This window comes from Ranitomeya variabilis, chromosome 4 (assembly GCF_051348905.1).
Source record: "Ranitomeya variabilis isolate aRanVar5 chromosome 4, aRanVar5.hap1, whole genome shotgun sequence".
In the NCBI taxonomy this organism is placed as follows: domain Eukaryota; kingdom Metazoa; phylum Chordata; class Amphibia; order Anura; family Dendrobatidae; genus Ranitomeya; species Ranitomeya variabilis.
Window position 1 is genome coordinate 481,588,058 of NC_135235.1, and position 144,179 is coordinate 481,732,236.

The following is a 144,179-nucleotide window of genomic DNA, read 5'->3' on the forward strand; positions in this document are numbered from 1 at the left end:
CAGGTAGGAGCTGTGCCCGGGTAGATAGGCCGATGCAGGGTTGGGGAGCCTCCATCCACCATCCCTGCAGAAGAGGGGTGGAGAGGAACCGTCTGCCTCCTTCCATCATCCGCTTTTTCAGTGGTGATGCAGCGGGGGCTGCTCGGACGCCACGCTGGAAGGTGCCTCTGTACAGCCGAGGGTAAAACCTGGTGGACAGGGCTGAATGTCCGGCAATAGGCCTGGCTGCAGAAGAGGATACTGAAGGAAAAACTCCAGTGCTCGTCTGATAAGGGAGGGGGGAGATCGGTGCCCTTGAAGGGGCCCGTCGCCCCTAGAATCAGCTCAGGCAGTGGCTTCCCACGTCGCAGGAGAGGATACGGAGAGGTAAAACTCCCGTGCTCGCCTGTTGATGGTTCGAGGAGATCGGAACATGAAAGAATCCGTCGCCCCATTCGACCGTAGTAAAAAGTAAAAAAAAACGGAAAAAAAGAGTTCTTTGGGTCTGAATAGCAGACCCGTCCGTGTGCCTCCTACGGACACTAAGCAAGAACTGGTTAGCTGGGAGCCAGCAGAGGGGTGTATACTGCAGGGGAGGAGCTAACTTTCTTTGTAATACTTAGTGTCAGCCTCCTGGTGGCAGCAGCATACACCCATGGTCTGTGTCCCCCAATGAGGCGAAGGAGAAATAGCATGTGCATTAGACTTCCAAAATGTTAATTTTGCTGGAACTGTAATATGCTGTATTTTATCACGCAGTGTGTAAACAATGCAACCTGGGGGGAGACAAAAACATTTTTTTATTTATTTTTTTTTAATTTTTTTAACAAATAGTAATATAGTATGGGTTGATGCGATTAGAGTAATGCTACTTCTAAACCATAAAATCACTTTTTGTGGTCAACATACACAGTCAATTTCATTTTTCTGCTTACAGAGCTGAAGGAGGGCTTAATTTTTGCCTAATGAGCTGTAGTTTTTGTCGGTATCATTTTGGCATTCATATGACTTATCCATCCAACCATCTCACAATAATAAGTAATCAAAAACAGATATTTTGGCATTGCTTTTCACTGTGATACGTGATATAGTTTTGTAGTACAGGTTGTCTAGGACTTGACAATACCACATATGTGTGACTTTTTATTTTGTATAGGGCATTTGTGTTATTAAAAAACAACAACTGGGATTTGAGGAATTGCAATTTTTATTTTAAAAACTTTTATACAATATTTTAGTCCCACAAGGAGATTTGAACAGGTGTTCACACAGAAAATTGTACTACATATATTGTGCAGTGTATTATCTAAGTAAATCTATTTTTAAAAAGGTGCTATTGATATGAAATTCTCACCAGATGTCAGTAACAAGCTATCCAATCCACATAGGCAACAAATCAAACCATAGATGTCCATTTCATTCACCTGCACATATGACAAGGCGTTAAGCTGCACTTACATGTGTAAATCTTCAATCCAACATATCACAGGTAGGAAATATAACAGAGCAATATTTTTAGAAAGAGTAAAGAATTTCTCTTTCCAGGTCAGCAGCAGTATATCTGGTCCCCAAATAATCAAAATACTGGATGACATGGTCATAACCAAATCAGAACATACTATGGAGTGTTGGATTTGGAAAAAAAAAAAAAAAAAAAAAAAAAAGGTAAATGACTTATACCATGATCTTAAAAGTGGGCATTTTCTAACTGTAGAATTGGGGTGCTAGCAAAACTAAGGGTTTATTTCACCTTATCACTTGATATATTAATCTCGGAATAAATTTGTTCCCCTTCTATCAGTCATTTATTTGTATACAATAAAAATGTCCTACTTTAAATTACGATTTTTGTAAAATCTCAGTCTTTCAAAACCCTTATTACCAAGTATATATGTCCAATTGGTAGATGGTAAAATAGAAGAATAATATACCACAAGTGGACCTTCCTGAAGGAGTTCTTCCAGTGTCCAGCACGGATAGTTAGGGCACATTAAGTGTTATAAGTCACAAAAAAGTCCTTGGTTAAACAAGGAAAGGATTGTCCAAGACTGCGACTCCAGCGGCCACCCCACCATCAGCATGTTCAGTGGCTTTTGTCCTAAGAAGATGACCCACATGTTCATTGAGAACCATTTTTTCACCTTCCCTACAGAAAGAACAAACAAAATAATATTCCGACATTATTAACCACATCAGGATGCAGCACCTTGAGGATACAGTGATTTTTGCTTTAATTGCACCATACAAGGTTGAAATGCCAAGTTTCTTTGATCTTGAAGAGCTGGAACCTAGCTGCAGTATACAAGGGCAGTGCTTACGCGATCAGCGCACACTGATATTATAGCGAGGACTCCGATCTCTGTTATACTATTAAGGCAAATTTAATGAAAGGGAGAAACCTCTTATGACATATCACTGTCACAAGAAGCCATGAAATACAAGGGTGCTGCGGTGCTATTACAAGCACCCTACATTTTCATATTTGGGGATCTGAAACTTTGTAGTTTAAATTCTCAAAAACTAAATTACTGTAAGTTCTGCAGGGATGTGCATCTGAGTAACAATCGTACAAGTGGGAAACCATTCCAACACCAAGGAAAAAGAATTAAAAAATAAACTTCTGGCACTTAACCTTTTCACCCCCAGCCTCTTTTCACCTTCCTGACCAGACCAATTTTTTCAATTCTGAAAAGTGTCATTTTATGGGGTAAAAACTCTGGAACGCTTCAAAGTATCACAGTGATTATGAGACTTGTCGGGACATATTGTATTGTGTTATTGATAAACTAACGCTAATTATATTGACCAAAGTTTATGAAAGCATCAAAAATTTGACACATTTTTGGGAAATTTAGCAATTTTCAAACTTTTAATTTGTATGCCCTTAAACCAAATCGCTTATAAATAAGATTTACCGCATGTCTACTTTACATTGGCATCATTTCTTTGTTAGAAAGTTCAAAGTTTAAATCAGCAATTTCTCATTTTTCCAACAAAATTTACAAACTCAATTTTTTTTTTTTTTTTTTTTTTTTTTAGGATCCACATCACATTTGAAGTGACTTTGGGGAACCTATGTGACAACAAAATGGACACCATTTAAAAAAACTCCACCCCTCAAAGTGCTTAAAACCACATTAAAGAAGTTTATTAACTCTTTAGAGAAGTTACCTGAATTAGAGATATGTGGAAGAAAAAAATGAAAATGTTGCTTTTTTCCCCACCAAAATATTGCTTTAGCTTGATAGCCCATAGGTAGTGCAAAACTACTGTTTGGGAGCACTGCAGGGCTCAGAAGTAAGGCACACCATTCAACTTTTGGAGCTCAAAATTGGATGGGATAGCTAGAGGACACCATGTCACCTTTGCAGAGCCTCTGATGTGTCCAAACAATTGAACACACAGCACCCCCCCCCCCCCAAAGTGACTCCATATTGGAAACTACACTCATCAATTCATTTATCTAGATGTTTGGTGAGCACCTTGAACCCGAAAGTCCTTCGCTGAATTTTATAATGTTTAGCTGTGAAAATTCAAGCGAATAACAGAATTGAATAACATTGGGTTGAATCATTGGAAAATTACCATTTTTTTCACTAGGATCCAAGAGATAATGTTTCTCCTTGTTTAGAGTGACATGCCAAGACTTGCATGCCAATGTTAGGAGGTTAGGAGACTTAAGCCTTGCAATGGCAAATTAAATATGTAAATTACCTCTTCAGAAAGGAAGAGGACAAGAACTCTAGAACTTCCTATTCAAAGTAGCAATCCTAAAAGTAGAAATTGACCCTTTAAGGAGCCTGGTCACATGACTTGGGATAAAAGTCAAACCTGAATCTCAATTTGTGTTTTGGGGTGCTGCCCTTTATCAGTGTAAAGTGTGAGATCTGGTTGGACTGGGTGAGAGGCATCTGACCGGGATCCAAGGGGTAACATTTTTCCTTGTGGAGAGAGTGACATGGCAAGCCTGGCATGTCAGTGTGAGGAGAAATAATTTAAAATTTCCCAGAGGAGCATTGCAAGGCTCAAAAGTCTTGAATATTACCATGCCAGTCTTTGCATGTCACTCTCCACAAAAAGACACTTTACCTCCTCGGATCCCAGGCAGAGGCCTCTCACCCAGCCACACCAGATCTTACACTTTGCATTGATGAGGGGCAGCACCCTGAAACATAGTGTCTGCCAATTGGAATTTCTGGTTTGTCTTTTATCCTAAGTAATGAGGAAAGGCTCATTAATGGATCGATATTTACTTTTAGGATTACTACCTCCAATAGGTGGCACCAGAGTTCTTGTCCTCTTCCTCTCTGAAGAGGTAATTTGCAAATTCATTTTTTTCCACTAAAATGTTGCAATGGCCCCAAGTTTTAAATTTTCAAAAGAGATAATAAGAGAAAGTGAAAGGTACAATTCGTTACCCAATTTCTCCTGAGTACGCCAATACCCCACATGTGGTCAAAATCTACTTTTGAGGCACAGAGTAAAGCTCAGAAGGGAGTAAGCGCCATATTTGTATTGAGATTTTGCTGAAATCCTTTGAGAGTGCCATGTCATATTGGTAGAGCCCCTGAAGTGCTAGAACAGCAGAACTACTCCCCCCTTCCTGTAAGTGACCCCATTTTACAAACTACATCTGTCAATGAATTCATCTAGGGGTGCAGTGATCATATTGACACTACAGTTGTGCCACAGGATTTGATACCATTCGACAGTGAAGAAAAAAAAAAAAATTACCATAAAAACTGTGTTTTAGTCCCAGATTTTACAGTTTTACATGGAGAAATGCGTAAAAAAAATGGCACCAAAATTTGTTGCACAATTTGGCAATACACCATATGAGTCTGTACTATACTGCCTGGCCACACTGCGAGACACGGACAGCAGCGCTCTTTGACTTTCTGAGAACAAATTATTGTAAAATAGTTTGCAGACTACATATACAGTGCCCCCAAGTGCCAGAAGAGCAGAATCCCCCCTTAAGTGAGCCCATTTTGGAAATGAGACCCCTCTGGGAATTTATCTACAGGTACAGTGATAATTTTGACTCCATGTGTGTTTTTCAGAAACAAGCAGCAGTGGATGTTGCTGAGTGAAAATTGCATATCTGCTGTTGTAGTGACCATGCATTATGCAAAGCTCTTGCTTCAGGAAACATGGACCCCATAAATTAAAAGGTGTTCCTGTGTTATAATCTTATAAATGTGCCCCTGCTGTTCCATGCAGGAACATGATCTGATCATACCACATCTAAGCAGGGGAGAATGCAAAAGAGTATACAGTACGAGATCGCAGCTGATTCTTATTGTCAGTAAAACATTTCACTGCCTGTTTTTAACCAGTATTGTAACTCAAAGAAACAATCAGTTCTGATTTCCTGCTGTAATGACTAAAGTCTTTTGCTTTCTCCCCAGGGCAGTAGCTATGGTATATCTATCCATGTTCCTGCACAGTCAGACACAGCCATTACACAGTACATAACAGTGCCACATTTATAAGATTCTCTCAACACAGGACTTTTTTTTTTTTATATAAAAACACATCCAATTGTGGAGTTTATTTTTATTCCAAGATCTGTTGATTAAGATACACTTTTCTTTGTGGCACAACCCCTTTAAGATGGTTCTCATTGTTACAGAAATGCCAAACATGTGGACACTAAATTTGGTGTAGGCACACTGTGGGGCTCAGAAGGGAGGGGTGTATTTAGATTTGGGAGCGTAGAATTTGCTGGGATTTGTTTTGGGGGGAGCCACAGCGTTTTCCAGGGCCTTTGTACTACCAGTAGCGTGGAAGCCCCCTATATTTCCGATAACAGACTTTTTTTTTGTGGATTCAGTTGAAGCTTTTATTGGGAACATTTTACATAACATTTACGATCACATTTATCCTACTCTCTACACTGAGAGCTTACATCAGGGTTTCCATCTAAATCGCTGAGTGATGTAATTTAGATAAAACCTCCGAGGGATCCGTTCACTATAATGCGACAGCAGAGTTACCCTAGACTCCACCTGGCCTCTGTTCAGCGTTGTCCTTTTCAGAGATGCACAAAACTGTGACCGACGGCACTTTTGTAAATGCCTAAAAAGACACTGCCGTATCATAAGCAGCCAGACGCCGTCCACAGTGTCTCCATCTGCCTCATTAAAGGGAATCTTCTGCCAGAGGTTCTGTCTGAATCACATATTTCAGAGATTTACATGGAAACCCCAGTGTAAGCGCTCAGCATAGGGCGCAGGATAAATGTGCGCCAAGCCTTACTGCACTCTTTGGAAGGCAGAACGAAAAAAAATAAAGCAGTAGGTGAAGAATTGGTTTTATTTATTTTTCACACTGTTCCTCATGTGGTATCAGTGATTAAACGACTATTCTGCGGGTGGGTGCAGTTACAGCGATACTAGATTTACGAGTTATAGCTCAGTTTTTTATGTTTGGCTGCTGTCACACACTAAAAGTCTTTTTTGTAACACAAAAATCATTGCCATATTTTGAGAGCTATAATTTTTCCATATTTCTACCAATAGAGTCATGTGAGGACTTGTTTTTTGCGTGACGAGTTGAATGGACACCATTTTCAGGCACATGACTTTTTTGATCGCTTTCTATTCAGATTTTTGTGAGGCGGAATAAACAAAAACAAGCAAATCAGAAATTTGGGGTGTATTTTATGCTGTTCACCATATGGTAAAAGTGATAAGACAACGTTATTCTTTGGGTCAGTATGACTACAGCGATACCACATTTATATATATTTTAATATTTTGCCTCTTTTACACACAGACTATTTTAAAGGAAAAATAATTGGTTTTGCATCGCTATATTCCGAGTGCTATAGTTTTTTTTCCGCTGATGGAGGATGACGTTTTCAGTTATTTATTTCCATTCGACTTTTTGTTTGACAGTATGATGAAAAAGCATAGTTTGTCACGTTTATTTTTTTTTTGGGTGTTCACTGAAGAGGTCAACTAGTGTGACGGTTTTATAAGTCGGGTCATTCCAAAATGTGTACTTTTGAGATATATATATATATTTTATTTTATTTTTTTTACACAAATTACGTATTTATGGGTATAATATTTTCATTTTTTGTGAATTTTTTAAAAATATTTTTACAATTTTTTTTACCTAGTTTGTTTATGGGAGTTTAACTTTCATGCCTCTGATCACTGGTATAATGCATTGCAATGCATTATACCTGTCAGTGCAGCACTGACCGAAGCCTCTTAGATCATGATCTCAACGTGATCTTAACAGACTTGCCACAGCTAGCTGACCCGGAGGTAGTCACAACGACCTCGGGTTGCCATGGCAATGAACGGGCCCTTGCGATAACATCACGGGCATGTGTTTGGATGGGAAAAGGCGCTCCCTCCCTCTCATATCTATCACAGCATTTGGAAAGCTATCGATTGCAGCATTTAGGAGGTTAAACAGCTGAGGGCGGTGCGGGCACTGCATCTGGCTGGGAGTCAGGTCTTGGCTGGCATGTAAGCTGGCCGAGTTCCTGTCGGAGATCGCACTGGCACAGTTCCTGTGCCCCGCACAATCGCCATGACATATGTCAAAAATTGGGAACCCCTATCCGGCCATAATGTAACGGTACGTCAAAGCTGGTGAAAGGGTTAGCGGGAATCAGTCAGAAAATTCATACCGCCACAGCTGTGGAAATTTCAGAGAAAACATAATTTGAAGATCCGGCCAGAAAACAAGAAGAGACATGACAAGTTGGCTTCTCCCTGCCCTGCTCCAGATGATTGACAGGTCTCTCCCTTATGTGTATATAGGGAGAGACCTATCCATCAACAAGAGCGGCAGGGGGAAACGACAGACTAGTCTTGTCTATTGCTATAGTCCCTATGGTATGGCTGGATCTTCAGAGTACGTGTCTGGCTGCAGTCATGCATCCCGGCTCTTATTCATGCTGCCTGTGGTTCGGAGAGAATGAATCAGCTGACAGGTTCCCATTATTGTACCAGTAAGCGCACAAATCCAAAAGCTCCCCAGATAAAATGCAATACATTCTCTGTGCATTAGGTGCACAACACAGGAATAATGAGCACTTACCTCACATACACGCCAAACATTCCCAGCTCGCTGATACATTCTGACACTTGTACTCTGCCATTGGCTCGGAGAAGACAGCTCTTTACTGGCTGAGGCTTAATCTTGTCCATAAGTATATAAGAAGTGCGCTCCGTGCTGTCCTTAACCCTTTCTAGCACTTCTCTGATTTCATTACCATAGAGATTATTTCCTGATAAAAGAAATAACAATTTGAATAAATGTGGCCTCTTAATCTGAAACCTGCAAGAAATACTACATAAAAAACACTTTGGCCCATTCATCAAGCGATTTATGGCAGGAATCTAGAGTAAAACTGCTTGAAATGTAAATGTAACAACATTTTTATACAACTAAGTTGAGCAAAAATGTTGCAACTTGTTTTTGGCGGAGATTGTGCGGGACATGGTGTGGCCAAGCACGCCCAACAAATTCATCATAATTTGTGCCATAAGTAAATTACGAGGAAACCATATGCCAGCTGCTGCCTGATGCTCATTTCTGGGATGTGCACTACACCAAATTCATTGAGAGGTGCAAGCCACTTAATGAAGGGAGTACATTAGTAAGATCCGCCAAATTCACTAAAACTGGCATGAAAAAACTCCACTTTTATTGAATAAAGTTTCAGAAAGAAATACAGCCAAGAGCTAAATGGTCTTCTTCCTACGCTGGAGACCCTGGTCCTGACATAGTAATGATATTTCACTGATTGCGCAGTGAAGTCAGGTGCAAGCTCCCCAGCTTCTCCAGCAAGCTGCTCATGGTTAGTTAGATATGGGTGGTATATGGCGGCTGTTAAATGGTCCTTATGTTCTTTTGCTGGTGACTGGATCTGCATCACTGCTGCCTCCCTGGGCATGTGCGATGTGCCGGAGAAGCCAAGGAGCATTCATCAGGCTTCACTGTGTATTCCCAGGGAGGCAGCATGTCACGCATACGCTCCAGACTTGCAAAGAGGAGGCAGTGAAATTGCTCAAAGTAGATATAGGGTGAATAAAGACTGGTTCCCTTTAATAACCTTTTACCAAGCTTTACATTATAAACTGTATACTCCGGCACATAGTACAAGGAATGTACGTACAAACTTTTTTTTTTTTTTTTTTATTCACTCTGTTCTGAGATATAGGACATCAAATAACTGGCGCCTAATGTGTTAATTTTCTTATAGAACTGGGTTTTTCAATTTGTTCAGATCTGTACTCTGTACCTTCATCCCACTACGACTCTGGCCAATCATGATAAGGCAGCGTCCATAGGTAGCAAAAATGACACTACTGAACTAAAAGAATGGCCCACTGAGGTCAGGAACTGCAACAATGTGGTCACACAAGACATAGCCCATCTCATATGACCATGCTGACACCGTCAGGGTATGTGCACACGTGCGTTTTTTTCGCAATAAAAAAAGCATAAAAAAACACATACATATGCATCCTATAATTTAGAATGCGTACTGCAATTTTTGTGCACATGATCGCGGTAAAAAAAGCAGCATGTTCATTAATTTTGCGGATTTTTCGCCTTTTTCCCGCTATTTAATGCATTGGGAAAAAACGCAGAAAAAACGCACAAAAAACACGCAGAAAAACGCGAAAAAAAAGGAATGCGGATGTCTGGCAGAAATGTCCATTTTTTGTCAGGAAATTTCTGCAAGAAATCCTGAACGTGTGCATATACCCTCACCCTCGGCGGCTGCCCCAATGCGCCTCACTCTGATGCTGCTGCCCACCTGTCAGGTGAGACAGAAACTCAGTTCCTGACCTCAGTGGGCCATTCATTTAGTTCAGACAGATGGGCGTCTACATTTTCCGACTTATAGATGCTGCCTTTTTATGGCTGGACAGCTTCATAGTGGGATGAAAGTAAACAGCTGCGCTAACTGAAATGCCCAGTTGAATAAATAAGTTAACACAATATGCGCCAGTAATTTTGGCACCCTGTTAGATCCATGGTGGAGTGTCGAAAAAAATACATGAATAAAAAAAAAAAATGCTACTATGTGCAGGAATGAACAGTCAGTCTATAAGGTAAGAATTGGTAATAGGTCCTCTTTAAGGGAACGATAATGAAGGCGTTAAACATCTTATACCATTGTCACTGTCACAGAAGCAAACAAAATTGCTAGTACAAGAGGGCTGAAGCACTACTACAAGCACTGTGCCCTCTACATTTCAGATTTGGAGATCTGAAATTTTGCAGTTTAAATTCTCAAAGATTGGGAATTAAAGGGAACCGGTCACCATGAAAAAGCAGCCCAATCTGTAGAGTTCATGTTATAGAGCAGGGGGAGTTGAGCAGATTGATATAAAAGTTTTATAAGAAAAGATTGTGTACCGGTTGATTTAATTACAATCTTCTTTTTCTGGGATTTTTTAGTCCAGTGGGTGGTCCTATCGGTGACTGACAGCTACATCTGTATGCACACTGTATGATAGTCCCTGATAGGACCGCCCATTGGACCGAAAATTCCAGAAAGGGCAGAGGTTTATGTGATTAAAGCATAGGATATACAGAGTCTTTTCTTACAAATCTATATAGGAATCTACTCTGCTCCCCCTGCTCTATAACATAGTGCCTGCAGATTGGACTGCTTTTTCATGGTGACCCGTTCCCTTTAATTTGACTCTATTTTCATGGTGACAGTTTTCCGTTAAGTTCTGTAGAGATGTGCAGTTGAACAACAATAGTTTAACACCAAAACACTTATATGATTAACCAGTAAAAGCACCAATTCTAAAGAACACTATTAAAATGTTATACAGTCTCTGCAATAGGTGAACAAAAATAAAAAAAAATAGCATCCATAAGCTGGTTGTGTACTTTACAGTAATCCTAGTGTGTAATCCTTGCTATTTACCTCCACCTTCTCTTTGTGGTTTTAAAACATACTGATCTGGGTTTTCCAGTGCAATTTTCACAGTCTGATCTCCTTCTTCACCCTGATTAATAAAAAATAAAATATTACTATGTACACTATATAACAAAGTTAAAAGATTGCAGAATTCATGCTGTACTTAGTTAGGCTTTAACGTTCAGTTTCCAGGTAGTTGCTGATGGAATCTGTTAACGTGAAACAGACATATCCAGAAAAGTGTAACAGAGCGCATTTAATGCAATCCTCTCCACTGTGCTGCACTCTGGGACGAGGTTACTATCCAAAATAACACATTTACCTCAAGATCAGCACATACAGAGTAACGGAACGTAATTGCAATGTTACACAACATTTTATGTATAGCGTTTTCGCCATCAGAATGGTGGTATTTAAAGAGCTCACAATCTCTTCCACTGACGGAGCAAGTCTTGCTAACCAGTGTTTAGCTACGGTCTCTCTGGTTGGATACAGTATTTTGGCTATAGCCAGTTGAAGTGGGCATGAATTTCCTATGTCTCCCACATAGCCCAACACACACACTTCAGGGCGAGCAGATATTTAAATTTTGAGACTACATAGACCATGAAAGAACGACTTCATCTTGAAATGTAATTATCGCTCAAGAGAACCAGCGCAGACTGTAACCAATTTATAGTCAATCCTGAGAAGGCCAAACTCTCTCTAGAGATATCATTCTAACTTTAAGAAAAATAATTATATTATTGACAAATAGTTAATCTGCATATAGCTGATCTTGAATATAACCCCATTCAACACTATCAAATTCTTTGGTGGCATCTAAGGATAAGACCCCTACCGAAAAGTATCCACCTGTGCCACTTGCAAATTTAAAAAACAACTAAAAACACACCTACATAGGTTTATGCCAGTTGACTTAGAGGGCATAAAGCCAGCCTGTTCTGGATGAATCACAGATTGAATAACCGTATTAAGTTGGGAGGCCAGAATGTTTGCTAATATATTACCATCTATCTGTTCCATCCTTGAGCAGAACTACTATTACCGCCTCATAACGACTTGAGCAAAACCCCTGATAAAAATGCATTATGAACTATTTCCAGCCAGTTCAGTAATATTTCCTTAATGTTTATAGATTTCTTTCGGAAGGCCTTATTAGCTATTTTCCCAACAGTCTTTGCTAACGTCTTCCAAGAAATTGGCTGATCTAAAAACTCTATCTTTATGCTCCAGGCAAGGGACAGTTATCCCCCAGAGGTAATTCACCAAATCATCTTGCGAGTAATTGACCTTAGACCAATATAGATTAGAAAAGAAGCCATGTAAGATCTTTACTATATCCAGGATCCGAACGGCCATTTTGCCCTCTACATCCCTTAATTGATATTCAAGAGAATTTTCGTTTTGGGCTTGGGCCATCTTTGCAAGTAACCGACCCGTGATCTCTCTCTCTCCTCATAGAATTGCTGTTTTAAAAACCTACGTTTACTATCGACATTCTAGTGGGAATGCCCAAAGCTGTTTTTATAATTCCTTACAGTGTGCTATTGTTTTGAATAAAACATAATGCAGTATTCCGAACTCTGTTTTCCATGTCTACCCCCTCTTTTGGGAGAGTTATCCTTAATAAACTTAATTTCTCTTATTAACACGCCCCCCCCAAGAAGGCATTCATTGCATCCCATACCACGCTTATGTGGAAAAAAATTTATGTTACAAAACACATTGCATTTCTCCAAACGTCTTCTGCATTTAAAGAGTAACGGAGTACTGTGAGGACGACCAGAATTTATTATATAGGATTTAGATAAAACAGAAGGTTTATGTTCCCACCACTGAATAATTTACTAATGCAAGCCTCCACTTACAATATCCAAGGAGTACAGGCCTGCGAAAGTCTCTCTGATTCGGGCAACAGCTTCTGGTTGGTCAGGCAAGAACTTTTCCAGTACAAGAGGACGGCTCAGTTCCTGTTGAACCTTTTTGGTACCGACTAGTTGAGTTGCTATATCTGGGCATTTCACCGCTTTGGATCTCTCCATTTTAAGGCGAGCTTCCCAAGACTAAGAAAAAAACAAAAAAAACAAAACATTTTATACCACATTTACTTGGCACTATTACGATTTACTAATGTTTCAAACCCTAGAGAATGGAAGACTAATTACATTTACTGTGATTTACACCTGTGGGAACCAATGAAAGTGAATTATAATGCCATTTTCCCAGTGATCCAATTAGATTTATGATCTACTTTTAGTTATTTTATTTTTTATTTTAAATAAACTAAATAAATAGAAATGGTTTTGAAATGTTTCCTTGATGCCAAACAGATATTGTGATATGATTTTATTTTTTTTTACACTTGTGTGAACTTAGCCTTAACATTTCTGTGGTACATGTGGCTGCTGTAAAGCATATCGCTGTATGCTCTGGCAACATGGCGGACCTCAAAATTACATACAGAAAATAAAATATTTGGTAATAAAATTTGGTATTGAAAATAGATAGGAAACATAGCATTATCTGATAGAGTTGAGTAAAATGGTTCACAGGACCCTGGTCCAGCAGTCGCATTGGTAGTCAGTGGCCACTGCATAAGAGCCCTGCTAACCTCCTATCTGCCAGCTTACCAGACGCATCTTCTAGGACGTCGCGCTGGGCCTTCAAATCAGCAGGAGTGCTATAGATGCTGCATAGAAGTTTGAAGGGCCCTGGTCCAGTAGCCAAGGACAACTAAAATAGTTGGTTTAAGTTTGTAAAACATGCCGATACAATCTCTTTGATGTCTTTTCTAGTACATTTTCAAGCGAACCAACCATGTCCACTGTACAACAAATGTTATCTGGTCCTTCATGTATCTGAAAAAAGCATTATTAGCAGACTATACAGACCTGCTGATTGTAATCCTGAGGCATGTATCCGGTTCTGAAATAGGCTACGGCAACCTCATAACCATCCCTAGAAGAAACTAATGTTAGCATAGCTCAAGTCTGATTATTAAATGAAGAATAGAAAAAATCCAATTAAGAATTAGACCCAGATTAATCAAAACTGGCATTTTTTTAAGATCAGTATCATAGAAGGTGATGGGATGGAGTGCGAGGCATCTAATTCATCAATGAATCAGGCAATGCATGAAGTGGCATTTGTCTCCGTGTGCGCATAGTCACAAATCTTACTTTAATCTTGGACTGCAGTAAGATTTGCGGTATAAAAAGCGCAGCCGCTCATCATCGTTTTGGTAACCGGAGGGGGGGACCAGTCTACCGCCCTGCCCCAGCAATGATCACTTTGTTGGAGTTGGGCAAAAATGTAGTAACCAATTTTTTGTGGAGCCTTAGGTTGTGCAAAATGTTTCAACTCTAAACTTTTTATGGCATTTATTCCTATAGGCAGGTGATAAATTAATAATGTCTCGGGTTACGACTGCCAGGACCACCTCTAATCATGTGAACAGGGGTCCTGTGCCTACCATGTGAATGGAGCTGTAGCGTGCATGTGTGACTACTGTTCCATTCATCCATTCACTGCCAATGGGAGCACTTGCCATGTGCACTATTGCTTCCTGTTGACCTGCAAAATTAATGTTGATGGTGTGGGGAGTGTTATGATCCGGTGACTTTGGAGCCGCATGAACTTTCTCTGGAGTAGGTGGAAACTGTACTGACCGCAAAACCTAAACTAACACCGCAACTAGAAGTAGCCGTGGGGTGTGCCTAACAAACCCTAGACACCTCGACACAGCCGGAGGACTAAATACCCCTATAAATGGAAAGAGGAATACTACCTTGCCTCAGAGCAGAACCCCAAAGGATAGGCAGCCCCCCACGAATATTGACTGTGAGTAGGAGAGGAAAGACACACGCAGGCAGAAAACAGGATTCAGCAAAGAGGCCACTCTAGCTAAATAGGGAAAGATAGGACAGAACACTAAGCGGTCAGTATTAAAACCCTTCCAAAAATATCCACAGCAGATAATACAAAAAGTTCCACAATCTAACTAAAGACATGGAATGTATATCTGCCACTCCAGAGAAAGACTGAGAAAATACTGATAATCTAAGCTGGACAAAAAAACACTGAATAGCACAGAATTATTAAGCACACAGCATGTGTGCCACAGAAACAAAACCAGACACTTATCTTTGCTGATTTGGCAGAAGGCAGATGGAACCAAACCAGGACCAAAACCTCCCAACAACCATGGACAACTGGCAAGGACTAATGAATCCTGCACGCCTAAATACCCCAGTCAGAACTGCAATCAGCAGATACACCTGACCAGGACTGCAACTCAGGGACAACTGCATTACCATCTACAACCACCGGAGGGAGCCCAAAAGCAGAATTCACAACAGTACCGCCCCCTTGAGGAGGGGTCACCGAACCCTCACCAGAGCCCCCAGGCCGATCAGGACGAGCCAGATGAAAAGCATGAACCAAATCAGCAGCATGGACATCAGAGGCAAAAACCCAAGAATTATCCTCCTGGCCATAACCCTTCCATTTGACAAGATACTGAAGCCTCCGCCTCGAAAAATGAGAATCCAAAATCTTCTCAACCACATACTCCAACTCCCCATCAACCAACACAGGGGCTGGAGGATCAACAGAGGGAACAACGGGTACCACATATTTCCGCAATAAAGATCTATGGAAGACATTATGGATAGCAAAAGAGGCCGGAAGCGCCAATCGAAAAGACACCGGATTAATAATCCCAGAAATCCTATAAGGACCAATAAACCGAGGCTTAAATTTAGGAGAAGAAACCTTCATAGGAACATGACGGGAAGACAACCAGACCAGATCCCCAACCTGAAGCCGGGAACCAACACACCGATGACGGTTAGCAAAACGTTGAGCCTCCTCCTGAGACAACACCAAAATGAGCCCAAATCTGCTGCAACCTGTCGACCACCGAATCCACACCAGGACAGTCAGAAGGCTCAACCTGCCCAGAAGAAAAACGAGGATGAAAACCAAAATTACAAAAAAAAGGCGAAACTAAAGTAGCCGAACTAGCTCGATTATTAAGGGCAAACTCGGCCAATGGCAAAAAGGCCACCCAATCATCCTGATCAGCAGACACAAAGCATCTCAAATAAGTCTCCAAGGTCTGATTAGTTCGCTCGGTTTGGCCATTTGTCTGAGGATGAAATGCCGAGGAAAAAGATAAATCAATGCCCAGCCTAGCACAAAAGGCCCGCCAAAACCTAGAAACAAACTGGGAACCTCTGTCAGACACAATATTCTCCGGAATACCATGCAAACGAACCACATGCTGAAAAAACAACGAAACTAAATCTGAAGAGGAAGGCAATTTAGGCAAAGGCACCAAATGAACCATCTTAGAAAACCGGTCACAAACAACCCAGATAACCGACATCCTCTGGGAAACCGGAAGATCAGAAATAAAATCCATAGAAATATGCGTCCAAGGCCTCTCAGGGACCGGCAAAGGCAAAAGCAGCCCACTAGCACGGGAACAACAAGGCTTGGCCCGCGCACAAGTCCCACAGGACTGCACAAAAGAACGCACATCACGTGATAAAGAAGGCCACCAAAAGGACCTACCAACCAAGTCTCTGGTACCAAAAATACCAGGATGACCAGCCAACACAGAACAGTGAACCTCAGAAACCACTCTACTAGTCCATCTGTCAGGAACAAACAGTTTCCCCACTGGACAACGATCAGGTCTGTCAGCCTGAAATTCCTGAAGAACCCGTCGTAAATCAGGGGAAATAGCAGAAAGAACCACCCCTTCTTTCAGAATGCCGACCGGTTCAAGGACCTCAGGAGAATCAGGCAAAAAACTCCTAGAAAGGGCATCAGCCTTAATATTCTTGGAACCCGGAAGATACGAGACCACAAAATCAAAACGGGAAAAAAACAAGGACCATCGAGCCTGTCTAGGATTCAGCCGCTTGGCAGACTCGAGGTAAATCAAATTCTTATGATCGGTCAAGACCACAATACGGTGCTTAGCTCCCTCAAGCCAATGTCGCCACTCCTCAAATGCCCACTTCATAGCCAACAACTCCCGATTGCCGACATCATAATTGCGTTCAGCAGGCGAAAATTTACGGGAAAAGAATGCACACGGTTTCATCAAGGAACCAACATGATCCCTCTTGCGCAGGGGCCGTTTTGTCCCAATCTCAGAAGCGTCAATCTCAACCTGAAACGGAAGGGAAACATCCGGTTGGCGCAACGCCGGAGCAGAAGTAAATCGACGTTTAAGCTCCAGAAAGGCAGAAACAGCCGCAGAGGACCAATTCGCCACATCAGCGCCTTTCTTCGTCAAATCGGTCAAGGGTTTAACCACGCTGGAAAAGTTAGCAATGAAACGGCGATAAAAATTTGCAAAACCCAAAAATTTCTGAAGGCGCTTTACGGATGTGGGTTGAATCCAATCATGAATGGCCTGAACCTTAACCGGATCCATTTCAATAGATGAAGGAGAAAAAATAAAACCCAAAAAAGAAACCTTCTGCACCCCAAAGAGACACTTAGACCCCTTCACAAACAAAGATTGTCATGAAGGATCTGAAATACCATCCTGACCTGTTCCACGTGAGACTCCCAATCATCAGAAAAAATCAAAATATCGTCCAAATATGCAATCAAGAATTTATCAATATAAGTCCGGAAGATATCATGCATGAAAGATTGAAAAACAGATGGAGCATTAGTGAGCCCGAACGGCATCACAAGGTATTCAAAATGGCCTTCGGGCGTATTGAACGCAGTTTTCCATTCATCACCCTGCTTAATACGAACAAGATTATACGCCCCCCGAAGGTCAATCTTCGTAAACCAACTAGCCCCCTTAATCCTAGCAAACAAATCGGAAAGCAAAGGTAAAGGGTATTGAAACTTGACCGTGATCTTATTCAAGAGGCGATAATCAATACAGGGTCTCAAGGAGCCATCCTTCTTAGCAACAAAAAAAAATCCCGCTCCCATGGGTGAAGAAGATGGCCGAATATGCCCTTTCTCCAAAGACGCCTTAACATAACTCCGCATAGCGGTATGTTCAGGCACAGACAGGTTGAAGAGTCGGCCCTTAGGAAACTTACAGCCTGGAATCAAATCAATAGCACAATCACAGTCCCTGTGCGGTGGAAGAGAACTGGACTTGGGCTCATCGAATACATCCTGAAAATCAGACAAAAACTCTGGAATTTCAGAAGAGGAAGAAGAGGAGATTGACATCAAAGGAACATCATTATGAACCCCCTGACAACCCCAACTAGTCACAGACATAGACTTCCAATCCAACACAGGATTATGTACCTGTAACCACGGAAAACCCAACATGATAGCATCATGTAAATTATGAAATACCAGAAATGGACAATCTTCCTGATGGGCTGGCGCCATGCGCATGGTCACCTGTGTCCAAAACTGGGGCTTATTTTTAGCCAAAGGTGTAGCATCAATGCCCCTTAAGGGAATAAGGTTCTGCAAAGGCTGCAAGGGGAAACCACAACGCCTGGCAAATTCAAAGTCCATTAAGTTCAAAGCGGCGCCTGAATCCACAAACGCCAAGACAGAAAATGATGACAATGAGCAGATCAAGGACACCGATAACAGAAATTTAGGTTGTACAGTACTGATGGTAAATGAACTAGCGATCCTCTTTGTCCGTTTAGGGCAGACTGAAATGACATGAGAAGCGTCACCACAATAATAACACAACCTATTCTGACGTCTGAGTCCTTGTCGTTCTGTCCTAGACAGAATCCTATCACACTGCATTGGCTCAGGACTCTGCTCTGAGGACAACGCCACAGCGCGCACAGTTCTGCGCTCCCGCAAGCGCCGATCAATCTGAATGGCCAAAGACATAGAATCACTCAGACCGACAGGCGTGGGAAACCCCACCATAACATCTTTAACGGATTCAGAAAGACCCTTTCTGAAAATTGCAGCCAAAGCATCATCATTCCATTCAGTCAACACAGACCATTTTCTAAATTTCTGACAATACAATTCTGCCGCCTCTTGACCCTGAGATAGGGCCAACAAGGTCTTCTCCGCTTGATCCACAGAATTAGGTTCATCATATAATAGTCCTAAAGCCTGAAAAAAGGAATCTACATTAAGCAAAGCCGGGTTCCCAGATTCCAGGGAAAATGCCCAATCCTGTGGATCACCACGCAGCAGGGAAATGATGATTTTAACCTGCTGAATAGAATCCCCAGAGGATCGAGGTCTCAAAGCAAAAAACAGTTTACAGTGGTTTTTAAAACTCAAAAATTTGGACCTGTCACCAAAAAACAAATCAGGAGTAGGAATCTTCGGCTCTAAAACAGGAGTCTGAACAATATAATCAGAAATTCCCTGTACCCTAGCAGCAAGCTGGTCTACACGAGAAGCTAATTCCTGAACATCCATGCTAACACAAGACTCAGCCACCCAGAGAAAAAGAGGGAAGAAAAGGCAAAGCAAACTACAGAGAAAAAAAAAATGACTCAACACCTTTCTTCCCTTCTTCTGAGATGCATTTAACTCATAGTGGGCCAGTTGTACTGTTATGATGTACTGACCGCAAAACCTAAACTAACACCGCAACTAGAAGTAGCCGTGGGCTGTGCCTAACAAACCCTAGACACCTCGACACAGCCAGAGGACTAAATACCCCTATAAATGGAAATAGGAATACTACCTTGCCTCAGAGCAGAACCCCAAAGGATAGGCAGCCCCCCACGAATATTGACTGTGAGTAGGAGAGGAAAGACACATGCAGGCAGAAAACAGGATTCAGCAAAGAGGCCACTCTAGCTAAATAGGGAAAGATAGGACAGAATACTAAGCGGTCAGTATTAAAAACCTTCCAAAAATATCCACAGCAGCTAAAACAAAAAGTTCCACAATCTAACTAAAGACATGGAATGTATATCTGCCACTCCAGAGAAAGACTGAGAAAATACTGATAATCTAAGCTGGACAAAAAACCACTGAATAGCACAGAATTATTAAGCACACAGCATGTGTGCCACAGAAACAAAACCAGACACTTATCTTTGCAGATTTGGCAGAAGGCAGATGGAACCAAACCAGGACCAAAACCTCCCAACAACCATGGACAACTGGCAAGGACTAATGAATCCTGCACGCCTAAATACCCCAGTCAGAACTGCAATCAGCAGATACACCTGACCAGGACTGCAACTCAGGGACAACTGCATTACCACCTACAACCACCGGAGGGAGCCCAAAAGCAGAATTCACAACAGGGGAGATCGGTGCCCTTTAACCCCCTTAATCCCATATGACGTACTATCCCGTCAAGGTGACCTGGGACTTAATTCCCAGTGACGGGATAGTAAGTCATATGCGATCAGCCGCGCTCACGGGGGGAGCGCGGCCGATCGCGGCCGGGTGTCAGCTGACTATCGCAGCTGAAATCCGGCACTATGTGCCAGGAGCGGTCACGGACCGCCCCCGGCACTTTAAACCCCCGGCACAATGTGATCAAACATGATCGCAGTGTACCGGCGGTACAGGGAAGCATCGCGCAGGGAGGGGGCTCCCTGCGTGCTTCCCTGAGACGATCGGTACAAGGCGATGTACTCACCTTGTACCGAGCGTCTCCTCCCTGCAGTCCCCGGATCCAAAATGGCCGCGGGGCTGCATCCGGGTAAGGCAGGGAGTACTTCCGGGTCCACAGCAGGCGCTGGTAAGCCTGCAGCGCTGTCAGTCAGATCGCTGATCTGACAGAGTGCTGTGCAAACTGTCAGATCAGCGATCTGTGATGTCCCCCCCTGGGACAAAGTAAAAAAGTTTAAAAAAAAAAAAAAAATTCCTAAATAAAGAAAAAAAATATATATATTATTCCCATAAATACATTTCTTTAAATAAAAAAAAATTTTTAAAAAAATCAATAAAATTACACATATTTAGTATCACCGCGTCCGTAACGACCCAACCAATAAAACTGTCCCACTAGTTAACCCCTTCAGTGAACACCGTAAGAAAAAAAAAAAAAAATGAGCCAAAAAACAACGCTTTGTTATCATACCGCTGAACAAAAAGTGGAATAACACGCGATCAAAAAGACGGATATAAATAACCATGGTACCGCTGAAAAAGTCATCTTGTCCCGCAAAAAACAAGCCACTATACAGCATCATAAGCAAAAAAATAAAAAAAGTTATAGTCCTCAGAATAAAGCGATGCCAAAATAATTATTTTTCTATAAAATAGCTTTTATCGTATAAAAGCGCCAAAACATTAAAAAATGATATAAATGAGATATCGCTGTAATTGTACTGACCCGACGAATAAAACTGCTTTATCAATTTTACCAAACGTGGAACGGTATAAACGCCTCCCCCAAAAGAAATTCATGAATAGCTGGTTTGTGGTCATTCTGCCTCACAAAAATCGGAATAAAAAGCGATAAAAAAATGTCATGTGCCCGAAAATGTTACCAGTAAAAACGTCCCGCAAAAAACAAGACCTCACATGATTCTGTGGACCAAAATATGGAAAAATTATAGGTCTCAAAATGTGGAGACGCAAAACCTTTTTTGCTATAAAAAGCGTCTTTTAGTGTGTGACAGCTGCCAATCATAAAAATCCAATATAAAAAAAACGCTATAAAAGTAAATCAAACCCCCCTTCATCACCCCCTTAGTTAGGGAAAAATAATAAAATTAAAAAAATGTATTGATTTCCATTTTCCCATTAGGATTAGGGCTAGGGCTAGGGTTGGAGCTAAAGTTAGGGTTAGGGTTGGGGCTAAAGTTAGGGTTTGGATTACATTTACGGTTGGGATTAGGGGTGTGTCAGGGTTAGGGCTGTGGTTAGGGTTAGGGGTGTGTTTGGATTAGGGTTTCAGGTACAATTGGGGGGTTTCCACTGTTCAGGCACATCAGGGGCTCTCCAAACGCGACATGGCTTCCGATCTCAATTCCAGCCAATTCTGCGTTGAAAAAATAAAACAGTGCTCCTTCCCTTCCGAGCTCTCCCGTGCGCCCAAACAGGGGTTTACCCCAACATATAGGGTATCCGCGTACTTGGGACAAATTGGACAACAACTTTTGGGGTCCAAGTTCTCTTGTTATCCTTGGGAAAATAAAAATTTGGGGGGGCTAAAAATCATTTTTGTGGGAAAAAAAAAGGATTTTTTATTTTCACGGCTCTGCGTTGTAAACTGTAGTGAAACACTTGGGGGTTCAAAGTTCTCACAACATATCTAGATAAGTTCCTTGGGAGGTCTAGTTTCCAATATGGGGTCACTTGTGGGGGGTTTGTATTGTTTGGGTACATCAGGGGCTCTGCAAATGCAACGTGACGCCTGCAGACCAATCCATCTAAGTCTGCATTCCAAATGGCGCTCCTTCCCTTCCGAGCTCTGCCAATGCGCCCAAACAGTGGTTCCCCCCCCCCCCCCCCCACATACGGGGTATCAGCGTACTCAGGACAAATTGGACAACAACTTTTGGGGTCCCATTTCTCCTGTTACCCTTGGGAAAATACAAAACTGGGGGCTAATAAATCATTTTTGTGAAAAAAAAAAAAGAATTTTTATTTTCACGGCTCTGCGCTATAAACTTCTGTGAAGCACTTGGGGGGTCTAAGTGCTCACCACACATCTAGATAAGTTCCTTAGGGGGTCTACTTTCCAAAATGGTGTCACTTGGGGGGGGGTTTCAATGTTTACGCACATCAGGGGCTGTCCAAATGCAACATGGCGTCCCATCTCAATTCCAGTCAATTTTGCATTGAAAAGTAAAATGGCGCTCCTTTCCTTCCGAGCTCTGCCATGCGCCCAAACAGTGGTTTACCCCCACATATGGGGTATCAGCGTACTCGGGGCAAATTGTACAACAACTTTTGGGGTCCATTTTCTCCTGTTACCCTTGGTAAAATAAGACAAATTGGAGCGGAAATAAATTTTGTGTGTAAAAAAGTTAAATGTTCATTTTTATTTAATTTAAACATTCCAAAAATTCCTGTGAAACACCTGAAGCGATAATAAACTTCTTGAATGTGGTTTTGAGCACCTTGAGGGGTGCAGTTTTTAGAATGGTGTCACACTTGGTTATTTTCTATCACATAGACCCCTCAAAATGACTTCAAATGAGATGTGGTCCCTTAAAAAAAAAAATGGTGTTGTAAAAATGAGAAATTGCTGGTCAACTTTTAACCCTTCTAACTCCCTAACAAAAAAAAAATTTTGGTTCCAAAATTGTGCTGATGTAAAGTAGACATGTGGAAAATGTTACTTAAGTATTTTGCGTGACATATCTCTGAAATTTTATGCCCTTAAATCACAAAGTTGGAAAAATGCGAAATTTTCAAAATTTTTGCCAAATTTCCATTTTTTTTACAAATAAACGCAAGTTATATCAAATAAAGTTTACCACTATCATGAAGTACAATATGTCACGAGAAAACAATGTCAGAATCGCCAAGATCCGTTGAAGCGTTCCAGAGTTATAACCTCAAAGGGACAGTGGTCAGAATTGTAAAAATTGGCCCGGTCATTAACGTGCAAACCACCCTCGGGGCTTAAGGGGTTAAGGGACCCACTCAGCCCAAAAAATCAGCCCAGACATCGCATCCCTCGTCGAAGGAGAGGATACGTGGAGGCGACACTCCACGTGCTCGCCTGTTGTTGGTTTTGGGAGATCGGAACCTTGAAAGGATCCGTCGCCCTTGTAATCCGATGAAAAATAAAAAGGATTTTTTTGTCTGAAAACCAGACCCATCATGGCATCCCACGTCGCAGGGGAGGATACGTGGAGGCGACACTCCGCGTGCTCGTCTGTTGGCTGAAAAAGAATACTGCGCTTCAAGAGGCTTCTGCCCAGTGAATCGCTTATTCGGATGCTCCATGTCCAGGTGAATGGCAAATGTTCTATGAGGGAGGTTAGTCCTTTTTAAGGACACTGCGTGATTCGGAGCAGAACCTGTTAGGCGTTTATCTGATCGTTCACTGTGCCGGTAACTGTAACCCGGACCTCTGGAGGGCATCTAGTCCTCTTGAAGGACATTGAGTGATCCAGGACAGAACCGGAATTCTTATCAACCTTCAGAGTCTGGTTGATGGTCTCAATAAGCGAATTCACCATTTCCTGGAACTCTGTTATTCCAGATCCAAGAAAACATCCGATTCAGGCTCAGAGTCTTGTTTCCTGCAAAACTCTGGTGAGAGAGCGAGAAAAAGATAGGACACGGATGCCAAGTCACGTGATTGCTCGGGTAACGTACTATGGATCCATTTTCTAGACGCCTGTACGTTTCTAGAATACTTGCGGCCCCTGCTAGCCGATGACTCCCGTGTAGGAGAGGATCCATTTACATCAGTCCTGCTAATGCTCCGATCCACAGGGGAATCACGGAGGGATTCAATCTCTTTGGCCAGAGAAGCCATGGATTGCTACAGTGACGAAGCCCACTCAGGTGAATTAGGTACACTGGGATTGGTGGTGGCGGAGGGCTCCAGAGTGCATTTGGGGTCACGGGCTTTGCAACATAAAGAAGGCTGCAATAGTCTTATTAGATCCTTTGGGAGCTTTGACCATATATATTTATATTTGTCCATAACAGTGGGAAGGCAGCGTGACAGGTGGTTCATGAGGGGGAGAAAAAAAAAAAAAACACAGCATGTGCCTTGCTCCCTGATCCGTGCTCTGTAGTGAGCGAAAACAAGCAATGCAGGGATTAATCGCCTGTCAAAAATGTGGCCAAGCAATCCGTGGGACAAACGGTTCATTATCCAATGCAGATCATCACGTACTCCCTTACAGAGGTGATTGTGACTCTCAACCCCGGGGGGGGGGGGCGAAATAGACTGCAGAAATAGTCTTACCCAGGTTCTATGCCTCACGATCGTCTGTGCTTCTGAGAGGATGCAGCTCCAGACTGGGGAAGATACCTGGACCCGGAGGCGAGGTGGGAGGAGGAAGGCAGCCGGAAACTCAGCAATGGAAACTCTGTGCCCTGTACTGGCCGCCGAGACTTCCTGTGGGAGGAGGTCTCGAACTGCAAGAAGCACCAAAAGAAGAGGCGTAGCCATTGGGAACGCGCGCAATGGGGATGAGTTTCCGGCCTAGCAGAGGCCGAAGCCGGGGGCTACATTTTTAGCGCCAGCTGGACGGATACCGGAAGGAATGCGACAGGTGCTCAGGAGCCCCTTCCCCCGCTGTATCTGGCCCAGGTACTCACTGCTGGGAACCGGTAGGGCCGTGGAGTAAAATGCAGAGCTCAACTGCTCTGCCTGAAGGTTAGCTGCCGGAGCCACCTTAGCGCGATCTAGTGTGGGCGGCAGTTGCCGGATGGCAGAGTACACAGCTCTATTCAGCAGGTCAGAGTGCTGTCGCTGTTTGGACGGTGCAGGGATAAAGAAGAAGGAACCCTCGATCCGCCATCCCTTTAATAGGGAGGTGGAGAGGGACTGTCTGCCTCCTTGTATCATCGGCTTTAACAGTGGTGATGCAGTCGGGGCTGCACGGACGCCAAGGAAGTGCCTCTGTACATCCAAGGGGTTCAATCCCCTAGGATGGGGGGGGACATGGCTGGTTGTCCAGCATTAGGCCTGGCTGAAGAAGAGGGTACATGGAGGTGATACTCCATGTGCTCGTCTGTTGATGGTGTGGGGAGATCGGTGCCCTTCAAGGGACTTGTCGCCCCTAAAAATCAGCTCAGGTATGGCGTCCCTCCTCGCAGGAGAGGAAACGTGGAGGCGACACTCCACGTGCTCGCCTGTTCTTGTTTCGAGGAGATCGGAGCCTTGAAAGGATCTGTCGCCCCTTCGTCTGAGGAAAAAGTAAACAAAAGTGTAAAAATGAAAAAAATTTAAAATTTAAAATAAAAAAATAATTTTTGGTCTGAAGACCAGACCCTTGTGCCTCCTACGGACACTAAGCAAGAACTGGTTAGCTGAGAGCCAGCAGGAGGGTGTATACTGCAGAGGAGGAGCTAACTTTTTTGTATCACTTAGTATCAGTTCCTGGTGGCAGCAGCATACACCACGGTCTGTGTCCCCCAATGTGGTGAAGGAGAAATAATTATGTTTGCATCGGTTTATTTTGAGAGCTATAACTTATTTTTTGGCTGATGGAGCTGTATGGCGGATTGTTTTTTTGCTGGACAAGATGATGTTTTTAGCAATACCATTTTTATTTACATTAGTTTTTTTTATCATGCTTTATTCCACTTTTTGTTCAGTCGTATGATAAAGCATTGTTTTTTTGCCTCATTTTTTACGGTGTTCACTAAAGGGGTTAACTAGTGACAGTTTTATACACTGTTCAAAATTATTATGCAAATAATATTTCCTCATATTTTCTCTAAATTACCTATCTGAATTGCAGTCATTGTTATTTTCCAGTCATCTACTTTTCTAGTATAATTGCAATGCTTTGGAACAAACTGCCTATGAAAACAATATCTTTTAAACAAAAATAAAACACTCAAAATGCATGTTCCAAATTATTATGCACAGCAGAGTTTAACCTTTTTTTTTTATTATTTTGAACAAAAAAAATGGTCAATTGTGAAGTTATAAGCATTATCAGCTTATTACAAAATGAAATCAAACAGTTTTCAAGTGAAAACTTTATTCTAGGTGATGTTACATTTGCACATAGGACCTTTTGTTCGAAAGAAGCTTCTGAACTCTCTCGTCCATTGAATTTGTCAGTTTTTGGATGGTTTCTGCTTCAATTGTTTTGCATGTGGACAGAATACCCTCCCAGAGCTGTTGCTTACATGTGAACTGCCTCCCGCCATCATAGACACTCCTTTTGATGATGCTCCAGAGGTTCTCAATGGGGTTGAGGTCAGGGGAAGATGGTGGCCACACCATAAGCTTGTCCTCTTTTATGCCCATAGCAGCCAGAGATGCAGATGTGTTTTTTGCAGCATGAGACGGTGCATTATCATGCATGAAAATGATCTTGCTGCGGAAAGCACGGTTCTTCCTCTTGAACCATGGCAGGAAGTGTTGTTTTAGAAACTCCACATAGACTATGGAGTTCATCTTCACCCCTTCAGGGATCATAAAGGGGCCGACAATCTCTCTCCCCATGATTCCAGCCCAAAACATTACTCCACCTCCTCCTTGTTGGCGCCTTAGCCGTGTTTTCATGGGGTGTCCATCAACCAGCCATCCTCCACTCCATCCATCTGGACCATCGAGCGTTGCACGGCACTCATCGGTGAACAAAACAGTTTGGAAGTCAGTCTTCATGTATCGTTTGGCCCACTGGAGCCGTTTCTGCTTGTGTGCAGTGGATACAGGTGGTCGACAGGATAGCTCAGACACCGCAATATGAAATATGTGTGCTTTTATTGCATTGTTTTTTTTTCATGTTAATATCTTAAAAATTACAAAACGACAAAAAGTATGTGCATGTGTAAAATTATATATATATATATATATATATATATATATATATATATATATATATATATATATATACACACACACACATACATACATATATATACATATATACATACACACACACACACACACACACACACACATACACATACACACTTTTTATTGTTCTTATAAGGTATAGTATGCAGTAGCATTGATATGCCTTATAGCCTGTCAGCCCTGCAGACACAAGTTAGTTGGGTCATGTGCTGCACATGATCTAACCAAATTGCTAGTGCCTTGTGACCCAGATGGCAACGATTGGAGCCACGCAATGATGTTGCAGGGCAGAGGGGCTTTATTCCCTCTACCTGTTCGCTAAATGCAGTGACCACAGCATTTAGGGGGTTACAGTGTCGGGAGCAGTGCAGGCGATGCTCATGGCACCGAGAGCCAGCTGTCAGAATCAGCTGACACACGGTGGCGATCACGTACGCACAGGCTCTGCGCACTCAAAATCGCTAGGACGTTCCATACATCCTAGGTGGGAAGCACCAGGCGACCTGGTTGTATAGATTCATTTTAGATTGTGAAGGGGTTAAAGGGAACTTTGAAATAGAAAAATGTAGCATAAAAATACTTACACATATAGACAATTCTTTTCATCCAAAGACCCTCTCTCATAGACATCTGTAAGACGTCTCCTAATCACTTTGATGCTTCTAGAAAAGGAAATTAAGGTAAAGCGGTTATAACGTTATATATGAGATACAATGGCATGTAAAGTTTGGGCACCTCTGGTCAAAATTATTGTTAAATGTGAACAATTAAGCAAGTTGAAGATGAATGATCCCTAAAAGGCCTAAAGTTAAAAATTACACATTTCCTTGGTATCTTAGGCAAAAAAAAGTTTACATTTTAAAAATTACAATGGAAAATGAGCCAATGCAAAAGTTTGGGCACCCTTGGAGATTTGTGTGCTCAAATAACTTAGCCTTAAGGTCTGAAACCTTGGTCAAAGTGCACTCGTTGAGTTAATGGATGCAGAAATTTCTGCACCATTTCTGCATCTCTTGGCAGGAAAACCGCTGGCAAAAACACACAGAGAATTGACATGCTACAGATTATTTTCTGCACCAAATCTGCAAGTCACAAATACTCAACGTGTGCATGACACTTTAGGTTTCTCATTCACTTTGTTGGTATTAGGATTGCTTCAGGTTTTGCTAGCAAATCTGCATGGCAAAAAACGCACCAAATGTGCAACGTGTGCATAAGCCCCAATTAGCCTGTTAGGCTATGTTCACACGTTCAGGATTTCCATCCTTTTTTTTTCCTGACTGAAACTGCAGGTCTCTGCAGAAAACGCAGGTGCGTTTTTTGGTGCGTTTTTGGTGCGTTTTTTGGTGCGTTTTTTAGTGCGTTTTTTAGTGCGTTTTTTAGTGCGTTTTTTTATGCAGTTTTGTCTGCAGATTGTCTGTGTTTGACAGAAATAAAGTTTACTGCAGTGGGGGGGGGGGGGAAAAAAAAAAAGAAATGATGTCATTTCCTTGTCCAACCCTTTTCTTCTTCCATCCTCCATTTTGGGACTAAACACCAAAATGAGTGGACGTGTTTTGAATGACAGCGCTCCGCGTTTTGCGCCGCATGCGTCACTGCAGCGCACGCATCCGGGCGCAGAGGACGCAGCAAGTTGCATTTTTGCTGCGTCCAAAATCAATCAAAAAAAGGACGCATGCGGTGCAAAACGCAGCGTTGTGCATGCGTTTTGCTGCGTTTTACTTTGCGTTGTGTGTTGCGGCGCCGACGCTGCGGCGCACAACGCAAATGTGAACATAGCCTAAGTGCCACGTGCCACGTATTTCAGTGCCACGTGCCACGTATTTCAGTGCCACGTGCCACGTATTTAAGTGCCACGTGCCACGTATTTAAGTGCCACGTATTTAAGTGCCACGTGCCACGTATTTAAGTGCCACGTATTTCAGTGCCACGTATTTCAGTGCCACGTGCCACGTATTTTAGTGCCACGTGCCACGTATTTCAGTGCCACGTGCCACGTATTTCAGTGCCACGTGCCACGTATTTCAGTGCCACGTGCCACAATTTAAGTGCCACGTGCCACGTATTTCAGTGCCACGTATTTCAGTGCCACGTGCCACGTATTTCAGTGACACGTATCACGTATTTAAGTGACACGTATCACGTATTTAAGTGACACGTATCACGTATTTAAGTGACACGTATCACGTATAAGTGACACGTGTCACGTATTTAAGTGACACGTATCACGTATAAGTGACACGTGTCACGTATTTAAGTGACACGTATCACGTATAAGTGACACGTGTCACGTATTTAAGTGCCACGTATCCCACGAAGATTTTCCATGGAGAACAGACACATCCAGAGATATGTCTGCTCTCCACGGCTGCAGCAACACACTGACAGGAGCCATAGTTCCTGTCGGTGTGTCACTGCGCATGCGCGAGCGAGTTAACCAGCGGTCATTGACCCCGGCTCTCTCGCTTAACGGCAGTGCTGCGTGGGAAAGTTCAACGCAGCTGTACTGCCGTTAACCGAGACGCCGGAGTCATTGAACTCCGGAACAGTACGCGATACACTGCTAGGAGCTTAGCTCCTGGCAGTGTATCGCCGGAGAGCAGCCGATCGGCGTGGGACACTCGTTTTATGGATTCTGCGGACAGGGAGTATGGATTTGATTTTTTATTTTGTGATTTTTTCCTGGAGGATCGAGGGCTTCGCCTACAAGTGTGCTGTTGGTGAGTATATACTCTGTGTTATGTGTTGTATGTACTGTGTGTCATGTATGTGTATTGTGTGTGTTTTGTGTAACTTTACCATTGTGCTAAGTCGCTGGACACAGGGACAACTCTCCCATCCTAATACCGGATGGGAGTAGTAGTCCCATACGGCGACTTGGCACAATGGAGGCACTATCGTCGCATGGGGACACACAGACATACCAGATCAATCAGACGCCCGACATCGATCCCCATGCGACGGTATGCCTCCATGATGACAGTCTTCAGGAACGACACTCCGCCCACGCACTTCCGGCCCCGCACTTCCGCCGGCTTCCCCGCACTTCCTGCAGCTGCGGTTCTGCACATCAAACCGCAGTAAAACCCGCAGATATATTTTTGATCTGCGTGTTTTACTGCGATTTTGACCTCACAATGGAGGTCTATGGGTGCAGAACCGCTGCGGTTCAGGAAGAAGAATTGACATGCTCCTTCTTTTTTCCGGGAGCTATTCAGCGCGGCTTTTTTTTTAAATTTCCGGACCATGTGCACAGTGTGTCCTGTTTTCCATAGGGTACAGTGTACTGTACCCTGCATGGAAAACAGCTGCGGAACCGCAGCGGCAAAACCGCCGCGGTTCCGCGGTAAAAAACGCACTGTGTGAACATGGCCTTAGGGTTATGGCTTGTTCACCATCATCGTTAGGAAAGGCCAGGTGATGCAAATTTCCCAACTTTAAAAAATCCAGCCTCCTCTAACCTTGCGCCAAAAAACAGCAGCCATGGGTTCTTCTAAGCAGCTGCCTAGTAAAGATGAGTGAATTTGCTCGGGTTCCCTCTTATTCGGCAAGCTATAGCGCTTGCCAAATAGGCTGCAGAGGAAACCCGGCTTCCTGGATCGCGCCGGCCAATCAGCTGATCGGCGCCGCAGCTGCATGGAGCACCCAAAAAAAACCAAAAAAAAAAACAACAATATAATTTTTTTTTGCCTAAAATACAAAGGAAATGTGACATCTTTAACTTCAGGCCTTTTAGAGATCATTTAATCTTCAACTTGCTTTACTGTTCACAATAACGGTAATTTTAACAAGCGGATTATATGGGAAGCAATAAGGTGGACATGTCTGCAAGAAAATGCAATCTCTCACAGTAATACATACATGTGAACTACTAGACAAAGACAGTTGTGAGAAAATGTGGATATTTATTATTTTGTAACCTGTCAGGAATATGATATTTGATTGTCTATGATCACGCACACTGAGCTCTGCTACGTCCAAGAGCTGAGTACCGATACACGCTGCAGACTCGACCCCCCTTTTCTCTGCCTGCTAGCAAAGCGAAATTCTAAGCCACTCTTTCGCCCCATTTCGACAGGAATGTCTTTGTTTGCAACTGTGAAGCCGAAAGTAAAGAGTAGCAAAGCATGGCAATTCCTTTGTGTAGCTACAGTGGTCCTTTAAGACCAAATATATCAAAACAGGATAGTCACAGAAATAGGCTGTTCATATTTCCGGAAACCGCAGGGACAAGGCTCCTAACTGGTGGGGTTGGGGAGCCCAGCGCTTAGCCGAAAGTGAGAAATGCATTACTGTTTAACTAGGGCTCCTAGCCAAAACGTGTTTCCAATTAAATTAACTTTCAGGACGTGCTGAGCATAGTGATAACTTTGCCTTTCTGATACGAGAGTCATACGCCAAAATGTGTAAAAATCGCTTTTCATAATGTTAAGAAAGGGGAGTATTCAGCCTCTGAGTGAGGTCACCACAGGGGGAGTGCTTTGGTATTAGGGCACGGAGATAAGCGAGTGAGACATCAGTCTTTACCAGTCTTGTCCAAGGAATGAGCTGAGAGTCCTATCTGTCATGCACTGGGATATATGCCCTTCCCCCACAGCACATGGTCAGCCATGATATGAAAGAACCGTAAGTCGATTTTCTTCTGTTAATCCCTTTTTATTTGTAATTGTACTGTACATATGATACTTGTCTTTTATAATATCCTTTTACCCTTTTGTAAACACTGCCTACCTTTTTGGAATAAAATATAGAATTACTAGCTTCGTTTCTCCTTGCTCTATCACATACTGTCACGTCCTCTGAAGTGAATTACGCTACTATTTTGGGTTGGCTCCGGACCAGTTATTAATTAAGGAATCGGAGCTAGTGGCAGCGGATTTGTCTTGTGCGTGTTGTTTTTCTAAATGTGCAGCACTAGTGTTTGAGAAATCTAGTACACATCTGGCTGGACACTTTTTTGTATTGCAAAAGGGCCCACAATCTTCTTGACAAAAAGGTTTTGCAGCAGCTCAAAAACTATAAAGAATAGTAAAAACTCTACTATAAACTATTATAAGGGCTGGTCGCATTAACTAAAAAGCTCCACACAGGCAGCAATACATCTAAAATATGCAACGTTTAGTCATTTATAAAAATACTACGATCCGCAGTCCGTTCATAGAACAGACTACGATCAACCTACTAGTCAAAACCCACCATGGGGGACATCCACAATCGCATTACTGGGGTAGGCTCCTTGCTAATATTGCCCAGCTACAATGACCCTGGAATCTACCAAAAATGGGACAGTCATAAATCAACACAAGTGGACATTTAGAATTTCCCTACGTGACGTTTCCAGGGCTTGCTAATGGTACTCAACTCAGAGAAACCATAAGGATTATAATTTCACTGGCTGGTTTGGCCATTAGACCCAGTACACAAATAACTGTTAGAAAATCCCTTGTAAGTTGGGTGTGATCAGCCAACAAAGTTCACAAATGGTGGACTGTTAAAGGGAACCCGTCGGCATATTCATGTTGAGTGAACTGTGGGCAGCATGAATCAGAGCCTGGCTGTGCTACTGCAGTTGTGGATGTTTTTCTCTGGGAAACGGCAAACAGGAACAGCATTTGTCACATAGCTAGTTCAAGACAAGTCCCCTGTGACTTCTCCCTGCCCCAATCCCCAAGATTGACAGGCCTTGCTCTATATGTGTATAACAAATCACCTGTCAGTCCAGGGGAGAAGGATGGGGGAGGGATAGAGGATGCTAGTAGTCATCTGAGACACAGTTCCCGGGCTTTATAAAGAATCTTTTCTCTGGAAGGTCACAGCTTTCAGATTTTCAATGTCTGATCCTTGCTGCCCACAGTTTAGGGAGTATGTTCAGCTGTCAGGTTCTCCTTCAGCAAACAGACAGTTCAAGTCTTCAATATAATTGTGCTGATTAATAAGAGTGACGGGTCACCAACCCACAGTGTGTAAGAAAATTAGACCACAGATGGAAAGATTTTTCTCCAGTGACCAGAACATTGTTTTTCATAGAATGAGAAATGGTGCATTTCCTAATTTATACTTCTATGCCGATTTTTACCATTCACAACTAGTGATGGGCGAACCCTTGGATGTTTGGGTCCGGTGGGTTCGGTCGAACAGTTAAAAAGAGTTTTGTTTGGGTACAAGAACAGTACCCGAACCCGGAACCCATTCACTTAAATGGGGCGCCCAAACATCCAGTCTTTGCCATGCTGTCATGTGCATGACAACACGGTAAACACTGCCTCTGCTTGGCAGTAAAATCATTACCAGCCAGTAAGGGGCCATGGATATTAGCCCCCCCAGCCACCCAGAAAAGGCCTGTCTATTAGATGCGTCAATTATGGCACTTTGAATTACATGAATTACAGCACTGGACAGAACATTGTGAGGGATATGGTTGTTTTTTTTTTTTTTGTTTTTTTGTTTGTTTTTTTAACAGGAGACCATGGCTTCAATGGAATTGGCATTAGGCAAGGATAACCGTCTGTTATTTTTAAATGGAAAAAGTAAAAGTGTGTGGTTTTTTTTATTTCCAAAGAATTACTTAACCCCTTCACCCCAAAGCCTGTTTTCACCTAAGTGACACGGCCAATTTTTACAATTCTGACCACTGTCACTTTATGAGGTCATAACTCTGAAACGCTTCAACGGATCCTGGTGATTCTGACATTGTTTTCTCGTGACATATTGTACTTTATGATAGTGGTAAAATTTCTTCGATATGACTTGCATTTATTTGTGAAAAAAACAGAAATTTGTCGAAAATTATGAAAATTTAGCAATTTTCAAATTTTTCGTTTTTATGCCCTTAAATTAGAGAGTTATATCACATAATATAGTTAATAAACAACATTTCCCACATGTCTGCTTTACATCAGCACAATTTTGGAAACATAATTTTTTTTTGTTAGGGAGTTATAAGGGTTAAAAGTTGACCAGCGATTTCTCATTTTTGCAACAAAATTTGCAAAACCATTTTTTTTACGGACCACCTCACACTTGAAGTGACTTTGAGGGGTCTATATGACAGAAAATGTCCAAAAGTGACACCATTCTAAAAACTGCACCCCTCAAGGTACTCTAAACCACATTCAAAAAGTTTATTAACCCTTCAGGTGCTTCACAAGAATTTTTGGAATGTTTAAAAAAAATTGAACATTTAACTTTTTTTTCACAAAATTTTTACTTCAGATCCAATTTGTTTTATTTTACCAAGGGTAACAGGAGAAATTGGACCAAAAAAGTTGTTGTACAATTTGTCCTGAGTACGCCGATACCCCACATGTTGGGGTAAACCATTGATTGGGCACATGGCAGAGCTCGGAAGGGAAGGAGCGCCATTTGACTTTTCAATGCAAAATTGGCTGGAATTGAGATCGGAACCCATGTCGTGTTTGGAGAGCCCCTGACGTGCCTAAACAGTGGAAACCCCCACAAGTGACACCATTTTGGAAAGTAGACCCTCTAAGGAACTAATCTAGATGTGTGGTGAGCACTTTGAACCTCCAAGTGCTTCACAGAAGTTTATAATGTGGAGCCGTAAAAAAAATTAATATTAATTTTCACAAAAAATGATCTTTTTGCCCCAAATTTTTTATTTTCCCAAGGGTAGCAGGATAAATTGGACCCCAAAAGTTGTTGTGCAATTTGTCCTGAGTACGCTGATACTTCATATATGGGGATAAACCACTGTTTGGGCGCATGGCAGAGCTCGGAAGGGAAGGAGCGCCATTTGACTTTTCAATGCAAAAGTGGCTGGAATTGAGATCGGAACCCATGTCGTGTTTGGAGAGCCCCTGACGTGCCTAAACAGTGGAAACCCCCACAAGTGACACCATTTTGGAAAGTAGACCCTCTAAGGAACTAATCTAGATGTGTGGTGAGCACTTTGAACCTCCAAGTGCTTCACAGAAGTTTATAATGTGGAGCCGTAAAAAAAATTAATATTAATTTTCACAAAAAATGATCTTTTTGCCCCAAATTTTTTATTTTCCCAAGGGTAGCAGGATAAATTGGACCCCAAAAGTTGTTGTGCAATTTGTCCTGAGTACGCTGATACTTCATATATGGGGATAAACCACTGTTTGGGCGCATGGCAGAGCTCGGAAGGGAAGGAGCGCCATTTGACTTTTCAATGCAAAAGTGGCTGGAATTGAGATCGGAACCCATGTCGTGTTTGGAGAGCCCCTGACGTGCCTAAACAGTGGAAACCCCCACAAGTGACACCATTTTGGAAAGTAGACCCTCTAAGGAACTAATCTAGATGTGTGGTGAGCACTTTGAACCTCCAAGTGCTTCACAGAAGTTTATAATGTGGAGCCGTAAAAAAAATTAATATTTTCACAAAAAATGATCTTTTTGCCCCAAATTTTTTATTTTCCCAAGGGTAGCAGGATAAATTGGACCCCAAAAGTTGTTGTGCAATTTGTCCTGAGTACGCTGATACTTCATATATGGGGATAAACCACTGTTTGGGCGCATGGCAGAGCTCGGAAGGGAAGGAGCGCCATTTGACTTTTCAATGCAAAAGTGGCTGGAATTGAGATCGGAACCCATGTCGTGTTTGGAGAGCCCCTGACGTGCCTAAACAGTGGAAACCCCCACAAGTGACACCATTTTGGAAAGAAGACCCCCTAAGGAACTTATTTAGATGTGTGGTGAGCACTTTTAACCCCCAGTTGTTTCACTAAAGTTTAGAATGTAGCGCTGTGAAAATCAAAAAATCATTTTTTCTTTCCACAAAATGATGTTTTAGCCCGCAATTTTTTTTCCCCCAAGGGTAACAGGAGAAATTGGACCACAAAAGTTATTGTCCAATTTGTCCTGAGTACGCTGATACCCCATACATTGGGGGGAACCACTGTTTGGGCGCACGGCAGAGCTCGGAAGGGAAGGAGCGCCGTTTGAAATGCAGACTTAGATGGATTGGTCTGCAGGTGTCATGTTGCATTTGCAGAGCCCCTGATGTACCTAAACAGTAGAAACCCCCCACAAGTGACCCCATATTGGAAACTAGACCCCCCACGGAACTTATCTAGATGTGTTGTGAGAACTTTGAACCAACAAGTGTTTCACTACAGTTTATCACGCAGAGCCATGAAAATAAAAAATATTTTTTTTTCCACGAAAATTATATTTTAGCCCCCACATTTTTATTTTCCCAAGGGTAACAGGAGAAATTGGACAACAAAAGTTGTTGTCCAATTTGTCCTGAGTACGCTGATACTTCATATATGGGGATAAACCACTGTTTGGGCGCACGGCAGAGCTCGGAAGGGAAGGAGCGCCGTTTGAAATGCAGACTTAGATGGATTGGTCTGCAGGTGTCATGTTGCATTTGCAGAGCCCCTGCTGTACCTAAACAGTAGAAACCCCCCACAAGTGACCCCATATTGGAAACTAGACCCCCCACGGAACTTATCTAGATGTGTTGTGAAAACTTTGAACCCCCAAGTGCTTCACTACAGTTTATAACGCAGAGCCGCGAAAATAAAAAATATATTTTTTTCCACGAAAATTATATTTTAGCCCCCATGTTTTTATTTTCCCAAGGGTAAGGCTGGTTTCACACTTGCGTTTTTTTTTAAAAACGCATGTGTGAAAAAACGCATGTAATCGCGGTAAAACGCATGCGTTTTTTTAGACGCATGCGTTTTTATAGAAAAACACAAGAAAACAAGAAAAAACCAAAAAACCCTAACCCTACCCCTAACCCTACCCCTACCCCTAACCTGAAATACGTGGCACTGAAATACGTGGCACTGAAATACGTGGCACTGAAATACGTTTATATACGTATATACGTATATAAGTGCCACGATATTTCAGTGGCCACGTATATAAGTGCCACGTATTTAAGTGCCACGTATTTCACGTAAATGCCACGATATTTCAGTGCCACGTATTTCACTGAAATACCGTGGCACTTAAATACGTGGCACTGAAATACGTGGCACTGAAATACGTGGCACTGAAATACGTGGCACTGAAATACGTGGCACTGAAATACGTGGCACTATGACTGTCAGAAAATGTTCATTAAACGGTTAGGGATGAGTTTAGGGGTAGGGTTAGGGTTAGGGTTTGGATCCCTTTATCACCTTGATGGTGGTGGGTGACTTTTCAGTGTGTGTTCTGTTTTTTTTCTATAAAAACGCATGCGTTTTTAACGCAAACAAACGCGTTGAGATCGGACGCCATGTCGCGTTTGGAGAGCCCCTGATGTGCCTAAACAGTGAAAACTCCCCAATTCTAACTGAAACCCTAACCCCAACCCTAACCCTAGTCCTAACCCTAGCGCTACTTTCACACTAGCGTTTTTTTGCATACGTCGCAATGCGTCGTTTTGGCGAAAAAACGCATCCTGCAAAGTCATCTGCAGGATGCGTTTTTTCCCCATAGACTAACATTAGCGACGTATTGACACACGTCGCAAGCGTCGTGCGACGGTTGCGTCGTGTTGTGGCGGACCGCCGGCAGCAAAAAACGTTACATGTAACTTTTTTTGTGCTGACGGTCCACCATTTCCGACCGCGCATGCGCGGCTGGAACTCCGCCCCCACCTCCCCGCACCTCACAATGGGGCAGCGGATGCGTGGAAAAACAGCATCCGCTGCCCCCGTTGTGCGGCGCTTGCACAGTATGCGTCGGTACGTCGGGCCGACGCAGCGCGACGGCCCCGTACCGACGCTAGTGTGAAAGTAGCCTAACGGGAAAATGGAAATAAATATATTTTTTTAAATTTTATTATTTTTCCTAACTAAGGGGGTGATGAAGGGGGATTTGATTTACTTATATAGCGTTTTTTGGGCGGATTTTTATGGTTGGCAGCCATCACACACTAAAAGACGCTTTTTATTGCAAACAATAGTTTTTGCATCACCACATTTTGAGAGCTATAATTTTTCCATATTTTGGTCCACAGAGTCATGTGAGATCTTGTTTTTTGCGGGACGAGTTGACGTTTTTGCTGGTACCATTTTTGGGTACATGACATTTTTTGATCGCTTTTTATTCCGATTTTTGGGAGGCGGAATGAACAAAAACCAGCAATTCCTGAAATTCTTTTAGGGGGTGCGTTTATACCGTTCCGCGTTTGGTAAAAAGGATAAAGCAGTTTTATTCTTCGGGTCAGTACGATTACAGCGATACCTCATTTATATAATTTTTTTATGTTTTGGCGCTTTTACACAATAAAAACTATTTTATATAAAAAATAATTGTTTTTGCATCGCTTTATTCTGAGAGCTATAACTTTTTTATTTTTCTGCTGATGATGCTGTATGGCGGCTTTTTTTTTGCGGGACAAGATGACGTTTTCAGCAGTACCATGGTTATTTATATCCGTCTTTTTGATCGCGTGTTATTCCACTTTTTGTTTGGCGGTATGAGAATAAAGCGTTGTTTTTTGCCTCGGTTTTTTTTTTTTTTTTTTTACGGTGTTCACTGAAGGGGTTAACTAGTGATATAGTTTTATAGGTGGGGTTGTTACGGACGCGGCGATACTAAATATGTGTACTTTTATTGTGTGGTTTTTTTTTATTTAGATAAAGAAATGTATTTATGGGAATATATTTATTTATTTTTTTCTTTATTTAGGAATTTTTTTTTTTTTTTTTTTACACATGTGGAAAAATTTTTTTTTTACTTTTTTACTTTGTCCCAGGAGGGGACATCACAGATCGGTGATCAGACCGTGTGCATAGCACTCGGTCTGATCACCGATGTGCCAGGCACATTGCAGGGGCTTGCCGGCGCCTGCTATGAGGATTCTCAGCAGACGCCGGCAAGCAGGGTCATCTTATGACCCGGAAGGAGTCCTGCGGCCATCTTGGATCCGGGGACTCCTTCCAGGTCACCGGAGCAGCGCGATCTCATCGCGTTGCTCCGGTGGGAGAGCGCAGGGAGCCCCCGTCCCTGCGCGATCCCCCTCTATGCCGCTGTCACTATTGACAGCGGCATCAGAGGGGTTAAATGCCCGCGATCGGCGACAGCGCCGATCGTGGGCATTGCTGCGGGGTGTCAGCTGTCATATACAGCTGACACCCGCACCCGATCACCGCGGCGCTCAGCGTGAGACCGCGGTGATCGGGGCGCCGTACTAGTACTGCGGCTGTCAGTAATGCAGTGCCGGCAGCGCAGTACTAGTACGGCGCATGTCGGGAAGGGGTTAATACTGCCTGTGTGTTTATTTACAATACTATAGGATTAGTAATGGATAGGCATCTTATAGACGCCTCTCCATTACTAAGCTGTGGGTTTGATGTCATCGGACAATACAAAGGCGATATCCACCCCACAAATATGAAGCCCACTTGCCACCGCCATAAGGCAAGTGGGAGGAGTCTGGCAAAGCACCAGAATTGGCACATCTAACAGATGCACCTTTTCTGGGCAGCTGCGGGCTGCTATTTTTAGACTGGGGGTGGCACTATCCATGGCCCCTTACCAGTCTGAGAATACCAGCCCCCAGCAGTCTGCTTTAGCTTGTCTGCTTGTCAAAAATAAAGGGGGAACCCACGCAGTTTTTTGGTTGTTTTTTTTTAACAATTGTTTTAAATCATTTAAAAAAAACGGATTAATGACCCCTTCTTGATAGTCAGCCTTGCTAAAGCTGACAGCTAAGGGTAGCAGCCAGTAGCTGTCAGTTTTGCCTGAATGGTTAGCAAAAATACAGAACGCATGCAGTTTTGTTTTTTTTATTTATTTAGAGAGCAGGCATCGGCTGATGAACACTCCCATCATCCGCCGCCTGCTCTCGCTGTTACTAGCAGCAGCAAGCGCTGGCTGATGGGAGTAGTAGTCCCATCCACTGATACCAGTGACCGGACATGAGCTTATTACCTCCATTCTCAGTTGCGGAATCATGCAGTCACCTGACAGCGATGGGGCTGTGGCTCTCTGACCGGCAGTATTAATCCTACTGCCAATCAGAGCCGCCGTTGTTTATCGAGAAACACCCAGTGTTCAAAGTGCCGAACCAGAACAGTAAAAAGGATGTCCAGACGAAGTCCGTGCCCGAACAGTAGGTGTTCGATACGGACCCCGAACTTTACTGTTCGGGTCGGGTTCGTCCATCTCTATTCACAACAGATCATTTTTGCTGTCAGAGAACATGCATATTGTTAAATCTATAATCTGTGTTATTTAATCGGAGGCAATGTGCTTTTTAATATAAAATAATTATTACCTATTCCACAACTCATTCTCGATGTAACGGTGATCAAAGATGTTTCTCTGCAAGTTCTCAACCAAAAACATGACCACAGCCCTGAAAAGAAAGAAAATGCTCAAATAGAAGAGTGGAGCCTACAGATAGCCAACATATTACCCACATTATGGATGTAACAGAACAGAAGTACGGTAACTTAAAAAAAATGCTGCAGCATCAAAGTAATTTTTTTCTCTCACTTATGTTTTTTCATAGCTGCTTTCAAAGAACCACAACATTCTAATTTTATCATCGACGTAGCAGAATAAGGGTTTGTTGATTGCAAGACAAATTTATTTTCTCAATGGCACCATTTGATCTACCATATAATGTATTGAAAAAGAAAAGGCACTGGGGTGTCCAAGCGCTCAGATGCCACGAACACAATTAAGGGTGGCATCTAAGAAGATAAACTATTGGGATCAGAGTTGTCTATTATTGTAGTTGTTGCCAGCATTTGGTGTGTATAGAAGAGGACATGGCTTCATATACTCTTTCCCAACATGTAACATGGGGTTAAGGTGTACCTCTAATTTTATACATAGCCGACAAATACACAGCTGCAAAAGAGTAAGGTATGTCTAAGCAACCATACGATAGTGAAGCTGTCCATGCAAATGAGATTCTGGTGTCATATTGTTCGTTAAGCAGACTTTCGGCTCGGTCTTCCAGTCACTTTTCCAGATATAATCTCTTAGAAGTTGCTATTCAAGACATTTTTAGATACACATTGCCCCATTCACCTTCCTCGACATGATCACAAAGTGTAATATGTTGTCATTGCAGCCTGGGCTTCATAGAAGAGAAGTAATTGTACAACAGACTGCAATACTATAGTATGTTAGTGTATTGTATAAGAGATTAAAGTCCCTATGGAGGATAAAAAAAAATGCAGAAGACAAATTATCCTCCATTATAAGAATAATAAAAGATAACTTGCTGATTGCTAGGAGTCAGACAAATGGGAACCTCAGCAATCCTGCTGAAAATGAGGGTCTCTAGTGCCACCTTCAAATTAGCAGATGTGCACCTGCTTGGCTTCTGCTTCACCTATAGGGATGTTGTAGAAAGCCAAACTCTTTAATCCACTTTCTCCGGTAGTCTCATTGACAATGAATGGAGCGGAGGTTGAGAATGCAAAGACTGACGCAGCAGAGCTCCAATCATGGGATCACTAAGGGGCCCACTCCTTTAGTCTCCAGGGATTAGCAAGTTACTCCCTTATTTCTTTTGTCATTACTCTATAACATATTTTTAGATTATATACACTCTACAGTATAATATATATATATATATATATATATATATATATATATATATACACACACTCACCGGCCACTTTATTAGGTACACCTGTCCAACTTCTTGTTAACACTTAATTTCTAATCAGCCAATCACATGGCGGCAACTCAGTGCATTTAGGCATGTAGACATGGTCAAGACAATCTCTTGCAGTTCAAACCGAGCATCAGTATGGGGAAGAAAGGTGATTTGAGTGCCTTTGAACGTGGCATGGTTGTTGGTGCCAGAAGGGCTGGTCTGAGTATTTCAGAAACTGCTGATCTACTGGGATTTTCACGCACAACCATCTCTAGGGTTTACAGAGAATGGTCCGAAAAAGAAAAAAAATCCAGTGAGCGGCAGTTCTGTGGGCGGAAATGCCTTGTTGATGCCAGAGGTCAGAGGAGAATGGGCAGACTGGTTCGAGCTGATAGAAAGGCAACAGTGACTCAAATCGCCACCCGTTACAACCAAGGTAGGCCTAAGAGCATCTCTGAACGCACAGTGCATCGAACTTTGAGGCAGATGGGCTACAGCAGCAGAAGACCACACCGGGTACCACTCCTTTCAGCTAAGAACAGGAAACTGAGGCTACAATTTGTACAAGCTCATCGAAATTGGACAGTACTAGATTGGAAAAACGTTGCTTGGTCTGATGAGTCTCGATTTCTGCTGCGACATCCGGATGGTAGGGTCAGAATTTGGCGTAAACAACATGAAAGCATGGATCCATCCTGCCTTGTATGGAGCATCTTTGGGATGTGCAGCCGACAAATCTGCGGCAACTGTGTGATGCCATCATGTCAATATGGACCAAAATCTCTGAGGAATGCTTCCAGCACCTTGTTGAATCTATGCCACGAAGAATTGAGGCAGTTCTGAAGGCAAAAGGGGGTCCAACCCGTTACTAGCATGGTGTACCTAATAAAGTGGCCGGTGAGTGTATATATATATTTGAAATCATCCCTCTTTTTCCAAAGTTGCAAAATCTAAAATAAAAAAAAAATTAAAAAAATCTGGTAGTGTACCATACATGATGAAAAACCTTTCCCCTCTAGAAGCAACCTTTCAAATTCCAGGCTGTTAAATGCAGTCCGGATATTTGAGGATGCAGGAAAGGTCCCCGTGTCAGAAGGTCTTGATCCTCTGCGAGGACCCATGGATCCGTCACAGACATTATCCTTAGCCAGTGGAACCATGGCCTTTTTGGCCAAAATGGGGCTATTACAATTATTCTGGCTCTGTCTTCCCTGATTTTTCTCAAGACCACCGGTATTAGGCATATTGAAGGGAAGGCATATAGGAGCCCTGATGTCCACTCTACCCTGAAGGCATCTACTGCATATGGGTTGTCCACTGGGCTTAAAGGGAACCTGTCACCCCGTTTTTTCCGTATGAGATAAAAATGCGGTTAAATAGGGCCTGAGCTGTGCTGGACAATAGTGTATTTTGTGGACCCCGATTCCCCACCTATGCTGCCGAAATACGTTACCAAAGTAGCCGTTTTCGCCTGTCAATCAGGCTGGTCTGGTCAAAAGGGCGTGGTGTCTTCCCCCAGATCTTGCTTAGTTTTCCGTTGGTGGCGTAGTGGTGTGCGCATGCCTAAGGTCCCAAATCCACGTCACAGGGGAGTGAAAAGATCGCGATGTGCTGTATTTCATTGGTGATCGGTGGGCGCGGCCATCTTCCTTTGGCCGCGCGTGCGCAGATAGGGATGTGGTAGTATGCGTCCTTGAGGTCTAAGACCACCATGTAACACTGTGGGAAGAGAAGTTTTACGCAGATCTTACCGTCTCCATCTTGAACGAAGGAACGATCAGATAGCTGCTGAGACATTTTAGGTTTATGAGGGTTCTCCAGGAGTCGTCCGCTTTTTTTTTTTTTTTTTTTTAAATCAGAAATAGGTAGGAATAAAACCCCCTTCTTTCTCTCCTCTACCGCCACCTTCTCCAGTACATGTTTTTCTAACAGTGATATTACTTTCTCTTCCAGTCCTCATTATTTCTCTTGAGAGGGCTGTACCGGGGTTTGTATGTATCTTTGAGGCGGCAGACTGTGGAAATTCAATTTTAGGCCTGACCTCACAATCTGCTGAATCCAGACGCTGGATGAAATTTCTTCCCAGGCGGGTAGGAAGGGAGAGAAGAAGTCACTGAGGTGGCTTCTTGATGTCTCTGGAGGGTTTGCCGAAATAAAAGACTCTCCCTCCTCTGGACCGCTTGTTAGCGCTGTCTCCGTCTGTGTATGGCTGGCCCCTGGATCTGCGATCCCTCCGAAAGGAGCGCCGAAAGGACGGAAATGGCTGCTTTAGAAAACCTCTTATCTCCTGCCTTCTCGAGCACTTCATCTAGCGCTGGCCCAAATAAGAAGTTACCTTCACAAGGCAGGGAGCAAAGTTTTACTTTTGCCTGTATATCTCCCAGCCAGCATTTAAACCATACTGCGCAACATCCTGCATTGGCCAGCACTGCTGACTTGGCCGCCAACCTTGCCGAATCTGCCGAGGCATCCGCCAAAAACACTGCTGCCACTTTGATGGTAGGAACTGCCTCTAAGATGGTCTCTCTGGAGACTTGCTGTTCCAGCTGATTTTCTAGGTTGTCTATCTAAACCTTCAAAGATCTAGCCACACAAGTGGCTGCAATGGCTGGCCTTAATGCCCCAGCCGGGGACTCACAAGCTGTTTTAAGGAAACTGTCCATCTTCCTATCCAATGGCTCCTTCAGGGACCCCAAGTCCTCAAACAGAAGGGAAGACTTCCTAGAGATCTTTGAGATTGCCACATCGAGTCTCGGTGCCTTATCCCAGGATGAAGACGCTTCTTCATCAAACGGATACTTCTTCTTTAATGAACTAATTGTTTGCGTCTTTCTTTCAGATTTCTCCCACTCTCTTTTAATGAGACTTTGTAACTGCTCATTAATGGGGAAGGCTCTACGCTTTCTCTGTAAGGCTACTTTCACACATCAGGTTTTCGCAATCAGGCTCAATCTGGTGAATTTCGAAAAAAACTGATCTGGTGAAATTTGCAACCGGATCCGTTTTTTCCTCATAGACTTGTACTAGCACCGGATTGCCTCACGTTTTGTCTGTTTTCGGCAGCAAAAATTGGTTTTCTGGCCTCTGGAAAAAACGTAAAAAGTAAAGTTTTGTGTCTGTGGCGAAAAACCAGACAGCACCGGTTCCGGTGCCCTCCGGCTTTTGCTAGAATGGAAGCCTATGGGCACCGGTTCCGTTAAATGACGGAAACCAGCGACGGATTCTGTTTTTTTTTAACTGAGCATGCTCCAATTTTTTGGGGATTCAATTTGCTGGATAAGCTAGTCGGACCCGTCGAAAAAACGGATCCGTCGCATCAGTTTTTCACAATCTGCGACGGATCCGTTTTTTTTTTTTTGTTTTTTTTCAGAATTCGCCGGATTGAGCCTGACAGCAAAAAAACTGATGTGTGAAAGTAGGCTAAGCCACCGTACATGAGCTCCTGGGCAGATCTTTTGGCTTTCTCATCTACCAATCCCATAGTGGACCAGACCGCTTTTATTAGATTGTCCGTGACTTCCACCGGGAAACTAACATCTTCCTCTGAACTACTCTCAGAGTACTGTGACTGATCTGAGTCCTCCGGCTCTGAACATGTAGAGTCCTCTTGCGATACAAAAGAGGGGCTGGATCCATCTCTCCCCTTACTGTCAGTGTCCATTGGGGTCTGTAACGCAGTAACTGACCTACGAACCTCCGACTGTATCAGGGTTCTCAAATTTGCTGAAAATGTGAGGGTTTCTTCCGCACTGGTTTTGTCAATATAGTCCCGACATAACTTTTTATTCCAGGAAGCCCCTAATAGGCGTTTGCATAGGGGACACTACTTATTCTTAAGCTTAGCCTTGCGTTTTTATTTTTAGGGACCCCCTACACTCCACCCGTCAATGTATAGAAAACAGGGAGAGGGTAGGAGATAGGAGAGAGAGAAAGAAAACAGATATTAGTGACGCTTCAAGCGGGTACCGGATCCGGAAGTTGAATTGTGTTCTCAATGTCTCCTCCAGAGACTATGGACCCCTCCTTCCTAGAGCCACGGAGATATGCTCGTGTGCTGCCCGAGTGGCCCCCACTGCTGCTAATGGCGTGGTTGCTTTTTCTCCTGTGAGTGCAACCAGTGCCCCTCTGGCTCCTGCTGCTGATGAGGCTGCAAGTGCTCAGGTGAAAAGGCTTCCTTGGTTGTCACTGCCTGCCTGTTGCCCTTTTATATACCTTATGCTTCATTAACCGAAGAAGGGTACCACCCCTTCCTCAGACACACCTGACTCATCATTCCCGGTGTGCTCGTTCTTAGGGGTATGCGCACGCACACACAGCCCCCATGCAGACCTCTTCCAGTGCGCACTGGTTCACTCCTGATGCGCGCTCCCCAGCAGCTTCCTACCGTGTGCACACCCGGCGTTACCCTTCCGGTGCACGCTCCATGCTGCTTCAGACTCTGCGCACACCCAGCGTTCTCCTTCCGGCGCGTGTTGGGGTTACAGATCCGATGCGCGCTGCCATGTGCTTTCAGACCCCACGCGCACCCGGCGTTTTCCGACCGATGCACGCTGGGGACAGTTCCGGCACTCTTCCTCACACTATGCTGACATGCCACCCGCGGAGGCCTCCACATGGACTTAATTGTGGGTAAGGGAGCCAACTCCTGTCTTCTCAGCCTGCCCTGTTCTCCAAGGCACCACTGGACCACTATAGCAGGTACTCCCCAGATTTGCTCAGACACCGATGTGTCTCACGGGCCACGTGGCCTGACATAATGTCTACCCACGCTTCGCTCAGGGAGGGCACGGCGAGACATGGCCTCCGGGGTACTACCAGTAACTGGTGAAGGATGCAGCAGCCAGGCTACCAAAACACCATTTGACCCAGGCCCAGGTATCCTCTTCTGTCTTAAGATTTCATCTTGAGGATTCCCCGTCAAGTAAAGTAAAACCAACTGATGCGGAGAGAGGAGCCTCCTTTTTAACTTGAAGGTTTCCGGTCCTTGAAGGGCAGATTCCCTCTCTCGTTGTGCAGTCATGGGTGACTGAAAAATATAACTAATCCCACAAAAAAAAAAAAAAACAAGCCTTCAAATGGTTGTCGATGGAAAAGAATCTCCAAGGGGTTAAAACATCTAGAAGGAGATTTGCCCTTATGGACATTGACAGTCCAATTGACGTTTAGTCAATCCCCTGAAAATAACACATGTTCACGGAAAAAATTCTAATATTTTCATTGAAAAGTAACAACATAGAATACAATGCAAACTCCTAATGACTTACTAGATCTGGAAAATCAAAAAGAAATAGATTAACAACTATAGTAAATGTTAAAAAAGTCCAGGCAAGACTTACTTTGGTGACCCATACAGTTCCCAGGCCTTAGCAATCCCTCGGGCTATCCCAAGGGATGGGTTGTTTGGTAGAATTTTACAAGCTTCCTCAGGTCTTCCAAGTGTCTTCAGAACATGTCTACAGAAATATAGAGCTTCACTTAAGTGAAAAAGTTTACTGTCCAAAAAATGTATTTGATTATTTAATTTTTTGCACTTATCTGTTTGTTTTAATAATAAAACTGAAACATTTTGTAAAGAAAGGTATAAATGTGCATAAAATTAGTGCAAATCTCAGACCCTCTGGTCACGACAGCACCCATCCAAAGCTGCCTCCTTTTCTAAAACACATTCTAAACAACCCATATATGACAATGAGCCTCCCAACTAAATATGCTGACAACAAATTTGGTTATCGACTGCAAAAAAAGGGATCACAAGTATTGGTACCAAACAAATGGCAAATAGCATCTTAAAAAGGGGGTTGTCCACTTTGTTTAATCCACATTTCTTAAAAGGATCTCTTGGCAGTAAACCGATAATAAAGTGTTCTCCTGCTGGAACTCCCTGCAATCATATGTGGAATCCTAGCAGTAAGTGTTCAGGTTCTCTGCAGCGCCTCCATAGAAGTAATAAAGCATTATACAGAGATATGTGAAACAATGATCTACGTGATTGGTGCAGAACAGGAGAGGAAGCTTACTGGCATCTGAATGGAGGCTGCACGAGTTAGCAGCTAAAGGACCCTCTACATCAGTGTTTCCCAAACTCCAGTCCTCACGGACCCCACGGGTCATGTTTTCAGGATTTCCATAGAGTTGCACAGGTGAGACAATTCCTGATGCCTTGATGATACTTCCACTACTTAAGCAATACTAAGGAAATCCTGAAAACATGACCAGTGGGGTCCGTGAGGACTGAAGTTTGGGAAACACTGCTCTACATGATTAATTCAAGGACATTTCAGGTCACTGATCACATGACTTGAAAGGTCCTTGAGTTAGTTGTGTGGAAGATCCTTCAGCTGCTCAGCTCCTGCATACATACCAGAATAGGTATGTAATTAAAATATGGCTATTATTTATTGCATATAAAGTGTTTAATTCATTTTTTGTGCTTACAATTATTAAAATTAACAATAAGGCATCATAGTCTCAGTACTTGGATTGACTGTATATTGGATCACTATTCCATGCTAATTTTCTTATTTGCTATGCAACTGTGAGCCTCTAAAATCCCAGTATGCAGGTAACAGTGTACTATGTAGCTAAAGTAAACGTTAGCCAAGGTCCCTTATATCATATAATTGGCCAGAGGCAGGGGGATCTTATTGTCAGCTATAATAAAAAGCGAGGCAGCAGTAACTGCAGTGAACTTCATTATTAGACAGCGCAGCATATCATGATTATACACTACAGCCCGCTCATTGTATAATGCACACTGCAGAGAAAACAACAATAGATTTAATACCTCCCTATTCTACACTGGGGCATTTTAAAATTAGTGATAATGAGCCCTCAACTTTACACTGCTGAGGAAATTTTAATTAGAAGGAAAATGTTTTTCCTATTTTTGCTCTCTAATCCTTAAGTGCATCTTATAGTCCGAAAAATACGTTATTTTACAACATAAATCTGAAAAATGTGACGTGGATTTGTGTTCAGCCCCCTGTAGTCTGATACTCCTAAATAAAATCCTGAGTGACCAATTGCCTCCACATAATAAGTAAATTGAGTCAACCTGTGAGTAATTTATTCGCATAATGCCTACAGATGTTCTGTGAAGGCCTCAGAGGTTTGTGTGAGAGCATTAGTGATCAAACAGCATCATGAAAATCAAGGAACACAGCAGACAGATCAGGGATAAAGTTGTGGAGAATAGTAAAGCAGGATTAGGTTATAAAAAAATAAAATAAAAACAGTCAAAGCTCTAAACATCTCACGATGCTCACAATATCACAGATCACTGTTCAATCCACCAACCAAAAATGGAAGGAGTATGGCACAACAGCAAACCTACCAAGACATGGTCGTCCACCTAAATTGACATCCAAAGCAAGAAGAGCGCTAGTTAGATAAGCAGCCAAAAGGCCCATGATCACTCTGGAGGAGCTGCAGAGATCTACACCTCAGGTGGGAGAATCTGTACACAGGACTTTTAGTTGCATACTTCACAAATCTAGACTTTATGGAAGAGTGTTAAGAGGAAAGCCATTTTTGATAATAAACCATAAGAAGTCTCATTTGCAGTTTACAAAAAGCAATGAAGGGGACACAGGAGGCAAGTGGAAGAAGGTGCTCTGGCCAGATGAGACCAATGTAGTAATTTTTGGGCAAAAATGCAAAGTGCTATACGTGATGGAAAACTAACACTGCAGATCACCCTGAAAACAGCATCCTTGCCATCACACATGGTGGCAGCATCATGCTATGGGGAGGCTTTTCTTCAGCAAAGAGAGGGAAGCTGGTCGGAGATGATGGGTAGATGGAAGGAGCTAAATACAGAGCAATCCTGGAGGAAAACCTATTAGAGACTGCAAGATACTGGGGTGTAGGTTCAAGTTTCAGTAGGACAACAACCCTAACCATACTGCCAGAGCTACAATAAATGGATTAGATCAAACCATACTAATGAGTGGGATTGGCTCAGTCACAGTCCTAGAACCCACTGAGAATCTGTGCTAGGATATGAAAATTGGATGGAGGCCTCTAGATGTGCAGCTGGTAGAGACATACTCCAAAAGGCTTGCCACAGTAATTGCAGAGAAAAATAGTCTTTATTGACTCAGGGGGCTGAATACAAATGCATGTCACAATTTAAAAAAAAAACAAAAACAATAATACTTGCTATTTTGTGTTGGTATACCAAATAAAATCCACATAAAATATATTTAAGTTTGTGAGTGTAACATAAACTGTGGAAAAGTTCACAAGGTATGAATACTTTTTCAAGGCACTGTAAAGCACCTCCTTATTTACGCTGGAGTTCTCAACTAAAAAAAAACAACAACAAACAAATAGATCTTAAATAATAACGTAATAATAATGTAATAAAGTTAAATCTGATTTGTCTTGTATTCTTACTGGTGCACTGCAGGAGTCCGAGATGAGAGTCCACCAAAACTAGCAGCAATAGTATTAATCTCAATCTGTTTCAGAGCCGTGGTGCCATCCACTCTGCAGTCAAACATGTAATCCGATCGATTAATGCCTAAAAACACAGTCTGAAAAATAGGGACAGCAAGGTTACTTCTCAAAATAACATGTAGGAAACAGACAGCTTCATAGATTTCTATAAAGAAAGGTGATTGACCTGAGCCAAGCCTTCATTCAGCACGTGTCTATAAATTTTGAAAAGCTGCTCTATGAAGTCGTCCACTTTTATGGTGCTAGAAAAAAAAATACAAAACACGATTATTTTGAGAAAAGACACATGTTAATGTAGAAGAAAATGTACAAAAGAAATCTTTCAGCAGAAAATTTCTGTTCATACCAAGTACAGGCGCTTGGTGCACCCCTGGTGTGGTGAAACATTTAAGTGTACCTCCCCACCTACTTGCATCTCACCCCCCCACTACTTTGATTGACAGCTCTGGTCTCATAGGACCAGAGATGGGTGAAGATAGAGGAAAAACTAGTAGGTGAGAAGGCGCATGCAGCCACCCACTCCGGTCCCGGCGGCAGTGCCCGGTATTGATGTGAGAGACTCACCTGGGTTTCTTGCACTGCACTCGCAAGTGTGACCCCGGCCTTAAAATAAGAGTTAACTACAGCATTTTTCATACCTTGAAAGTGTGTTTTCCAGGAACGAGGGGTTCTGGCTGAGACGATCCACCAGCAGATTAAAATCTTCTTGGACGGACTTTGCTTGTTCAAAAAGGGCTCTCGGTACAGGAGAAGGAAGCAAAGAGAAAGGAGCAAAATTGACCACCTAACAAAAAGGGAAAATATGAATAATTAATAATTATATACCGGTCAGTTACTTTGCCTTGCTTAGCTATTTACGATCGCACCTTGATATGTGTTGATAACTTACTGTTATGCACTGTAAACCCGTTTTTCACAACACCCTGGAAATGAAATTAGAGGGGCAAGAGATAGACTACAAACTAAAATGTGTCTACACAAATATAGAAATGCACAGAGCATGGGAAACAAACAATGATAATTAGAACTGCTAACACAGGAAGAGAGATGTCATAGGCATCACTGAAACGTAGGATGATACACAATTGGAATACAAACCTTGAAGGCTACAACTTATTAGATACAGGATTAACGAGAGGGGAGGAGGTGTTGCATTGTAAGTTAGGAAAACATATCTCCACAGAGATCCAAGCTTCAGGGACTGGTAGCTCTGTAGAAACTGTTTGGGCAAGAATTTAAGGAGAGTAGAACAGAAAGGACACTACTGTATATCTTTACTATACGTCACTATTGTATGTCTTTACATTAGATGTCCCTGTTCTCAAAAAAGTACAACAGTGATCATGGGAGATTTTAACTATACAGATATTTGCTGGGAATCTCTCTCAGGCAAAAGTAACGGGTACAGAAAATTCTTATCTTCTCTTGCTGACTACTTCATCTTTCAAAAGGTATAAGAGAGAACAAGTGGATCTACAATCTTGGACCTAATTCATACCAACAGGGTGGAAATGGTTGAGGAAGTAAAAGTGGCTGGGAATTTATGAGGCAGTCATCATGCCATCCTCGAATTTTGGATTACAAGAGACGGAAGACCAGCGAGGGCTCAGACTTTAAAGTTGGACTTCAGAAAGCTTAGTAGCAAAGCCACAAAAGGGGACTGAAAATCCTCCAAAAATTCAAAAATACAGCTAAAAAAGGGGCAGTAACACTTACCTGCCCAGGTCTCTGAACAAATGCACTAAAGGATGCAACCAACCCATGTAGCAAAGTTGTCGGCAACACAGGTGCAAAATACTAAATAGACAGCCACTCACAGCCTTCCAATTAATGGGGGGGGGTGACTGCTTAGTATATGTTTGTACAATAGAGGCCCGTATAGGGCACTGTTCACATGCAAGTAATGCATAGTGTCTGGTTCATATCCTATTAGTCACGCCCATACTATTCGATCAGGTGGGGCTGGCCAGCACTCTCTAAATGCATCCCATGTGAATACCCCTGTATGCAAGACCCAAAGTGTTGGGCTTGGTTGCACCCTGAAAAATAAAGTGCACAAAATAAATATAAATAGGTTCAAGCGGCACAAGCGGGCTAGAGATTGTATATGGGAAGTGAAGGAGAGATTGGTGTCAAACATAACACCCAGATAGGGTGCCTGCTGCCGGGGTGTTATTATGGTGCCACCCACGGAGAGGGAAATATGTCAGGTTTAGGGAGGTTAGTAGACGCTGGGAGCAGAAGAAGTTAAGTTTTGGAGAGGTTGAGTTTCAGATAGAGGGCGAATATGATGTCGGAGACTGCGGACAGACAGTCACTGGCGTTCTGTAGTACAGCGGGAGGGTAGGAAAGGTCCAATTGCTGGATGTTCTAAAGGACAGAAATGTCCAAGAAGGATGGGAGATTTTGGTAAATGAAATTCTCACTGCATAATTGGTAATCCAGAAAAGGAGGAAGAATTGGAAGCATTTAAAAAGACCAGGATGGATGAACACAGAACTTAAAGCGAACCTGCCACCAGGTTTGGCAGATATAAGATACGGTCACCGCCTTTCAGGGCTTACGGTATTTACGCTACCGGTATTGAAAAATTGCACAATTTTTTAAAAAAAAAATTTTAAGCAAACTTTGGATTTTTTTTTTACCGCTTACATAAAAAAAACTAGACATATTTGGTGTCTATGAGCTCGTAATGACCTGGAGAATCATAATGGCATGTCAGTTTTAGCATTTAGTGAACATAGCAAAAAAGAACAATACAAACAACAAGTGTGGGATTGCACTTTTTTTGCAATTTCATCACACTTGGAATTTTTTTTTTCCCGTTTTCTATTACATAGCAAAACCAATGGTATCGTTCAAAAGTACAACTCGTCCCGCAAAAAAACAAACCCTCACATGGCCATATTGACGGAAAAATAAAAAAAGTTATGGCTCTGGAAAGAAGGGGAGCGAAAAACAAAAAAGAAAAAGCAAAAAAAGCTCCGGGGGTTAAGTGATTTATGTCCCTCCCAACTCTAACATTCCATGATTTAAAGCTGTTTTTCTGACCCCCCCGCCCACAATAAAAATCCCAGTGGCCTGGATAGTAAAACATAAATTAAAAGATACCCATTGGCCACCCACATGGATGCACCGCAGACTGCTTCATGGTCTGCACTGAGGTGGAAAGAGTAGGCGCCACTGTTCCAACAGCTGACTGCAGCGGTCATGTGAATGGACCAGCATATCATCAGAAGTATGTCAGAGTACAGTACAGACCAAAAGTTTGGACACACCTTCTCATTTAAAGATTTTTCTGCATTTTCATGACTATGAACATTTTACATACACACTGAAGGCATCAAAACTATGAATTAACACATGTGGAATTATATACTTAACTAAAAAGTGTGAAACAACTGAAATTATGTCTTATATTCTAGGTTCTTCAAAGTAGCCACCTTTTGCTTTGATGACTGCTTTGCACACTCTTGGCATTCTATTGATGAGCTTCAAGAGGTAGTCACCGGGAATGGTTTTCACTTCACATGTGTGCCCTGTCAGGTTTAATAAGTGGGATTTCTTGCCTTATAAATGGGGTTGGGACCATCAGTTGTGTTGTGCAGAAGTCTGGTGGATACACAGCTGATAGTCCTACTGAATTGACTGTTAGAATTTGTACTATGGCAAGAAAAAAGCAGCTAAGTAAAGAAAAACTAGTGGCCATCATTACTTTAAGAAATCAAGGTCAGTCAGTCCGAAAAATTGGGAAAATTTTGAAAGTGTCCCCAAGTGCAGTGGCAAAAACCATCAAGCGCAACAAAGAAACCGGCTTACAGGAGGACAAGTTTATCCGAGTCACCAGCCTCAGAAATCGCAGGTTAACAGCAGCTCAGATTAGAGACCAGGTCAATGCCACACAGAGTTCTAGCAGCAGACACATCTCTACAACAACTGTTAAGAGGAGACTTTGTGCAGCAGGCCTTCATGGTAAAATAGCTGCTAGGAAACCACTGCTAAGGACAGGCAACAAGCAGAAGAGACTTGTGGGCTAAAGAATACAAGGAATGGACATTAGCCCAGTGGAAATCTGTGCTTTGGTCTGATGAGTCCAAATTTGAGATCTTTGGTTCCAACCACCGTGTCTTTGTGCGACGCAGAAATGGTGATCGGATGGACTCTACATGCCTGGTTCCCACCGTGAAGCATGGAGGAGGAGGTGTGATGGTGTAGGGGTGCTTTGCTGGTGACACTGTTGGGGACTTATTAAAAATTGAAGGCATACTGAACCAGCATGGCTACCACAGCATCTTGCAGCGGCATGCTATTCCATCCGGTTTGTGTTTAGTTGGACCATCATTTATTTTTCAACAGGACAATGACCCCAAACACACCTCCAGGCTATGTAAGGGCTATTTGACCAAGGAGAGTGATGGGGTGCTACGCCAGATGACCTGGCCTCCACAGTCACTAGACCTGAACCCAATCGAGATGGTTTGGGGTGAGCTGGACCGCAGAGTGAAGGTAAAAGGGCCAACAAGTGCTAAGCATCTCTGGGAACTCCTTCAAGATTGTTGGAAGACCATTTCCGGTGACTACCTCTTGAAGCTCATCAAGAGAATGCCAAGAGTGTGCAAAGCAGTCATCAAAGCAAAAGGTGGCTACTTTGAAGAACCTAGAATATAAGACACAATTTCAGTTTATATAATTCCACATGTGTTAATTCATAGTTTTGATGCCTTCAGTGTGAATGTACAATTTTCAGAGTCATGAAAATACAGAAAAATCTTTAAATGAGAGGGTGTGTCCAAACTTTTGGTCTGTACTGTATATCCAAGTATATATATCCAAGCATATCCAACTGTGGCAAAACGTGCATTTTTCCTAAGCCTTTTTCCTGCCAAGAGATGCAGAAACCTTGCAGAAATTTCTGCAAGCAAATATTCAACGTGCGCACATAGCCTAAGGCTATGTTTCCGCTGTCTGGATTCCATCAGTATTTGCTGCAGATTGGACACTGCGTACATCCACAGCGTCCAGATGTTACAGCATAGTGGGGGAGATTTTATGAAATCCCGTCTCCACTATGTGCGCATTGGTCGCATCCGGCAACGTTGCGTAACCGGACATGCGGCGCGTCTTTTCAGACCGCAACATGTCTATTGCGTCTCCGCAAGATAAATAACAGTCTATGAATACGATGCGGTGATTCCGCATGTTTTCAATGAACACATCCGGAATCATTGCACGTAAAACAGGGGGCGGCGCTTTTTCCAAAGGGTACCTGCTGTGTCCAAAGAGCAGGGATTCCTGAAGGTGGAAACATACCCTTAGGGTGTTTTTGGGGATATAACATATATGACCTAGTCTTAAGATCATCAAGAACGGATAAGCGATGGTCAGCAACTGATCACAAAAGGATGCAACTCCACTGCAGTCCCAGAGATGACAATGTCCATACGAATGCAGCTGCGTCTGGTACTGCAGCTCTGCTCTGACACAACCACATGCACATAGATACTACTATGTCTCGATACAGCAAAGAAGGGTCTGAAAAAAAAAAACACAGCAAGCATCTGTGTACCTTCTGACTGTTGATTCTTCTGGGACCACACATTGAGGACTTACCCTAGGGATTAATTTGGTTATAAAAGTGATGACCATATCAGACATTTACATTGATGCACTGCAGAGCCGGCTGTCAGTTAGCGCCGCAGCAGCAGGTTATAGCAGCCACTGCTCACTATGTACTGAGCGGTGACTGAAGCCGCGCTCATTTCCTCCCACCATATCTACAGGTTAATAGCGTTTTTTTCACATGACCGGTTCCCTCAAACCAACGAGACCAATAAACAGCAGCATTTATGACCAACATTACTTACATCTGATGAATTTGGACTCTCCTTCGTTCTCATAACTATTCCTTGCAGGAGGGCTGTATCAATAGCAATGGAGGCGGTTTCTTCAAGCAGCTTTGCATTGTTATATACGTCTACCCATAAGTCGGACATTTTGAAGCTGTGTAGAGAAAAATATCAATATATTCAGAAAATAGTGTTGTAGCTGGAGGACCCCTGTGAGTGTAACTGGGAGGGAAGGTGAAAATAGGGCTTCATCTAGCGAAAAAACAACTTTCAGGATTTGGCTTTAGACAAATTGTGGGGGGTTTTTTTTTCCACATTTCAATACTTTATTTCTAAAAGTAATTTTACACATTAAAAATGGTGGCATATTAGGATGTTCAGGAGAAAACATACCATGCCTTCTTATCATGCCAGTAATAAAGGTTTTGATGTAATATTTTGAGTCTAGAACTGGACATTCACATAGCATTAAGCATCTCAAAACTGTTTCCATAAGCTTTCTACAGAGTACATGAACTCTTAAAAGGTGTCATTCACATTAATCCCATCGCACGTAACAAACCTCTGTAATAGATTTAAGAGATCACAAAGAGAACAGATGTATGTCAGCTATGTATGTGGTGTATCACATCCTGGTAAATCAATGTTTTTCCTAGAGGATAACTTTAATATTTGCAGGCTCCAGAATGAGTAAACTGAGAATCCATCAGAGTTGCTCTCACTGGAAAGTTTACAGTCGTTTCCTTCCCTCTTCTGAGCTATTCTCTACTTATTTCTTACCACAAAGTTCAGCTCAACTTTCATGTGCTCTATAAATCTGCTGAGAGGAGCTCAGAAGAACAATAGATAACGGCTACACTTTCTCCAGTCAGAACAAGCTCACTGAAGGATTCTCAGGGAACTCACTCTGCAGACAGTAATATAAGTGCATTTATTTATAGGAAAAAAAAATAATAATAATGAAATTATGTAAATTAAAAAAGAAAAAAAAATGACAGGAGTCAAAATCATGCAATCTCCTTCTTGTGTTTGACCTTATTTTGTCTCATAGAACAATTGAGACTGAGAAAAAAAGATTTATTATCTTCTTCCTCGCTTCTCTGTGCGAAGCCTCTCTGCTGGTTATAAAAAATAGGGAAGAAAAACAAAAAAGCCTTTGAGGGGTGAGATTTGAGCAATTATATAATGAATCCAAAGAATGTATGAGCGGTGCAATAAGAAGCGCAGGCGGCACTCCGGCCATTGTGACGGTGGCCACTGATTGGAGGTTGTCAGGCTTGCTGGGAGTAATGCCAGGAATTACATGGCCTGAGGAGTTAAGAGAAGCCAATAAAGAGGAAGTATGTGAAGATTAACATCATGTTTTCGGATTCACTAGGGTTAGGTGTATGCAAAAATCATGTTTTCTCAAGAAGTCAATACGGCTACTTTCACACTAGCGTCGGACGACGCACGACGAATTGCGTCGTTGCGACGTACAGACGCTAGCAGTGAATGCGCCACACAACGGGGGCGGCGGATGCTGTTTTTCAATGCATCCGCTGCCCCATCGTGAGGTGCGGGGAGGCGGGGGCGGAGTTCTGGCCGCGCATGCACGGTCGGAAAAGACGGGAACGACGCACCAAAAAACGTTACAAGCAACGTTTTTTGGTGGCCACGGTCCCACGCAACACGACGCAACCGTCACACGACGGTTGCGACGTGTGGCAATGCGTCGCCAACGCAAGTCAATGGAGAAAAAACGCATCCTGCAAGCACTATTGCAGAATGCGTTTTTTCTACAAAACGACGCATAGCGATATGCAGTGCACGACGCTAGTGTGAAAGTAGCCTAAGCTGCTTTACCAGTCAGAATAAGGCAATAATCCAACAATACGCTCTTTACTTCTCCTACTATACGTTATAGAAAAATACAGTACTGTATATAGCTATTCCACTGAGGTCATGCTCTACCTAGCCACTGAGCCTTCCACTGCCAATTCTTTGGTAAAACGCTCCATGACTTAGGCTATGTGCACACAGTGTGTTTTTTCCGTGCGGAAATGGGCCAAAAATGCTGTGGAATCCTTATGCAAGCTAATTCAATGACAATTCTGAAGTGCTGTGCACAGGATCAGTAGTTTTCCTTAAAGGGAACGGGCTCTGACCTTTTCCTGGCGCCTGCGCACTGCAGTACTTTGCTCTACCCTCAACAGGGCAGAGAAGTACACCTGCACCGGAGCGCGATGCTGGGGAACCTGTGTGGATGATGCCGGGTTACGTCATCCACAAGAAGCAAGTAGGAGGCAGTTACACAAGAAGATGGGAGGCGCCAGACCAGGACCTGTGACACCCATCGAACCACCCCGCAGGTGAGTATAATAAAACTTATTTTTTCGTTCTTCCAGGTTGGTTTGGGGGCAGATATACACCATTATAGCATGCTGTATATCAGCCCTGAAAGGTGGTGGCCTTGTCTTACATCGGTCAAAACTGCTGACAGGTTGCCTTTAAGTATTTGCAGTGCATTTTTATCTGCAGCATGTGAATTCTTTGTGCGTTTCCAGTGTTTTTCACCCATTGCCTGCTTTCAATTGGGTCAGTCAAATTCGCAGCAAAAACGCAGGTAGAAAAATCTTACCGCAGGTCAGCAGGCGTGGGCTGATGAGACTACATACAATTACATACATTACATACAATAAAAAATAAAACCCATTATACTCACTTAACACCAAATCTCCAATGCCCTTGTGCCCTAGAAATAATGTAAAATAATAAACCAACATACACTCACCTGTCCGCCATAGTCCACGTAATCCTGAGTGTCCCACGGCGATCTCACGTGTAGAACAGTCACATCGGGAGATGTGACTGCTCTACCCAGCGATACACTGACAGGAGGTAATCACTCCCGCAGTGTATCACTGATCTGCCGTGAGAGAGTACACCGGGTTCATCAGCTGATCAGATCCAGTGCTTTCACTTATGGCAGAAAGTTCTCACGCAGCAGTGGTGCCATAAGGGAGATCATTTGGAACATGTACTAATTATTATACTTAAAAAGTCTCGCTATTTTGCCACAAAAATGTATCACTGACAAGTTAAATTTGGGATACTATCAGTCCATTCATGAGTGGAAGTAGCTGCCTGCAGATTCCCCTGTGACATCAAGCCTACCACAATGGCATAAAAGTTATTACTCCAGTGCAAACATAGTAAAAGTGAAGCAAATTTGTAGTCTTAATTTAAAGGGAACCTGACAGCTGAAATATGATTCCATCCATGTATGTTTTGACTCTGGAACGCTGCAACATTTCAGAGAAAAACAATACTTTAAAGGTTGCTGAGGACGGAGCCACACAGAAGACTAATGTCTGATACATGCTGCCCGTGGCTCAGGCAGCACATTTCAGTTGTCAGGTTCCCTTTAAAAAGGCGCTCTGCTTTAATTTGCACCAAATCAAATTTATTTTAGCATGGGGCAACGTTTGATCATTTTGGACAGACGAGGTTGAAGAGAATACACTAAACATTTAGAACGAGCAACATCATTTTTTTTTTTTATAAACGTGGACTAATGTATAATGATTTTGGGAAGTCTGCTCATCAGTGAAATAAGACAATACCAGATGCTTTATTGAAAGCATCCGGTCTCCATCTGTGGAATGAGGAAGGATTTGTTAACCTGAAGTCTTTTCAGGAGGATTCTGGAGGGGAATCAACCTGAAAGAGAGCAGCAAAAGCTCCCCATAAAAGCAACATAATGCACAGCAATGTCAGCACGGTATTGCTGTGCACATGCTCCATTTTGGGTTGCTTCTGTACGCTGCTTTAGGGCACAGAAACTCGATAGGTAAAAAGTGACATATTCATATTTGTGGCTTTTGTGCTCTATACCTCACAGTATATTGTAGAAGTCATTGGCAAGAAAAACCTAACTGCCTATGATGCCGCATCGGGGAAACGACCACCAGGGTTCTAAGAGGCTTCGCCTTGGCAAAATCGGTGGCCGTGCTGGTGCTAAAAGATGCCAGGATTCACAGCTGAGAATTCTGGGATTTGTAGTAGATAACCGCACAGGAGGAGGTCCAGCGCTGAAGATTACAGTAAACTATTGGACTGTGGCGGCGAAAACCATCAGTGTTGCTTTTTTGTTTATATAAACTCGTATGGGGATTGTTGAAAATAAATGACACCACCAGACTATCCCTTTAAGGCTTGGGCTCCACAGATGCTGTAGAATAAGGGGTTACTGTGACAACTGCGCTTTGTGCACTAATTTTACATTAACCATGGAGAATAATACTGACGCATGGGGCATGCCGTACATAATGCTACCATATACTAGCAGTGAGAGGGCACAGGCAGCAGCACTGACACTAAGGAGCTCGCCCATTACTTACACTGGAGCCTGAGACACTCGGCAGCCTGCACCAGAACCGGCCACTTCAATGACTGAGAGGAATCATACACTTCACCTCAATCCAACCACAAGCGGGAGGAGCGTCCCGAGACACCTCTATCTGATTGGTTAGCTGATCGAGGCTTGGAACGCAGCGAGATACCTGACGTAAAGCAGCTGATTGGCTGCAACAAAAAGCTTCAATTCACCATGACGGTGCAGTAAAGCAGACCTGGTCTGGACGGGGTGTGGCCTCTGGACGGGGTGTGGCCTCTGAGGCAGTGTGAACTGTGGGTTCGGCTCTGGGCGGGAGCGGAGGTAGTGTGTGAGGAGGTGCTTGTGGTGTGAGGAGGTGCCAATGCTGAGGCTCGTAATGTTACTGTATGGATGTTGAATACGTACATTATACTTTTTCCACAAGGCCTCACAGTGCTTATTGTGCCCCAAACAAGTGCTTTCAGTGTCCTTCATTTGAAAAGGTAGCAGAAAAAAGTGCAAATTACTGTGGAAACCCTGAACTGTGTCCTGTGGCTGCTTAGTCTGCGCTTGACTATGTATTTTGATTTGCTCTGGCAGAAGACTTGGGTGGGAGAGGGAAACTTTGAAGCCAAAGACCCCCTTGTCACATTTATTCTGTCCGTGAACCAGAAAATGACATTTATGACGGGGTTGGTTTTTTTTTTTAGCATTTATTACAGAACATTTGTCATGTAGCGGGTTTCCCCTCTTCCCCACTTTGGAAACAAATGAGACACAACCAAAGGGTAAAATTCCCCCTTTTATCATAACCCCCCTTTATATTCCTTGTAAGAATTATTATCCTGTTAGTGTCTGTACATATACCTTTTTAGGGCAGTTATTAATAAAGGATTTTTTTCTAAACTTCATTTTTTTCTTAGTAACTGAAGGTTTGAGCCAAGTGCCTAGCAGATTGTTGTTTCCTGATTGCAGCTAGATCAGCAGCAAAAATAAAATGTTACTGCAATGTAACTAGCTGGCTACTTTCACACATCAGGTTTTGGGCGTTAGGCAGGATCGGCAAATTCGTAAAAAAAAACGGATCCGTTGCAAATTTTGAAAAACTGATGCAACAGATCAGTTTTTTGCTGTATCCGTTTTGTTTTTTTATATGAACCCAGGGATAGAATTTGGACTTCCTGTTCCGAGGAGAAGAGAAGAGAGAGAGACCAGGAAATGTTGCATTATTGTATGGAGAATGCATGGAAAACTGGATTCGGAGGCCGGATTCATCATTTCACATGTCAGTTTCATCCGCTGGAGCCGTCGCTTGGCGTTTTTTCTCCGGGACAGAAAAAACGTTGCTATGAACGTTTCAAAACTTTCCAGATTGTGCCTGACGGCAAAAACCTGATGTGTGAAAGTAGCCTAAGGCTGGAATCTTATGTCCGCAATTCACAGCCTGTGCATGGTCCACCATTTCCAGACAATACGTGGGTCTCCTGACAAAAATGAACAGCCTCATAGGTCTATGAACGGTTGTTGGTTGAGGTCAGGAATTGCGTATGTGTGAAGTGTACATCTACATTAGGCCAAGTGTCTCTGCTTGATCTTTGGTTTTATGACTCTGACACCATCATGGGTCCTTTAAATCAGCATCTGGGCCGAGATATTATGCAGAAAGCAATTTGAGGAAACAAAAACATTAGCGTGTGACACTTTTCTACCACTAGAGAGCACTACAAACTTTTGTGTCTTGTACCTTTACATCTATGTCTCCAGTTTTTCAGTCTAAAGGTACCGTCACACTAGGCGATATCGCCAGCGATCCGTGACGTTGCAGCGACCTGGATAGCGATATCGCTGTATTTGACACGCAGCAGCGATCTGGATCCCGCTGTGAAATTGCTGGTCGCTGCTAGAAGGTCTGCACTTTATTTGGTCGCTAGGTCGCCGTGTATCGCCGTGTTTGACAGCAAAAGCAAGGATACCAGCGATATTTTACACTGGTAACCAGGGTAAACATCGGGTTACTAAGCGCAGGGCCGCGCTTAGTAACCCGATGTTTACCCTGGTTACCAGCGTAAAAGTTAAAAAAACAAACAGCACATACTCACCAGCGCGTCCCCCAGCCTCTGCTTCCTGACACTGACTGAGCGCCGGCCCTAAACTGAAAGTGAAAGCACAGCGGTGACGTCACCGCTGTGCTGTTAGGGCCGGAGCTCAGTCAGTGTCAGGAAGCAGAGGCTGGGGGACGCGCTGGTGAGTATGTGCTGTTTGTTTTTTTAACTTTTACGCTGGTAACCAGGGTAAACATCGGGTTACTAAGCGCGGCCCTGCGCTTAGCAACCCGATGCTTACCCTGGTTACCCGGGGACCTCGGCATCGTTGGTCGCTGGAGAGCGGTCTGTGTGACAGCTCTCCAGCGACCAAACAGCGACGCTGCAGCGATCGGCATCGCTGTCGCTATCGCTGCAGCGTCGCTTAATGTGACGGTACCTTAAGGCTGGAGACACACTAGCAATTTAAAAATCGGTCAGATTTTGATGCAGGAGAGTCGGACGAGTGCAGTGCAATTGTCATGCGAGTGTCATGCGAATTTTGTGCCAGTACAATCCGATTTTTCACACCTAGCAGTGCGATTTCCATCAGACTGCAATGCAATTTTAGCATGAGCATTTAGATAGAGAAATTCTGTAAGTAATTTTCACATCATTTTAAAACTAAATATTCATCTATCTATCTATCTATCTATCTATATATATATATTGTGATGTAGTGACCCCTGTAACAGGTAGGGGGCGCTGCATGGTCTCCCTGGTATGTGCACGGAGTCGTATTGAGGCCGTGAGGATCGACCTGCAGTGATGTCAGGATCGCGTGACCAGCCCAGGTGATCCATTACTGTGGGTGTGGTTACAGGTACATAACCTGACCAGGGTGTGGGTCACATGGTCTTCTGTGTGGTTCCTGTGTTTGGACCTGATAGGTCCAAGTGCAAGGTCCTGGAAGCGTGTGCATGGGCTGTGTATGCTCCTGTGTTGGAAGCCCTGGGAGGAGGCTTCCTGCGTATGCACACGGTTTGGACCTGGTGGCCTGGGTGTTGGACTAAGTCCTGAATAGCACCCAGACAGGCCACATGCCTCTGTGTTGAACGGTCCCAGGTGGGATGGACGTTCTGAAGACCACAGTGTGATCATGGTCCTAGACAGTCTGTGGTAGAAGCTCCTGTGAGTGGAGTCTTCTTGGAGCACCTGAGAGACTGTGGACCTGGATCAGGGCCGGACTGGGACCAAAAAGCAGCCCTGGCACAAATAAAAACTCACCAGCCCACATACGAGTGTCGTAGAATCAAATCGTAAAGCACTGACAGGATGTCCCGACTTTTTTGCTTTATTTGTTAAACCAATCAAATGTGTTATACCACTTTACATATGTAACCTGCAGTGGCCATAGGGGGAATAGACATGAATTCAACACAGATGGCCTGCAGACTATTATCACACTGACACTGCAGAATATGCTAAAAAATACAGCACTGATCACACACATAACACACACTACAATTACCTCACACACATGTAACACATATACACTACAGATACCTCACACACAAGTAACACACTACAGATACCTCCCACACGTGTAACACACACTACAGATACCGCACACACATGTAACACACACTACAGATACCGCACACACATGTAACACACACTACAGTTACCTCACACACATGTAACACACACTACAGTTACCTCACACACATGTAACACACACTACAGATACCTCACACACATGTAACACACTACAGATACCTCACACACATGTAACACACACTACAGATACCTCACACACATGTAACACACACTACAGATACCTCACACACATGTAACACACTACAGATACCTCACACACATGTAACACACACTACAGATACCTCACACACATGTAACACACACTACAGATACCTCACACACATGTAACACACTACAGATACCGCACACACATGTAACACACTACAGATACCGCACACACATGTAACACAGTACAGATACCGCACACACATGTAACACAGTACAGATACCTCACACACATGTAACACACACTACAGATACCTCACACACATGTAACACACACTACAGATACCTCACACACATGTAACACACTACAGATACCGCACACACATGTAACACACACTACAGTTACCTCACACACATGTAACACACACTACAGTTACCTCACACACATGTAACACACACTACAGATACCTCACACACATGTAACACACTACAGATACCTCACACACATGTAACACACACTACAGATACCTCACACACATGTAACACACACTACAGATACCTCACACACATGTAACACACTACAGATACCTCACACACATGTAACACACACTACAGATACCTCACACACATGTAACACACACTACAGATACCTCACACACATGTAACACACTACAGATACCGCACACACATGTAACACACTACAGATACCGCACACACATGTAACACAGTACAGATACCGCACACACATGTAACACAGTACAGATACCTCACACACATGTAACACACACTACAGATACCTCACACACATGTAACACACACTACAGATACCTCACACACATGTAACACACTACAGATACCGCACACACATGTAACACACTACAGATACCGCACACACATGTAACACAGTACAGATACCGCACACACATGTAACACAGTACAGATACCGCACACACATGTAACACAGTACAGATACCGCACACACATGTAACACACTACAGATACCGCACACACATGTAACACATACACTACAGATACCTCACACACATGTAACACACTACAGATACCGCACACACATGTAACACACTACAGATACCGCACACACATGTAACACAGTACAGATACCGCACACACATGTAACACACTACAGATACCGCACACACATGTAACACATACACTACAGATACCGCACACACATGTAACACACTACAGATACCGCACACACAAGTAACACACTACAGATACCGCACACACATGTAACACACTACAGATACCGCACACACATGTAACACATACACTACAGATACCTCACACACATGTAACACACTACAGATACCGCACACACATGTAACACACTACAGATACCGCACACACAAGTAACACACTACAGATACCGCACACACATGTAACAGTACAGATACCGCACACACATGTAACACAGTACAGATACCGCACACACATGTAACACACTACAGATACCGCACACACATGTAACACACTACAGATACCGCACACACATGTAACACACTACAGATACCGCACACACAAGTAACACACTACAGATACCGCACACACATGTAACACACTACAGATACCGCACACACAAGTAACACACTACAGATACCGCACACACATGTAACACACTACAGATACCGCACACACAAGTAACACACTACAGATACCGCACACACATGTAACACAGTACAGATATCGCACACACATGTAACACAGTACAGATACCGCACACACATGTAACACACTACAATTACCTCACACACACATACACTAGATACCTCACACACATGTAACACATACACACTACAGATACCTCAGACACATGTAACACACACACACTACAGTTACCCCACACATGTAACGCACACACACTACAGATAACACACACACTCTGTGCTGCAGCAGTGGCTGATATACATGTGCAGCTCCTTCTGCTCACAGCAAGCACTTTCCCAGCACCTCCCCCGCTCTCTCCTTCTCTGTCGGGGCTGTGGACCAGAGCAGGAGAAGATGTTATGGTGGGGAATTGAGCGGCTTCTCTATCGGTCCCTGGGAGCACACACAGGGAGATATTCCTGACCTTGCAGCTTGATTGCAGGCTCTCTCTCTCCCTCAGAGGCGCCCAGTGCAGGGGGACAGGAGCACTGGCCAATCAGCTCTTCTAACAATCTGATGCTCATTGGCCAGTGTTCTTCTCCAGCAGGCACGCCCCTTTTTTGAATGGCTGAACCCGGCGCAGCAAAAAAATAAAAAATAAATCAGTGCATAGAAAAATGATTGCACCCCCTCATGCCCTGTCACCTCACTAGACAGGGAGAAGTGTGCAGTCTGATGTCCTGATCACAGGCTGCAGCGGGAGGCATGGCCGGAGCAGCACAGCACAGCGTGGCCCCTCATCCTGTTTGTATGTTACCTCCCTGCAGCGCTAGTGATCAGGACGTCAGACCGCCCACTTCCTCCTAATACGGCGCGATCAGTGTGCAAGGGAAGCAAATGCCGCCCGGCGTGCTGGCTGCTGAAGGGAACTCTGGAACGCCCACTGACAACGCGGAGGGGGCGATAGGTCTAGCGGCCCATTACAAGGACCGGCCCTTCTGGCATTTGCCAGAAATGCCCTATGGCCAGTCCGGCCCTGACCTGGATGATCGGTGCTGGGGAAGCTACCGGCCTTCGGTGGCTCTGGACTGACTGATGTGTGCAGGCCAGGCAAGTTGGTGAACCCCGTAAGGCAGTTTCCCCAGGAGAGAGGACTGACACGGAGTCAGCAGATGGAGCAGGAGCTCCTATAAGGTACCTCCATAAGCTGTTGGTGCTTGTAACAGGAACTGTGTGGTAACCCACGGCAACTGAACGGAGTGAGAGATCCAGCATGTTCAGTGTCCGTGAGTCAAAGCTGTAAATGAAGTGTTTAAAGCTGCAAGTTAATATCACCAGTTGGTGCCTGTTGTGTTTCATGAGATGTACATAAGGAACTGTGCATAACCCGGTTTATGACACTATAATAAACCGTATGGACTGTTTTGTTTCTAAAACCCGTGCCCGTGTGCTGAATATCGCAGCCAAGCGAGTGTCCCCCAATACACTCAGTAGGAATAGTCTTACATTTGGTGCTCGAAGCGGGCAACGATCCAGCACGCACACGTGGAGTTGATTGCTGTGGCTCGGCGGGGCCACGAAGATTGCGTCTGGCTGTAACTCGGCGGGGTTACGAAGCTGACAAGCATCTGGCTGTAACTCGGCGGGGTTACGAAGCTGACAAGCGTCTGGCTGTAACTCGGCGGGGTTACGAAGGGGACAAGCGGCGTCCTGTGGATTGGCGGGTCCACGAAGCCGGCGGTAGAGCCTTGAGGAGCGTAGCTGCAGTGGCAGCAAGAGGTTCCACAGCAGGTGGAGCTGCAGTGGTAGCAAGAGGTTCCACAGGCGGAGCTGCAGTGGCTTGTGGTTGGCAGCCGAGGTGCCGGTTGTATTTGTCTGCAGCGGGAGCTGTGGCAGTACCAGCAGGAGCTGGTGAAGTGACATATAAAAGAAAAAAATATATATATATATTTTTTTTTTTCTCTCCCTTTTCTGCCAAGTTGTGCTGACTCTTAAAGGGCCAGTACAAGCCCAGAGACAAAGGGGTGTACTGTGCGAACTGGGGCCTGAGTGCCGTGGGGAAGTCCACGGGGTGTATCCCAGGGAGGGGAGTATCCCTAATAGTGAGCGGTGACCCAAATGGAGATGGTTGCCCAAAAGGGGGTGGAGACCCAAAAAGGGGCGGTAACCCGAATAGGGGTAATGGCCCAAAAAGGGGTGGAATCCCGAAGGGGGGCTGAATCCCGAACCGGGGTGGTGTCAAAAAGTGGAGCACTTGCCCAAAAAGGGGGCGGAGCCAAAAAAGGGGCGGAAATCAGTGAGGTGTCACGACTGTGTCCTTTTTGGCTGGATGGAAAGTGTGTGCGGGGGTTGATAGACCCGGGGAGAGAAGCGTCTTTACTGAGAACCCTTCCAGGAAATTCTGTGTCACCTGGGGACACTAAATGTCTTCAGGTAGCCACTATCTACATTGTTGCAGCGGAGGTTTCCACATACCATGAGGTGGCTGTAGTCCCGATCTTGCCGTATCCTATGGTAATAGTACAAGATTTGGTAGCACTGTGGGAAAAGGCTGAAGTGTTTGTGGATATAATGTGGATGTCAGTAATGTTGAGAAGGCGCCCCTTAGAGTTGACAGTCCTAAGGTAGGCCTGACCAGAGGTAAAGGTTCGACTGCCCAACTAACTGACCTGACGTCACCTGAAGTGTGCCACAATACGACTGGTAGTGGTCTGCTGGATAAAACAAGTGGAGCTGACACCCAGACAGAGAGTGACTCGTGGCGTCATCATACTGTGGGGTGTGACACAGACTCTGGGGGTGACTGTGACAAGTCATGGCCAGTAACAAGCGCATGTGCCACGGTGACAGGTGGAGGACGGGGTCCAGGACCTGTAGTGACGGGTGGAGGACGGGGTCCAGGACCTGTAGTGACGGGTGGAGGACGGGGTCCAGGACCTGTGGTGACGGGTGGAGGACGGGGTCCAGGACCTGTGGTGACGGGTGGAGGACGGGGTCCAGGACCTGTGGTGACGGGTGGAGGACGGGGTCCAGGACCTGTGGTGACGGGTGGAGGACGGGGTCCAGGACCTGTGGTGACAGGTGGAGGACGGGGTCCAGGACCTGTGGTGACAGGTGGAGGACGGGGTCCAGGACCTGTGGTGACAGGTGGAGGACGGGGTCCAGGACCTGTGGTGACAGGTGGAGGACGGGGTCCAGGACCTGTGGTGACGGGTGGCGGTGACTCCCATTCAGACGGTGATGCCAGTGAGAAAGAGTGCAATAAGGTTGACTCAGGCAAGTCTTCCTCCCGACGCCGGAGACGTAAAAGAGCCAAAGGGGCTGAACCAGTTGCTCCGTGTGAGGAATTGACGGAAGGTGCTGAGGACCTGGGGAGTATGAAGTACTCTGAAGTCCCAGGGAAAAAGGACGAACCTAATGATGTCACCGCTGAGACCCAAGAGAGGGCCGACCCTGACAGTGCAGAGTCTGGGGGTGCAGAAGTGGAGGAGGCCACCAAAGAAGTGGTGCCTGAAGTAAATACCTCCTCAAGTGATGGATGTCCCACCATTCCAGAGGATGGGAGAAGCGTGATAGAATTGATTAAAGAGATGGTGAAAGACCATGTTGAGCGAGAAAGGGTCCTGAGACAAGCGGCTGAGCACAGGGTGGATGAGCTGGAGAAGGAAGTCTGAGCTCAGAGGTCACCTGTTCACGTGGCAAAGTGTGTATCAGACCCTAAAGGAAGACATTGTAGTGCTTAGAGAAGCACTAAAAGGCCCTCTACAAGAGAAAGAGGTGGTGGTCGCAGACTTCTCGTGCCAGTACCAGAGTGGTAATGAGGTGAAGCTGCTAATGCCCATCTTGACCCGGGGTCTGGAAGAGGGTAAAGCTGAAGAGGAGTTGGCGCTAAAAGACGAACAAGATAGTCACCCGGTTGTGACAGGTGTCTTGATGGAAAGGTCCATGGCAAAGCAGGAGCCGTCCGTTCCTGAAGAAAGTGAGACTCCGCTCTTCAAGTGCGTGATAGATGTACCTGAAGAGGCGCAAGATGCATGTACCAGTGAGGGTGTGCATGAGGCCTTTCAAAAGGCAGTAGAAGCGTGTAGAGTGCACTGGGCACTGGAGACGAAACAGTTGGTGATACTGTCTACTAAAGAAGTCACAGTGAAGAGGGTGGCTGTCCTGAGGGAGATGCACCTACAGCGCCTCCGCACGAAACAGATGATCCTGTTGAGGAATAATGAAGCCACTCGGTGTTTGGAGCAAGCCAGGGAAGCTCAAAGTCGTTTGGGCCTGGTAGAGGACACAGTCCAAGTGCCCAAAGCTCTGGTAGCGAAGCTCATTGGCAGGTTTGGGAAAGTGATGCAGGAGATGGTGGATATATCCGGTGTGAAGAGACTGAGGATTCCGGCTGAAGACGAGGCCCAGGTGGGTGAAGATGGAATGGTGTCATTCCTGGTTGTCGGGTCCAAGGAGAGTCTAGGGAATATCCAGATGCTCCTGAGGTATCGCGTGGCCTACCTAAGAGAAATAGAGCAGTTAAGACTGTACAGACGGCAGGTCAATAAACAGCTGCAGAACATAAGGTGGCGGCCGCCTTCTTCCCAAGGAAAAGGAAACAAAAGGGACATGTACAGTAGAAGACGTAGTGATGGAGGGTCAGACTCTGATCAGTTGCTAGTCTCGACTGTATGTGGGACTAATGACCGCACCAACCGTGGGTGGCGACCCTGGAGAGAAAGGTCAAGTAGAGAGACAAACTTGACTAAAGGTTTGGTGACACAGACAGACTGTGACTTAAAGGCCAAAGCTCAAGGCCTACATGTTGACCGCTGGGGGCAGGGTAAACTCAACAACTGGATGGTTGTGTGTGATGCTCAAAACCGACTGAGACGGTTCTCTCGACAGGTAGGGCAAGGCAACGTGCGTGACATATCCCGTGACCCCACGTGTATGACAGGTGTTCAACCCCACAAGCTTGAACAGAGGGGGGGGATATGTGATGTAGTGACCCCTGTAACAGGTAGGGGGCGCTGCATGGTCTCCCCGGTATGTGCACGGAGTCGTATTGAGGCCGTGAGGATCGACCTGCAGTGATGTCAGGATCACGTGACCAGCCCAGGTGATCCATTACTGTGGGTGTGGTTACAGGTACATAACCTGACCAGGGTGTGGGTCACATGGTCTTCTGTGTGGTTCCTGTGTGGTTCCAGTGTTTGGACCTGATAGGTCCAAGTGCAAGGTCCTGGAAGCGTGCGCATGGGCTGTGTATGCTCCTGTGTTGGAAGCCCTGGGAGGAGGCTTCCTGCGTATGCACACGGTTTGGACCTGGTGGCCTGGGTGTTGGACTAAGTCCTGAATAGCACCCAGACAGGCCACATGCCTCTGTGTTGAACAGTCCCAGGTGGGATGGACGTTCTGAAGACCACAGTGTGATCATGGTCCTAGACAGTCTGTGGTAGAAGCTCCTGTGAGTGGAGTCTTCTTGGAGCACCTGAGAGACTGTGGACCTGGATGATCGGTGCTGGGGAAGCTACCGGCCTTCGGTGGCTCTGGATTGACTGATGTGTGCCGGCCAGGCAAGTTGGTGAACCCTGTAAGGCAGTTTCCCCAGGAGAGAGGACTGACACGGAGTCAGCAGATGGAGCAGGAGCTCCTATAAGGTACCTCCATAAGCTGTTGGTGCTTGTAACAGGAACTGTGTGGTAACCCACGGCAACTGGGTCCGTGTCCGTGAGTCAAAGCTGTAAATGAAGTGTTTAAAGCTGCAAGTTAATATCACCAGTTGGTGCCTGTTGTGTTTCATGAGATGTACATAAGGAACTGTGCATAACCCGGTTTATGACACTATAATAAACCGTATGGACTGTTTTGTTTCTAAAACCCGTGCCCGTGTGCTGAATATCGCGGCCAAGCGAGTGTCCCCCAATACACTCAGTAGGAATAGTCTTACAAAATATATATATATATATATATATATATATATATATATATATATATATATATATATATATATATATATATATATGTGTGTGTGTGTGTATGTGTATATATATATATATATATTAGATTAAAAGCCGGCAAATGATCTGCCGCGTACAGTATAGAATAGAATAGGTTAGAAGAGAATAGCTAAAATAGATTTATACACATAGAATAGGTGTGTGTGTGTGTATATATATATATATATATATATATATATATATATATATATATATACACACTTCATAGATAGAAGAATAGCCGTTAATTCATTTTGCCGGCTCCGGTAAAATCAATGCAGAAGCCGACAGGATATAAGATATAGATTACAAACAGTAAATCCATGCAGAATAGTTAGATATATAAATGTCAGTGACCAATACAATTATACTCTATATTAGTGAAGTGTGTGTGCAAATTAGGGGACATGTATGTATTTAATAAAATAATCTTTTCGGGGAAAAAAATTTGCGTGGGCTTCCTCTCAATTTTCTGCGCCAGAGAGGGAGAGCCAGAGTCTGGGGCCAATGTTTATAACTTAGGAAGGGGATAATACCCATGGTTATCCCCAGGCAATGAATATCAGCCCGCAGCTGTATATTTAGCCTTTACTGGCTATTAAAATAGCGGGTCCCCCAAAAAAATGACGTGTGGTCCCCCTATAATTAATAGCCATAAAAGGCTATGCAGACAGCTGCGAGCTGATATTCATTACCTAGGAAGGGACCATGGCCATTTCCCCCCCCCCCCCCCCACGGCTACAAGCACCAGCACTCAGCTACCCCAGGAATGGCACATTATTATTATTATTTATTTATATAGCACCATTGAATCCATGGTGCTGTACATAAGAAGGGGTTACATACAAATTACAGATATCCCAAGCAGACAAACTAACAATGGCAGACTGATACAGAGGGGCGAGGATCCTGCCCTTGCGGGCTTACATTCTACAGGATTATGGGGAAGGAGACAATAGGTTGAGGGTTGCAGGAGCTCCGATGTTGTTGAGGCAGTATCTTCGGTAGTGATGAGGAGGCAGCTGGGTCAGTGCAGGTTGTAGGCTTTCCTGAAGAGGTGGGTTTTCAGGTTCCGTCTGAAGGATCCGAATGTGGTTGATAGTCGGACATGTTGGGGCAGAGCATTCCAGAGGATGGGGGATATTCAGGAGAAGTCGTGGAGGCGGTTGGATGAGGATTGAATAAGTGTGGAGGAGAGAAGGAGGTCTTGGGAGAACCGGAGATTACGTGAGGGAAGATATCAGGAGATTAGTTCAGAGATATAAGGAGGAGACAGGTTATGGATGGCTTTGTAGGTCAGTATTAGTAATTTGAACTGGATACCCTGAGGGAATGAGAGCCAGTGAAGAGATTTGCAGAGGGGGGGAAGCGGAGGAGTAGCGAGGAGAGAGACGAATTAGTCAGGGCGCAGAGTTAAGGATGGACTGGAGAGGTGCAAGGGTGTTACTAGGGAGGCCATAGAAAAGGATGTTGCAGTAGTCAAGGCGGGAGATGATGAGGGCATGCACAAGCATTTTAGTAAATTGACGGTTGAGGAAAGGAGGGATTCTGGAGATATTTTTGAGCTGGAGGCGACAGGAGGTGGAGAGTGCTTGGATGTGCGGTTTGAAGGACAGGGCAGAGTCAAAGGTTACTCCGAGGCAGCGGACTTCCGGTACGGGGGAAAGCGTGATGTCGTTAATTGCGATAGATAGGTCACATAAGGAAGATCTATGGGATGGAGGAAAGATGATGAGTTCAGATTTGTCCATGTTGAGTTTGAGGAAGCGTGAGGAGAAGAAGGAGGATATGGCTGATAGACACTCCAGGATTCTGGACAGCAGAGTGGTGACGTCTGGGCCAGAAAGGTAGATCTGAGTGTCATCAGCGTAAAGGTGGTATTTGAAACCATGAGACTTTATGAGTTGCCCCAGGCCAAGTGGATAGATTAAGAAGAGTGGGGGTCCTAGAACGGAGCCTTGGGGGACTCCAACAGAGAGAGGGTGGGATGAGGAGGTAGTGTGGGAGGCATTGAATGTGCTGTTGGAAAGGTACGAGGAGATCCAGGATAGAGCGAGGTCTTTGATGCCAAAGGAGGAGAGGATCTGTAGTAGGAGGCAGTGGTCAACTGTGTCGAAAGCAGAGGACAGGTCTAGAAGGAGGAGTACAGAGTATTGTCCGTTAGCTTTGGCTGTAAGTAGGTCGTTAGTGATTTTGGTCAGGGCTGTCTCAGTTGAGTGATGGGGCTGAAACCAGATTGTAGATTGTCAAAGAGCAAGTTAGATGAGAGGTGGGAGGAAAGTTCAGCGTGGATGTGCTGCTCTAGGAGTTTGGAAGCGAATGGGAGCAACGATATTGGGCAATACCTGGACATAGCAGTTGGATCGAGGGTTGGCATTTTAAGGATAGTCGTGATTGTGGCATGTTTGAAAGCAGAAGGGAAGGTGCCAGAAGTTAGTGATAGGTAGAAGAGGTGGGTTAGGGATGGGATAAGTGTGGTGGTGAAGTTGGGGAGGAGGTGGGATGGGGTCGAGCGCACAGGTGGTGAGGTGCAATTTGGAGAGGAGACAATTAAGCCCCACTTCAGTGATGTTGGATAGGGAGGTTATGGGGTTTGGGCATTGGTCTGGTATACAAAGGGGTTGTGGTGGTTGAACAATGAACACTTGCCTTGTTTGGTCGATCTTATTTTTAAAGTGTGTGACAAAGTCCTCAGCAGAGATGAGGGAGGTTGGAGGGGGCAGTGGTGGGCGGAGGAGGGAGTTAAAGGTTTTGAATAACTGTTTGGGGTTGTAGAATAGGGAAGTTATGAGGGTTGTGAAGTAGGCCTGTTTAGCAGAGGTGAGAGCAGATTTAAAAGCGAGTGTTGCCTGTTTGAATGCAGTGAAGTCATCTTGCGAGTGTGTTTTCTTCCAACGCCGCTCTGCAACCCTGGACACTTGCCGGAGCTTTTTAGTGGTGTTATTGTGCCAAGGTTGTCTATTGATACGTCGCACTCTGCCATGAACAAGAGGGGCAACCGTGGCAATAGCTGATGCGAGAATGGCATTGTAGAAAGCGGCACTGTCTGTGTCGTGGAGTGAGGATATGGATGTCAGTGCTAGGATAGAGTCAGAGAGTGTGTGGGTGTCTAGGTGTGCAAGGTTTCTGCGGGGGTGCGCATGTTGCTGGACATGGGTGACTGGTGAGGAGGACAGGGATGAGAAGGGGAGCAGATGGTGGTTGGATAGAGGGAGAGGAGAGGTGGTGAAGTTAGCTAGAAAGCAGAGATGGGTAAAGACCAGGTCTAGTGTATGTCCGTCTGTGTGGGTGGCTGTGGAGGACTACTGAGTAAGTCCAAAAGATGAAGTAAGGGACAGAAGTTTGGAGGCTGACTGAAGGGTATCAGCGGGGATGTTGAAGTCACCCATGATGATGGTGGGAATGTCAGCAGAGAGAAAGTGAAGAAGCCAGGTGGAGAATTGGTCAATAAAGGCAGTGGCCGGGCCTGGAGGTCTGTATATGACGGCCACATGGAGGTTGGAGGGAGAGTAGATGCGGACAGAGTGGACTTCAAAAGAGGGGAGGATAAGGGAGGGAAGAGGTGGGATTGGGTTAAAGGTGCACTTTGAAGAAAGGAGAAGACCCACTCCTCCACCATGTCTGTTGCCAGGGCAAGGGGTGTGTGTGAACTGGAGGCCGCCATAACACAGCGCAGCAGGGGAGGCAGTGTCAGAGGGTATTAGCCATGTTTCTGTGAGGCCGAGGAAGGCAAGATTGTAAGAGAGAAAAAGGTCATGAATCACATGAAGCTTATTGCAGATTGAGTGGGCATTCCAGAGTGCTCCAGAGAGAGGGAGCAGGGGCATGGGTTTTATGTTGGAAGGATTGCGATAGTTCATATTAGATAGGGAGCGGTAGGAGGGGGTAGTAATGGGAGGTATGAGCTGTGGGGGTCCAGGGTTGGGAGATATGTCTCCAGCAATGAGAAGCAGAGAAAGGGAGAGCATATGGGAGAAGGACAGTGTCCGGCATCTGTAAAATGCACCAGTTCCGACACTTAGCCTCTCTCTTCCCACTACCCTGTAGCAGTAGCATATGGGGTAATAGGGGGTTAATGTCACCTTTGTATTGTAAGGTGACATTAAGACGGCTTAGTAATGGAGAGGTGTCAATAAGACACCTATCCATTACTAATCCTATAGTAGTCAAAGGGTTAAATAAAGACACAAACAGAAAAAAGTATTTTAATGTAATCAAACACAACACAGTTTTCCCATGTTTATTGTTTCTGCTAATCCATGCAACGCTCTCGATCTCGTGTAAAAAAGAAAAAAAAAACAATATACCCATACCTGTCCGGCGTTCAGTCAGTCCCACGCAGTAATCCATATCTGGGGTATATAAAGTTTACAACCGGGAGCAGTGCTAATGCAACCATCCCGGCTGTAAACTACTGGGGAATTAATGAAATGCTGGGAGCGGAGATTCAGACTAGCGCTGACGTCACTGAAGCTGCGCTCCCTCACAGCCTGAACTCAGAAACTTTTGAGCATGGGTAAATGCCAGCTGATTTTCTCACGCTGAAGAGTTCAGTGCGGGTCAGGCTGTGAGGGAGCGCAGCATCAGTGAAGTCACCTATATTCACTGAAGCTGTTATCGCAGCTGGCCTAAACTGCTGTGACTTCAGGACCCTGGGAAAATGCCAGGGATGAGGTCACAGCAGTTCATGCCAGCTGCAAGAACCGCGTCAGTGAATAGAGGTGATGTCACTGATGCTGCCCTCCCTCACAGCCTGACCCGCTCTGAACTCTTCAGCGTGGGAAAATCAGCTGGCATTTTCCCACGCTCAAGGCTGTGAGGGAGCGCAGCTTCAGTGATGTCACTGAAGCTCCGCTCCCAGCATTTCATTAATTCCCCAGTAGTTTACAGCCTGGTTGGTCGCATTAGCACCACTCCCGATTGTAAACTTTATATACCGTAAGTCACTTGCGGGGAATTTCTACTGTTTAGGCACATCAGGGGCTCCCCAAACGTAACATGGCGTCCGCCAATCATTCTAGCAAATTTTACATTTAAAAGGTCAATTCACACTCGTACCCTTCCGAGCCCTGCTGTGCACCCAAACAGTGGTTTTCCCCCACATATGAGGTATCGTGATGCTCAGGAGAAATTGTACAACAAATTTGGGGTTCGATTTTTTTTTTTTTTTTTTTTTTTTTTTCTTTTTCCCCTGGTGCCCCTGTGGAAAAAAAAAAAAAAAAAAAAAAATTGGTCTAAATTATTTTTTTTTGTAAAAAGTTAAATTTTCTTTTTTTTTTTTCCTCATTCCAAAAATTCCTGTGGAGTACCTGAAGGGTTAATAAACTTCTTGAATGTGGTTTTGAGCCCCTTGATGAGTGCAGTATTTGGAATGGTGTCACTTTTCGATATTTTCTGTCATATAGACCCCTCAAAGTGACTTCAAATGTGGTGTGGTCCCTAGAAAAATGGTTTTGTAAATTTTGTTGGAAAAATGAGTAATCAGTGGTCAACTTTTAACCCTTATAACTTCCTAACAATAAAAAATTTGTATCAAGTGACATGTGAGAAATGTTATTTATTAACTATTTGATGTGACTTATCTTTCTCATTTAAGGGCATAAGAATTTATAGTTTGAAAATTGCAAAATTTTTCAAATTTTCACCAAGTTTCCATTTTCTCCATCGCCTCATTGGGGGACACAGACCGTGGGTGTATGCTGCTGCCACTAGGAGGCTGACACTAAGTGATACAAAAAAGTTAGCTCCTCCCCTGCAGTATACACCCTCCTACTGGCTCTCAGCTAACCAGTTCTTGCTTAGTGTCCGTAGGAGGCACACGGACTGGTCTGCCATTCAGACCCAAAAACTCTTTTTACCTTTACGACGGACGAATGGGGCAACCGATCCTTTCAAGGTTCCGATCTCCCCGAACCAACAACAGGCGAGCACAGAGAGTGTCCCTCTCCGTATCCTCACCGGCGACGTGGGAAGCCACTGCCTGAGCTGATTCTAGGGGCGACGGGCCCCTTCAAGGGCACCGATCTCCCCCCTCCCTTATCAGACGAGCACTGGAGTGTCATCTCCACGTATCCTCTTCTGCAGCCAGGCCTATTGCCGGACATTCAGCCCTGGCCACCATGTTTTACCCTCGGCTGTTCAGAGGCACTTTCCAGCATGGCGTCCGAGAAGCCCCCACTGCACCACCACTATTAAAAGCGGATGGTACAAGAAGGTGGACGGTTCCTCTCCACCTCCCTGCTAAAGGGACGATGGATTGAGGGTTTTTCTTTATCCCTGCACTGTCCAAACAGCAGCAACAGCACAGAACAAAGCTGCATACTGGGGTAAGTGCAGGGACTCGAGTGGTTGGAGGGCTCTGCGCAACCGGCGTTTTTATCCCTCGTTTTTCCTCGTTCGGCGCCGGCTGGCTCCAAAAATTTAGCCCCCGGCTTCGGGTTTGTGTAGGCCGCAACCCGGAACTCTAGCCATGCTAGGCCGCGCTTCATGGCTCCGCCCCCCTATTCAGGCGCCTCTCATTCAGGACAAGAACTCTATTCTCGGCGGCCATCTTCATTCTCTTGCCATTTCCGGACACAAGCTCATCCGGAAGTGGCTGCTGCATCGCACCGGTGGTATTCAGCGCTGAAGACAGCGCTATTCTAGACGGGGACTCAGGATCCGGGTAAGGAGACAGCACCATCCCTCCCTCTGCACCCCTCCCCCGCACGCACACTGGCAGCATAAAGGGACTAGCGTTCCCAGTTTTTAATGCATGCGACCAGCAATCTCTGGTCTTAAAGGCACATGACTAGCAATCCCTGGTCTATAAGACACTTGTCCAGCATTCCCTGGTCTTAAGGGTACATGACCGCATTCCCTGGTCTTAAAGGTGCATGTCCAGTAGTCGCTGGGCTTATAGGTACATGTCCAGCATTCCCTGGCCTTTAAAGACACATGACCAGCATTCCCTGGTCTTAAAGTCATGACCAGCCGGAAGACTGTCACCTTTCCCAGAGTACTTAGTTCAAATGAGCTCAGGAGCCCTTCGCTGCCGCCGATCCCAGCTCTTCCCAGAGTACCTAGTTCCCCCCAAGGGGCTTCGCCTCTGGCGTAATCCATGGCTTCTCTGACCACAAGATTGAACCCTCTGGTTTGAAGTGCTTGCAAGACCAATATACATGGATCCTCCCCTACATGGGAGCTTTAGGCTAGCAGGGGCCACATGTATTCTAGAAACAGAACAAGACTCCGCATATAAATCAGATGTTGCCTTGGATCTGGACTTGCCAGAGCCTCAGAACAAGATCGATTCGCCCATTTAGGCCATCAACCAATCTCTAAATTGACAAGGACCACGGCTCTCCTCTAGATCACACAGGGTCCCTCAAAAAAGGAAACCCTTAGTAGTGCATTTGCAATTTTCCTGGACAGCGAGCGTCCAGATAAGCGACTCACTGGCGAGCACCATGGTAGCGCAGTGGTAAACACCATGAATAATCGCAAATGGGCTTAATCTAGAAACAGACTCTTCTTCAGCGACACGAGATGCCATGCCTGGTTTAACTGTTTGTTTTTTGTTTTTTTTTAAGGGCGACGGGTCCTTCAAAGGACACCGATCTCCTCACACCAGCATCAAATGAGCACAGGGAGTGTCACCTCCACGTATACTCTGGGCGACGGGTCCTTCAAAGGACACCGATCTCCTCACACCAGCATTAAATGAGCACATGGAGTATCGCCTCCACGTATACTCTGGGCGACAGGTCCTTCAAAGGATTCCGATCTCTGGGCGATGGGTCCTCCAAAGGACACCGATCTCACGCCATCATCAAAAGAGCACATGGAGTGTCACCTCCACGTATACTCTGCTACCACCGGGCCTGATGTCAACCCGGTCCTCCAGGGGACTTGATCCCCATAGATGTACAGATGCCTTCCTTTTGACGTCCGAGCAGTTCCCCTCTCCATCGCCACTATTTAATGGATGATGCGAGGAGGCGGACGATTCCTCTCCACCTCCCTATTAAGAGGATGGTTAATTGAGAGTTCATCCTTTTATCTCTGCACGTTCAATGACGGCAGCAACTCAAGAGATGGAGGTTTTTTTTCCTCACCTGGCGGATGCAACCACGCACTTTGCTACCTGGCACCTACCAGTATCCCTGCCCGATGGATCATCTTTTAAAAATACCATGGACTGTCAGACAATGACTCGTTCCGTCTTGCGGCATCGAGTTCAGCGCTTTACCCTTCCTTAGCCCACACGGATTACCAAACCAATGGTCTACTGGTCGGAGACCTTAGCTACTTTAATTCACAATATTAGAAAAAATTGGAGTAGTGTCCGCAACACATAGGAGTGTCCTATGTAAATATGCTATACACCTCACCACAAGGTGCTTGGTCTATGTAGTTTTTTGTTACTGATGGTTCCAGTGTTGGTCTATATTTGTTTGTTTCAGATCAATTATGTCTCCTTCTGGAGACAGTACAGCTGGCCATTCAAATCTCTTGAGCGGGAGGCTTTGTGGTGTACGCCTCTTTGAATGCGGCTAGTTGCGCGGCGCTGTCTGCAGCGAATCCCATTTCATTCAGAAGGGCTTTATGGATCAGAGAACGGAAGCATACTCTGCGTTCAAAGGAAAAAAAAACCTCTGACATCACTCCCTTACAGAGTGGTCGCTTATTCGGTGAGTAGTTGGGGGTGTTCCCCACGTAGGAACAAAGGATAGCAGGTGTCCTACAGATCCAACCAACAGTGGAAGGGTTGTCCAGGACAGTCTAAATCTAAGGGATTTGGGTTCCAAAAAGAGGATCGAAAGGTAAGACCAATCCTTGAACTCTAACTTCTAACAAGCTTCAAAAAGGTCATCCTCCTTTGGATGGAGTTCCTCCACTCGGCCATCACTTCAATAGGAAAAGGTGGAGTTTTTTTCTGGCATCCATCGACATTCGGGATGCTTACCTTCACAAGTCACGACCTTGCCCTTCGGCTTTGCTACTGCTCCCAAAGTGTTCACCATCAAAATGGCGACTGTCATGTCCCTCTGGCACTCTGGGTGCGTGGCCGTCCTCCCCTATCTGGTCGACTTCCATCCGTCCTTCCAGGATTACGCTGAGTTATATATATATATATATATATATATATATATATATATATATATATATATATACACTCACCGGCCACTTTATTAGGTACACCATGCTAGTAACGGGTTGGACCCCCTTTTGCCTTCAGAACTGCCTCAATTCTTCGTGGCATAGATTCAACAAGGTGCTGGAAGCATTCCTCAGAGATTTTGGTCCATATTGACATGATGGCATCACACAGTTGCCGCAGATTTGTCGGCTGCACATCCCAAAGATGCTCCATACAAGGCAGGATGGATCCATGCTTTCATGTTGTTTACGCCAAATTCTGACCCTACCATCCGAATGTCGCAGCAGAAATCGAGACTCATCAGACCAAGCAACGTTTTTCCAATCTTCTACTGTCCAATTTCGATGAGCTTGTACAAATTGTAGCCTCAGTTTCCTGTTCTTAGCTGAAAGGAGTGGTACCCGGTGTGGTCTTCTGCTGCTGTAGCCCATCTGCCTCAAAGTTCGACGCACTGTGCGTACAGAGATGCTCTTAGGCCTACCTTGGTTGTAACGGGTGGCGATTTGAGTCACTGTTGCCTTTCTATCAGCTCGAACCAGTCTGCCCATTCTCCTCTGACCTCTGGCATCAACAAGGCATTTCCGCCCACAGAACTGCCGCTCACTGGATTTTTTTTCTTTTTCGGACCATTCTCTGTAAACCCTAGAGATGGTTGTGCGTGAAAATCCCAGTAGATCAGCAGTTTCTGAAATACTCAGACCAGCCCTTCTGGCACCAACAACCATGCCACGTTCAAAGGCACTCAAATCACCTTTCTTCCCCATACTGATGCTCGGTTTGAACTGCAGGAGATTGTCTTGACCATGTCTACATGCCTAAATGCACTGAGTTGCCGCCATGTGATTGGCTGATTAGAAATTAAGTGTTAACAAGAAGTTGGACAGGTGTACCTAATAAAGTGGCCAGTGAATGTGTGTGTGTGTATGTGTATGTGTGTGCATATATATATATATATACATACACACACACACACACACACACACACACACACACACACACACACACACACACACACACACACACACACACCTTACGATACCCTTCCTCATCTGGGCTGGCGGATAGACTTAGACAGGTCTTCCTCATTTCCAGCCCAGCGGATATCCTTTTTAAGGACGATCCTGGACACCTCCAGAGGGTTGGAATCCTCCCTTGAAACAAGGTCGTGGTCCTTCAACAGGGAGCCCCCGCACTTGGTCACTTATCCCTTCATTCCGGGCCGGAATGGCCATCCGGCAATTCTGGCAAATGCCAGAACAGCCTGTCTGGTCGTGAGCTATCTCTTCTGCTACGTCGTTAAAAGAAGCGGGTCCTCAAGACAGGGCTGAATTTCAGCCCCGGTCCGTACCTGCCCTCATTCCATCAGATTTGCTATGAGTATCCTTGGGTAGAATAATAGCAATGGAGGCAGTTCCCTTCGCTCCGCTTGTTTTTTTTTGTTGTTTTTTTTTCTACAGGTCAAGCAGGTTTCCAAAAGGTAATCTCTGAGCTTCTTTCTCATCCGGGGAGATCCTTTCTTCTGGTTCAATGGTTGCTAGCTCAAGGCCTCTGATTATCTCGGGAATCCAGTCTCCTGATCAGGTTTTTTCTGGGGATCCCAACGGTACCTCTGCTCCTACAGCAGGCCCAATGCCCTCTGGCAGGTCTCCCCATCCAAATTCAGCTGGATATTATCACGGCTGTGCAATACACCTTGACCTACGTACCTCACCCCCTCTGATGGGCCGAGATCTATCATCCGGTGATCTCGGCAGTACTCATTCCAGGAGTACAACTCTGGGCGGCAGTTTCTCCTTAGCCGTCAGGGTCTCGCCTCAAGTGAGTGGGAGCTTCATCCGGAAGTCTTCCAACATATCTGCCTTCACTGGAGCACTCCAGATGTAGATCGGATGGCGTCCAGCCTGAACGCCAATGTACTTGAGTTCATGATTCAGCCTCGAGACCCAATACCCATCGCAGTGCATGCTCTGGTTCTTCTGTGATACCAGCTCCATCACGCCTCTTCCACGAGTTCCGAGGGTCTGTAGGAAACAGGAAGGCCCCAGTGATCCTGGGACATCCGTGTTGTCTAGGTCAATTCAGATGAGTCTTCAGAGCTGGCCGCTCTGTTGCTTCAGATCTTTTTTCCTTATCACCATCAACGCAAGGTTGTCCTCAGCCCCTCCCCGTCCCTTGTTACCAAGGGGGTATCGTACTTCCACTGTTACGAGGGCATCGTTCCTCCCTCTTCTTTCGGCTCCATTCCACAAAACGGAATGGGTGACCCATTCCCTGGACAATGTGAGTGCCCTGAGTAAGTATGTGTCGAGGACGGCGTCCTTCGAGACGATGGACATCTCATTTGCACTTCCTGGCGTTTTTTCAGAAAGGGCTTAGCCGTGTCTTCGGCCATGTTAGTCTGGTGGATTCTTTACACATCCAGAAGTCCTTTCGTGTTAGACATCAGCCTATTTTCACTCCACTCGATCAATCGAGGTTTCTTGGGTTCTAGACACCAGGCGTCAGCAAAGCACGTCTGTCAACTTTACGGGTTCATCCAGTCCGCATGCACACTTGAAGCACCATAATTTCCAGACTTCCGCAGACGTGAGTCTGGGCAGGTGGACTCTGCAGGCCGCGGTGGCGCACTTGTAAGTAGCGTTACACAGGGTCTGATCTGATGTTGTTCCCACCCAGGGACTGCTTTGGGACATCCCACGGTCTGTGTCCCCCAATGAGGCGAAGGAGAAATAGGGATTTTTGTGTACTCACCGTAAAATCCATTTCTCCGAGCCATTCATTGGGGGACACAGCTCCCACCCTGTTATTAGTTTGTGCTTGTTTTTATAATTGACATGCTATTCTCTCATATATAATTTCACATGCTATACTCATATATATATATATATATATATATATAATTTGACATGCTATACCCTCATATATAATTTGATATACTATACTCTCATATGTTGTTATTGATCTCCTACTGCTTTTGCACCGAACTGGTTAGCTGAGAGCCAGCAGGAGGGTGTATACTGCAGGGGAGGAGCTAACTTTTTTGTATCACTTAGTGTCAGCCTCCTAGTGGCAGCAGCATACACCCACGGTCTGTGTTCCCCAATGAATGCCTCAGAGAAAAGGATTTTACGGTGAGTAAACAAAAATCCGTATTTTTTCACAAATAAATGCAAATAACATAGAAGAAATTTTACTATTATCATGAAATACAATATGTCACGAAAAAAGTCTCAAAATCAGTGGGATACGTTGAAACGTTCCAACCTCATAAAGTGACACTGGTCAGAATTGTAAAATTTGGCTTGGTCATTAAAGGGAACCTGTCAGCAGGACTGTGCTGAATAAACTACTGGCAGTGTCATGTCGGCACTGCAGTGGCTGGGCTATCAGTTGTGTCCGCTATTAGAAAAAAAATTAACGCCTTATCCTGGGCGTGGAGAGAAGTGAATATTCCAGCAGCTGACATCAGCGTGGGGGGGTACATGGCAGTAACGTCACATGCTTCTTACACACTGAAGACAGCTGCTGGCATCAGAAAGGACGCTGCACTGCGAGGAAGCAGAAGGAACATGAGTACAGTAGTGCTGCTATCATGAGGCGAGTTGAATACTTTGCCTCAAGCGGCGGAGTATTCCTAAAGACGGGGCGGCAGAACGGCAGTCAGAAGATAGAACACGTGGTGCCGACTCTCCCTGCAATCCCTGCTGACACTTGCTGACAGTGTCTGCACTGTCGCAAACAAGGTAACGTGCGGCGTGCCCAGCGGCAGGTGAGGTGACTCACTGTTACCACCCGGCCAGGGCTGAGGTGCGGAGGCGGTGCCCTGTCTCCTGATGACCTGCTGGCTGCTGTGCTGGGAGTCGGACACACACATTGCTGGCCGACTTGGAGCAGTAACCGGCAGCAGTAAGTAACTATAAAAAACATAATTCGCCACCCCACCCCCCCATATGCTAGCGAGTGTCGTTCGTGAACGAGCCGATACAAAGAGCCGGCTCCCTGCTGCTATGAGTCCAGTTGGTTTTTTTTTGCTTTCTTGGCTGATGCCTGCAGCTTATCAGACTGTGACTCATGTGGCTATGGGAGGTGGATCCGCATATTCATTACTGTAATGAGCGGTACCATGTGACCGCTCAGTACAGGAAGAAGATGCGGCGCCGGGGAAGCAGGGACCTGCAGGGACCGCGCCAGGAGTAGGTGAGTATAATTAGACAGCCCCCGCTCCCCCTCCCCTGCCGATCCCTGGGTATGACTCGAGTATAAGCCCAGAGGGGGTCTTTCAGCCCAAAAAAATGGGCTGAAAATCTCGGCTTATACTCGAGTATATACGGTAATTAATTTGCATTTTATTGCATGAAATAAGTATTTGATTCAATAGAAAAACAACTTAGCATTTGGTACAGAAACTTTTGTTTGCAATTACAGAGGTCAGACATTTCCTGTAGTTCTTGACCAAGTTTGCATACACTCGAGCAAGGAATTTTGGCCCAGTCCTCAATACAAATCTTCTCCAGATCTTTCTGGTTTCGGGGCTGTCGCTGGGCATCATTGAGTTTCAACTCCCTCCAAGATTTTCTATTGGGTTCATGCCTGGAGGCTGGCTAGGCCACTCCAGGAGCTTGTAATGCTTCTCACGGAGCCACTACTTAGTTGCCCTGCTGCTGTGTTTTTGGTCATTATCAGGCTGGAGACCCAGCCATGACCCATCTTCAATTCTCCTGCTGAGGAAAGTGTGCTGTTGGACAGAATTTCACAATACATGATCCCATCCATCTTCCCTTCAATACTGTGCCGTTGTCCTGTCCCCTTTGCAGAAAAGCACCCCAAGATATCATGTTTTTCCCACCATGCTTCATGGTTGGGTTGGGACAGTGTTCTTGGGGTTCTAGTCATCCTTCTTCTTCCTCCAAACATGGGCTAGCGGAGGTGATACCAAAAAGTTCTATTTTGGTCTCATCTGATCACATGACGTTCTCCCATGCCTCCTCTGGATCATCCAGATGGTCATTGGTGAACTTCAAACAGGTCTGGATATGTGTTGGCGTGAGCAGGGGGACATTGCGTGTCCTGCAGGATTTTAATTCCATGACGGTGTTGTTTTTTTTTTACTAATGGTAGTGTTTGATACTGTGGTCTCAGCTCTTTTCAGGTCATTGACTATTTCCTCTCATGTAGTTCTGGGCTGATTCCTGACCTTTCTCAGAATCTTACCCAACAGCTATTTGGTTTTGGCCATGGTGGAGAGGTTGGAGTGTGATTGATTGATTATTTGGACAGGTGTCTTTTATACAGATGAGTTCAAACAAGTGCCATTAATACATCTAATGAGTGCAGAGTATGAGGGGTTCTCAAAGAACAACTAACAGGTCTGTGAGACCAGAATTATTGCTGGTTAGTAGGTGATCAAATACTTATTTCATGCAATGAAGTGCAATTTAATTATGTAAAAAAAAATCATACAATGTGATTTTGTTTTTGTTTTTTTTTTATTTTATTTTTAGATTGTCTCTCACAGTTGAAGTGTACCTGCAATAAAAATTACAGACTTCTCCATTCTTTGTAGGTAGTAAAATTAGTAAAATCGGCAGAGTATCAAATACTTATTTTCCTCTCTGTATACAAGGATGGGGGGTGGGACATAGATACCAGGATGGGGGGAGGGTATTTATACTAGGATAGGGGGCCATATATGCCAGGATGGGATGGGGGACATTTATGCCAGGATGAGGTGGGCATATATACCAGCATGTGGATCATATATACCAGGATAAGGGACACATATGCATGGAAGGGGCTCAGGATGGGGGACAATAGTACAGAATTGAGGGGCACTACCCCTATAACAGTGTCAGCAGCATACCCCCCCCCCCCCCCCCATGCTATAGACAGTGTCTCATGCGGGCGGATGGTGTAGAGGTTATAGCTGATAGTGGCAGGTGTAGATTATTAACAGGGTTGTCCGCTACTAGGGCAACCCCTTCTTGTATTAAAGGGCACCGTGTCAGAATGTGCTGCAGAAGACCAGAGAAGTGGGATGTCTGCAGGAAAGAGGTGTATATGTGAAAAGTAATCATGGTGTCTGGACAAGATAGAAACGAAAGAAAGAAAAGACTCAATCAGAGAAGAGGTCACCCAGAAGGTACCTGGATGTAAATTTGTATTATGTGATACTGACTACATCTCATCAGTATTGTGGTTCGTGTATGGTCCATAGTCTTTATCAGACTGATTACAACTCCAAGCATCTTACCATTATTAAGGACATACTGGGAGTTATAGGCTCATGAGATATGGGCCTGACTTAGAAGGATTCAGCTATTCAATTATTAATCACGTGATATTATAGACCTAATAGAAGAGGGAAGAATTAGCTGGTTAGAAAGGCAAAATGAGCATTTACAAGTACACAGTGCTATATAATGTGATTATTGCAATATATAAAATGGTGTATCAGGGACTTTCTGAAAAACAAAAAATGTATTTAAGCACTAACATGCAGGTAATTGCTATGTACCTTCCTGTTGTGCACAAAGCCATTCTTCTCCAGCCTAGAGCAGTTACAGACCGCTCCTTCCGGAAATTCAACTAGGACTGTGTTAGAAGGAACTTTGTGGAGATCTTCCGCGCTGCTGAGTTATTGAAGAAGTCGTCCGCGTTTCGAAGTGATAAGCACTTCTTCAGGAAACAATCACATGTGAACATTACAACTAAAAGTACATACTACTAATAGATCAGGTTAGCACAATCTGATAGTAATACCTCTGTTAACAGGATGGGACATTCAACGACATTCTGAATGACAGCCGGATTGCCGCTGCCAAACTTTCCCGCCCCATTAACAGAGCAGAGTGGAAAAGAATCCAGTGCACTGTCAACATGACATTCGCTCAGGCAGCTGAATCTCCGGCAGGAGCGGTCTGTGATCGCTCTGGCCGGGGAAGAAGGACTTTGGGAACAACAGGCAGGTAAGTTGCAACTACTGTATCTGCCTGTTTGTGCTTAGGCACATTTTTAGTTTTTGCGAAAGTCTCGGGTATACCTTTAGGCTATGCGCACACGTTGCGGATTTTGTTGCGGATCCGCAGTGTTTTTGGACTTGCAGAATTGCACCAAATCTGCATTGTAGTGCACAACCAATGTTAATGGGAACTACAGAATTGGTGTGCACATGCTGCGGACAAATCCGCCCGGATTTGCAGCGTTTTATTTTCCACAGCATGTCAATTGTTTTTGCAGATCTGCGGCGTATCTGCCCCCATTGACTACCATTGAGTCAGTCAAATCCGCAGCACAACCACAGGTGTAAAAAGATTTGCAGTTTTGCCGCGGAGTTGCGTGCCAAAAACACTGCAGATAAGGAGGAGGAAGAGTGTGTGGGTGGAGACTGAGTGGGAATATGTGCGTGTCTGTCTGCGGGTGTGTGTGTTCGGCTGTGTGTCTGTGTGCGGGTGTCTCTGTGTGTGTGCGGGTCTGTGTAGGCAGGGTATCGTCTGATGGGACTACTGCTCCCATACGGCTATGTCTGCTGTCACATAGAACAGTGACAGCATTAGCCGATGATGAGGCAGGAGTCCCATCAGACGATGCCTGTGTTCAATTTAAAAAAACAAACAAACATACAACATACAGTACATACTCAAACACCTAGTCCTCGACGCACTCATTCTCCTGTAACAAAAATAAAATAATAAGCCAACCTATACTTACCTTTCCACCGTAGTCCAATTAATAACGAGTGTCCCACGACGATCTCCCGTGTAGAACAGTGACATCGGGAGATGTACTGACAGGAGGTAATCCTCCGCATTGTATCCATCCATGAAACATGGGTCAACCATACAAAGCTTTGTAACTTCTGGCATTAAACACAGATCATAATTGGCATTGGCTTTTTATTAGCTCCTAAGTTACACCAACACACATCCCCTTAATAACCTCATTTGTGGTGGATTTGTGAGATGTTCTCAGGCCTTGAGGATTTTATGAAATCCCTAACTCACAAGATATCTCACAAGATATCTTCATCTCTGAAGCTCCTTGGCATTAGACATTGCCATCATATTTTTTATCATGAGTTTACCTTTGCATAGACCCCAGATATGACAGGTATAGCTCCATCTATCAGACCTGTTATTCAATTGGAGGGATCCTATTAACCCTACACTTATGTGAGTGAATGTGTCACGTCCGTCCCTTTTCTACAATACCAAAAATATCTCATACATATTGGATGGGTGCAAACCCCAATATTCCTATCTGAACTCCAGAGCCAGACTGGCTATCATCTGTGCTCTGTGAATGGTAGCTTTGTGCCTAGAATGCATACATCTCCTTTTAATATCTTTTTCCCAGAAAGAAAGGGGGCTTTAATTGTTCTCTCTTCCTATCTTAATTAGTTTTAATTACTTTTTGTCTCCTAGCTATAACTGGCTTTCTCTTCCCCTTATGTCCAAAGAGTCAGGTCTTTGTCCATAATGTTCTGTTGTTTGTCCGAGGGGGATGAATGCCCCTCCCTGTAGATGTCTTAAGGTACCGTCACATTAAGCGACGCTGCAGCGATAGCGACAGCGATGCCGATCGCTGCAGCGTCGCTGTTTGGTCGCTGGAGAGCTGTCACACAGACCGCTCTCCAGCGACCAACGATGCCGAGGTCCCCGGGTAACCAGGGTAAGCATCGGGTTGCTAAGTGCAGGGCCGCGCTTAGTAACCCGATGTTTACCCTGGTTACCAGCGTAAAAGTTAAAAAAACAAACAGCACATACTCACCAGCGCGTCCCCCAGCCTCTGCTTCCTGACACTGACTGAGCTCCGGCCCTAACAGCACAGCGGTGACGTCACCGCTGTGCTTTCACTTTCAGTTTAGGGCCGGCGCTCAGTCAGTGTCAGGAAGCAGAGGCTGGGGGACGCGCTGGTGAGTATGTGCTGTTTGTTTTTTTAACTTTTACGCTGGTAACCAGGGTAAACATCGGGTTACTAAGCGCGGCCCTGCGCTTAGTAACCCGATGTTTACCCTGGTTACCAGTGTAAAATATCGCTGGTATCCTTGCTTTTGCTGTCAAACACGGCGATACACGGCGACCTAGCGACCAAATAAAGTGCAGACCTTCTAGCAGCGACCAGCAATTTCACAGCGGGATCCAGATCGCTGCTGCGTGTCAAATACAGCGATATCGCTATCCAGGTCGCTGCAACGTCACGGATCGCTGGCGATATCGCCTAGTGTGACGGTACCTTTAGGGTATGTGTCCACGTTCAGGATTTGGTCAGGATTTTATACAGGTAAAATCCTGACCAAATCACCTGAGGTCACTGGCAGGTCACCTGCGTTGTCCTTGAGTTTTTTCTGCTATGTAAGGACATGCTGTGTTCTTAAAAGACGCGCCGCATGTGAGTTTTTTTCAGGTGTGCCGCATGCGTCTTTTACTGCATGGTGGAGACAGGATTTCATGAAATCCCCTCCACTATGCTGTAACATCTGGACGCTGCGTTTTTTATGCATGCTGCTCAACGCTGCGTCAAAAACTCAGGGTTTCCTGAACGTGGACACATACCCTAAGGGTATGTGTCCATGGGGCGTAATTTCTGCTTTTTGGACATAGCGGATACCCCGCTCCACCCAAATCGCAGCACCCTGTTGTACGCACTGTGATTCCGCATGTGTTCATTGAACACATGCGGAATCACCGCATCGTATTCATAGACTGGGTTATTTATCTAGATAAATAGATATGCTGCAGTCTATAAAGACGTAAAATCAAAAAGGAGCAAGTGTATGCAAACAAATTGGGATCACCACAAAATAAGAATTTATACAAAATCCAGCTTTATTCAAGAAACTCCACACAAAGACATAAAAACATATTAAAACAACCCCCTAAAAGTATGACCTGGGGTAATGGGTCCATATAGATCATTGATAGAAATTGTAACATAGCAAATAGCCACTATACAGCCGATATATACATGGAACACAGAACCAAAAATATGCAACACACGGGCATTAAATGGTGCGATGTAATAACACAGATGAAGTAATACACCCTTTACTATTCTATGTCCCACAACAAAAAATCTACAGATAGAAAAACCTAAAATACACTTAGGGGCATAGTGAGCACCGTGTGGCTGCCTAGACCCTAGTATTCAGGTCCCATATTAACTCACCCTACCTAACACCTAGGCGGTAATAGGGCTCCTAGCAGCGTTGGTTCAGTGGATATCTGGCAGGCTGTAGCGTAGCTGTGACCCACGCGTATCGACGCCCGTAGCGTCTTCCTCAAGGTCGATATAACAAGTGCGGTACATTTCTTAACTTAAATAGCTACATGATTTCTTTTTACACCTACCAGGTGTGAGCAGCAGTACAGGCAGTATCACTTCATTCCTGGCGTCCCCCAAGACCTACTGCGCAGATGCTAAACGTTCCCTGTGATTGCACAGTGAACGTAGCTGGTGCATGTGCATTGCAAGATGGTGAGTCACCCATCTCCATGGGAACAAAGCCCCAGCTCCAAGCAACAGTGCTAATAGCTGTAAGAGTGGCAATGTGAATACAGCCACACAGAGCGGCATCGCACAATTACCCTGCACATTTAGGTTAGGGATACTGCATGCATGTATCGTTTATCACCAGAAAAAATGTGTGAATGTGCACAACCTAACACAATGTCCCGGTCGTGCAGGGGTATGATAGCCCCAGAACAGGAGAAAAATATCTTCGGCTGTCGGAGGCATAAAGCACAAGGTACAAAATATATGGTATCTTTAACCATGACTTTGACATACAGAAGTACACTCACATCAAAGTCTCCATCCCTATATTCGGTAGTCCAAGTGGTGGTGCCGGACACTGGAGCACCTGTGTACAACACCAGCATTAACTGCACACGGACCAAAGTGGCCACGATCGTGTTCGATCCTACCCAGCAATAAACTATATACAAAAGGAGGGAGAGAACCAGTAAAGTGCCAATACATTTTGGGCAAATGCCACTATATCAGTAAGTATATGTGTCAATATATTTTGGGCAAATGCCACTATATATTAACATCCCATAGAGATTACCGTATATATACAGTGAATATATAAGGCAAAACAGAACATGTATGCGCATACATTTGTAATTTTTTGTTGGGTGGAGTAAATTTACTCCAACCAGATGGAAAGGGGGCTAGAGGCCCAAGAACAACCCAGTAAAGAATGTTTCCCTAATATATTGCTGGCAGACATAATGAGATAGCATAGCTATGAGTGAGGTATCCAAGCAAGAATTGTAGATATTGGATAATTGGTAGACAGATAGTTATTGCAACCCACGAGGGGTCCCAAAAAAAAAACAAAAAAAAAAACAAAAAAAATTAATAAAAAAAAAAAAAATAAAAATAAAAATAGAATATATACATATATATATATAATCATGTTATATTGTGTATGTATATGTATATATATATATGTATATATATATATATATATATGTATATATATATATATGTATATATTCTATTTTTATTTTTATTTTTTATTTTTTATTAATTTTTTTTGTTTTTTTTTGTTTTTTTTTTTGGGACCCCTCGTGGGTTGCAATAACTATCTGTCTACCAATTATCCAATATCTACAATTCTTGCTTGGATACCTCACTCATAGCTATGCTATCTCATTATGTCTGCCAGCAATATATTAGGGAAACATTCTTTACTGGGTTGTTCTTGGGCCTCTAGCCCCCTTTCCATCTGGTTGGAGTAAATTTACTCCACCCAACAAAAAATTACAAATGTATGCGCATACATGTTCTGTTTTGCCTTATATATTCACTGTATATATACGGTAATCTCTATGGGATGTTAATATATAGTGGCATTTGCCCAAAATATATTGACACATATACTTACTGATATAGTGGCATTTGCCCAAAATGTATTGGCACTTTACTGGTTCTCTCCCTCCTTTTGTATATAGTTTATTGCTGGGTAGGATCGAACACGATCGTGGCCACTTTGGTCCGTGTGCAGTTAATGCTGGTGTTGTACACAGGTGCTCCAGTGTCCGGCACCACCACTTGGACTACCGAATATAGGGATGGAGACTTTGATGTGAGTGTACTTCTGTATGTCAAAGTCATGGTTAAAGATACCATATATTTTGTACCTTGTGCTTTATGCCTCCGACAGCCGAAGATATTTTTCTCCTGTTCTGGGGCTATCATACCCCTGCACGACCGGGACATTGTGTTAGGTTGTGCACATTCACACATTTTTTCTGGTGATAAACGATACATGCATGCAGTATCCCTAACCTAAATGTGCAGGGTAATTGTGCGATGCCGCTCTGTGTGGCTGTATTCACATTGCCACTCTTACAGCTATTAGCACTGTTGCTTGGAGCTGGGGCTTTGTTCCCATGGAGATGGGTGACTCACCATCTTGCAATGCACATGCACCAGCTACGTTCACTGTGCAATCACAGGGAACGTTTAGCATCTGCGCAGTAGGTCTTGGGGGACGCCAGGAATGAAGTGATACTGCCTGTACTGCTGCTCACACCTGGTAGGTGTAAAAAGAAATCATGTAGCTATTTAAGTTAAGAAATGTACCGCACTTGTTATATCGACCTTGAGGAAGACGCTACGGGCGTCGATACGCGTGGGTCACAGCTACGCTACAGCCTGCCAGATATCCACTGAACCAACGCTGCTAGGAGCCCTATTACCGCCTAGGTGTTAGGTAGGGTGAGTTAATATGGGACCTGAATACTAGGGTCTAGGCAGCCACACGGTGCTCACTATGCCCCTAAGTGTATTTTAGGTTTTTCTATCTGTAGATTTTTTGTTGTGGGACATAGAATAGTAAAGGGTGTATTACTTCATCTGTGTTATTACATCGCACCATTTAATGCCCGTGTGTTGCATATTTTTGGTTCTGTGTTCCATGTATATATCGGCTGTATAGTGGCTATTTGCTATGTTACAATTTCTATCAATGATCTATATGGACCCATTACCCCAGGTCATACTTTTAGGGGGTTGTTTTAATATGTTTTTATGTCTTTGTGTGGAGTTTCTTGAATAAAGCTGGATTTTGTATAAATTCTTATTTTGTGGTGATCCCAATTTGTTTGCATACACTTGCTCCTTTTTGATTTTACTATGTTTGGTATGCAAGTGGTGATCCCCTAGTATTTATTCTATATGCAGGTGGTGCCCACTCACTAAGTGCTAGTCTATAAAGACGTGCCGCATGTCCGGTTACACAGGGCCGCTGGATACGGCCCTGCACGCATAGTGGAGATGGGATTTCATAAAATCCCCTTCACTATGCTGTAACATCTGGATGCTGCGGATTGGACACTGCGGCTGTATGCAGAGTCCAATCCGCAGCAAATCCTGAAGGTTTCCTGACCGTGGAAACATAGCCTTATCGATTTGGATTCTCCTCTGTGACACCTCCTCCTTTTTGAGGTGGAATGGGACACTGAATTACAAATAGTTCAACAAACCCACCTTCTACCCAACCTCCCTGGATCCCACAGCACCCTCTCCTTCTGGGACTTGGAGATGGGCTTCTCCATGAGGTCACTCGGCGCTTTCAGACAAGTTAGAGGTAACTAGAGGTGACAAGCTAGAGGTAGCCAAAAGTGACACTAAGGCCCCAAACGTACAGGAACCCAATTGAACTTGCTTGGGGTCAGTAACTGGTCCTGTTATCCTACTGGATGATGAGGGTCCAGAAGGCAGCACGTTATCTGCATTCTGGGCTGTCATGAATCCCCAATGGCTAGGGATAGCACAGGACAAGCAAAGTACAAATAGATAACGGACGAGCTCTAGGGTGATGGAACCTGGGCTGACCGCTGCCCTACGCCTGACAAACGCAACTAGAGATAGCCAGGGAGCGTGCCTACGTTGGTTCTAGACGCCACGCACCAGCCTAAGAGCTAACTAGTACTGCAGAGAAAATAAAGACCTCACTTGCCTCCAGAGGAATGAACCCCAAAAGATATAGTTGCCCCCTCACATGTATTGACGGTGAAATGAGAGGAAGGCACACACATAGAGATGATATATATAGTTTTAGCAAATTGAGGCCCGCTGTAAACTAGAAAGCAGAACGATACAAAAGGGGACTGAGCGGTCAGCAAAAAACCCTAATCAAAAAAAAAACCATCCTGAGATTACAAGAACCCATGTGCCAACTCATGGCACATGGGGAGAACCTCAGTCCACTAGAGCTACCAGCTAGCATAGAGACATAATAAGCAAGCTGGACAAAAAACCAAACAACTGAAAATCAGCACTTAGCTTATCCTGAAAGATCTGGGAGCAGGTAGGCAGGAACCAAACAGAGCACATCTGAATACATTGATAGCCGGCAAGGGAATGACAGAAAGGCCAGGTAAAATAGGAAACACCCAGCCTCTGATGGACAGGTGGAAACCAAAGGCCGCAACCCACCAAAGTCACCCAGTACCAGCAGTAACCACCAGAGGGAGCCCACAAACAGAATCCACAACAGTACCCCCCCCTTGAGGAGGGGTCACCGAACCCTCACGAGAACCCCCAGGGCGATCAGGGTGAGCTCTATGGAAGGCGCGGACCAAATCAGTCGCATGAACATCGGAGGCGACCACCCAGGAATTATCCTCCTGACCATAACCCTTCCACTTAACCAAATACTGGAGTTTGCGTCTGGAAACACGAGAATCCAAGATCTTCTCAACAACATACTCCAATTCTCCCTCCACCAGCACCGGAGCAGGAGGCTCAACCGAAGGAACAACGGGCACCTCATACCTCCGCAACAATGACCGATGGAACACATTATGAATAGCAAACGATGCTGGGAGATCCAAACGAAAAGATACAGGGTTAAGAATCTCCGAGATCCTATAAGGACCGATGAACCGAGGCTTGAACTTAGGAGAAGAGACCTTCATAGGGACAAAACGAGAAGACAACCACACCAAATCCCCAACAAGAAGTCGGGGACCCACGCGGCGACGGCGATTAGCAAACTGCTGAGTCTTCTCCTGAGATAACTTCAAATTGTCCACTACCTGATTCCAAATCTGATGTAGCCTGTCCACCACCACATCCACTCCAGGACAATCCGAAGACTCCACCTGACCAGAGGAAAAACGAGGATGAAACCCCGAATTACAAAAAAAAGGAGAGACCAACGTGGCAGAACTAGCCCGATTATTAAGAGCAAATTCGGCCAGTGGCAAAAAAGCAACCCAGTCATCTTGATCAGCAGAAACAAAACACCTCAAATAAGTTTCCAAGGTCTGATTAGTTCGCTCCGTCTGGCCATTCGTCTGAGGATGGAATGCAGACGAGAAAGACAAATCAATGCCCATCTTGGCACAAAACGTCCGCCAAAATCTAGACACAAACTGGGATCCCCTGTCAGAAACGATATTCTCCGGAATCCCATGCAAACGGACCACGTTCTGAAAAAATAAAGGGACCAACTCAGAGGAGGAGGGCAACTTAGGCAAGGGCACCAAATGAACCATCTTAGAAAAGCGGTCACACACAACCCAGATAACGGACATTTTCTGTGAAACCGGAAGATCAGAAATAAAATCCATGGAAATGTGCGTCCAAGGCCTCTTCGGGATGGGCAAGGACAACAACAACCCACTGGCCCGAGAACAGCAAGGCTTAGCTCGAGCACACACTTCACAAGACTGCACAAAGGTACGCACATCCCTAGACAAGGAAGGCCACCAAAAAGACCTGGCCACCAAGTCTCTAGTACCAAATATTCCAGGATGACCAGCCAACACAGAAGAATGGACCTCGGAGATGACTCTACTGGTCCAATCATCCGGAACAAACAGTCTTTCTGGTGGACAACGATCCGGTTTATCCACCTGAAACTCCTGCAATGCACGTCGCAAGTCTGGGGATACGGCGGACAATATTACCCCATCCCTAAGGATACCAGTAGGCCCAGAGTCTCCAGGAGAGTCAGGCACAAAACTCCTGGAAAGAGCATCTGCCTTCACATTCTTTGAACCTGGCAGGTATGAAACCACGAAATTGAAACGAGAAAAAAACAACGACCAACGAGCCTGTCTAGGATTCAAACGCCTGGCAGACTCAAGGTAAATGAGATTCTTGTGATCAGTCAAGACCACCACACGATGTTTAGCACCCTCAAGCCAATGACGCCTGTTGTGTATTTGCTTTTTGCTCCCTCTAGTGGTTACTAGTTTTTTGACTCTGGTTTTTCTGTCATTCCTTTTATCCGCACCTGGGTCGTTAGTTAGGGGCGTTGCTATATAAGCTCCCTGGACCTTCAGTTCTATGCCTGGCAACGTAGTTATCAGAGCTAGTCTGCTGTGCTCTTGTCTACTGATCCTGGTTCCAGTTATATCAGCTAAGTCTGCCTTTTGCTTTTTGCTATTTGTTTTGGTTTTGTATTTTTGTCCAGCTTGTTCCAAATCTATATCCTGACCTTTGCTGGAAGCTCTAGGGGGCTGGTGTTCTCCCCCCGGACCGTTAGACGGTTCGGGGGTTCTTGAATTTCCAGTGTGGATTTTGATAGGGTTTTTGTTGACCATATAAGTTACCTTTCTTTATTCTGCTATCAGTAAGCGGGCCTCTCTGTGCTAAACCTGGTTCATTTCTGTGTTTGTCATTTCCTCTTACCTCACCGTTATTATTTGTGGGGGGCTTCTATCCAGCTTTGGGGTCCCCTTCTCTGGAGGCAAGAAAGGTCTTTGTTTTTCCTCTACTAGGGGTAGCTAGATTCTCCGGCTGGCGCGTGTCATCTAGAATCAACGTAGGAATGATCCCCGGCTACTGCTAGTGTTGGCGTTAGGAGTAGATATATGGTCAACCCAGTTACCACTGCCCTATGAGCTGGATTTTTGTATTCTGCAGACTTCCACGTTCCTCTGAGACCCTCGCCATTGGGGTCATAACAGACGCCACTCCTCAAATGCCCACTTCATGGCCAAAAGCTCCCGATTACCCACATCATAATTGCGCTCGGCGGGCGAGAATTTTCTAGAGAAGAATGCACATGGCTTCATCACCGAGCCATTAGAACTTCTCTGTGACAAAACCGCCCCCGCTCCAATCTCGGAAGCATCAACCTCAACCTGAAAAGGAAGTGAAACATCTGGTTGACACAACACAGGAGCAGAAGAAAACCGGCGCTTAAGTTCCTGAAAGGCCTCCACGGCCGCAGGAGACCAATCAGCAACATCAGCACCCTTTTTAGTCAAATCAGTCAATGGTTTGACAATACTGGAAAAATTAGCAATGAACCGACGATAAAAATTAGCAAACCCCAAGAACTTCTGAAGGCTCTTAACAGATGTAGGTTGTGTCCAGTCACAAATAGCCTGAACCTTGACGGGATCCATCTCAATAGTAGAAGGAGAAAAAATGTACCCCAAAAAAGAAATCTTCTGGACTCCGAAGAGACACTTTGAACCCTTCACAAACAGAGAATTGGCCCGCAGAACCTGAAACACCTTCCTGACCTGTAGAACATGAGACTCCCAGTCATCAGAAAACACCAAAATATCATCCAAATACACAATCATAAACTTATCCAGATATTCACGGAAAATATTGTGCATAAAGGACTGAAAGACTGACGGAGCACTGGAGAGTCCAAAAGGCATTACCAAATACTCAAAATGGCCCTCAGGCGTATTAAATGCGGTTTTCCACTCATCACCCTGTTTTATCCGCACCAGATTATACGCACCGCGAAGATCTATCTTAGTGAACCACCTAGCCCCCTTAATGCGAGCAAACAAATCAGTTAATAATGGCAATGGATACTGATATTTGACCGTAATCTTATTCAGAAGGCGATAATCTATACAAGGCCTCAGGGAACCATCTTTTTTAGCCACGAAAAAGAAACCTGCTCCCAGAGGGGACGAAGATGGACGAATATGTCCCTTTTCCAAGGACTCCTTAATATAATTCCGCATAGCAGTATGCTCTGGCAGTGACAGATTAAATAAACGACCCTTAGGGAACTTACTGCCAGGAATCAATTCTATAGCACAGTCACACTCTCTATGAGGAGGGAGCGAATTGAGCTTAGGCTCCTCAAAAACATCCCTAAAGTCAGACAAAAACGCAGGGATCTCAGAAGGAGTAGATGAAGCGATTGAAATCGGAGGTGCATAATCATGAACCCCCTGACATCCCCAGCTTAACACAGACATTGTTTTCCAGTCCAGGACAGGATTAGGATTATGAGTTTGTAACCATGGCAGACCAAGCACTAGTACATCATGTAAATTATACAGTACAAGGAAGCGAATCACCTCCTGATGAACGGGAGTCATGCGCATGGTCACTTGTGTCCAATACTGCGGTTTATTCATAGCCAATGGTGTAGAGTCAATTCCCTTCAGAGGAATAGGAACTTCCAGAGGCTCCAGACTAAAACCGCAGCGTTTAGCAAATGACCAATCCATAAGACTCAGGGCAGCGCCCGAATCCACATAGGCATCGACGGAAATGGAAGACAGTGAAAAAATCAGAGTCACAGACAAAATGAACTTAGGCTGCAGAGTACCAATGGCAAAAGATTTATCAACCCTTTTTGTGCGTTTAGAGCATGCTGATATAACATGAGCTGAATCACCACAATAAAAACACAATCCATTTTTCCGCCTATAATTTTGCCGTTCACCTCTGGACTGAATTCTATCACATTGCATAGTCTCAGGTGCCTGTTCAGAAGACACCGCCAACTGGTGCACGGGTTTGCGCTCCCGTAAACGCCGATCAATCTGAATGGCCATAGCCATAGACTCATTCAGACCTGTAGGCGTAGGGAACCCCACCATAATATCCTTAATGGCCTCAGAAAGACCATTTCTGAAGTTTGCAGCCAGGGCGCACTCATTCCACTGAGTAAGCACCGACCATTTCTGAAATTTTTGACAATATATTTCCGCTTCATCATGCCCCTGAGAGAGGGCTAATAAAGCCTTTTCAGCCTGAATCTCTAGGTTAGGTTCCTCATAGAGCAATCCCAATGCCAGAAAAAACGCATCCACACTGAGCAATGCAGGATCCCCTGGTGCCAATGCAAATGCCCAATTCTGAGGGTCGCCCCGCAGGAAAGATATTACAATCTTGACCTGTTGAGCAGGGTCTCCAGAGGAGCGAGATTTTAAAGAAAGAAACAATTTACAATTGTTCCTGAAATTCAGGAAGGTAGATCTATCTCCAGAAAAGAACTCTGGAATAGGAATTCTAGGTTCAGACATGGGAGTGTGAACAACAAAATCCTGTATGTTTTGAACTTTTGCCGCGAGATTACTCAGGCTGGAAGCCAAACTCTGGACATCCATGTTAAACAGCTAAGATCAGAGCCATTCAAGGGTTAAGAGGAGGTAAGAAGCAGCTAGACAGCAATTAAGGGCTAGGCAGCAAAACTCTGAAGGGGAAAAAAAAAAAAAAATTTCCCTTAAACACTTCTTTTTCTCCTGCTTCAGCCCAAACAATTAACACTTTGCTGGCCGGCTATACTGTCATGAATCCCCAATGGCTAGGGATAGCACAGGACAAGCAAAGTACAAATAGATAACGGACGAGCTCTAGGGTGATGGAACCTGGGCTGACCGCTGCCCTACGCCTGACAAACGCAACTAGAGATAGCCAGGGAGCGTGCATACGTTGGTTCTAGACGCCACGCACCAGCCTAAGAGCTAACTAGTACTGCAGAGAAAATAAAGACCTCACTTGCCTCCAGAGGAATGAACCCCAAAAGATATAGTTGCCCCCTCACATGTATTGACGGTGAAATGAGAGGAAGGCACACACATAGAGATGATATATATAGTTTTAGCAAATTGAGGCCCGCTGTAAACTAGAAAGCAGAACGATACAAAAGGGGACTGAGCGGTCAGCAAAAAACCCTAATCAAAAAAAAAACATCCTGAGATTACAAGAACCCATGTGCCAACTCATGGCACATGGGGAGAACCTCAGTCCACTAGAGCTACCAGCTAGCATAGAGACATAATAAGCAAGCTGGACAAAAAACCAAACAACTGAAAATCAGCACTTAGCTTATCCTGAAAGATCTGGGAGCAGGTAGGCAGGAACCAAACAGAGCACATCTGAATACATTGATAGCCGGCAAGGGAATGACAGAAAGGCCAGGTAAAATAGGAAACACCCAGCCTCTGATGGACAGGTGGAAACCAAAGGCCGCAACCCACCAAAGTCACCCAGTACCAGCAGTAACCACCAGAGGGAGCCCACAAACAGAATCCACAACACTGGGCACTCTGACTGATGGTGACAGCAGCTATGCAGATTATCTTCCTGGGGAATAACAATGCTTTCTCATCAGTCCAACAGGGTATGAGTAACCCTTTCCCCTCACCCTCACTGACTGAAGATTATACTTTACTACCATCCTAATATGCTGTGAGAAACACCACCCTGAGAGTCTTGTGACCCTACTTAGAGGTGTATCTAGGGGGTGCAGCAGGAGCATGGGCCTCGGGCGCAGTCGGGCCGCCTAATGCGGTGATCCGAAGTGTCTCCCCCAGCAGCTGCATTTAGCCAATGCCCTGACTGGGAGTCGGCAGTTTTCTGAGCCAGCTGTCAAGCTAACAGCCGGCTCAGAGAAACTGCAGCGCGCCAGCTCACAGTGATCAATTGACAACAGGCTCGAGTACAAGTGAAGCTCTGAAAGCCGGGTCAGAGCGACGTCAGGAGCGTGATATGGTCATGTGATTAAACTGCTGACATCACTCGGCGGCACTGCAGAGGCTCTCATTGGTGGTAAGTGCTCCAGATGAGCTGAAGACACCAAAGATTGAATGTAAAGGGGGCAAATCTAGTGTGGGGGGTATTTATTTAATTGTTTAGGAGTACTTCATGGGGGATATTTAGTATAATGGGGCTGGGGGAGGATTACTGTGTGGGGGGGGTATTCTGTGCATGGGGAGACTTACTGTGTGTGGAGGTATTTACTGTGGGAGAGATTTAGTGTAATGGGGCTGGGGGTGATTCACTGTGTGTGGGAGTATTTACTGTGTGTGGAGGGAGATTTAATGTAACTGGGCTAGGAAGATTTACTGTGTATCGGGGCATTTACTGTGTGTGAGGGTATTTGCTGTGTGTGAAGGGAACTTTACTGTGTGTGAGGGTATTTACTGTGAGGAGGCTTGCGGGAAATAGTGCAAGGAGACGGTGTGGGGGGAGAAAAGTGTGAGTGGGCACAGAATAAAGGTTGAGTAGTGTAAGGGGGTAGATTTGGGGAACAGCGTAAGGTCACAGCCAGAAAGGGATAGTAAGCCAAGGAGGGCGAGTATGGTGAGGGGGCATAGTATAGAGTGGGCAGTATAGGGGGGACACAGTGTGAGAGGACAGTGTGAAGAGGGTACACAGTATGGAAAGAGAGGGCAGTGTGGAGGGCATGTACCATAAGAGGGGCAGTGTGGGGGCCATATTTTGTGCAGAGAATATAGCGAGGGGCAATTATTTATTCAGGGGCTCGGCATATGCCATATATTTTTATTCAGGAGCATTGTAATGACACTGATACCTTTAAGGGCACCATGTCGGGATGTGCTGCAGAAGACAGGAGAAGATGTAAGTCTAAAGAGACGAACTGTTTATGTGAAAAGTCATCATGGCGTCTGGACAAGATGAAGAAGAAAAGAAAGAGAATGACTCCAGAGAAAACCTCATCTATCAGGTACCTGAATGTAAATTTTTTTTGTGATATTGACTAATTCTCATATTTTTGTTAGGATAATTAAAGGGGTTGTCCAATTTTTGATGAGTTTGCAGTCATTCTATGTGACTGCAGTCTTCTGAATTCTCACAGTTCCCACTGCACGCTGTCAGGATACTCTTGTGCCGTCGATTTGCATACGTGCGGTCACGTGCTGACTAGACATGCGTGGCCTTACTCACTGAAAATTAATTGATAGAGGCTGAACAGATCTAGTCGGAATGAGGCCAGAAGTATTCAAATCACATACTTGTGCAAGAGAGAATCCATAGGGTGCGTGTCCATGTTCAGGATGGCCGGCGGTATCGCCGGAGCGGCGAAGCCGCTCTGCGCTAAGCCCCACCCCCTTTCTGGGTCGCAATGGTGCTGGATGTGTTAACTGTACACATCCGGGATCATCGCACCCTCGCATAGCGCCCTGTGATATTACTTGCGGTGAAGCAGCGTCACCGCAGGTAGCACGGACATGCTGCGATCTGAAAAGACGCGCAGCATGTCCGGAGTCGCAGGGAAGTCGGATGCGTGTTTCCACGCATAGTGGACACGGGATTTCATAAAATCCCCTCCACTATGCTGGAACATCTGGACGCTGCGTGTTTAACGCTGCAGCTCTGCGCAGCGTCAAACAAGCAGCGTTTACTGACCGTGGACACATACCCTAAAAGTGTGCAATGCTTACGCTATGAGAATTCAGATGGCTCCAGCCACCTATGGTGACTGTATACTTTAATCTCAAACCTGGATGCACGCTTTACCTTTAATTATAAAAAGAATTCCTGTGGCATGCCAATCCTAACAGCATGCAATATACTCACTGGCAGGATTCAGCTCTGCTTGCAGGTTCCACCAGTTATCACATGACCACTTCACTCATATGCGATTTTCAATCTTAAAGGGGATATCCTGGGCTTTACAAAAAAATTACCTTAGCACTAACAGGCAGGTAATTAGAATTTATCTGCCTATTGTGCTTAGTGCCCTTCTCCCCCAACACAGAGCGGTTACAGAGCGCTCCTGCCATGTATTCAACTTCTGACACGACGGAGCGTGACTTCCGAGGTCATTCTGACCCACAGCCAGCTCCCCCAGATAGGCAGCGGTGATCCGGCTGTTTATCAGAATGACCTTGGAAGTCCCGCCCCATCTACAGAGCGGACCAGAAAAGAAGCCTCCACTCTGTAGACGTGACATCAGCAGATTTTTTGTAAAGTCCCAGATATCGTAGGTAGATAGGTTGGACCCGTAGAAGCGCAGATCGGGTGAAACGGCCGTCGTCCGCTCCACACTCCCCGCACCCTCACCGCTACCTGCTGCACCTGATGAAATGTCTGTAACCGGATTGATGGTACATTAGAGACATCAATTTCATGCAAAGTGGGTGAGTGCCGCATATTTTCCTTTTTTCCTCTCAAAATGAAAGTCCCAGATACCCCCTTTAAGGTCACGTACCAACTAGCTTCTCTTCCTGCTTCTCTCAGTATTGTCACTGAGCATTCAGAGAATTAGTAAAAGCAGCTCGTCGACACAAGACTAATTGTGCAAATCGCATATGTGCTTGAGGAGGTGTGCGCCAAACTGAATTCTTGCCCATGGTGCCAGAAAACGTAGATACACTTCTGGCCCTACTATTTTTTACCTCTGACCGACTATTGGACCCATTTTCCCACCACTCGGACAGCCTGGGGATAAAATTCCCTGTTTCCTCAGGAACAGTGCTATTCATGGGGCAGCTACCACCGGCCCTGTCACAGTTCGTCATGACACTGGTCAGCTGCTCGCAACCGTCTTCCTTATGATCCCCATGTTTCTCCCTATCCTCCCCTAATACCCCAGGAGCAGTGCTAATCATGGGGCAGCTACCACTGGCCATGTCACAGTCCGTCATGACACCGATCTGCTGCACAAGACTACCTGCTTCATGATCCTCATGTTTGTGCCCATTGCTTTTAGCACTGATGCTTGCTCCTTTTAGGGAATCCTCAGCAACATCATCCCGCATATCATTGCTTAGTTCTCTTTTACCACAAAACAAATTATCATTATGCATGACACTGACATTCACAGTATTGACAGTTGAACCACATGATGTACCAGATCAAAGAGGGTTGTCAGGAATGTATTGGGCAATCAACCATCCCAGACCAGCTTCCAATGACACATTTGTGGGGAGGTCCTCGGACACCACCACTTCTCTTAACTCCTTCCTCACACCCCAATCCTGAAAATCCCAGGCCATCGGTAAGGGACGGTGACAGCGTCGGACTGGGGTGTCTGGGGCCCACCAGAGGAATGGACTCTAGGGGCCCACCCTACAGCTATATGCAAATATCTGTCATTATAGTGGAGCATCGGCTGTAAAACACCGGCGGCTGCTGCACATCTACCGTGTACCCCAATAACTGGGATGTATAATTACGGTAGTTTACATTAATGGGGTTCTTGGTTAAAACAAGTTATCACTGATCCATGGGCTCCACAGGATAGGTGATCGCTTAGATCCGACCATTAGAAATTGCACCGATCGGAAGAATGGGGAAGTTTTATCCCTGACAGGACACTTTTATCACTATTTTAAAATGGAGTGGCAGGTGGGATTTCTGACCGCAGCTCCATTCATTCTTTGGGGCTTCCAGAAAAAAACAAGTGCAGCCTCTAAGGGAATGAATGGATCAGTGATCTAGTCGGACATGCCACTCCAGTCTAATGGGGATAAAAAGTTCCACATTTTGCGGAGTGGGTCCAAGCAGTCAGACCCCCACCAATCAATACGTTATCACTTATCCTGTGGAGAGGTGATTACTTTTTTCCACAGGAAACCCCCTGTAAGTGTATCTCCGCCGCTGTGTACAAAGCATTAAAACTCTAATGGAAATAAAGAATCTTCTCCTAATTAATATCAGAGAGAACAAATGACCACAATACACAACACAATCCACTATACCAAGACCGATAATACCACATACAGGAAGAAATACCACCACACCATGACCAGACCACATAGTGACCGAATAATACTACATACAAGGGACAAATACCACCGCACCATGTCAAGACCACATATTATCACCACTTGGTGACCAAATAGCACATACAAGGGACAAATACCACAACACCATTTCCAGACCACATATTACCACCACATAGTGACTGAATACTACAATACTGATCAGTAATAAAAACAAAAACAAAAAAAAAACACAATACTATCATCATAAGGCTGCCGTCACACTAGCAGTATTTGGTCAGTATTTTACATCAGTATTTGTAAGCCAAAACCAGGAGTGGAACAATCAGAGGCAAAGTATAATAGAAACATATGCACCACTTCTGTATTTATCACCCACTCCTGGTTTTGGCTTACAAATACTGATGTAAATTACAGACCAAATACTGAATGTGTGACGGCAGCCTAAGTGCCATTATACACAGGAGATCTGTACTTAGAATGCAGTGTCTGTGTACAGGTAATACAGTGATCACCAGTGACATTATACACAGGAGCTCTGTATATAGTCTATAGGTAATCCAGTGATCACTGGTGATATTATACGCAGGACCTCTGTATATAGTATACAGTGTATAGTGTCAGTGTATAGGTAACACTGACTCACCAGTGACGTCTCTAGGTGAAGTCCTTCATCTTTCATCCAGCACAGACCGCCGTCACTTCATCCAGCCAGGACTCGTTTCTGCAGGAAATAACACAGTTATCTCGAGCTCCGCTTGCAGAACACATTACTTAATTTTTCACAACTTCTAAATTACACCACATGAAGAAAAAAAGGCGATATAGTGTCACTCTGCACACTAACAGGACCGCCCCCCCATTTAAAACAGTGTCCTCAAAAAATAAAATAAATACATCACTGCAGTAATAATATCCCTTAATTAGCCCCTATGGTAATAATATTCCCCACCCTGGCCCCGTTTATCTCATTCCTGGCTCCAGCCATATGTTCTTGCATCCTGCCCTCATGAGTATCCATTCTACCCCATATGATCTCCCCATCCTGCCCCATTCTGTCTCCTTCGTATCCATCCTGCCCCATGATCCAATCCTGCCCCATGTCTTTCATTCTGCCCCGTGTCTCCAATCATGCCCCGTGTCTACATTCTGCCCATGCCTCCAGTCCTGCCCCCAGTGTGTCCAGCAATCTGCCCCAGTGTGTCCAGCATTGCCCCCAGTGTGTCCAGCAATCTGCCCCAGTGTCCAGCATTGCCCCCAGTGTGTCCAGCAATCTGCCCCAGTGTCCAGCACTGCCCCCAGTGTGACCAGCAATCTGCCCCAGTGTCCAGCAATCTGCCCCAGTGTCCAGCATTGCCCCAGTGTCCAGCATTGCCCCAGTGTACAGCACTGCCCCCAGTGTGACCAGCAATCTGCCCCAGTGTGTCCAGCACTGCCCCCAGTGTGTCCAGCAATCTGCCCCAGTGTCCAGCACTGCCCCCAGTGTGTCCAGCATTGCCCCCAGTGTGTCCAGCAATCTGCCCTAGTGTCCAGCACTGCCCCCAGTATGACCAGCAATCTGCCCCAGTGTCCACAGCATTGCCCCCAGTGTGTCCAGCAATCTATCAGCTCCATTGTCCAGCAATCTGCCCCATTGTCCAGCAATCTGCCCCAGTGTCCAGCATTGCCCCAGTGTACAGCACTGCCCCCAGTGTGTCCAGCAATCTGCCCCAGTGTCCAGCAATCTGCCCCAGTGTCCAGCAATCTGCCCCAGTGTCCAGCATTGCCCCAGTGTCCAGCACTGCCCCCAGTGTGACCAGCAATCTGCCCCCAGTGTCCAGCAATCTGCCCCAGTGTCCAGCATTGCCCCCAGTGTGTCCAGAAATCTATCTGCCCCATTGTCCAGCAATCTGCCCCAGTGTCCAGCATTGCCCCAGTGTACAGCACTGCCCCCAGTGTGACCAGCAATCTGCCCCAGTGTCCAGCAATCTGCCCCAGTGTCCAGCAATCTGCCCCAGTGTCCAGCAATCTGCCCCAGTGTCCAGCAATCTGCCCCAGTGTCCAGCATTGCCCCAGTGTACAGCACTGCCCCCAGTGTGACCAGCAATCTGCCCCAGTGTCCAGCAATCTGCCCCAGTGTCCAGCATTGCCCCAGTGTACAGCACTGCCCCCAGTGTGACCAGCAATCTGCCCCCAGTGTCCAGCATTGTCCCAGTGTACAGCACTGCCCCCAGTGTGAAAAGCAATCTGCCCCCAGTGTCCAGCATTGCCCCAGTGTACAGCACTGCCCCCAGTGTGAAAAGCAATCTGCCCCAGTGTCCAGCATTGCCCCCAGTGTGTCCAGAAATCTATCTGCCCCATTGTCCAGCAATCTGCGCCAGTGTCCAGCATTGCCCCAGTGTACAGCACTGCCCCAGTGTGAAAAGCAATCTGCCCCAGTGTCCAGCATTGCCCCCAGTGTGTCCAGAAATTTATCTGCCCCATTGTCCAGCAATCTGCCCCAGTGTCCAGCATTGCCCCAGTGTACAGCACTGCCCCCAGTGTGACCAGCAATCTGCCCCAGTGTCCAGCAATCTGCCCCAGTGTCCAGCATTGCCCCAGTGTACAGCACTGCCCCCAGTGTGACCAGCAATCTGTCCCAGTGTCCAGCAATCTGCCCCAGTGTCCAGCATTGCCCCAGTGTACAGCACTGCCCCCAGTGTGACCAGCAATCTGCCCCCAGTGTCCAGCATTGCCCCAGTGTACAGCACTGCCCCCAGTGTGAAAAGCAATCTGCCCCCAGTGTCCAGCATTGCCCCAGTGTACAGCACTGCCCCCAGTGTGAAAAGCAATCTGCCCCCAGTGTCCAGCATTGCCCCAGTGTACAGCACTGCCCCCAGTGTGACCAGCAATCTGCCCCCAGTGTCCAGCATTGCCCCAGTGTACAGCACTGCCCCCAGTGTGACCAGCAATCTGCCCCCAGTGTCCAGCATTGCCCCAGTGTACAGCACTGCCCCCAGTGTGAAAAGCAATCTGCCCCCAGTGTCCAGCATTGCCCCAGTGTACAGCACTGCCCCCAGTGTGACCAGCAATCTTCCCCAGACTTACAAACCACCGCCGCTGCCACTGCCGCCGCACCCACACCGTGCGCCGGCTTATGTCCTCCTTCAGCCCCCAGTACCCCCGTCCTCATACTCACCTGTCTGTCCCACACACTGCAGGGCCGTGCCTACATCCCTCGCGCTCTGTCCCGACTCCCGGCGGCGGCGCAGCATCGCATCTGCTTCCTGCTTGTGCGGTCATGTGATACTGTAATTAAGGTCATGAATATGCGCATATTCATGGCCTTAATGAGCGGTACCACGTGACCGCACGAGCAGGACGAGCTGCAGTGCAGACGCCGAGACCATCGCTGGAGCAGGGTCCTGGTGAGTATCGTCTTCAAGGAGGGGCGGGCGGGGGGGCCCTGGAGCAGTGGGGGCCCTGGAGCAGTGGGGGCCCTACCAGCAGGTGTCTGTGCCTGGGCCCACCGGAGGATCCTCCGGTTCTCCGGTGGGCCAGTCCGAGCCTGGACGGTGAACATCCCACAAACAAGATAACAGTCAGGGTCTTCCAAGGGATAAGTTCTTCAGGTAACACAAACTCAGGGCGGATGAGGATTCGGTCTGCGCTAGTGTCCTTGAAGGTGCCGCCCACAGTAACCAGTTGCAAATTTTCATGAGCCCTCCCAACCGCCTCATCCACAAAAAGGACAACTGCAGTTGTCGAGCAGATGAGGCTGATGTGACCAGATTGGTCGAAGTTATAGCCGGGTGCTGGAAGATGGAGTGAGACTCTCCTCGAGGGCTGGCTGACAAGGGCATTGTTGGTGGTTGGTGGATTACCCCCTTTACAGCTGGCGACAGTTGTCTTCCACACCTCAGCTGTACAGTTGGCCTCATAGGTGTCTACAATCTATGCAGCCTCCTTTGTCTCCCATTCCAGCACGAACTGTCACACCTTCACAGAGCAAAGATGAACAAACTAGTCCTTCACCATCAGCTCCTTCAGTTCCTCGAAGTGGTGACCAATAGCCCTTGGACCCACTGCTCAAAGTTGTTAATGAGTCTGTCCACCACATCACTGTAGCTGTCGTGTGGTCCATGCTGGATGGTTTGGAACTTTTTTTTTGGTACACCTCAGAAGTCAGCTGGTACTTATTCATAAAAGCCTATTTGATGGCCTCATAGTCTCTGTAATGATCTTGAGGGAGAGATGCGATCACCTCCAGAGCTTTGCCTCGTTGCCCTGGGGTTAAATATTGGGCCCACTGGTCCTCAGGAAGTTGCTACTGTCTGCAGGCCTTTTCAAACCCCACAAAAATATGTCCATCTCCCCGTCCTTTTTGATAACAGGAAAATGCTCAGGTTGGGTTTAAATCAGATGGCATTGCTGGACTCAATGTTCAGGGGGGTAAATAGCTCCTTCATGGAGTTGGATTAATTTCAGCTGGTACTCCCGCTTGTCTTGATGCTTGACTCTCTCAGCCTTGGTCTGCCGCTCTGCAAACTCATGCTCTGCATTCTTGTAGGACCATTTGCAGGTGCATTTGAGGGTCACAGTCTCCCATTTGCTGCAGAAGGAGTGACACACAAGAGTTCAATCCGTTCTGGGAGCTGTGATTTCTGCAGACCCCCTCAGAGTCTGACCGTTCTTGAGCTGGAGCCATACAGGTGCTTCTCTCAAAATTAGAATATCATCAAAAAGTTAATTTATTTCAGTTCTTCAATACAAAAAGTTAAACTCATATATTATACTAGATGGCAGCCCGATTCTAAAGAATCGGGAGTCTAGAATCCATATATACTTTATTTATTCAAATGTAAGAATAATACAATTAATAAATAATAGTAAGAAAGAACAAAAAATGGCTGCACTCACCAGCTCTTGACAATTCTTGTTATTTAAGGTACAGTTACACAGGATCCATGAACATGCTTATGAGGGGAGTGATGAAAGACATCAGACAACAACTTTGCGTGTTGTGGCAAATGCCACAACAACGGTTCTTTGCTTAAGAACAATAATGTAAATAATAAATAATATGTATCAATAACTATGTATATTGGTATGTTCTTTCTTGGCACAAATTGCAGGAAGTAGTATTCTAGGCAATTATATATTAGATGGGCATTTCCTGAAGGAAATACATGGTGCTTGAACAGCGCTACCAGCTTTACAGCAGCACTTTTCACACACGGGACTGGGGGGCGCGCTTACTTTTGCACCCGGGGCCGGGGGCGCGCTTACTTTTGCACCCGGGGGCGCACTTACTTTTGCACCCGGAGGCGCACTTACTTTTGCACCCGGGGGCGCACTTACTTTTGCACCCGGGGGCGCACTTACTTTTGCACCCGGGGGCGCACTTACTTTTGCACCCGGGGGCGCACTTACTTTTGCACCCGGGGGCGCACTTACTTTTGCACCCGGGGGCGCACTTACTTTTGCACCCGGGGGCGCACTTACTTTTGGGGCCGCACTTACTTTTGGGGCCGCACTTACTTTTGGTGGGCGGGGCTCCTCGGCCTCCGATTTGGTTGGTGGGGCCCCTCGTCCTCCGATTTGGTGGGTGGGGACCCTCGGCCTCCGATTTGGTGGGCGGGGACCCTCGGCCTCCGATTTGGTTGGCGGGGCCCCTCGGCCTCCGATTTGGTTGGCGGGGCCCCTTATCCTCCAATTTGGTGGGCGGGGCCCCTCGGCCTCCGATTTGGTGGTCGGGGACCCTCGGCCTCCGCTTTGGTGGGCGGGGCCCCTCGGCCTCCGATTTGGTGGGCGGGGTCCCTCTGCCTCCGATTTGGTGGGCGGGGACCCTCGGCCTCCGCTTTCGTGGGCGGGGCCCCTCGACCTTCGTTTTGGTGGGCGGGGCTCCTCGGCCTCCGATTTGGTTGGCGGGGCCCCTCTGCCTCCAATTTGGTGGGCGGGGACCCTCAGCCTCCGATTTGGTGGGCGGGGACCCTCGGCCTCCGATTTGGTGGGCGGGGACCCTCGGCCTCCGCTTTGGTGGGTGGGGCCCGTCGGCCTCCGATTTGTTGGGCGGGGCCCCTCGGCCTCCGATTTGGATGGTGTGGACCCTCGGCCTCCGATTTGGTGGGCGGGGCCCCTCGGCCTCCGATTTGGTTGGCGGGGCCCCTCGGCCTCCGATTTGGTTGGCGGGGCCCCTCGGCCTCCGATTTGGTGGGCGGGGACTCTCGGCCTCCGATTTGGTGGGCGGGGACCTTCGGCCTCCGATTTGGTGGGCGGGGCCCCTCGGCCTCCGATGTGGTGGTCGGGGCCCCTCGGCCTCCGCTTTGGTGGGTGGGGCCGGGCCCCTTGGCCTCCGCTTTGGTGGGCGGGGCCGCTCGGCCTTCGATTTGGTGGGCGGGGCTCCTCGGCCTCCGATTTGGTTGGCGGGGCCCCTCGGCCTCCGATTTGGTTGGCGGGGCCCCTCGGCCTCCGATTTGGTGTGTGCTCTGCCTGGGGCCACTGTGCTCTGCCTGGGGCCCCATATGCTGCCTGGGGCCCCTGTGCTCTGCCTGGGACCCCATATGCTGCCTGGGGCCCCTGTGCTCTGCCTGGGGCCCCTGTGCTCTGCCTGGGGCCCCATGTTCTGCCTGGGGCCCCATGTTCTGCCTGGGGCCCCATGTTCTGCCTGGGGCCCCTGTGCTCTGCCTGGGGCCACTGTGCTCTGCCTGGGGCCCCATGTTCTGCCTGGGGCCACTGTGCTCTGCCTGGGGCCCCATAAGCTGCCTGGGGCCCCTGTGCTCTGCCTGGGGCCCCATATGCTGCCTGGGGCCCCTGTGCTCTGCCTGGGGCCCCATATGCTGCCTGAGGCCCCTGTGCTCTGCCTGGGGCCACTGTGCTCTGCCTGGGGCCCCATAGGCTGCCTGGGGCCCCTGTGCTCTGCCTGGGACCACTGTGCTCTGCCTGGGGCCCCATATGCTGCCTGGGGCCCCTGTGCTCTGCCTGGTGCCACTGCTCTGCCTGGGGCCCCATATGCTGCCTGGGGCCCCTGTGCTCTGCCTGGGTGTAGGACACTGGTGACGTCACTTATCTCCGGACATTAGCTCCGGACATTAGCTCCGGACATTAGCTCCGGACAAAGCCACGGAAGTTGGCACAAATTGCAGGAAGTAGTATTCTAGGCAATTATATATTAGATAGAGTCATTACAAATAGAGTGATCTATTTCAAGTGTTTATTTCTGTTAATATTGATGACTATGGCTTACAGCCAATAAAAACCCAAAAGTCATTAGGTCAGTAGATTAGAATAATTAACAAAAAACACCTGCAAAGGCTTCCTAAACATTTAAAAAGATCCTATAGTCTGTTTCAGTAGGCTCCACAATCATGGGAAAGACTGCTGACTTGATAGATGACCAGAAGGCAGTCATTGATACACTCCACAAGGAGGGTAAGCCACAAAAGGTAATTGCAAAAGACGCTGGATGTTCACAGAGTGCTGTATCCAAGCATATTAATAGAAGGTTGAGTGGAAGTAAAAAATGTGGTAGAAAAAGGTGCATGCTTCTTTTCTTGTGCTTCTTCTTTCTCACTTGCCAAATAAAAGGTAGAAGGTAGATGCACGGAAATTACAACCTTTACTACAAAAAAGATGCCCGTTTACAGTCCATTTTCCCAGACCCCCCACTACTGTGTTTTAGGCAGCCCCCAAATCTAAGAAGCATCATTGTCAAAAGCTCCCTGTCCTCTCCAACAGCTGCAGGTACCTTTCCTTGCAATCAGAAAAAATGTAAAACCTGTCCATTTACAATGACCACGGACAAGATAAAGATCCCCAATTCACATCAGGACTACAAGATACCAGGTACTTTCAGCTGCATCACATCTAATGTGGTGTACCTAATTATTTGTACTAAATGTCCAACTGGGGGTCTGTATGTGGGGAGACAGGGCAAAAGCTTAGAACAAGAATGAATTCTCACCGCCACACAATAAGAGAAAAAAGAATGGATCTACCTGTGGCAATACATTTTTGTCTCCCGGATCGTAACATTATGGACATTAAATTACTTGTTTTAAAAGGTAACTTCAAATCTCAAAGCGACAGAAGAATATGGGAATATAAACTGATGATGACCTTTGACAGTCTTAGTGCAGGAATGAATGTGTCGCATTGAATTTATGTCTTTTTACATCAACTAATGAACTAAGGAATTTGCCCTCCAGACCATGTGGGGTCATCACAACAGAACCAGACCCCAATCAGAGGACAATAAAACATTCCCTATCTAAGAACTGGTCCAATATTTATGGTCATAACTGTTTATCACCTATGGTAATTCTGCTTCATGTCACCTGTCTTATCCATGGGTTTTTTTTTTCCTGTGATGTTTTGTGCATAAATATGTGATTCTCCAGAATTTCTTTTAGTCTATGCCTGATGAAGAGGCCTGAGTAGTCTCGAAAGCTTGCAATTTGTTACCATCTTTTCAGTTAGCCATTTAAAGGTATCAACCACTGAGGACTCTCAATTCTAAATATTTTTCTAATCTACTGGCTAACACGGTACCAAGATATATATCTTTCCTGTATCACGTGGAGACAGAAATTTGGTGTTATAAATGAAACATGGATGGTATTGTGGATGAATATATCTTTATAATTGATTATAGCATGTCACAAGCATCTGTGTTTGATGTTATTTGGTGGGGTGATGAACACAATGACCGAAATGGAATGTCAGATTGACATAGTCCACTGATAATATTGGTATTACACTGTAGGGTATGAGAGAGGAAAAAAAGGTCATGTTCAAAAGACAGCTGTAAAGTGTGTGAAATGACTGTGCCCATACCATACCATATGTGCCCGAAAGGATGGTGAATTGGTGAGTATTTAAAGATTCTGTGGAGAACAGAAAATAGAGTTAGTGACCAAGGAGCAATACAGCATATACAATTACATAAAATAAAAAGGATTAACTAAAGAAACTTACTAAACACTGGTCACAGAAATGGCCCAGAGCTTAGCGAAGAGAAACACTTTGATTTAGAAACATCCAGTGAAACATGGGTCAAGCCTACACAGCTATGTAACTTCCGGTATTGAACACAGATCATAATTGGCATTAGCTTTTTATTAGCTTTTAAGTTACAACCACACACATCCCCTTGATGACCTCATGTGGGGAGGATTGGTGAGATTTTCTTAGCCCTTCAGGATTTTATGAAATCCCTAACTCACAGATATCTTTGCCTCTGAAGCTCCCCAGTGCTAGACGTTGTCGTCCTTTTTTTTTTTTATCATGATTTTACCATTATATAGAACCCAAATAGGCAAACATAGCTTCATCTATCAGACCATTATTCAATTGGAGGGATCCTAGTGGCCGTACACTGATGTGAGTGAATGCGTCGAGTCCGTCGCTTCAGTACGACGGCGAAAATCTGTATCTCAAAAAAAAAAATTGCATGGATATAAACCACAATATTCCTATCTGGATCCCGGGCCGGACTGGTTATAATTTGTGCTGATTGAATGGAAGTTTCTTGCCTAGAAAGCAGCATCTCCTTTTGATATCCGTTTTCCCAGAAAGACCTTTTATCTTTAATTACCCGTACTCTGGATGGGGGGGGTGTGACCTGCTTCATAAGGTACTTTAGTAGTTATCTCTTCCTATCTTAATTAGCTTTAATTACTTTTCCTCTCTAAGGGTATCGTCACACAGTGCAATTTTCATCGCTACGACGGCACGATCCGTGACGTCGCAGCGTCGTATGATTATCGCTCCAGCGTCGTAGACTGCGGTCACACTTTGCAATCACGGCGCTGGAGCGATGCCGAGGTCCCCGGGTAACCAGGGTAAACATCGGGTTACTAAGCGCAGGGCCGCGCTTAGTAACCCGATGTTTACCCTGGTTACCAGCGTAAACGTAAAAAAAACAAACAGTACATACTTACATTCCGGTGTCTGTCCTCCGGCGTTCTGCTTCTCTGCACTGTGTAAGCACCATAGCCGGAAAGCAGAGCGGTGACGTCACCGCTGTGCTCGCTTTCCGACCGGCAGGCGCTCACACAGTGCAGAGAAGCTGAGACGCCGGAGGACAGACACCGGAATGTAAGTATGTACTGTTTGTTTTTTTTACGTTTACGCTGGTAACCAGGGTAAACATCGGGTTACTAAGCGCGGCCCTGCGCTTAGTTACCCGATGTTTACCCTGGTTACAAGCGAACACACCGCTGGATCGCTGTCACACACAACGATCCAGCGATGTCAGCGGGTGATCAAGCGACGAAAGAAAGTTCCAAACGATCTGCTACGACGTACGATTCTCAGCGTGATGTCTGATCGCAGTAGCGTGTCAGACACAGCGATATCGTAATGATATCGCTAGAACGTCACGAATCGTGCCGTCGTAGCAATGAAAATGGCACTGTGTGACAGTACCCCTAGCCATAACTGGTTTCCTCTTCCCCATATGTCCAAAGCGTCAGCTCTTTGTCCCTGATGTTCTGTGTGAGGGGAGGGGGGTGAATATCTCCTCCCCGGAAATATCTTATGGATTTTAGAGATGTCTTATGGATTTAATTTTTCTCTACGACATAAATGATTTGCAACTGTTGTACAAGAGAGTTCACTATAATGATATAAAAACTCCTCTCTATAAATACAGTGTTGCAATTCTACTGTCTAGGAAGCTTGTAGGAGGGAGACTATACTATCTCTATTTCCCCCAAACCCACTTGCTACCACTAGGTTTATGCTTCAGGCTGCACCTGCTTAGTACCAGAATCATGTATTAATTCATATAATTTATATCGAACTCATGATTGTAGAGATAATTAGAACATTATATTTCTTTGTCTCATCAAAGTGTATCTCTTGTCTTAAAGCGTTTATCCCACTCACTTTTTTTTTAGGGGCACCAGAGTATATGATTAAACCTTCTAGTCATGATATGAGTTGTGCACAGCGGTGGCACAAACGCCGAACATCTATAACTAATGGCCTACCCCCATATAGATATGATGAGAGAGGGTGTAAAGATCCCAAAACAAAGCAAAATAAAAAAAAAAAGATTTCTTAAGTGGATTGTTGTATAAACCCGAGATCAAATGTTGCACTCTTTGTGCAACAGAATGAGTTGAAGAGCGTACCTTTATGAATCTTTTGTAATTTTTAATATATGTTCACAGTAATATGATATGAGAACTCCTGATTTTTTTTTTTAATCTACATGCTTTTCTAAGGAGCATACACACAAAATCAATATTACCTATCTAAGGCAACAAGTGATCTTGAACTGCATGGTAGATTGCAGTCAGTGATATTAATTAATATTGTTAAAAATTTGCTGCTTCGACCACAGCTTTTTTGTTTAGAATGTCCAGATCAAAGCATTTTAATTTGGGGTTGTGAACCCAGAGCATTCTAATAAGCATTCAGTAAGTCGAACAGTCTTTCGTATTGAGAAGAAAAAAAGTTTTTCAAATTCTTAATTTCCCATTGGTGTCTTTGCCCTATTTAATTTGGTCATGTGTATGTGTGGAAGAAGTAATAAAAAAAAGTTGTTTTTTTTATTATTATTTATGCAGTATGATAAATGGAACTTATATATGCCTTTTTACGTGGCACTTTTGGTTTCTTCTCTTTCAATTCGGATCAAACACCTGCACACTTTGTAACAAAGTGTGGCATGTGCATATGTCAAACTAACATCCTAATGTCACTGCAGCAATGTCTGGCATGTGTTCTTTAGTTCTCAGTTGTTCTATAGTTTTGATTCGCTCCCAAAGCTTTTCTACGAGATAAGGTCAGCTTTTATAGACCCATCGAGTAATGGAAAAAGAAGAGCTTGATAAGACACCAGCACTTTGTCCCAAGCCAGATTTTATACAGTGTAATCCCTAGAGATCAGAGTCGCCTAGGTTGTCTATTACTAGGATGGAAATACCATCAAGTGAGATTTAGGGATTGGTAGATAGAGTTTGACAGGTGAAGTACGACAGCTGAATGGGTGACGTAAACTGATTGTCTTTCTAGTTAGAGCAAGCCCACAATGGACATGGTGGTACCCCACCATGAATATGAAACCTGTGCAGTCAGCATCCATATATAAATACAGAAAGAAAGGTGGTATTAAACTGGGGAGGACTTTTCTCTTGGTTTCTTAATCAACCACACAGAGCCTGAAATTGTATTTATACGTCCACATGGGTACTGCAAGCCAGATCAAATACAAGCCCTCAATTTGTTAGCCCCACAAATAAATATAGCTTCTACTAGGACTACCTGCCTAAGTTTCCTAACCTGACAGTCTGCCTGTACAAGACTGTGGAGACCCGTGTGGCGTAAACAGTGCCTTTCCACCAATCGTGCAATGAAATCACGGCCAGGCCTAGATGGGTTGAACAGGTCGGTCACAGTTTATTATTTACATATGCAGAGAAACGCAATTACATTTCATAACAGGCTCCTGTCTGCGTCCGACAGGCGAGCAGGCCAATGAGCGGTTACGAACCTTTGCCCCTCTCTACACTTCCGCTGTGACTTAAAACAGAATAATTCCTTTATTTTAGTTTATATAATTTTTTTTCTAGCAGTGCAAAACATCGATGAATATATAAGGGAGGGAGGGAGGGTGGGACAGCAGCTTCAAGGGGTCAGCCGGGAAGAAAGACAAAGGCACTGACCCCTGGCGCCTGAGTTTAACCCATGTGGGTGTGGCCAGACGCCCCTTCCCCTTTGCCCCATTGGTCAGTTGGGCATCCCAATTACTGCATCACCTGTGGGAGTAGCGGGAGGGGGGAATTAGGCACCGCACTGTATTTCCTCTAGCTTTGGTTATAGGGGCTCCACAGTCAGAGGCACTTTTCTTAGTACAGTGCCTGCCATAATGTATAACTAAGCACATTTGCCTGAATAACCAGGTGAAATGTAGTGATGGCTTTACATGCAGGTTCAGATACTACTATCCATGTGAATGGAATTTTGATACAATTTTGACTGTATGAAGAGTTGCACAAAAGATCTAAATAACATTTTTATTGCTATTATTATCATCATGTCAGACAAATCTACATAGGGAAATATATGATGTTAGGCATTCTTTTGTTTCGCTTCTACTGTCATTGGAAGAAGATAAAAGAGTGAAATGTGATATGCCTCATTGTCAGCAATATCCATGTGTTGGTATAATAGGGAGCTCTCTGGTAAGGGTAAGCCACAATGCCATGTTCTAGATGTTCTACATAGCATTCTCAATTAGTACCTCTGCAAACATGTCTGCTGTTCAATGCTCCTATTGTTGTACTATTAAGACCCTGTCTACACTTAGATCCCAGAGTGACCCTTGCAAAAGGCGATAATTCATTATTTTCTCTACTTTTCTATCAAAATGTAAGATTCTTTTAGATTTACAGTTAGACGTACAAGGTATGATTCTTGTATGGACATGACAATATTCAGTTAACACTGGCTATTAAGAATAGAAATGGCTATTCTCAGAACAGGGCTGTGTTACTTTAAGGGGACCTGTTACATCTTCTTACCCTATTAAAGTGCCCCGATGCTGTACAGGTCATGTAATGACTGAGCATCTCTGTGTCTATAAAGCTAATTGTCCCAGTACATACGGTAAGTAAACAAAAACACTCTGAAAGTACGTTCACACTAGGCGTTTTTTCAGCGTTTTTAATGCAAATTTTCAGCTGCGATTTTCAGTACCAGAGAAGTCTATGAGATTTCAGAAATCTCATGCATGCAGCTTGTTTTTTTGTCATCAGTATTTGGTGCTTTGCATGTTTTTTTGCACAATAAAGCATGTCACTTTTTCAGCATGTTTCACCCATTGACATGAATGGGTGGTGAAAAAAAATGCTGAAAATCCCCAGAAAAAAAATTGCAGGTATCAGGTTTTTCTGCGTTTTTTTTGTATCAAAACCTGATTCTATAGAATAGGACTCAGCAAAAAAACAAGCAAAACCTGTTTTTTTTTTTCCTGCTGCTTCTTTACTGCCAAGAGATCAGGTTTTCCTGCAGAAAAAAAAAGCACTGAAAAAAACGACTAGTGTGAACTTACCCTTAAACTTTATTCACATTTTAGGTAAATCCTTGGCTTCCTGTCATGTGGGTGGTTCGGTCCCCGTCCAGCCAGTAGTCATGCCCACTGCACTGTGAATGATGTTCTGAACTGTCCTACTGTCACGGTCCTTTGTGAAGAAATCTCACAGCTTTAGGCCGGTTTCACACGTCAGTGGCTCTGGTACGTGAGGTGTCAGTTTCCTCACGTACCGGAGACACTGACACACGTAGACCCATTAAAATCAATGCATCTGTGCAGATGTCATTGATTTTTTGCGGACCGTGTCTCCGTGTGCCAAACACGGAGACATGTCAGTGTTCATGGGAGCGCACGGATTACACGGACCCATTAAAGTCAATGGGTCCGTGTAAAACACGTACCGCACACGGAAGTTCTCCGTGTGCAGTCCCTGTGCCGTGCAGGAGACAGCGCTACAGTAAGCGCTGTCCCCCCCACATGGTGCTGAAGCCGCCATTCATATCTTCCCTGCAGCAGCGTTTGCTGCATAGAAGATATGAATAATAGTGTTTAACCCCTTCACCCCAAAGCCTGTTTTCACCCAAGTGACACGGCCAATTTTTAGAATTCTGACCACTGTCATTTTATGAGGTCATAACTCAAAAACGCTTCAACGGATCTGATGACATTGTTTTCTCGTGACATATTGTACTTCATGATAGTGGTAAAACTTCTTCGAAATGACTTGCATTTATTTGTGAAAAAAAAAAAAAAATTGTCGAAAATTATGAAAATTTAGCAATTTTCAAACTTTTAGTTTTTATGCCCTTAAATTAGAGAGTTATATCTCATAATATAGTTAATAAACAACATTTCCCACATGTCTGCTTTACATCAGCACAATTTTGGAAACATAATTTTTTTTTGTTAGGGAGTTATAAGGGTTAAAAGTTGACCAGCGATTTATCATTTTTGCAACAAAATTTGCAAAACCATTTTTTTTACGGACCACCTCACACTTGAAGTGACTTTGAGGGGTCTATATGACAGAAAATGCCCAAAAGTGACACCATTCTAAAAACTGCACCCCTCAAGGTACTCAAAACCACATTGAAAATGTTTATTAACCCTTCAGGTGCTTCACAGGAATTTTTGGAATGTTTAAAAAAAATTGAACATTTAACTTTTTTTTCACAAAATGTTTACTTCAGATCCAATTTGTTTTATTTTACCAAGGGTAACAGGAGAAATTGGACCAAAAAAGTCGTTGTACAATTTCTCCTGAGTACACCGATACCTCACATGTTGGGGTAAACCAATGTTTGGGCACATGGCAGAGCTCGGAAGGGAAGGAGTGCCATTTGACTTTTCAATGCAAGATTTGCTGGAATTGAGATCGGAACCCATGTCGCGATTGGAGTGCCCCTGACGTGCCTAAACAGTGGAAACCCCCACAAGTGACACCATTTTGGAAAGTAGACCCTCTAAGGAACTAATCTAGATGTGTGGTGAGCACTTTGAACCTCCAAGTGCTTCACAGAAGTTTATAATGTAGAGCCGTAAAAAAAATTAATATTAATTTTCACAAAAAATGATCTTTTTGACCCACATTTTTTATTTTCCCAAGGGTAGCAGGATAAATTGGACCCCAAAAGTTGTTGTGCAATTTGTCCTGAGTACGCTGATACTTCATATATGGGGATAAACCACTGTTTGGGCGCATGGCAGAGCTCGGAAGGGAAGGAGCGCCATTTGACTTTTCAATGCAAAATTGGCTGGAATTGAGATCGGAACCCATGCCGTGTTTGGAGAGCCCCTGATGTGCCTAAACAGTGGAAACCCCCACAAGTGACACCATTTTGGAAAGTAGACCCTCTAAGGAACTAATCTAGATGTGTGGTGAGCACTTTGAACCTCCAAGTGCTTCACAGAAGTTTATAATGTAGACCCGTAAAAAAAATTAATATTAATTTTCACAAAAAATGATTTTTTTGCCCCAATTTTTTTATTTTCCCAAGGGTAGCAGGATAAATTCGACCCCAAAAGTTGTTGTGCAATTTGTCCTGAGTACGCTGATACTTCATATATGGGGATAAACCACTGTTTGGGCGCATGGCAGAGCTCGGAAGGGAAGGAGCGCCATTTGACTTTTCAATGCAAAATTGGCTGGAATTGAGATCGGAACCCATGTCGTGTTTGGAGAGCCCCTGACGTGCCTAAACAGTGGAAACCCCCACAAGTGACACCATTTTGGAAAGAAGACCCCCTAAGGAACTTATCTAGATGTGTGGTGAGCACTTTTAACCCCCAATTGTTTCACTAAAGTTTAGAATGTAGCGCTGTGAAAATTAAAAAATCATTTTTTCTTTCCACAAAATGATGTTTTAGCCCAAATTTTTTTTTCCCCAAGGGTAACAGGAGAAATTGGACCACAAAAGTTATTGTCCAATTTGTCCTGAGTACACTGATACCCCATACATTGGGGGAACCACTGTTTGGGCGCACGGCAGAGCTCGGAAGGGAAGGAGCGCCGTTTGAAATGCAGACTTAGATGGATTGGTCTGCAGGTGTCATGTTGCATTTGCAGAGCCCCTGATGTACCTAAACAGTAGAAACCCCCCACAAGTGACCCCATATTGGAAACTAGACCCCCCACGGAACTTATCTAGATGTGTTGTGAGAACTTTGAACCAACAAGTGTTTCACTACAGTTTATAACGCAGAGCCGTGAAAATAAAAAATATTTTTTTTTTTCCACGAAAATTACACTTTAGCCCCCACGTTTTTATTTTCCCAAGGGTAAGGCTGGTTTCACACTTGCGTTTTTATCTGCATGCGTTTTTTTAAAAAACGCATGTGTGAAAAAACGCATGTAAATGCGGTAAAACGCATGCGTTTTTTAGACGCATGCGTTTTTATAGAAAAACACAAGAAAACAAGAAAAAAACAAAAAACCCTACCCCTAACCCTAACCCTAACCTGAAATACGTGGCACTGAAATATGTGGCACTGAAATACGTGGCACTGAAATACGTTTATATACGTATATAAGTGCCACGTATATAAGTGCCACGTATTTCACGTAAATGCCACGATATTTCAGTGCCACGTATTTCACTGAAATATCGTGGCACTTAAATACGTGGCACTGAAATACGTGGCACTGAAATATCGTGGCACTGAAATATCGTGGCACTGAAATATCGTGGCACTGAAAGACGTGGCACTGAAATATCGTGGCACTGAAATACGTGGCACTATGACTGTCAGAAAATGTTCATTAAACGGTTAGGGGTGAGTTTAGGGGTAGGGTTAGGGTTAGGGTTTGGATCCCTTTATCACCTTGATGGTGGTGGGTGACTTTTCAGTGTGTGTTCTGGTTTTTTTCTATAAAAACGCATGCGTTTTTAACGCAAACAAACACGTTGAGATCGGACACCATGTCGCGTTTGGAGAGCCCCTGATGTGCCTAAACAGTGAAAACTCCCCAATTCTAACTGAAACCCTAACCCCAACCCTAACCCCAGCCCTAACCCTAGCCCTAACCCTAGTCCTAACCCTAGCGCTACTTTCACAATAACGTTTTTTTGCATACGTCGCAATGCGTCGTTTTGGCGAAAAAACACATCCTGCAAAGTCATCTGCAGGATGCGTTTTTTCCCCATAGACTAACATTAGCGACGTATTGACACACGTCGCAAGCGTCGTGCGACGGTTGCGTCGTGTTGTGGCGGACTGCCGGCAGCAAAAAACGTTACATGTAACTTTTTCTGTGCCGACGGTCCACCATTTCCGACCGCGCATGCGCGGCTGGAACTCCGCCCCCACCTCCCCGCACCTCACAATGGGGCAGCGGATGCATGGAAAAACAGCATCCGCTGCCCCCGTTGTGCGGCGCTTGCACAGTATGCGTCGGTACGTCGGGCCGACGCAGCGCGACGGCCCCGTACCGATGCTAGTGTGAAAGTAGCCTAACGGGAAAATGGAAATAAATATATTTTTTTAAATTTTAATTATTTTTCTCTAACTAAGGGGGTGATGAAGGGGGATTTGATTTACTTTTATAGCGTTTTTTGGGCGGATTTTTATGGTTGGCAGCCATCGCACACTAAAAGACGATTTTTATTGCAAAAAATAGTTTTTGCATCACCACATTTTGAGAGCTATAATTTTTCCATATTTTGGTCCACAGAGTCATGTGAGATCTTGTTTTTTGCAGGACGAGTTAACGTTTTTATTGGTACCATTTTCGGGTACATGACATTTTTTGATCGCTTTTTATTCCGATTTTTGGGAGGCGGAATGAACAAAAACCAGCAATTCCTGAAATTCTTTTAGGGGGGGCGTTTATACCGTTCCGCGTTTGGTAAAAAGGATAAAGCAGTTTTATTCTTCGGGTCAGTACGATTACAGCGATGCCTCATTTATGTAATTTTTTCATGTTTTGGCGCTTTTACACAATAAAAACTATTTTATATAAAAAAATAATTGTTTTTGCATCGCTTTATTCTGAGGACTATAACTTTTTTATTTTTCTGCTGATGATGCTGTATGGTGGCTTTTTTTTGCGGGACAAGATGACGTTTTCAGCGGTACCATGGTTATTTATATCCGTCTTTTTGATCGCGTGTTATTCCACTTTTTGTTTGGTGGTATGAGCATAAAGCGTTGTTTTTTGCCTCGTTTTTTTTTTTTGTTTTTTTTACGGTGTTCACTGATGGGGTTAACTAGTGATATAGTTTTATAGGTGGGGTCGTTACGGACGCGGCGATACTAAATATGTGTACTTTTATTGTGTGATTTTTTTTATTTTATTTAGATAAATGTATTTATGGGAATATTTTTTTTTTTTTCTTTATTTAGGAATTTTTTTTTATTTTTTTTTTACACATGTGGAAATTTTTTTTTTTTACTTTGTCCCGGGGGGGACATCACAGATCGGTGATCTGACAGTGTGCACAGCACTCTGTCAGATCACCGATGTGACAGGCACATTGCAGAGGCTTGCCGGCGCCTGCTATGAGGAATTCTCAGCAGACGCCGGCAAGCAGGGTCATCTCATGACCCGGAAGGAGTCCCGCGGCCATCTTGGATCCGGGGACTCCTTCCAGGTCACCGGAGCAGCGCGATCTCATCGCGTTGCTCCGGTGGGAGAGCGCAGGGAGCCCCCGTCCCTGCGCGATCCCCCTCTATGCCGCTGTCACTATTGACAGCGGCATCAGAGGGGTTAAATGCCTGCGATCGGTGATAGCGCCGATCGTGGGCATTGCTGCCGGGTGTCAGCTGTCATATACAGCTGACACCCGCACCCGATCACCGCGGCGCTCAGCTTGAGACCGCGGTGATTGGGGCGCCGTACTAGTACTGCGGCTGGCACTAATGCAGTGCTGGCAGCGCAGTACTAGTACGGCGCATGTCGGGAAGGGGTTAAAAGAAAGATCTATCTGTCCCCCGCCCTCCCACTCCCTGTGCGCCCCCCACCCCCTGTGCGCCCGCCCGCTGTTATTATAATACTCACCCACCTCCCTCACAGTGTCCTGTCCTGGCTGCACCTTCTACTGTACGCGGTCACGTGGGGCCGCCGATTAGAGTCATGAATATGCAGCTCCACCTCCCATAGGGGTGGAGCCGCCTATTAATGACTGTAAATGAGCGGCCCCACGTGACCGCATACAGTAGAAGGTGCGGCCAGGACAGGAAGCAGCGACAGCCAATGAGGGAGCCTGGTGAGTATTTTCAGAACAGCGGCGCACAGGGGGTGGGGGGGCGCACAGGGGGTGGGAGGGCGGGGGACAGATAGATCTTTCTTTTAAACACTATTATTCATATCTTCTATGCAGCAAACGCTGCTGCAGGGAAGATATGAATCGCGGATTCAGCACCAGATGCTGGTACATGTGGTACCCAGCACGGTGCGTGTGGTACCCAGTGGCGCACGTGTGCCACACTGATGTACACCAGAAACGTAGGGGCACACGGACACGGATAATTCCGGAACCGATTGTTTCCGGTACCGGAATTATCTGGACGTGTGAGACTGCCCTTACACTGACAGCCATCTTTCTCGGGCATGAGAATCAGCAGCTTCTGAGATGGCTGTCACAGAGAAGCCGTGGAAGTTTCTCAGAGAGGACCACGACTACGGAGCAGTTCAGCTGGTCACTCAGAATTGCAATAGGTGTGAATACTGGCTGTGAGAGTGTGACTGAATCAACATGAATGGAAGCCAGGAATTTACATATAAAGTAAATACAGATTAAAAGTGATTTTCTAGTTATATACTGAGGTGTTTAGCTATATAAACATGTTAGGGAATGCACATTACATGACTTATATGGCAGTTTAGTAGAGAAAAATCAGCATACATATTACTTTTAGGTTTTCTAGCCCAGGGCCACCATCAGAGCATTACTGCCCTTACAGGCATATGGGGCTCGGTGAGCAGAGGGGGCCAGCAGCGGGTCCCCTCTCTTCTGCTCACCGGACCCCAGTGGCATGATCCTGCCAGCTCAGTAACTGAACATGCATCCACAGATGCAGGTGCAGTGAAAATCTATTGCCGTGCAGGAGGATATCCTCCAGCACAGCAACAGTTAACAGCCAATCACAGGCTGGCAGCTGACGTCAGCGCATATGACATCACTGTCATATGCCAGAACGAGGGTCCGCGCCTCAGATGAATCTAGCAGAGGACACAGCTGGACCTCGGCCAGGTAACTTTTTATGTAAAGGCACACTATAGGGTTGCATTATACTACTCTGGGGCTGCATTATACTACTCTTGGGCTGCATTATACTACTCTGGGGCTGCATTATAATGCTATGGGGGTGTATTATATTACTATGGGTGTGCATTACACTGCTATGGGGTGCATTATACTGTTACGGGGGTGCATTAGACTGCAGTGGGATGCATTATAAAACTATGGGATGCAATATACAACTATGGGGATGTATTATACTGCAATGGGGGTGCGTTATACTACTAAAGGGGTGCATTATACTGCTATGAGGTGCATTATACTACTATGGGATTCAATATACTACTATGGGGGTGCATTATACTGTAATGGGGTGCATTATACTGAAATGGGGTGCATTATAATACTATGGGATGCATTTTACTACTATGGGGGTGCATTATACTACAATGAGTGTTGTGAATTCTGCTCTTGGGCTCCCTCCAGTGGTTGTAAGTGGTAGCGCTGCTGTCTCTGAATCACAGCAGTTATCAGGTGTGTTCACTTTTTGCAATTTGAACTGGGCTATTTAGTCTTGCTTGACCCTTTAGTCAGTGCCACCTGTCCATTGTTCCTGGAGGATTCACATCCTTGCCTGATCTCCATATACCCTCCATATCTTTAGTTAGCTGTGGAGATTTTGCATTTTCTGTCGTGGATTTTCTAGTGTTTTTATACTGACCGCATAGTACTTTGTCCTATCCTTTCTATTTAGACTAGAAGTGGCCTCCTTTTCTAAAATCTGATTTCAGTCTGCGTATGTTATTTCCCTCTCCTCTCACAGTCAATATTTGTGGGGGGCTGCCTATCCCTTGGGAATTTTCTCTGAGGCAAGATAGTTTTCCCTTTTCTATCTCTAGGGGTAATTAGTCCTCTGGCTGCGTCGAGATGTCTAGGGAGCACTAGGTACATTCCACGGCTACTTCTTATTGCGGTGTTAAGTTCAGGGTCTGCGGTCAGTACAGGTACCACCTTCTCCAGAGTACGTCCCATGCTGCTCCTAGGCCACCAGATCATAACAAATGAGATGCATTACACTACTATTGGGGTGCATTATACAACTATGGGATGCAATATACTACTATGGGGATGTATTATACTGCTATGGGGGTGCATTATATTACTCTGGGGCTGCATTATACTGCTATGGGGGTGTGTTACACTGCTATGGGGTGCATTATACAACTATGGGATGCAATATACTACTATGGGGATGTACCCTACTGCAATGGGGGTGCGTTATACTACTATAGGGGTGCATTATACTACTATGGGGGTGTATTATACTATATATGACAATGGGGTGTATTATACCATTATATAGGACTATGGGGGTGCATTATACTACATGGGGTGCATTATACTGCTATAGGGTGCATTATACTATGGGGTGCATTATACTATATATGACTATGGAGTGCATTATACTACTATGGGGTGCATTACATTATGGGGGTGCATTAAACTGCTGTGTGGGTGCATTATACTACTATGGGGATGCATTATACTGTATATGACTATGGAGTGCATTATACTATTATATATGACTATGGGGTGCATTGCACTACTATATATGACTATGGGATGCATTATACTACTGTTGATGACTACGGAGGCAATATGGAGGTACGTGGGGTCTAGAATGGGACAACACGTGGAGTCCAGAATGTGGGATATTATTACTGTAGGGGCTAATTGAAGGATGTTATTTTTGAGGATACTGTTTTCAGTGTGGGGGAGGAGAGGTCCTGTTACTGTGCAGGGCTACACAGTCATTTTTTTCTTCATCTGACGTAGTATAGAGGTTGGGAAAAAATTGGGGAATGTGCTCTAGATAACTGTTAATTTCTGCAGAGGCGAGTCCTGGCTGGAAGAAGTGATGGTGGTGTGCGCTGGATGAAGATGAAGGACTTCAGCCAGAGACATTACCGGTGAGTCGGTGTGTTACCTGTACACTAACACTATTTACTGTATACTATATGCAGAGATCCTGTGTATAATCTCACCAGTGATCACTGTATTATCTGTGCCGTAACACTATATACAGAGCTGCTGTGTATAATGTCACTGATGATCACTGTATATTATCTGTACACCGACAATATATACAGAGCTCCTATGTATAATGCCACTGGTGATCACTGTATTACCTGTACTGTATATACGGAGCCCATATGTATAATGTCACTGATAATCACTGTATTTTTTTGTGCAGTGAAGGTATATAAAGATCTCCTGTGTATAATGTTATTGGTGAACATTGTATTACTTGTACACTATATGCTATATACAGAGCTCATATGTATGTCACTGGTGATCACTGTATTACCTGTGCACTATATACAGAGCTCTTGTGTATAATGTCCCTGTTGATCACTGTATTACCTGTACACTATACACTATATAAACAGAAGAAATCCCAGTTGCAGTTGGAACGCCCCACCAGGGCAGCGGGGTACTCGGTACCGGGTCCGGTCTTAAAGGGGGTGTCATGGTGGCTGCGACCCGGTCCATGGCCCTGGGCGCCCAAATAAAGGGGATGGTCTTTAAGGGAATTTGTAATGTCTATGTTTGTGACGCCACCTGTGGTTTTCGGTCAGTGAGGACCGACGCTGCTTGAAGGGGTCCTCTGGGGTAATGGTATGCAGCAAGATGGTGACGCTTCCCACAGGTGAAGCGGGGTCCCCAGGGCTTCCCAAGTGTAGGGCACCGATGGTGTGGTGGATTGTATGGCAAAGAACGAGGACACAAGTTTACAGTCTTTACCTGGTTTATTGATGGTAGTAGTAGTCCTCAGTCCAGGGTACCAAGTGCAGGGTATCTGTGGTCCGGCCGGCTTGGAGGCAATAGGAGATCCCTCTCCCAGGTGAGGTCCGTAAGCCTTTCCTACTAGTGCTGTTTAGTTGGTTAGGTCCTTGTCACTTGATGCTCAGTGCAAGTTCCCTCTCTCCTGTCCTAAGACAGATGTCTGTACGATAGGCAGTTCGAGCCTATGTATAGGGACTCTATCATGCCCTGGGCTCTAAAGTTACTGCTTCACCTCAGACTTGATGCAGGCAATTGACATACAGTCCTTTGTGTTGTGAATTTTGCTCTTGGGTTCCCTCCGGTGGTTATTGGTGGTATTGCAGTTGTCCCTGGGTTGCAATCCTGGTCAGTTGTCTCTGCTGATTGCAGGTCTGACTGGGGTATTTAGGCGTGCAGGATTCATTAGTCCTTGCCAGTTGTCCATTGTTCTTGGAGGTTTTGGATCTCTGTCTGTTCCTCCTGCCCTGCTGCCAAATCAGCAAAAATAAGTGTCTGGTTTTTGTTTCTGCAGCACACATGCTGTGTGCTTACTATTCAGTGCTATTCATTTGTCTTTTCTTGTCCAGCTTAGACTGTGTCAGGATTTTTACAGTCAAGTTGGATTCTCAGGAGATGCAGATATAGGCTCCATGTCTTTAGTTAGATGGTGGAATTTTTGTATTATCTGCTGTGGATATTTTTAGGGTTTTATACTGACCGCTTAGTATTCTGTCCTATCCTTTCCTATTTAGCTAGAGTGGCCTCTTTTGCTAAATCCTGTTTCCTGCCTGCGTTGTTATGATCTGGTGGCCTAGGAGCAGCATGAGATGTACTCTGGAGAAGGTGGTACCTGTACTGACCGCAGACCCTGAACTTAACACTGCAACTAGAAGTAGCCGTGGGATGTACCTAACACTCCCTAGACACCTCGACACAGCCGGAGGACTAAATACCCCTAGAGATAGAAAAGGGAAAACTATCTTGCCTCAGAGAAAATCCCCAAAGGATAGACAGCCCCCCACAAATATTGACTGTGAGAGGAGAGGGAAATAACATACGCAGACTGAAATCAGGATTTAGCAAAGGAGGCCACTCTAGCTAAATAGAAAGGATAGGACAGAGTACTATGCAGTCAGTATTAAAACACTAGAAAATATCCACCACAGAAAATACAAAATCTCCACATCTAACTAAAGATATGGAGGGTATATCTGCATCTCCAGAGATACCAGCTTGGCTGAACAAATCTTTAAACAGACCAAGCTGGACAAGACAAAACATGGAAATGAACTGAACTATAAGGCCCACAGCATGTGGACTGCAAAAAACAAAGCCAGAACTTATTTTTGTTGAAAAGAACAGCAAAGCAGGAGAGACCAGGCTGGGATGTGAATCCTCCAGGAACAATGGACAACTGGCACTGACTAAAGGGTCAAGCAAGACTAAATAGCCCAGTCAGAATTGCAATAAGAGGACACACCTGATGAATGCTGCGATCCAAAGACAGCAGCGCTACCACTTATAACCACCGGAGGGAGCCCAAGAGCAGAATTCACAACAGTACCCCCCCTTGAGGAGGGGTCACCGAACCCTCACCAGAGCCCCCAGGCCGATCAGGACGAGCCAAATGGAAGGCACGAACCAAATCGTCAGCATGAACATCGGAGGCAACAACCCAAGAATTATCCTCCTGGCCATAACCCTTCCACTTGACAAGATACTGAAGCTTCCGCCTTGAAAAACGAGAATCCAAGATCTTCTCAACCACATACTCCAACTCCCCATCAATCAACACCGGGGCAGGAGGATCAACAGAGGGAACAACGGGCACCACATATTTCCGCAACAAAGATCTATGAAAAACATTATGGATGGAAAAAGAGGCTGGAAGGGCCAAACGAAAAGACACTGGATTGATAATCTCAGAAATCCTATAAGGACCAATAAACCGAGGCTTGAACTTAGGGGAAGAAACCTTCATAGGAACATGACGGGAAGACAACCAGACCAGATCCCCAACCTGAAGCCGGGAACCAACACACCGACGACGGTTAGCAAAACGCTGAGCCTCCTCCTGAGACAACACCAAATTGTCCACCACATGAGCCCAAATTTGCTGCAACCTGTCAACCACAGAATCCACCCCAGGACAATCGGAAGGCTCAACCTGCCCTGAAGAAAAACGGGGATGAAAACCAAAATTACAAAAGAAGGGTGAAACCAAGGTAGCAGAACTAGCCCGATTATTAAGGGCAAACTCGGCCAAAGGCAAGAAAGCCACCCAGTCATCCTGATCAGCAGACACAAAGCATCTCAAATAAGTTTCCAAAGTCTGATTAGTTCGCTCGGTTTGGCCATTTGTCTGGGGATGAAATGCGGAAGAAAAAGACAAATTAATGCCCAGCCTAGCACAAAAGGCCCGCCAAAACCTAGAAACAAACTGGGAACCTCTATCGGACACAATATTCTCCGGAATGCCATGCAAACGAACCGCATGCTGAAAAAACAACGGAACCAGCTCAGAAGAGGAAGGCAATTTAGGCAAAGGTACCAAATGAACCATCTTAGAAAACCGGTCACAAACCACCCAGATAACCGACATCCTCTGGGAAACCAGAAGATCTGAAATAAAATCCATAGAAATATGCGTCCAAGGCCTCTCAGGGACCGGCACAGGCAAAAGCAACCCACTAGCGCGGGAGCAGCAAGGCTTGGCCCGCGCACAAGTCCCACAGGACTGCACAAAAGAACGCACATCCCGTGACAAAGAAGGCCACCAAAAGGACCTACCAACCAAATCTCTGGTACCAAAAATCCCAGGATGGCCAGCCAACACAGAACAATGAACCTCAGAAATCACTTTACTAGTCCATCTGTCAGGAACAAACAGTTTCCCCATTGGACAGCGGTCAGGTTTATCAGCCTGAAATTCCTGAAGAACCCGTCGTAAATCAGGGGAGATGGCAGAAAGAATCACCCCTTCCTTCAGAATAACGACCGGCTCAAGGACCCCAGGAGAATCAGGCAAAAAGCTCCTAGAGAGGGCATCAGCCTTAACATTCTTAGAACCCGGAAGATACGAGACCACAAAATCAAAACGGGAGAAAAACAGGGACCATCAGGCCTGTCTAGGATTCAGCCGTTTGGCAGACTCGAGGTAAATCAAATTATTATGATCGGTCAAGACCACAATATGGTGCTTGGCCCCCTCAAGCCAATGTCGCCACTCCTCAAATGCCCACTTCATAGCCAACAACTCACGATTACCGACATCATAATTGCGTTCCGCAGGCGAAAACTTTCGAGAAAAGAAGGCACACGGTTTCATCAAGGAACCATCAGAATTCCTCTGAGACAAAACGGCCCCTGCCCCAATCTCAGAAGCGTTAACCTCCAACCTGAAATGGAAGAGAAACAACCGGCTGACGCAACACAGGGGCAGAAGTAAATCGGCGTTTAAGCTCCTGAAAGGCAGAAACAGCCGCAGGGGACCAATTCGTCACATCAGCGCCTTTCTTCGTCAAATCGGTCAAGGGTTTAACCACACTGGAGAAGTTGGCAATGAAACGGCGATAAAAATTAGCAAAGCCCAAAAATTTCTGAAGGCTCTTCACGGATGTGGGCTGGATCCAATCGTGAATGGCCTGAACCTTAACCGGATCCATTTCTATAGGTGAGGGAGAGAAAATGAAGCCCAAAAAAGAAACCTTCTGTACTCCAAAGAGGCACTTAGACCCCTTCACAAACAAAGCATTATCACGAAGGATCTGAAATACTATCCTGACTTGTTTCACATGAGACTCCCAATCATCGGAAAAAAATCAAAATATCATCTAAATATACAGTGCCTACAAGTAGTATTCAACCCCCTGCAGATTTAGCAGGTTTAATAAGATGCAAATAAGTTAGAGCCTTCAAACTTCAAACAAGAGCAGGATTTATTAACAGATGCATAAATCTTACAAACCAAAAAGTTTTGTTGCTCAGTTAAATTTTTATAAATTTTAAACATAAAAGTGTGGGTCAATTATTATTCAACCCCTAGGTTTAATATTTTGTGGAATAACCTTTGTTTGCAATTACAGCTAATAATCGTCTTTTATAAGACCTGATCAGGCCGGCACAGGTCTCTGGAGTTATCTTGGCCCACTCCTCCATGCAGATCTTCTCCAAGTTATCTAGGTTCTTTGGGTGTCTCATGTGGACTTTAATCTTGAGCTCCTTCCACAAGTTTTCAATTGTGTTAAGGTCAGGAGACTGACTAGGCCACTGCAACACCTTGATTTTTTGCCTCTTGAACCAGGCCTTGGTTTTCTTGGCTGTGTGCTTTGGGTCGTTGTCTTGTTGGAAGATGAAATGACGACCCATCTTAAGATCCTTGATGGAGGAGCGGAGGTTCTTGGCCAAAATCTCCAGGTAGCCCGTGCTATCCATCTTCCCATGGATGCGGACCAGATGGCCAGGCCCCTTGGCTGAGAAACAGCCCCACAGCATGATGCTGCCACCACCATGCTTGACTGTAGGGATGGTATTCTTGGGGTTGTATGCAGTGCCATCCAGTCTCCAAACGTCACGTGTGTGGTTGGCAGCAAAGATCTCGATCTTGGTCTCATCAGACCAGAGAACCTTGAACCAGTCAGTCTCAGAGTCCTCCAAGTGATCATGAGCAAACTGTAGATGAGCCTTGACATGACGCTTTGAAAATAAAAGTATCTTACGGGCTCGTCTGGAACGGAGACCATTGCGGTAGAGTACGTTACTTATGGTATTGACTGAAACCAATGTCCCCACTGCCATGAGATCTTCACGGAGCTCCTTCCTTGTTGTCCTTGGGTTAGCCTTGACTCTTCGGACAAGCCTGGCCTTGGTACGGGAGGAAACTTTCAAAGGCTGTCCAGGCCGTGGAAGGCTAACAGTAGTTCCATAAGCCTTTCACTTCCGGATGATGCTCCCAACAGTGGAGACAGGTAGGCCCAACTCCTTGGAAAGGGTTTTGTACCCCTTGCCAGCCTTGTGACCCTCCACGATCTTGTCTCTGATGGCCTTGGAATGCTCCTTTGTCTTTCCCATGTTGACCATGTTTGAGTGCTGTTCACAAGTTTGGGGAGGGTCTTAAATAGTCAGAAAAGGCTGGAAAAAGAGATAATTAATCCAAACATGTGAAGCTCATTGTTCTTTGTGCCTGAACTACTTCTTAATACTTTAGGGGAACCAAACAGAATTCTGGTGGGTTGAGGGGTTGAATAATAAATGACCCTCTGAAAAGACTTTTCACAATTTAAAAAAAAAATAAACAAAGAAATAACATTATTTTTTGCTGCAGTGCATTTCACACTTCCAGGCTGATCTACAGTCCAAATGTCACAATGCCAAGTTAATTCCAAATGTGTAAACCTGCTAAATCTGCAGGGGGTTGAATACTACTTGTAGGCACTGTACAATCATGAATTTATCAAGATAACTCCGAAAGATATCATGCATGAAGGATTGAAACACAGATGGAGCATTAGAAAGCCCGAATGGCATCACAAGGTATTCAAAATGGCCTTCGGGCGTATTAAACGCAGTTTTCCATTTGTCACCCTGCTTAATACGAACAAGATTATATGCCCCTCGAAGGTCAATCTTAGTAAACCAACTAGCCCCCTTAATCCTAGCAAACAAATCAGAAAGCAGAGGCAAAGGGTATTGGAATTTGACCGTGATTTTATTCAAGAGGCGATAATCAATACAGGGTCTCAAGGAGCCATCCTTCTGGGCAACGAAAAAAAACCTGCTCCCAATGGTGAAGAAGATGGCCGAATATGCCCCTTCTCCAAGGACTCCTTAACATAACTCCGCATGGTGGCATGTTCTGGCACAGACAGGTTAAAAAGTCGGCCCTTAGGGAACTTACAGCCTGGAATCAAGTCAATAGCACAATCACAGTCCCTATGCAGTGGAAGGGAACTGGACTTGGGCTCATCGAATACATCCTAGAAATCTGACAAAAACTAAGGAATTTCAGAAGAGGGGAAGAGGAAATTGACATCAAAGGAACGTCACCATGAACCCCCTGACAACCCCAACTAGTCACAGACATAGATTTCCAATCTAATACCGGATTATGCACCTGTAACCATGGGAAACCCAGCACAATAGCATCATGCAAATTATGCAACACCAGAAAACGACAATCTTCCTGATGGGTTGGCGCCATGCACATGGTCAGCTGTGTCCAAAACTGAGGTTTATTTTTAGCCAACGGTGTAGCATCAATGCCCCTCAAAGGAATAGGATTCTGCAAAGGCTGCAAGGGAAAACCACAACGTATGGCAAATTCTAAGTCCATTAAGTTCAAAGCGGCGCCTGAATCCACAAATGCCATGACAGAAAATGACGATAATGAGCAGATCAGGGTCACAGATAACAGAAATTTAGGTTGTACAGTACTGATGGTAACGGAACTAGCGATTCTCTTAGTACGCCTAGGGCAATCAGAAAAAACATGAGCAGAATCGCCGCAGTAAAAGCACAACCCATTCTGACGTCTGAATCCTTGTCGTTCAGCTCTAGACAAAATCCTATCACACTGCATAGGCTCAGGACTCCGCTCGGAAGACAACGCCACAGTGTGCTCAACTCTGCGCTCGCGCAAGCGCCGATCAATCTGAATGGCCAAAGACATAGAATCACTCAGACCAGCAGGCATGGGGAACCCCACCATAACATCTTTAACGGATTCAGAAAGACCCTTTCTGAAAATTGCAGCCAAGGCATCCTCATTCCATTTAGTCAGCACAGACCATTGTCTAAATTTCTGGCAATACGATTCTGCCACTTCTCGACCCTGACACAGGGCCAACAAGGTCTTCTCAGCATGATCCACTGAATTAGGTTCATCATACAATAACCCTAGCGCTTGAAAAAAGGTGTCTACATTAAGCAAAGCCAGATTCCAGGGAGAATGCCCAATCCTGGGGGTCACCACGCAGCAGAGAGATGACAATTTTAACCTGCTGGATGGGATCACCCGAGGAACGGGGTTTCAGAGCAAAAAACAGTTTACAGTTATTTTTAAAGCTCAATAATTTGGACCTATCCCCAAAAAACAAATCAGGAGTTGGTATTCTAGGCTCTAAAACCGGAGTCTGAACGATATAATCGGAAATACCCTGTACTCTAGCAGCAAGCTGATCCACACGAGAAGCCAATCCCTGAACATCCATGCCAGCGCCAAACTCCTGAGCCACCCAGTGGTAAAGAGGGAAGAAAAGGCACAACAGACTACAGAAAAAAAATGGCTCAGCACTTTTCTTCCCTTCTTCTGAGATACGATTAACTCATTGTTGGCCAGTTGTACTGTTATGATCTGGTGGCCTAGGAGCAGCATGAGACGTACTCTGGAGAAGGTGGTACCTGTACTGACCGCAGACCCTGAACTTAACACCGCAACTAGAAGTAGCCGTGGGATGTACCTAACACTCCCTAAACACCTCGACACAGCCGGAGGACTAAATACCCCTAGAGATAGAAAAGGGAAAACTATCTTGCCTCAGAGAAAATCCCCAAAGGATAGACAGCCCCCCACAAATATTGACTGTGAGAGGAGAGGGAAATAACATACGCAGACTGAAATCAGGATTTAGCAAAGGAGGCCGCTCTAGCTGAATAGAAAGGATAGGACAGAGTACTATGCGGTCAGTATTAAAACACTAGAAAATATCCACCACAGAAAATACAAAATCTCCACATCTAACTAAAGATATGGAGGGTATATCTGCATCTCCAGAGATACCAGCTTGGCTGAACAAATCTTTAAACAGACCAAGCTGGACAAGACAAAACATGGAAATGAACTGAACTATAAGGCCCACAGCATGTGGACTGCAAAAAACAAAGCCAGAACTTATCTTTGTTGAAAAGAACAGCAAAGCAGGAGAGACCAGGCTGGGATGTGAATCCTCCAGGAACAATGGACAACTGGCACTGACTAAAGGGTCAAGCAAGACTAAATAGCCCAGTCAGAATTCCAATAAGAGGACACACCTGATGAATGCTGCGATCCAAAGACAGCAGCGCTACCACTTATAACCACCGGAGGGAGCCCAAGAGCAGAATTCACAACACTGCGTATGTCTTTCCTCTAATCCTCACAGTCAATATTTGTGGGGGGCTGCCTATCCTTTGGGGTTCTGCTCTGAGGCAAGATAGTATTCCCATTTCCATCTATAGGGGTATTTAGTCCTCCGGCTGTGTCGAGGTGTCTAGGATTTGTTAGGTACACCCCACGGCTACTTCTAGTTGCGGTGTCAGTTTAGGGATTGCGGTCAGTACAGGTTCCACCACTCCTGAGAAAGTCTCATGCGGCTCCAAGGTCACCGGATCATAACACCTTTGCCCTCCAGTTTTGCTAAGTGTCCTAGAGTCCCACTATAGCCTCGGACTCCCAGTACCCAGTTCTGCGCTCTGGCTCCCAGGGTGTCCTTCCGCTGTTCCCCTGCTGAGCCTCTTCCTCCTCTGTGTTTCTTCCGTCTAAGCTCCTCCACAATTCAACTCTCCTTCTCCTTCTTACTCTTTCCAGGGGTAGCAGGTCCCTCGTGGCTGCTCGGCCTTCACGTCTGCTTCAGACATCCTACTCTCCTCTCCTCTCTCAGACTCACTCTGAATGGCTCCTCCTCCAGACCAGGATACATAAAGTCTACGGAAGCTCCCCTGAATCCTTGTCCTGAGCTCCCCCTCCTGGCCTAGATTCAGATGTGTTGAATGTGAGTGCTTTACCTGATAGAAAGAATCCCCCTTGCCTCCAAGCGTGACATCACCCTCCCTGAAGGGAAGGCAACATCATTGCAGCAACCGGCTACCTGGGGTGCTGCACATTCTCGATGCAAAAAGTGGTATTACAAATGGTATACCACCATTAAAGAAGTATTTTAATCTCCAAAATCATTATAATATAAATAAGAGAAGAAATGAAGTATCAAATCATTATAGTAAAAATGTACAAATTTTATTATAGTATAGACATGTAAATGAATATATTAGTAAAAGTACATAGAACAAGACAGACACATAGAACAAGGTCACGTGCGAACATGTAACATATAGTAGCACAGTCCATATGTTTAAGTGGTAAAATACTGGGAATAAAAAGTGTAGTATATACTGGCAGACATTGTCCCAAAAGTAGAAGTAAGCTCTCAAGCAGTGAAAAGCATTATAAATCAGATGTCAAATAAACGTACAGGGGCAAAGCTTACCAGTTGACACAAGCATGGACCCTGAGCCGGATGGCAGGAACCCATCTGGCTCAGGGTTCGTGATTTGTGCTTGCCCCTGTACGTTTATTTGACATCTCATTTATAACTCACTTATATAGCGCCATTAATTCCACAGTGCTTTACAAACATTATTATTGGCACTGTCCGCATTGGGGCTCACAATCTAGAATCCCTATCTGTATGTCTTTGGAATGTGGGAGGAAACAGACCCTGGAGGATATTCACATAAACATAGGGAGAACATACAAACTCCTTACAGGTGTTGTTCCTGGTGGGATTTGAACTCAGGACCCAGCGTTGCAAAGCTGCAGTGCTAACCATTGAGCCACTGTGCCACCATCACCCCAATGTACAGCTCCCCTATGCACAGGATGATGGGCCCACAGCTCCTCTAAACATGGTATGGCGGGTTAAATCTCCTTTATACAAAGTAAAATGTCCCCATAGCGCCCGTACACACAGTATCGTGGGCCCACAGCTCCACTATACACAATATGGTGGGCCCATAGCTCCACTGTACACAGTATGATGTCCCCGCTGCTCCACCAAAGCACAGTATAATGACCTCCACGGAAGCTCTCACACTGTATAATGGCCTCCACAGTAGTCCCCACACTAGCCCTCAAACTTTATAATTTCACCCACATTACCTCCCACACTGTATAAAGGCCCTCAAAGTAAGCCCCAAACTGTATAATTGCCTCACATTAGGCCACAAACTGTACAACTGCACTGCATTAGCTACTAAACTGTGTAATGGCAACAACATTAGCTTCCACACTGTATAATGACCCCAAACTGTATAATGGCCCTCATATTCGCTCTCAAACTGTATAATTGCCCGATTTAGACCCAAAACTGTATAATGGCCACTTCCATCCTAGCCACGTGGGGTGGGGGGGTTATGCAGATTGATCTCTTGATGGACTTCAATAAAATGGCACAGGTGCAGATTGATCATCTGGCAGTCTTCTGGAAAATGGAGTCAGTGGCAGCACATATGCAGGTTCAAATCTCAGCTCAACGATGAGCCAAGATCTCAATCTGCACAAGTGTTGACCGCGGCTAGGACGGCGCCAATGCACACTGATACAGGTAAGGGTAGCGAAGCTTCAGGTGGGCCCCTCTGAGTACAGAGCTGGGGCAACTGCACCATCTTCCTCCCTTCCGGTAGCTACGATCCTGCCATGTTAGGCTAGTTTCACACTAGAGTTTAGCCTTGCTGCGGAGGGATGCGGACATCCTCCGTGAAGCTCCGCCCACTTCCACGCCTCTTCATTCAGCTCAGCCTATGGCACCCTATCTTTAACCCCTTTCTGACATATGACGTACTATCCCGTCGAGGTGGGGTGGGCCCGTATGACCACCGACGGGATAGTACGTCATACGCGATCGGGCCGGGTGTCAGCTGCGGACCGCCCCCGGCACATTAACCCCCGGCACACCGCGATCAAACATGATCGCGGTGTGCCGGCGGTATAGGGAAGCATCGCGCAGGGAGGGGGCTCCCTGCGGGCTTCCCTGAGACCCCCGGAGCAACGCGATGTGATCGCGTTGCTCCGAGGGTCTCCTTCCTCGCTGCAGGTCCCGGATGCAAGATGGCCGTGGCATCCGGGTCCTGCAGGGAGGGAGGTGGCTTACCGAGTGCCTGCTCAGAGCAGGCGCTGGTAAGCCTGCAGTGCTGTGAGGCAGATTGGTGATCTGACAGAGTGCTCTGCACACTGTCAGATCACCGATCTGTGATGTCCCCCCCTGGGACAAAGTAAAAAAGTTAAAAAAAAAAATTTCCACTTGTGTAAAAAAAAAAAAAAAATCCTAAATAAAGAAAAATAAAATATATATTATTCCCATAAATACATTTCTTTAAATAAATAAATAAAAAAAAAAAATAAAAGTACACGTTTAGTATCACCACGTCCGTAACGACTCGCCCTATAAAACGGTCCCACTAGTTAACCCCTTCAGTAAACACCGTAAGAAAAAAAAAAACGAGGCAAAAAACAACACTTTATTACCATACCGCGGAACAAAAAGTGGAATAACACGCGATCAAAAAGACAGATATAAATAAACATTGTACCGCTGAAAATGTCATCTCGTCCCGCAAAAAACAAGCCGCCATACAGCGTCATCAGCGAAAAAATTAAAAAGTTATAGTCCTGAGAATAAAGCGATACCAAAATAATTATATTTTCTATAAAATAGTTTTTATCGTATAAAAGCGCCAAAACATAAAAAATGATATAAATGAGTTATCGCTGTAATCATACTGACCCAATGAATAAAACTGCTTTATCAATTTTACCAAAGGCGGAACAGTATAAACGCCTCCCCCAAAAGAAATTCATGAATAGCTGGTTTTTGATCATTCTGCCTCACAAAAATCAGAATAAAAAGCGATCAAAAAATGTCACGTGCCCGAAAATGTTACCAATAAAAACGTCAACTCGTCCCGCAAAAAACAAGACCTCACATGACTCTGTGGACTCAAATATGGAAGAATTATAGCTCTCAAAATGTGGTAACGCAAAAAATATTTTTTGCAATAAAAAGCGTCTTTCAGTGTGTGACGGCTGCCAATCATAAAAATCCGCTAAATAACCCACTATAAAAGTAAATCAAACCCCCCTTCATCACCCCCTTAGTTAGGGAAAAATAAAAAAATAAAAAAAATGTATTTATTTCCATTTTCGGGCTAGGGTTAGGGCTAGGGTTAGGGCTAGGGTTAGGGTTAGTGCTAGGGTTAGGGCTAGGGTTAGGGCTAGGGTTAGGGCTAGGGTTATGGTTAGGGCTAGGGTTGGGGCTAGGGTTAAGGCTACAGTTAGGGTTGGGGCTAAAGTTAGGGTTAGGGTTTGGATTACATTTACGGTTGGGAATAGGGTTGGGTGTGTCTGGGTTAGAGGTGTGGTTAGGGTTACTGTTGGGATTAGGGTAAGGGGTGTGTTTGGATTAGGGTATCAGTTATAATCGGGGAGTTTCCACTGTTTAGGCACATCAGGGGCTCTCCAAACGGGACATGGCATCCGATCTCAATTCCAGCCAATTCTGCGTTGAAAAAGTAAAACAGTGCTCCTTCCCTTCAGAGCTCTCCCATGTGCCCAAACAGGGGTTTACCCCAACATATGGGGTATCGGCGTACTCAGGACAAATTGGACAACATCTTTTGGGGTCCAATTTCTCCTGTTGCCCTTGGGAAAATACAAAACTGGGGGCTAAAAAATAAGTTTTGTGGGAAAAAAAAGGATTTTTTATTTTCATGGCTCTGCGTTGTAAACTGTAGTGAAACACTTGGGGGTTCAAAGTTCTCACAACACATCTAGATAAGTTCCTTGGGGGGTCTAGTTTCCAATATGGGGTCACTTGTGGGGGGTTTGTACTGTTTGGGTACATCAGGGGCTCTGCAAATGCAACGTGACGCCTGCAGACCAATCCATTTAAGTCTGCATTCCAAATGGCGCTCCTTCCCTTCAGAGCTCTGTCATGCGCCCAAACAGTGGTTCCCCCCACATATGGGGTATCAGCATACTCAAGACAAATTGGACAACAACTTTTGGGGTCCAATTTATCCTGATACCCTTGTGAAAATACAAAACTGGGGGCTAAAAAATCATTTTTGTGAAAAAAAAAAAAAGAATTTTTATTTTCACGGCTCTGCGTTATAAACTGTAGTGAAACACTTGGGGGTTCAAAGCTCTCAAAACACATCTAGATAAGTTCCTTAGGGGGTCTACTTTCCAAAATGGTGTCACTTGTGGGGGTTTTTAATGTTTAGGCACATCAGGGGCTCTCCAAACGCAACATGGCGTCCCATCTTAATTCCAGTCAATTTTGCATTGAAAAGTAAAATAGCGCTCCTTCCCTTCCGAGCTCTGCTATGCGCCCAAACAGTGGTTTACCCCCACATATGGGGTATCGTCGTACTCAGGACAAATTGCACAACAACTTTTGTGGTCTAATTTCTTCTCTTACCCTTGGGGAAATAAAAAAAATGGGGGCGAAAAGATCATTTTTGTGAAAAAATATGAATTTTTATTTTTACGGCTCTGCATTATAAACTTCTGTGAAGCACTTGTTGAGTCAAAGTGCTCAACACACATCTAGATAAGTTCCTTAAGGGGTCTACTTTCCAAAATGGTGTCACTTGTGGGGGTTTCAATGTTTAGGCACATCAGGGGCTCTCCAAATGCAACATGGCGTCCCATCTCAATTCCAGTCAATTTTGCATTGAAAAGTCAAATGGCGCTCCTTTCCTTCCGAGCTCTGCCATGCGCCCAAACAGTGGTTTACCCCCACATATGGGGTATCAGCGTACTCAGGATAAATTGTACAACAACTTTTGGGGTCCATTTTCTCCTGTTACCCTTGGTAAAATAAAACAAATTGGAGCGGAAATAAATTTTGTGTGAAAAAAAGTTAAATGTTCATTTTTATTTAAACATTCCAAAAATTCCTGTGAAACACCTGAAGGGTTAATAAACTTCTTGAAAGTGGTTTTGAGTACCTTGAGGGGTGCAGTTTTTAGAATGGTGTCACACTTGGGTAATTTCTATCATATAGACCCCTCAAAATGACTTCAAATGAGATGTGGTCCGTAAAAAAAAATGGTGTTGTAAAAATGAGAAATTTCTGGTCAACTTTTAACCCTTATAACTCCCTAACAAAACAAAATTTTGGTTCCAAAATTGTGCTGATGTAAAGTAGACATGTGGGAAATGTTACTTATTTTGCGTGACATATGTCTGTGATTTAAGGGCATAAAAATTCAAAGTTGGAAAATTGCGAAATTTTCAAATTTTTTTGCCAAATTTCCGTTTTTTTCACAAATAAACGCAAGTTATATCGAAGAAATTTTACCACTATCATGAAGTACAATATGTCAAGAGAAAACAGTGTCAGAATCGCCAAGATCCGTTGAAGCGTTCCAGAGTTATAACCTCATAAAGGGACAGTGGTCAGAATTGTAAAAATTGGCCTGGTCATTAATGTGCAAACCACCCTTGGGGGTGAAGGGGTTAACATTGGGTACGCAGGCCATGCCGCTGTATGGGGATGCCACCGCATGCGTCGTTTTGATGGTGCGACGACCTGCGCCGAACGCAACAAGTTGCAATTTTGTGCAGATGCCGCACCGTCAAAACGACGCATACGCGGCATACGCATACAGCGGCATGGTCTGCGTACCCAATGATAAAGATAGGGTGCGCACGCCACATGCAGCCATAGGCTGAGCTGAATGAAGAGGCGCGGCAGTGGGCTGAGCTTCATGGAGGAAGTCCGCATCCCTCCGCAGCCCAAATAAACGCTAGTGTGAAATTAGCCTTAGTTGGCTCTGTACAAATGTACTGTACAGAAGATGAACACAACTTTCTCAAAATGCTAATCTGCTAATTATTTTTGCAAAGACAACTGATTACATACATGTCACTGACTTCATATATTTAAAGGGACTCTGTCACCTGAATTTGGAGGGAACAATTTTCAGTCATATGGGCGGGGTTTTCGGGTGTTTGATTCACCCTTTCCTTACCCGCTGGCTGCATGCTGGCTGCAATATTGGATTGAAGTTCATTCTCTGTCCTCCGTAGTACATGCCTGCACAAGGCAATCTTGCCTTACGCAGGAGTGTTCTATGGAGGACAGAGAATTAACTTCAATCCAATATTGCA

The 144,179-nt window shown here is 45.1% G+C and overlaps 1 protein-coding gene across 1 annotated transcript; it reads right to left on the minus strand.

The window, feature by feature from the left end:
- Positions 1-757: 757 nt before the first annotated feature.
- On the minus strand, positions 758-60,699 carry GSS (glutathione synthetase). Its single transcript, XM_077251867.1, has 13 exons — positions 60,548-60,699; positions 56,184-56,319; positions 50,958-51,103; positions 50,486-50,561; positions 50,257-50,396; positions 47,196-47,312; positions 40,519-40,599; positions 27,893-27,970; positions 13,789-13,855; positions 12,766-12,960; positions 10,901-10,982; positions 8,044-8,233; positions 758-2,125 (listed from the first exon to the last, which is right to left on the minus strand). Exons 2-13 carry the CDS (start codon positions 56,310-56,312, stop codon positions 2,002-2,004), a joined length of 1,425 nt encoding a protein of 474 aa, XP_077107982.1. The 5' UTR covers positions 56,313-56,319; positions 60,548-60,699; the 3' UTR covers positions 758-2,001.
- Between the last annotated feature and the right edge of the window lie 83,480 nt (positions 60,700-144,179).

Bases quoted from the DNA above. Each gene is read 5' to 3' on its own strand.
- GSS (XM_077251867.1), bottom strand. From the start codon at position 56,312: ATGTCCGACTTATGGGTAGACGTATATAACAATGCAAAGCTGCTTGAA. The intron at 13,856-27,892 runs GTAAGTATTTTT...AGTTTCTTCTAG, and splicing joins GAAAAGAATTGTCTATATGT to GGATGGTTATGAGGTTGCCG. The intron at 8,234-10,900 runs GTAAATAGCAAG...TTCTTTTATCAG, and splicing joins ACCACAAAGAGAAGGTGGAG to GAAATAATCTCTATGGTAAT.